This window comes from Xiphophorus hellerii, unplaced genomic scaffold (genome assembly GCF_003331165.1).
Source record: "Xiphophorus hellerii strain 12219 unplaced genomic scaffold, Xiphophorus_hellerii-4.1 PGA_scaffold_83__1_contigs__length_249999, whole genome shotgun sequence".
Classification (NCBI taxonomy): Eukaryota; Metazoa; Chordata; class Actinopteri; order Cyprinodontiformes; family Poeciliidae; genus Xiphophorus; species Xiphophorus hellerii.
The window spans coordinates 127,572-249,999 of record NW_022587658.1 but is presented as its reverse complement, the minus strand read 5'-3'; the positions used below and the strand labels follow the sequence as shown (position 1 = coordinate 249,999).

General features: G+C 40.5%; 5 protein-coding genes and 2 long non-coding RNA genes across 13 annotated transcripts; 2 read left to right on the top strand and 5 right to left on the bottom strand.

The window, feature by feature from the left end:
- Nucleotides 1–3,830: 3,830 nt before the first annotated feature.
- On the bottom strand, nucleotides 3,831–16,457 carry LOC116716725 (leucine-rich repeat-containing protein 24-like). 4 transcript variants are annotated; one of them, XM_032557546.1, is made up of 9 exons: nucleotides 15,723–16,457; nucleotides 13,735–13,784; nucleotides 13,431–13,615; nucleotides 13,247–13,333; nucleotides 12,733–12,924; nucleotides 10,959–11,127; nucleotides 9,906–10,168; nucleotides 8,659–9,210; nucleotides 3,831–5,779 (listed from the first exon to the last, which is right to left on the bottom strand). In XM_032557546.1, the coding sequence occupies exons 3-9, from the start codon at nucleotides 13,596–13,598 to the stop codon at nucleotides 5,387–5,389; spliced, it is 1,824 nt and encodes a 607-aa protein (XP_032413437.1). In that variant the 5' UTR covers nucleotides 13,599–13,615; nucleotides 13,735–13,784; nucleotides 15,723–16,457; the 3' UTR covers nucleotides 3,831–5,386. The 4 variants fall into 4 exon arrangements, with proteins under 4 accessions (XP_032413437.1, XP_032413436.1, XP_032413435.1 ...); XM_032557545.1 differs by having other exon boundaries at nucleotides 3,832–5,782; nucleotides 16,113–16,226; XM_032557544.1 differs by having other exon boundaries at nucleotides 3,832–5,782; nucleotides 15,723–16,202.
- Nucleotides 6,074–8,652, bottom strand: LOC116716728 (uncharacterized). The gene is made up of 2 exons (XR_004338607.1): nucleotides 7,494–8,652; nucleotides 6,074–7,376 (listed from the first exon to the last, which is right to left on the bottom strand). It is a non-coding gene; the product is annotated as an uncharacterized LOC116716728 (long non-coding RNA).
- Nucleotides 16,458–16,686: 229 nt separating the features above from the next.
- lonp1 (lon peptidase 1, mitochondrial) lies at nucleotides 16,687–41,763 on the bottom strand. The gene is given in 22 exon segments (XM_032557542.1): nucleotides 16,687–17,208; nucleotides 19,695–19,859; nucleotides 21,047–21,174; nucleotides 21,620–21,706; nucleotides 21,793–21,907; nucleotides 21,909–21,959; nucleotides 23,248–23,388; nucleotides 24,101–24,217; nucleotides 24,347–24,469; nucleotides 24,766–24,853; nucleotides 25,413–25,591; nucleotides 25,832–25,970; nucleotides 29,329–29,480; nucleotides 30,726–30,794; nucleotides 30,888–30,971; nucleotides 31,191–31,320; nucleotides 32,378–32,439; nucleotides 32,519–32,632; nucleotides 36,573–36,738; nucleotides 36,819–36,938; nucleotides 37,076–37,164; nucleotides 41,209–41,763. Coding segments are annotated over 22 exon segments (2,973 nt in total). The 5' UTR covers nucleotides 41,719–41,763; the 3' UTR covers nucleotides 16,687–17,064.
- A 907-nt stretch (nucleotides 41,764–42,670) lies between these two features.
- rsph4a (radial spoke head component 4A) lies at nucleotides 42,671–49,372 on the bottom strand. Of its 3 annotated transcripts, XM_032557549.1 has the most exons (8): nucleotides 49,158–49,266; nucleotides 47,170–47,258; nucleotides 46,350–46,575; nucleotides 45,974–46,261; nucleotides 44,361–44,810; nucleotides 44,142–44,286; nucleotides 43,059–43,176; nucleotides 42,671–42,966 (listed from the first exon to the last, which is right to left on the bottom strand). In XM_032557549.1, exons 2-8 carry the CDS (start codon nucleotides 47,175–47,177, stop codon nucleotides 42,741–42,743), a joined length of 1,461 nt encoding a protein of 486 aa, XP_032413440.1. In that variant the 5' UTR covers nucleotides 47,178–47,258; nucleotides 49,158–49,266; the 3' UTR covers nucleotides 42,671–42,740. The 3 variants fall into 3 exon arrangements, with proteins under 3 accessions (XP_032413440.1, XP_032413439.1, XP_032413441.1); XM_032557548.1 differs by lacking the exon at nucleotides 47,170–47,258 and having other exon boundaries at nucleotides 49,158–49,372; XM_032557550.1 differs by lacking the exon at nucleotides 47,170–47,258 and having other exon boundaries at nucleotides 42,854–42,966; nucleotides 43,145–43,176; nucleotides 49,158–49,372.
- Nucleotides 49,373–49,847: 475 nt separating this feature from the next.
- Nucleotides 49,848–53,131, top strand: LOC116716729 (uncharacterized). Its single transcript, XR_004338608.1, has 2 exons — nucleotides 49,848–49,931; nucleotides 52,373–53,131. It is a non-coding gene; the product is annotated as an uncharacterized LOC116716729 (long non-coding RNA).
- Nucleotides 53,132–53,554: 423 nt separating this feature from the next.
- On the bottom strand, nucleotides 53,555–64,994 carry dohh (deoxyhypusine hydroxylase/monooxygenase). Of its 2 annotated transcripts, none has more exons than XM_032557552.1 (6): nucleotides 64,912–64,994; nucleotides 63,595–63,701; nucleotides 62,979–63,146; nucleotides 58,264–58,340; nucleotides 56,433–56,688; nucleotides 53,555–55,030 (listed from the first exon to the last, which is right to left on the bottom strand). In XM_032557552.1, exons 2-6 carry the CDS (start codon nucleotides 63,698–63,700, stop codon nucleotides 54,720–54,722), a joined length of 918 nt encoding a protein of 305 aa, XP_032413443.1. In that variant the 5' UTR covers nucleotide 63,701; nucleotides 64,912–64,994; the 3' UTR covers nucleotides 53,555–54,719. The 2 variants fall into 2 exon arrangements, with proteins under 2 accessions (XP_032413443.1, XP_032413442.1); XM_032557551.1 differs by having other exon boundaries at nucleotides 63,595–63,712; nucleotides 64,912–64,986.
- A 1,308-nt stretch (nucleotides 64,995–66,302) lies between these two features.
- Nucleotides 66,303–96,866, top strand: cherp (calcium homeostasis endoplasmic reticulum protein). The gene is made up of 19 exons (XM_032557540.1): nucleotides 66,303–66,505; nucleotides 67,795–67,968; nucleotides 68,764–68,933; nucleotides 74,817–74,954; nucleotides 75,036–75,187; nucleotides 75,301–75,412; nucleotides 76,342–76,431; nucleotides 76,711–76,903; nucleotides 77,612–77,781; nucleotides 85,370–85,624; nucleotides 86,972–87,170; nucleotides 87,253–87,494; nucleotides 92,390–92,523; nucleotides 93,257–93,343; nucleotides 93,588–93,734; nucleotides 95,687–95,800; nucleotides 95,884–95,978; nucleotides 96,127–96,312; nucleotides 96,438–96,866. Exons 1-19 carry the CDS (start codon nucleotides 66,481–66,483, stop codon nucleotides 96,473–96,475), a joined length of 2,721 nt encoding a protein of 906 aa, XP_032413431.1. The 5' UTR covers nucleotides 66,303–66,480; the 3' UTR covers nucleotides 96,476–96,866.
- The last annotated feature ends 25,562 nt before the right edge of the window (nucleotides 96,867–122,428 follow it).

Below are 122,428 nucleotides of genomic sequence, written 5' to 3'. Positions count from 1 at the left end.
AAGAGGTTTCCATCATAAACAAAACCAACGCTGTACCTTTTTGTTTTAATTTTCCTAAGCTTTTTGCTCTTATTTGGGGTTCCTTTCCCATGTTATTGTTCAACTTGTTTTTGTGACTCTTTGGCTTCAAATTAAACTTTTCAAAATGTTGATCTTTCTTACTTTAAATTCTATTTTCATTTTTGTTGTGTCAGGAAGTTATTTCCGTTATTAACTTGAAGGGATGAATAAAAGGCTTAAATGTTATGGAGAATTTTAAGTCAAACATTAGCTGGAGGTTTGGTGTTATTGTGAATCATAGTAGATTTCCACCTACTTTTCTCATTTTCAGTTTTCAGTCCATCTAAAAGAAGAGTACAAAGTCAAGTTTTTCTTTCCAACATACTGAATACTGAGGACACCAGCCATTGTCACTGCTGTCAAGCATGGTGTTGAAATGTTGACGCTCCTGAGCACAAATCAGACAGAGGTTTCCTGCTGTTGCAGACCTAGGTCAGGCCTCTGATGGGTACTGTTGACTTCAAACCAGCTCAGACTATTTTTAAGCATCTTCTACTCAAACCTGTAGGCTGTCATGCTCACTGCTTCCAAGGCTAAGTCAAGTTCAGAGATGTCTACAGTATACAGTTTTAATTCATGTTGAATAAGAGAGCAGCTTTAGAACAGCTCAAATTCCAGAAAAGTTGGGGCGTTCGTCAAATTTGAAGAAAATTTAGAATTTCAAGAGCTGATATTTTATTCATAACACAACATGGATAAGAAGTGTTTAAGCCAGAAACTTTACAATGCTATAAATTATTTGGGACAGGAGCATGCTTACCATGGTGCAGCATCTCCTCTTTCCAACAGTTTCTGGAGTTTTTGTGTTGGACTTTGGGCCCATACTTGCCTGATTTAGGATTCCATCTGCTGAAGAGTTTGTGGTCATCTTAGTTATCATAGTTATCATTTATTGATGCAACAAATGTTCTCTACATTTGGGCATCATTAGGGCACCAGGACTCTTCTCTGGTGAAGTGTCCACTGTACAAAGTATGTCGCTTACCATCGTTTTGCTGAAATTCATGATGTCTTTCGTAAAATTGACGTCCGAAAGAAGAAACAGGATCTAAAATTTGAGAGAACGATTCAAATGTACACTGCCATGCCTGAAAGTTAGCATCTAATAATGTGGGATAACAAGATGTAGTTAACGTAAAACTCTGGATTGGATAAAGTAGACATAAAAAGGCTAATTTGGACTGACAAGTCTAGATTTATTTTGTTCCAAAGTGATGGATGCATCAGGGCGCAAAGGCAGGTGAAGTGATCCACGCCCTTTATAGAGCCTTAATATGATGGAGAAGTTGCCTACAACTTTCTTTCATGCACCAGTTTGATGATATCTGGATCTGTTTGACTTGAACTAAAGGAGTGGTTTATAAAACATTGTCCTCAAGTTCTCTGAGATTCCATGACGTACAGATACAGCATCTGTAAGGAAACATGAATGGGTCAGATCTTGTGACAGTAAAGCTGTTATGTTTCATCTTGCCATGTAAGTGTCACATCCATCCAAAATGTTTTTGCATCTGTCCCAGCATCCAAATGTTATGTCGCATGTATAAAATATGTGCGTCCCTTTTGATGAACCCTCATTTTGTATGTGTATCAGGGTAAAGAATGTAAAATGACACCACTGTGTCAGAGTACTTTCACCATGATGCTTCCATCCTGTCTTACCTGCAAGCCAACAGTGGAAGAAATAAGTATCTAATACAGTGCCGATTTTCCAAGTTTTCCCACTAACAGAGATCTATAATTTACCTTCTAGGTACACTTTAAGCTGACAGCTTAAGCTTTAAAAAAAATACTGAAAATTACATTGCATGATTTTGAAATAACTCTAAGTACAAGTTAGCATTTCATGAACTAGGTATTTGATCACCTAGCAACTAGAAGGAATTCTGACTGTCTTTAAGAAGCTCAGTACATCAGGCTTATCAAGGACACATACAGCTGTAAACTGCTGTATGTGTACAGGTGCCTGGATTAATTGCACCTGTTAAACTTGCTACCTAAAGAAAACCCACCTGTCCATACACTCAGTCAGACCTCCTTCCCTCAGTAAGAGTATTGACAATGTGACAAGGTGTGAGGCCATTAGACTGCTGTAAACATGTAAATAATGATATTTGCATGTCACTATGAAGTGACACTGATGTAAGCATTGGCACTGCTGGAATTCTAACCATACGGGCCTGATGTACTGATGCGCTTTTCCTCTGTAACCTGCAGGGCACAGGCATGTCTCCTAAGAGGAGGCACCTTTTAATATTGCTCACATTGTGGCCATCGACCTCCTAAAACTCAAATGGCAGTGTGTTCCGTTTGTCACGCTAGTACAGGGATAACCAAAAATATTTTCTATACACCAATACAGTGATCTTGGTGAAATAGTGTGTTTTTTTCGTTACAGATTTTCTCATGAAACATTTTATAAGTGAGAACCCTGTAGATCTTTATAGAGGAGTGGGCCTGAATCCCTGCTACAGAGCAAACCTGGTCAAGAAGTAAACATGTGACCTCTGTGACTGTAAACAAAGATTTCTGTACCAAGTAAGTTCTATTTTTGGGATCACTCCTTGTTTCATCCAATACAGTTTTGATTATATATAAAAGTATAATTTTTTTTATTTAGATTCTACCGTGACAATCAGACATCTGTATTATTTGTGAGAAAGTTGAAGGCGTATCAAATACATATTTTCTCCACTGTACTAATCACCTGACCATCTAGAAATAAAACTTTGTGCTCTTAGCACATGTAAAGAGTGCCCCCAAGTGGTGGATAAGCAGAATGAATCAGAAAATGGGGGGACTTCCTTCTTTTTGGATCCATTTCTTGAATAAATTCTATAGCTGTGGCACAAATGAATATTTGTGCAATCAAACACAGTAACTGGAGACATTCTCAGATTAGTAAAAAAATTTAACCCAGTTTTTGTATGTCTAACTGCCTAGTTCATGACAGGATTCAACAAGGTCAGAAAGCTTCAAAATGGTGCTCCACATTTGGCCGTCTTTCCTAGTTTTTTGTCAAATGGCATGCAGTATTGCTACTGCTCAACTGCTACAAGGTTGTGTGTCAGAGATCCTACGATGCATTCCTTGGTTGTGATGGGTGTTTGTTTGCCCTGCTGCTTTACAGTATACGCTATCCTAGAGTTGTGCTTACAGATTTACAAAAAATCTCTGGCAGCCTGGCTTAGCTCTAGGTCACATTTTGTCAAATGTGTAAAATATTATTTATTTAAAGTCTCAAATCTTCAAATACTACAGGGAAACCATGTTGTGATGTTGCTATGACATGAATCAGACATGTTTTGGATTAACTGATCTATAAGTACAAGACATTCATTCATCAAGTAAACTTTGGGACTCATCTTTAGACCTTTATTTACAAAGTTCTTTCATTCATGTTCTAAAGCACAAATTGCACATTTTGAACAAAGTTTTGAAATATATTTTTTCCATCCATCCATCCATTTTCGTTTATCCAAAAATTACTTAAATCCACATGTTCTAGGGCGTGCCGTGGTGGCGTAGGGGCAACCCGTATTTGGAGGCCTTGAGTCCTCGACGCGGCTGTCGCGGGTTCGACTCCCGGACCCGACGACATTTGCCGCATGTCTTCCCCCCTCTCCTTCCCTGTTTTCTGTCAGCCTACTATCATATAAGGGACACTAGAGCCCACAAAAGACCCCCTGTAGGGGTAACAAAACAAAAAAAATCTACATGTTCTAGACCAGGGGTTTCAAACTCCAGTCCTCAAGGGCCACTGTCCTGCAGTTTTTAGATGTGCCACAAGTACAAAACACTGGAATGAAATGGTGTGGTGCAGCAGAGGCACATCTAAAAGTTGCAGGGCAGTGGCCCTCCAGGACAGGAGTTTGACACCTGTGTTCTACACCATCCATTATTCAGTCTACCTTTGTTGCAGAGGCCCACACTTATTAAAATCCAACTTGTCATCCTGACTGAGCCAAGATGGACGTACACACATGGACAAAATTGTTGGTGCCCCTCGGTTAGTGAAAGAAAAATCCACAACGGTCACAGAAATAACTTGAATCTGACCAAGGTGATAATGAATGAAAAATCTATGAAAATAAGTGAAAGTCAGACATTGCTTTTCAAATATGTTTCAACAAAATTAAGTTAAAAAATAAACTCATGAAACAGCCCTGGACAAAAACGATGATATTGTGACCAAAGGGACATGTTAAATGATGGTGTGTCCACTAATTAGCATCACAGGTGTCTACATTCTTGTAAACAATGGCCTACATATAGAGCTACAGGTGATACCATATTGGACTGTTCTAAAGTGACCTTCTGGACCCTCTCCTGAATCCTACTGAGCATCTTTGGAAGGAGCTGAAACATGTTGTCTGGAAAAGACCTCAAACCTGAGACAACTGAAGCAGTTTGCTCATGAGAAGTGGGCCAAAATACCTGCTGAAAGGTGCAGAAGTCTCATTGACAGTTGTAGAAATCGTTTGATTGCAGTGATTTCCTCGAAAGGTTGTGCAACAAAATACTAAGTTAAGTGTACCATCATTGTTGTCCAGGCCTGTTCCATGAGTTTATTTTTTTAACATAATTGTTGAAGCATGTTTGAAAAGCAGTGTCTGCCTTTCATTTATTTTCATAGAATTATTTTTTATTATTCCCTTTGTCAGATTCAAGTTATTTCTGTGACCATTGTGAGTTTTCTTTCATTAAATGAGGGGTATCAACAATTTTGTCCACATGTGTAAATGTTGGGGGAGGAAAGAATGGAACAACCCTGTGTTTTTATTGTCCGGAATTTAACATCAAGTTATAATGATAGCAGCAAGAGATGGGAATCAGATTTCAAATATTTTATCTATAACTACAAAACTCTATTTTTGTCCACTTGATCTAACTGTACATCCTTCTAGTGGTTCAACGAAGTTCCTGTACATCGATGAACATGTTATTCAACCACACAAGCTTTCCCTAGAACTTAACGAGAGAAACTTGATAGCGTGGTCAACTTTTCACCAGTTTCTTTCCACAGTAATAGTATAGGTCTTCTGCTGTCATGGATGAGGCCAGCCCCAGAGCTCCCCTCCCAAACCAGTATATAATAGCAGGTAACCCAATAGCCTACCTGAGAGCTCATCATACAGTTCCATCAGAACTGTATTAAGGTTGAACTGTTTTCAGGTTGTGAGCTTTATCTTGTTCAGGATTGTTCGGGTCTGTCCTGGGTGAGTCTGGTGTTCCGGAACGCGTCAGCAGGGGGAGCCTTTATCGTTCATTGCTAAATTAAACAATGAGGTTTTTCAAAGGTACAATACTGTCTGTCTGCAGTCCTTTAGCAGTGGATCTCATAAGCTATCTGAGATTCCATAAACACCCCAGTGTGGTTGAGAAACAACCCTTCAGCCTCTGATGGGATAATAGGCTCTGCTTCTCCTCCTTCCCCTGCAATGCGTCTCATGGTTAGTATGTCAATCTCTTGCTGCTCCTGTTTGTTCTGAGGGACAGTGGGGTTTGTAGTTTTGCCTGGCCCAATGGACAGGGTTTGGCTGGAGGTGTCGGATGGTGCGTGGCAGTCCAGATCAGTAGTGGAGACTGCTGGGGGAAGCACAGGCTTGGCTCTGTTCAGTACATACATTTCATGGCCTTGTTCATCACGGTACTCTTCTAGCTGGGCAAAGGTGGTGGGGCCGTCAGAGTAGTCATTCACGTACAGGATGCTCTCCTCCTGCTGGTTAAAATTCACCTTGATCACTTTTGGAATACAGAAATAATGGAAAACTTGAGAGGTTCACACTTTTCAAATAGCCTGTTGTATACATTTATCAGTTTAATTTATATAAGCATGTCTGTTGAAATGTCTAAGATATTTCTACAAATATTTTTACAGCCTAAAAATCTACTTGGTAGTAACATTAATGTTCCATTTCATATTTCATCCACTATAGACAGTGAACTGTTTTACCCTACAACTTATAAAGCAAACAAGCTGAATAACAGTTAAGAGATTTAAAAAGGAAGATTGACATATTTCAAGCCTTTATTTATTGAAATATTGGTAATTATGGCTTACAGATAACAAAAACAAATTCAGTATCTCTTAAAAATGTGACTAGTGAAATATTGGAAACTCATTGTGTCACAACCTAGTCAGCTAAGTACCTACAAGCATTTCTGACCCTTTAATTGGTTTCTCTCTCTGGCTCAGTCAGCTACAACCGTGGGGAACACTGCTGGACAGCAGACAATCATGGACACCTTCACAAGGTGGTGAGGCGCAATGAAGAATGTGATTGTTCTGAGTCTGTACAGACAGTCTGTACTGTCTGTACAGACTGTACAGACAGTACAGGTTTGGACACACTTTCTTATTGAATTCAATGAGAAGGTGTGTCCAAACTTTTGGTCTGTACTGTATATCCAAGCAGATTATCAGAAAATTGAGAAATTGAGTGGAAGGAAGCAGCGTGGTAGAAAAAGATGCAGCAGCAACAGGGAAAACTGCAGCTGTGGGAAGATTGTCAAGTGAAATCCATTCCAGTAGAGCCACACACAGACGAATAGCCACTCCTAAACCAGAGACAAGGTCAGAGGAACTGGGCTGATGCTCAATTATCTTCTCATTGTGTTACCCTCAGCTGACAAGCTGTATGGAGATGCTGATGTCAATGTACCAAAAGTTCCTTCTTGACCTTTAACTCCACAGAAAACCTCTGGAATGTGGACAAGACCCAACAAGGAAGATGACCTAAAGGCAGTTATCAAAGCAATATAGGCTTTCATTACACCTAAGCATTGTTACAGGCTGACTGCGTCTTTGTCATTCCACATCATGAAGGTCCTGGAAAGACTCCTGTTGGCCTTCCAGAGTGGGCCAAGCACTGCTTCATGAAACGCTGCGTCAGAGTTTCATGAAGCTTCATAAATCCACTGTCATCTGGACAAAGCAGGCAGCACTATGAGGATCATCTTCTTTGATTTCTCCAGTGTATTTAACATAATTCAGTCTGAACTGTTTTGTCAGTTCAAAAGACAGCAGAGCAGTCACCAAAAGATCTATGACTAGATCTATGACTACCTGACAAACAGACCACAGTTAGTGAGACTGAAGGACTGTGTGTCTAGCCAGGTGATCAGTAGCACAGGAGCACCAAAGGGCGCTGTACTCTTACCATTCCTTTAACTCCGTACACTTCAGACTTCTCTCATCTCCAGAAATACTCAGATGACTCTGCAGCTGTCTGGTGTATCAGAGATGGATAAGAAGCAGAGTACAGAGATCTGGTCGACCGCTTTGTGTCATGGGGTGGAAACAATCATCCCATCTTAAATATAAACAAAACAAAGGAGATGATTGTAGATTTCAGGAGGAACAGGGTCAAAGGTAAAACCCTATTTCCATCAAGGGAGAAAAATTGGAGCTGGTTGAGGAATGTAAATACCTTGGTGTTCATTTGGACAACAGACTGGACTGGAGTGAAGTATCTATAAGAAGGGTCAGAGCAGACTGGACATGTTGAAGAAGATAAGATCCTTCAAGGTTTGCAGCAAGATGTTGCAGATCTTCTATCAGTCTGTTGTTGAGAGCATCTTCTCTTCTGCCGTCATTTGTTGGGGCAGCAGCATCAGAACCAGGGACCTAAAAAGGCTTAACAACCTGATACAGAAGGCTGGTTCTGTTCTGGGGACCACTGTGGAACCTCTGGAGATGACAATGCAAAGAAGGATTTTCCATAAAATCAAGAAAATTATGGACAACACTGATCATCCTCTTCATGAGACTGTCTTAGATTAACGGAGTGTCTTCAGTCAGAGGCTTCTTCAAATTTGATGCAATACAAACTGCTACAGGAGACCCTTCTTGTTCCCAGCCATCACCATCCACAATAACTCTTTGATGAATTTGAATTAACATGATTTACAGCAATATTTAATTTCCCTTTTGGATCAATAAAGTATTTTTGAATTTGATTATCACAGCATATTGATGCAGTAATTCATGAGAGAAGCCTACTCAAGTATTGATGAATAGAGATGGACATACTTTTCAGAAGCCTGACATTTATGCTTTAAACATCCACTTTGGTTGGTCTAATTTAATGTTATATTCTAATTTTCTGAGACACTGAATTTTGAGGAGTTTATTTTACATGTAAGCCATAATCATTAAAACAGCAAAAAATAGAAGCTTCAAATATTTTATTGTGTGTAACCCTTCTGTTAAATAACTGTTTCAATTTCTGTGACGACTAACAAGAAATATTAAACTTTAACACAATATTAAATTTTTTTGATGACATGAACTGAATTTAAATTATATTGATTTATTTGGCTATTGCCCAGTTTATAGGAAGCATGAGGAATTAGATAATAAAGAGAGAAGAAACCAACTATCTTTAAAATAAAGACATTTTGTGATACAGTTAAATGACTTCATATTCCTGTTCTGTTGGGAAAGTTTGTTGTTCTAATTAAGAGCAGATTAGTTTTTGTTTTATTTGTTATATGTTGCTTCAAAACATCTACAAAATTAATTTACCACAGTTACAGCTGCTCAAGCAGCATGCTGCAAGCTGCTGGATACGTCATAGAATGAACAATATGCACCTTTTCAGCGCCGTCGGCGTCCTTGTCCCGCTGGTGATGTCGGCTGTAGATCATGGCTACTAGCAGCAGAGCAGTCAAAGCCAGCAGGGAGATGCCCACAGCGATGGCAGTCTGAGTGGCAGCTCCCAGAGCACTGAAGGCCATGCTGCCCAGAGCGTATAGCGGCTCCCGGCTCACATCAGAACCCAAAACCGGGCTGTGGTTCCTCAGCCGGGGCCAAGCTGGGGAATACGCTGAGGAAACCTGAGACCATGAGGCCCAAATTGAGGAAGAAGTAGATGAGTTGATAGCAAGCTGAAAAGTCACCTTGGCTACACCTCCTGCATTCCAGGCCTCGCATTCATAAAAACCTGCGTGGGCCACAGTCACATTACTGAGGAACAGCATGCCACTGCCAGTGTCAGGGTCAAAGTACTCGCCGGCGGTCTTCTGGAGGCTGACTCTGCCTACAAACGGCTCCTCTGACCCTTCCCCTCCTCCAGCACCCAGATCCTGAACCAGACCCCGAGGGGAGTCCACCACTTGACTTTGAGATGCTTTCTTCCAAGTCACCTGCCAACATGTAGAAGCTTTGAGTGCCCTTGCTGAAAAGAAATTCTCATCATAACACACGCCTTACTAGCAAAAGAAGCAACAGATGTATGATTTGTGCATTTTTTTAACCAAGAGTCTGACAATTCCAGCCCAAAGGAATTATTTATATGGTTCTTTAGACTCCAGATGGCCACATAAATAGAACTTAAAGATAACAGTTATGTGCTTAAATATTATTTTATCAGTCAATGCAAATTAGATTTTAACTGTATGTTGTCAAATTATATCAGTGTGATATGATTAAAAGTAAATTTTAAGAAACATCAAATGCAGAGAAAGTTAGAATATTCTAACAATTTCTTTATAGGTCATCTCATCAATACATTCTGCCACAACTGGGCCTTTGAGAACATTCCAGATCTTGATTTAGCCTGAAATAAGAATGAGACATCAGAAGTTCATTCTTTCATTCTGCTGGAGCTCTCCACCTCCAGCCTCCACCTTCAGACTGGCAGAACAAATGATTTCCAAACAGCGAGTGTGTATTAAAATCTTTCTAAAAGTCTGAAAGTAAGTCATGCCTGTTATGAAGTTTGTAACATATTCATTATGTTCCTACTTATTAATTAGGTTTAGATGAAAATGAATCTCTAATACACATTCCTGCTGATAAACTTATTTAAATGTTGACAAAACTGCTGTGGGATGCTTACTTGTGGCCGGGGATAGCCGGAGGCATGGCAGGACACCCTGAGGCTCTCCCCCAGATGGACTGCCAACCTTCTTGGTTCCAGCTGAACTACTGGAGGGATACACACCAGGCTGTTGAGTGGGACTTCCACAAGGCTGAGGTGGGAAAGACGTGGTGGCTCATTACAGACCAGCCGGCGTTCGGCAGAGCTGAGTAGACGCTGACCATCTTCATCAATCCACCTCCTCAGCCAGTGGAGAGCACAATCACAGCGCCAGGGGTTATCTACAACAAAGCAACACAGAGACAGAGGCAGTAGTGAACCACAAGAATTCTTAATTAGGTCTATAGTTAAAAAAAATTAAAGAACTGTCTCTTCCATAAGGTAAACCAGATTGCTTTACTTTAAACTCTTGTGCTGGTATGATAGACAACTCTTCTTGAACTACCACTAGTGTACTGCATAGGAAACACTGCAGACAATAAGTATTGAACATGTCAACATATTTCTCATTTAAGTATTTCTAAAAGGGCCACTGATATGAACTTCACACTAGATATCAGCAGCTACCCAAGTAATTAAGAATATTGAAGTGCAGTAGTCCAGTCTAGAATTATCTAGAATTATTAGTAAAGTCAAGAATTATCTTCCTCATAATGTCCTTGGAAGGGTTAGTCATTTTTTATTACTGCTAGACTGGGCTACTGCAACTCCCTGTTTTGTGAGATTGAATAGTCTCTTGTTCAACGTCTACAGCTGGTTCAGAATTCAGCTGCCTGTCTGCTGATGAGGACAGGATGATGTGAACCTTTCACTCCGATTCTTTATTCCCTTCATTGGATCAATGTTTCTTTTTAGAATTCTTTCTCTGATCTTGTTTTAATTTTCAAATGTTTGTGTTAAAGTTTTTTTTTCTGATGACAACTTCAACAAGCCTCTTGTGTGGAAAGTCTTGCTAATACCTTGTTCAGATAAGATTCTGGTCTATTTTTCTACACAAAGTATTCTCTAAGTGTGTTCGATGTTTATTTCATCCTTGTATGTCTGAAGTTATGAAAAAAAATCTAGTCTCACCTGTAATCCGCAGTACCTGCAGGCTAACCAGCGGCTGCAGGGATGTAGGACCAATGGTGTGGAGGTTATTCCTGCTCAGGTCCAGCAGAGCCAGAGAAGTCAAACCAAACAGAGCCTTGTCTGCTATCATCTCTATGCTGTTCTGCTGCAAGTGGAGCTCCTGCAGACGCTGGGGATAAATGCAGACTTTAAATCAGCATCATGAGTAGAAGGTACTGCCTAAGCATAATCATTATGGAATCATTTCAGATCAATGAATTTCAGCAGACTTTAGTTCCTATTTGTGATCCATTATGCTTCAACAAACTAAACTATATTCCATGATGCTTTTTGCATGAGCTGGTTTTGGGTGGTGTGTCATCACATACTGATGTTTCTGAACAGCTTCACCTGATCCAGAAAAACTACACAGACACATGCTCACACATTGTGGTGTGAACCTCTGCTATTTGCTCTAACACTTTCATCATTCCTTGTACACTCACCGGCCACATTATTAGATACACCTGTTCAACTGCTCATTAATGCAGTGATTGGCAGCAACTCCATGCATTTAGGCATGTAGACGTGGCCAAGACGATCTTCTGCAGTTCAAACCGAGCTTCACAATGGAGAAGAAAGGTAATTTAAGTGACTTTGAATGTGTTATGGTTGTTGGTGCCAGACGGGCTGGTCTGAGTATGTCAGAAACTGCTGATCTACTGGGATTTTCACGCACAACCATCTCTAGGGTTTATAGCAGCAGAAGATCACACCAGGTGTCACTCCTGTGAGTTAAGAACTGGAAACTGAAACTACAATTCACACAGGCTCGCCAACATTGGACTCCAGAAGATTGAAAAAACGTTGCCTGGTTTGATGAGTCTCAATTTCTGCTGCGATATTTGGATAGTAGGGTCAGAATTTGGTGTCAACAAGGTGAAAGCATGAATCCATCCTGCCTTGTATCAACGGTTCAGACTGGTGGTGGTGGTAAAGTGGTGTGGGGGATATTTTCCTGGCACACTTAGGGCCCATTAGTACCAATTGAGCATTGTGTCAACGCCACAGCCTACCTGAGTATTGTTGCTGACCATGTCCATCCCTTTATGACCACAGTGTACCCATCTTCTGATGGCTACTTCCAGCAGGATAACGCGCCATGTCATAAAGCGTGAATTGTCTCAGACTGGTTTCTTGAACACGACAAAGAGTTCACTGACCTTCAATGGCCTTAACAGTCACCAGATCTCAATCCAACAGAGAACCATTGGGATGTGATGGAATGAGAGATTCACATCATGGATGTGCAGCCGACAAATCTGCAGCAACTGTGTGATGCTATCATGTCAACATGGACCAGACTCTCTGAGGAATGTTTCCAGTACCTTGTTGAATCTATGCCACAAAGGATTAAGGCAGTTCTGGAGGCAAAAGGAGGCCAAACCCGGTACTAGCAAGGTGTACCTAATAAAGTGGCCAGTGAGTGCCATTTTCAATTTAGGATCTTCAATGTGGAGATTTCAAGAGCGTCACCTGCCACTTTTATAGGGAAACTGCTCTTGCTGTCAAGCTATGAGCACATGTCTATTAAAGACTGCCTGCAGGCTCTCCTCATGGACACAGTTTAGATAAAACTGTCAGTTTCTCACTGATTGTCTTAATAGAGTGCATACGTACAACTTCTCAGATCTAATCTCTTCGGTTTCACCGTCGGGTTCACCGTCTGAGAAATACAGGATGTGCAAATTTATTCACTGAAATGTAGCTTCATGAAACCTTCAGTGTGTTCTACCTGTAAACCCTGGAAGGTATAGTCCAGCAGGCGTGTGATGTCATTTCCTGACAGGTACAGTATGCGGAGCTGTTCAAGCCCCTGAAGCATGTTCGGTGTGAGCAAGTGGATCCGGTTTCCATTCAGGGCGAGCTCCAACAGCTGGCTCTGGTCCCTAAAAGAGCCAGGCTCCACACCTGAAATGGTGTTGTTCTGCAGGAGGGACAGAAGAGGAAAATAAACTAAAATATACGTATTTGTATACATATTTCATATTTTCAAATCAGGCCCATGTGTTAACTGATTCTACCCTATTGATTAGCATACTGGAGCATGTGCAGATTTATACCACTAATCTGATCTAAACCTGATATCCCAAGATTGAATTCCAAGTTTGCATGTTTCCCTGTGCATGCACTGGTTCTCTTGTTACCCCAGCTTACTCCAAAAAACATGACTGCTGAAACCTGTTAATATCCCAGTGTCTAACCTTTAAGCAAGAATGTCAGCAGAGTTAAGTTTGTCAGCTTGTTACCTGCAGATACAGATAATGAAGGTGCTTCAGCAGCGTTAGGTCCACTTGGCGAATCTGACTGATCACATTGTCCTGGAGGAAGATGGTCTGAGAACAGAAACGGAGAATAATAAAACATGATGGTGAATGTGTTTCCACTACTACTAATAAACAGCAACCTGTGGCAAGCGGAGAAGGGAACTACCTGAGTGGAAGGAGGAATGAGTCTGGGGATGTCCCTCAGGTCGGTGGAGCCACACTCCACAGTGAGGCTGTAGCAGCGGCAGCCGGCAGGACAGGGAGGAGACACACCCAGAGATGGGCGTGGGGACGGGAGCAGGAGGGACAAGAGAAGCACAAACCCCACAGCCATAACATTGAGAGGCAGGACTGAGGAAGAGCGCAGAGCAGAGCATTCATCAGCCTCATCACATCAGGACTTTGTTGCTTTATCTCATTTATTATTTGGAACACGTTTCCATCATCACATAAACACAAGTTTCACCTACTATTTTAGTTGAGGTGTTGCTGAGCACTGATCACTGATGAGGGAAATATTCTGCACATAAAACCAAAAGACTACAATCATAAAAAAGGCAAGTTAAAAACTAAACACTATCACTGCTATATTTAGATTTAAGAGAGAAAGTTTCAGCCTGGTGCTGTGGGGCAATTGGACATCATATCCAAGTGTGCGTTAACACAGTCCATGGAAGAGAAAAATCAGCAATGAGCTCAGAGAAGCAAATGTGTTCCCTCTTGTTTTGGTCTGGCTAGCAGGCCGTTTCTATCTATTTCCATTTATGGTCCATCACTCTACAGGGAGAACAATTATTCCCAACAACAAAAGATCTCAAACAGCTGCCAGCAGGACCAATTTAAGGTCAGAATGTGAATCTCAGAGAAATGACCCAGGAGCTCAGTTAGCAGGTCAAATGTTAAAGTTTTTGACACAACAAATGCAACTTGTTTGGCAGGGTTGAAGGAGAAACAGAATAAGAACAAAGTGAGGTATATGTTGCATCAGACTGAACCAAAACTCTTCTGACACAACATGCTTCAGACAGATGAGACCAAACTAGAGATGTCAGGCCATGAAGCACAAGCACAATGGTGAAACTCTGTGGTGCAACTTTAAGAGTTGTGCATAAATTTATCTTTGTAAAACTATTAATGAACTCATGCAATATTGTGAAGAATAGTGAGCCAAAGATTAATACCACTGCAATAATCTGACAGACTGTAGTAAGGCAGACTGAGAGTCATAGCTGCTGACAGTGGTTCCACCAGTATTGCCGACTGAAACTACAATATCATCAATCATCAGACAACATGAAGTGAATCTCCATTGTTATGCTTATGATACTCTGTTTTATTTATTCATAAATCATGATGAATCCAGTCAGACAGGTAAAATTACAGGCATATATTTTAGACATAAAAATCCAGATGACTAAATGTTCTGCCTTTAGAATGTTTAGAAGTTGTTTTTGTTTGGACCAGAACTTCTGAAAAAGAATATAGTTCCATCATACATCAGAGTTCGGATTGGTCCATATGTTCCTAACACTGGACTATGTGGAGGAACCTAAGATCCTTCAAGGTTTGAAGCAAGATGCTGTAGATCTTCTATCAATCTGTTGTTGAGAACCTCTTCTCTTTTGCTGTCATCTGTTGGGGCAGCAGCATCAGAATTAAAAAGGCTCAACAGCCTAATAGAACAGCTGGTTCTATTCTGGTTCTGTTCTGGGGACGACTGTGGAACCTCTGGAGATGGTGATGCAAAGAAGAATTCTTCAAGAAAATTGTGCACAACACTGACCATCCTCTTCATGAGACTGTCTTGGGAAGGCAGAGTATCTTCAGTCAGAGGCTTCTTCAGATTCAGTGCAGTACAGACTGCTGCATTAGGTCTTTCCTGCCCAGGTCTTTCCTGGGATGAATAGAGTATTTTTGAATTGAACTGAATGAGTTTCCAATATTTCCCATTTTCACAATATTAAAATTTTCCAAGTCACTGAATTTTAGGTTTTTATTATCTTTAGGCCATAATCAACATGACAAAAAAAATAAAAGCTTGAAATGAATCAGTATTTGGAACAAATCTATGTGAATTTCACTTTCTGAAATGAAAATATGAAGAAAAAAACAGAACTTTTTTTTACATTTTCACCTTTTGAATTATACTCGTATTAGTCTCCTAGGAAACTACTGACAGAACGAGGCACTGACTATTTTCTTTGTCTCTGTTGGAAGTGGAAATACTGCTGTTGACCAATACCTCTAATATGGCTATAAAGTGATGAATGTTAATATAAGGTGGCACAAAGCCTAAAGTGTTTTTCACTCGGAACCATAATGAGTGCAGCACCAGCATGCGCATAGATCCAACACTGCAGCAGAACCAGACCTATCATGTCCGGGCTGCTGCAGCTCACAGCGGCGGACCTGGAAGAGGGAGAGAAACGGATTCTGCACAGCGACCCGTTGGATTTACCTGATCAGGCCCGACAGGACTCTGGTGGCGTCGCCTCGGTGCGCCGCCTGTCTCCAGGCAGAGCAGCAGCTGATCGACTGTAGGGACACGGTATGGAGCGGCAGGCGGCAACGGAGCAGCCACCGAGGCTGGTGAGTGAAAGGGGGAAGGAACGGGGAAACGGACGGAACCGGCTCATACGGTTATGTTAAATCCCATTATCCGGCTGGCTATCCAGCCCGTCTTCCAGCGCATCCTCCCATCTAGTAGGAGCAAGCTGCTGCTGCCCCTCCCCCACTCCACTCAGCATCACACCTCCTACACCAGCAGATGCTCTTCATCTCGTTTATTTCTAAGCAGGTGTGGATAACAAAGCTAGTACCTAATAAACCCTTGCTACAGATTACTTACGTTTGCACATTTCCATCAGGTGAAGTAAAAACCAGAGTAAGTAAATCAAGGTCTACTTTGTCCTCCTCTAAAGCAGACATGCCCTTCCTTTTATCGGCTGTCGGTCTAACCAGAGGAAAACGTAACCTCAGTTGATGTAGAGAACTGTTTCAATTTCCTTGAGATTGAGAGCGTCGCTTTGTTTGTCGAGGAAATCTGCATAGATCCTGGAAACACTTGAGAAATTTATGGAGGACAAATTGCCCATAGCGCATCAGTTTTCTAGTTTATTTTTGTCATATGATCCATGAACCACAATCACAAGACATACCATCCAGCTTCTGTTTAACCATTCATTTCATTTTGATATAAAAGCTGCAAGTAAATAAAGTGTTTGACTGGATAAGTTGACATAAAAGAGGGTGGGGCTGGTCACACATGGTTGATTCTTTTACCAATTTCACATTTGATTAAATGTAATGTTCATTGCTTGTTTCACAATTTATTATTGGTTTTTATAATGTAAAACACTGAACTACCTTATTGTTGAAATGTGCTACACAAATAAACTTAAAATCTGAACACAATTAAATCATTTTAGTATTTGTTTTTTCTTACACTTTATTTAAATATGATCATGTCTGATATTACATTAAACGATGTCTGAAAGTGTCCATCCAGAGGTGTAGATAAAGAGGCTGCATGGCAGCAGACCTGAGTTCCTCAGTGATCACTGCACTGTCCCAGCTCATCTTTGATCCTGGCTGTTTCCAATCCCATCATCCTGATAAAATATCACAGCTCCTCCTCTGAGTCATGATGCATGCTTGTGATCATAAAGTCATTTGATCTTTGGGATGGTCCTAGAACATGTCTCCACAGCTGGACTAAAGGTAAGAAACAAAGAAATATCACAATCTTATACCAGAACAATGAGCAGTTTTACACGATGAAATGCTCTCCCATCTTAGTTCTATCGGAAGACTATGGGGTAGATCTGGCTGTAGTGGTCCACAAAATGAACCTCCAGTCCTTCTCTGATGTAGTCTGGCAGGTCGGAGAAGTCCTTCCTGTTCTCAGCTGGAATAACCATGCAGGTTACACCAGCACGGCGGGCCTGGCAAGGGAAACATGCAGTCAGCGCTGATGGAAACAACATTACTGCAAATACATTTCATGGTATTATGCCGAGACATGAGAAATGGTAATAAGTAGGGGTGCACCAATTTATTGGCACCGATTTCCTTAATTTTGGGAGATATGTGAATGGCCAATAGTTGCATGTGAAGCCGATCTTATCCACTGATCTTATCTACCAAAAGAAAGGTCTAAAATCACCCACTGTGCTCTTCTGCTCTCCCATGAGAGTTTGACTGACAGACCAGCCCAGCAGGTCTTGTCTGCACATTTGTAATTAATAGTCGCCCCACAGTTACCAACTCATCTCAGACAGATATAATCCTCAGACTTTCTTGCTATATTTAGCAACATTTCAGGAAAAAAAATGATTTCAGCCAAAATATGAATTGGCAGGTCAGGCTTTTTAAAGATCGGTAATCGATGATCAGCCAGAAAACGGCAATCGGTGTACCCACTAGACAATATAATAATAATTAGAACATATCTGAAGAAATTTAAAACTGGCCTGCCAAAGTGTGAGTGTCAATTGGAACACAGCATTCTGATGCTCAAAATCAGCAATAATGCTAAGATTACGGTAGCTTAAATGCTTTCTTGAGCAAATGGGGCAACACCAGCATGTTGACTTATATTGACATACTCCATTCAGTAAGATGAATGTGGATAATATATGAAAAAATGAGCTAAAAGGCTCATTTTAGCAGTAAGGCTAAGTTAGTATGAGACCTACACTAACATGTTAAGCCTACCAGTAGCATCGATAGCACATTGACTAACAGTGACTTATTCCATTCAGCATGCAAACATTAATGTACAAGCTAAAATTAGTCAAAAACTTTAAGTGTTGTCAGTAACATGTAGGGAATGAGAGCCATCACTAGCGTGTAGAACAACTTGCATGTTGACACTACCAGTAGAATGTGGGCTATCAATAACATGTTGACTAACACTGACGTACTCTAATTAGCATGTAAAGCTTACCTTTTAAATAAAAATTAGCTTTAATGCTAATGCTAGCTTAAATGCTACATTTAGCATGTGTGGCTATCACTAGCATGTTGACCTACTGAATTTTATGTTTTAAGCTAACATCCAAGTGTACTCTTTTCTCAGGTTAAAATGCCTGCCTGGTTCCTTATCTAAACCAAGTAAGGAATACTGAGGCTTTTATTTTGAAAATTTCAGCAAGCTTGATTTCAAAAGGCCACACCAACACATACCCATGTGTAACAGTGGTTGGGTTATACCAGTCATATAACCAGTGCCCAAAACAGCAACTACCTGCTGTGTAAAATATGAAGGCTTTTATTTTGTAGGGTATGTGTTGGTCTTATTTTAGGCGTTATCCACTGGCAATTTGCACACTAACTGGTTAATGTGCGATTTGGTTCCACCCCAGGTAGTGAGCTTTTCCATCATACGGTCTGTTCCTCAGTATTGTGGGCAGACCGTGAGCAGCAGCAGCTGTGTTCAATTCTCTGCTGATGTTTGCAGCGACACTCAATATTGGAGAACCTTGAGGTTCTGGTGGACTGAAATAAGCCCAGATATTTAATTTTGTCTTACGGAAATTCATTGCTGGCCCAAACATAATGATGAAGGCCCAAATCAGCTGGTTATTTCGCTATGTAGGAAAATATAATTACAACCTTTTAGATTAAGGCAATGCATGTTTGTGTTGCACGCCAGGTTTGGACAAACGAGGTGGACATGTTTGTCCACCTCGGCCAAAACAAGTCTGGCCGAGGTGGACCGAGACCAAACCGGTTAGAGGCGGTTTAATGGAAAAGTGCCTTTTGTCAGTCCAATGTGGTTGTCAGTTTAGGGGCATCAAGTCTCATGTTTGTGGTTTTTCACAAAATAATTCGTATAAGACTGGCATATGATCATTCTTGTCCATGGAGGAGGCTGACTCCAGACAGGTGGTTCTCTCTGTGACCATTTCATAAAAGCAAACTAGAGGATGTGGGGAAGTAGGAGGGACCCCAGCAGGAAGGGGCATGTCCTGGTGGTCTGGTCAAGGTGTGTACAAACACCAACATCCCAAAATCATGTGACTGAGCATCTACTGTTTACCTTCAGATCAAGTACGTTGGAGACTGAATGTTCCAGGGTGCCTGCAACTCTAAACTGACCTAATTAAAAGTACTGTTTGCTTATGGAACGTAAAGCTTCACACGATGTTCAGAAGATGTGTTGGGAACAATGGCTGCTTTAGCCTGCCACATTGAAATCATGGCTGGAGTTGTCGACAAACCTACAGTAGCTCTTAGCTCTGATTTCCCAGGTAAATGGAATGCAGCATAAGTGCTTTTATTTCCATGTGTTGGGTCAGACTTTTTTTTTTTTTTTTACAATAAGGTTCTACATTACCCCTAATGTGGTAATGTAACAAGATCAACTGATTGTCTTGTCTGTGTGTGTGTGTGTGTGTGTGTGTGGGTGTGTGTGTGTGTTTCGTACAGCAATAGTTTTCTCTTTAATTCCTCCTACTGGCAGGATTTTGCCAGTTAGTGACACCTCCCCAGTCATCGCCACATTCTGACGCACTGACCGGTTGGTTGCCAGGGACAACAATGCAGTGACTATTGTGCAACCAGCACTGGGTCCATCCTTGGGAGTAGCTCCCTGTAAAGACAAAACAAAAAAAACCCAGAAAATTGTTGTATTTAGTGACAGTATGTCTGACATGAGATATGAGCGGATTTCATATTTTATCTTTATGGGGCAGATCGGTCAGTTCCAAACCTTGTTTGACTCAATACTTATTAAAGTTTAGCTTCCTGAAATGACGACAGGTTAGAATCATGACAAGCTGTCTTTCCTTCCCATCATGTCATTTAAATCAGCCCGTCAGTAAAATCAGTTACTCATCAAGGGATTTTCTTCAGACTGTATAGATTAGAGAGTCAGTCACAATCATAGCTTTCAGCCAGGGCCATGCAGAGACCTTTGGAGAGCCAGGGGCTCAAAGCTGAAAGGGGGCACATTGAACAAGATCTTAAAACACCATACAGCAACATAGCAACAACCCATTTTAATCAAGAATCTAATATTTAATCGGATCACATTGCATCACTGTCATCATGTGGGGACAGTGTAAAGCAAATTTAGTCTGATGGGTATAAAGTTGCTGTTGAAGGATTTCTGCTGCTGGTAGAGCTGGAGGGCTGTGATGATATGAGACTGTAGTTGTTTTTGTTTAACATTTTATTTTCAAAAAACTGAACGAACACAACACAGAGTTGGTGTAGTTAAATACAAACTGACATGTGAGGAGCTTAAAGAGAGACTGTAGTTGTTAAACAGACCATAAGAGAGAAGGTCATTGGTCATGAAGTATGTTATGAAATAAGCTAATTTTGCTGCCATTTTACTAAATAAACCCTGGTAATATTTGACTTTTTAAGCTCCATAGCAACAATTGTCAGTCATTATTAGACTGAGGGCAGCCAGACTAGTTTATTTTGTTAATTGTTATTTTATCTAAATATTGTAATTGAGGGGCACAAGCAGTTCAAACATATGTAAAAACAAACAAAACAAAACAAAAAAAACTCAATCTGGCACTTGGGGCATCAAGGACAAAAAGGGGCAGGGGCTCAAGCCCCCCGCCCATCCCCTCTGCATGTGCCTGTTTACGTCAGCATTTCTGAAGTGATCCCTTTTATTGTTGTCACATGAGCCTCGGACATACTCAGTGACTTGGGTCAACCCTTCAGCGGTGGGATATCACAGTTATCACTGTGTATGTGTGTAAGTACTTGCAGTCCAATAAGATCAACTTGTGATAAATGAAAATCCTGTTTCTTTACCTCGGGAACATGCAGGTGCAGGTGGGAGCTGACCAGGAAGTTATTTTCCGGTTCTTTAGTCATGAGGAAGGCTCTGGCAAATGTCGAAGCAATCTTTGCACTTTCCTTCATGACATCACCAAGCTGACCTGCAGAGAAGCACAAATCTTCAGAATGAACCTTTCAACATATGATTCAACAAATGTGACAAGCTTTATTGCTGATATTTTATCTGCTCAATAAGAAATAAAAACTAAAAGTTAGTTGGATTTTCATAGGAAACAGGTCTAACAAAAATTACTAAGTTTAATTCAAAAACTTTAATAAATGGGACTCAATATTTTTGTATCTAATATTTTTTAAGAAGATGGTATTATATTAGGATACTATACTATAAAAAATGTATTGTGTTCTCTGCACTGTACTCCCCATCAGTTCTGCTTACTGTTAATGTCAGGAAAGATTCCAACATGAATTGCTTATGTTTATAAAAATAAACTCCACCGAAGAAATACTCTGACCAGAGATGATTATGGGGAAATTCAGAAATGATGTTTTGAGGTTTTCCACATTACATGAGAGCAGGTCACTGACCTGTGACCTCCAAGGTTCCCTCTCCTTTAGCTTCTGCCCCTCCTTGTGGTCGGCAGAGTGATGTCTCAATGAACAGTGTGGAGCCCCCTACAGGCAGCAGATCACAATGCAACTGTTCAGCTCAGACATCATCATTATCATCAGAGCTGGAGGCTGTGTGGGCCTCGTCTCACCCAGAGCGGTCCATGCCAGGCCCATCACCACTCCTGGTGGGGTCACGTCATACATACGATCCACTGTGAAAACTGGTTTACCCACGTAATCATGCAGATTGTCAGATGAGACAGGCCACTGAGTCCTCGGCTCCACTCACAATATGAAATGCTACTTTACGGAACACCTGGCAGATGGAGGAACAAGACCCAGACAGTGAGGTGAGAGAGGAGATCGGAGGGGGGACTGCAGGATGGGTTACAGTCTGGTGCAACAACATCTGCATTATGGGCTGAGGATACTGATGAGGATCAACTCTAATGTTCCCTCTTCAGACCAGGTGGTACATGCTGGAGGGTGCAACTGGAAGCAGACCAGCCTGCAAACAGCCAATCAGCAGCCATTAAATCCATCTTGAGGAATCAGATGCAGACACAAGCAGACACAGTGGGTCATGTCATCCACTTGAATTCACCTTCTCTGACATGATATATGACAGCAGGCGGTCCATTAACATTTCCCAGGAGAGACTGAGCTCAGATGGCTGTACTGATACCAACAGATCTGTTCCAGGGACCATGCAGCGCTTCTTGGACACATGTTGGTGCCCGGTGAGAATGGAGCCATAGGGAGGAAAGGGTTAGCTTAGCTTCACTAGGGTTCTGTAGAGCTATTGTGTGTTACTAGGGACTAGCCCAAACAATAAGGCATATTCTTAAATGATTATTAAATGTTTTATAACAAGTCAGATACCAGGATATTAAAGGTGTCAATCTGATAGGATAATTTATTTTGCCTCAAAAATATCACTAAAATTTACAGATTATATAAAAACATAAACAGATCCTTTTTTTTCTGGTTTGAATGTCATATAACAGTGTTACCTTCTTAAAAAACAAATATTGCAAAATATCTGTCTTGAGCAAATTAACAGTTAAGCAAGTCATAAATAATGTCCATCACAGAACAAGGCATGCTAGATGAAGCAGTGGATGGAAAAACCGTCAACTCCAAAATCAGCTTGCATTGCAGTCTGGAATCACCTTGCTGTACTTCAAAATAAATAAAATAAACAAATAAACAATAAACAAAATAAATAAACGTGACTAGCTCTAAGCAGGTTCAATACAAATTGTCTGGCTGAAGTTTAGAAGCCCTACTTTGGTTCATAAGCCAGAGGTCAATGGTTTAATGACCATAAATGAGCACAATGGAGCACTGTACTGAAATCAGTGAAAAGCAAGGAAATTTTCCAAATAAAATCTGAACAAAAGTTCAGAGGAACCATGGGAATTTAATGAATAAATGTGGATAAATGTGCATCATTTATCCACATTTCGCAATGGCAGTGGGGCTAAATGGTGCTCTGTAGAGAAATGCTGTCTCAATAGGAGGAAGTGATGATTCACAGTGATAATATTATTTAACTTTCCTTTGTGATAAATAAAGTATTTTTTAATTTAATTTGAATTCACCTTTTCTATCTGTTTCTGCAGATTCCTCACTCCAGACTCTCTGCAGTACTGTCTGATGAGCAGACCCAGAGCGTCGGGGGAGATGGAGGCCTTCTCTTCAGTCAGGCCACAGAGTGTCCGCAGCTGAGGGACCAGGTAACGCTAAACACACACACACAGGCAGACACAGACACACAGACTGAGCAGAACATTTAATAGAAAACTAGAAGGCAAATGTTCAAACCCTTCCAACATTGTGGGTTTTTTTTTTTTTTTGGCTGCAGCTGTAAAATGTGGCTCTGCCACTACTGCACTACTCTGCTTCTGTGGCTAGGCCCACAAACAGATACAGGGACAAAAGAGAGATGAATATCTGAGAAGAGTTTGTTAAAAAATATTGAGTTTTCTCAGAGGGCTTCACATTAATTGATGACAACTAGCTCAAACAGGAACTCTTACCATTGAACACTTGTTTTTTGAAGTGAAAATTCAGATGGAATCATTACATATAAACCCATAAATACAAGACTTTCAAGATGTCGTTGTATTGCACAGTTGACCACAGTAACAGTGGGTTACTGTAACACACAGCAACCCCTAACTCTTTGTTTGTGTGTGTATGTCTTGTATGAGTCACATGTCAAACGGTCAAGATCACATTGACAATATAAAAAATCAGCTGAAGGCAGAATCAAAGTCCAAGTTATTTAAAAATATAAAGATTTCTATGAAAATATTAGCAATGGAGTCATTGGAATATCTCACACATGCATAATTACTTTTTCTAGATTTCCCAGTCCTCCTTACAGCAAAGCAAGAGTCAAATTTCACACAGCAATGATGGCAACGGTTGCTATGGGGACATGTTTGTTACCTCAGCGATAGCCAGTTTTTCCTGGGCCACGTATCCGGACACATTGATCATCTCCATCCTGTCTCTAAGTGGTTCTGGGATGGTGTCAGTCACATTGGCTGTGCAGATAAACAGAACCTGGAATACAGCACACACACAGCGAACCCTTAGAGGACTAACACACGCCAAACCTTTAGAAGACTAAAGGTTTTCTAAAGCCCTTTAGTCTTTACCAGGATTAAGCTTGACTGTGCAAGCTCCACCTACTTTAGACAGGTCCACTGGGACATCCAGGTAATGGTCAAGGAAGTTTGAATTCTGTTCAGGATCCAGAAGCTCCAGAAGAGCAGAGGATGGGTCACCCTGGTAACCACGGCCAATTTTATCCACCTGAATAAACAAATTATTGTGGAAAAAATAGCTTAGTACATTATGAGAAAAATATCTTCAGTCTTATTCAATAACTTATACAGATGAAACGTTAATTTATTTCAATAACACCATCACTACATGAAACAGATTTTTTTCCACAGACTGTTTTCAAATCTTTAATACAATAGATACAAACATCAGTTTAGTTTATTACATTTATTATATCATTTCATTGGAAAAGTTTTAATATAGAAATTTGGGGCTGATGAAAACATTGTTTAATAGCTTCTTAAAGGTTACATTCAAACACTGACCTCATCTATCAACACCAAAGGGTTCTCCATCTTGGTTTTCTTCAGACACTGAATAATCTTCCCAGGCATCGCTCCAACATATGTTCTCCTGGAAACAATATATTTTCAGAGACTATGTTCTTCAATAATGTCACCTCTCATCAACATTTCCTTCAAAACGATCTCATCATCAATCACAGCCTGAGGGATGGATGAGAACAGCTGTGATCACAGAGGCAAAGCAATTTCATATTTTCTGATTCCTCATAGTTCTTTTCTATTGCTTTGAGGGGACACTGGAAACTGCCTGTTCATAATCCCTGCAGGGACCAAAACGAAGGGGTGGGGGTGGGCCAAGGACACAATACAGCTTGCTTCTGCTTAAATCACAACCAAATGCAGAAAATGGAATTTAGTGGTTTCTGTTGCATGTGGACAATAATTAAATAATTTAAAGTTAATCTAAAACTAGCAGGCAAATGGCTTTTCTGGTTAATAATGGTTAATATGGGACAATAATTGCACCATATCAGTCTAAGAGCTGTATAATTACATTACGTATGTGTATTATTATGCATAATTTAACATTGCACCTGGGGTCCTAGAAATAACATTCCCACTGATCTGCATGTTCCAGTCAGACTGGAGAACTAACAGTTTGTGCAGACCTGTGACCTTTGATCTCAGCCACGTCGGTCATTCCTCCTACACTGAACCTGAAGTACTGTCTGTTAAGTGCTCTGGCAATGGAGCGGGCAATGGAGGTCTTCCCTACACCAGGAGGGCCATAGAAACACAGGATCTTCCCCTGGGTGGAACCTCGGAGCTGGCTCACTGCAATGAACTCCTGCACACACACACAAAGCATTGCAGTCTGGAATCACCTTGCTGTACTTCAAAATAAATAAAATAAACAAATAAACAATAAACAAAATAAATAAACATGACTAGCTCTAAGCAGGTTCAATACAAATTGTCTGGCTGAAGTTTAGAAGCCCTACTCCATGTCCTGCTGTGACCAGCAGGACATGGAGGAAGAATCTTCCTTTGATTCATTTGGATGTTAAAAGTGTGGGTTTTTTCTTACCAATATGCGTTTTTTAACATCATCCATTCCATAATGGTCTTCTTCCAGAACCTCCCTGGCCCTGTATAATGACAGGTTTTCTTCACTGTTGGTGCCCCACGGCATGCTGGTTAGCCAGTCCAGGTAGTTGCGAGTTACACTGAAACACAGTTTGCCTTGGTTCACGTTCACGCATGTCAGAGCATCAGTAACAAACAAAAGTCTGCATTATGGTCCTCAACCTCTCCAACACAAATCCATCTGTGGTGTATGAGAGAAATTTGACTGAACCAATTCAGAGATGGAGGGTGGGAATAAAGATTAAAAGTTATTTGGATACTTTTCATGCAAAGAGAAAAAAACTACAATAGAAATTACACTCAATAAAAATATAAACGCAACACTTTTGTTTTTGCTCCCATTTTTCATGAGATGGAATCAAAAATCTAAACTTTATTCCAGATAAACAATATTACCATTTCTTTCAAATGTTGTCCACAAATCTGTCTAAATGTTTGATAGTGAGCACTTCTGCTTTGCTGAGATAATCCATCCCACCTCACAGGTGTGCCACATCAAGATGCTGATCTGACATCATGATTAGTGCACAGGTGTACCTTATACTGCCCACAATAAAAGGCCACTCTGAAATGTGCATTTTTTTTTTTTTTTGCTTTATTGGAGGTCTGGGGACTCAGAACCAGTCAGTAGCTGGTGTGACCACCATTTGCCTCATGCAGTGCAACACATCTTCTTCGCATAGAGTTTATCAGATTGTCAATTGTGGCCTGTGGAATGTTGGTCCACTCCTCTTCAATGGCTGTGCGAAGTTGCTGGACATTAGTGGGAACTGGTACACGCTTTCGTATACGCCGGTCAAGCACATCCCAAACATGCTCAATGGGTGACATGTTCGGTGAGTATGCTGGCCATGCAAGAACTGGGACATTTTCAGCTTCCAAGAATTGTGTACAGATCCTTGCAACATGGGGCCGTGCATTATCTTGATGAAACATGAGGTGATGTTCATGGATGTATGGCACAACAATGGGCCTCAGGATCTCATCATGGTATCTATGTGCATTCAAAATGCCATCAATAAAATGCACCTGTGTTCTTCGTCCATAACAGATGCCTGCCCATACCATAACCCCACCACCACGGGCCACTCGATCCACAACATTGGCATCAGCAAAGCGCTCACCCACAAGACGCCACACACGCTGTCTGCCATCTGCCCTGAACAATGTAAACAGAGATTCATCCGTGAAGAGAACACCTCTCCAATGTGCCAGACGCCATCGAATGTGAGCATTTGCCCACTCAAGTATGTTACAGCGACGATCTGGAGTCAGGTTAAGACCCCGATGAGGACGACGAGCATGCAGTTGAGCTTCCCTGAGACGGTTTCTGACAGTTTGTGCAGAAATTCTTTGGTTATGCAAACCAGTTGTTTCAGCAGCTGTCTGAGTGGCTGGTCTCAGACGATCTTGGAGGTGAACCTGCAGGATGTGGAGGTCCTGGGCTGGTGTGGTTACACGTGGGTCTGCGGTTGTGAGGCCGGTTGGATGTATTGCCATATTCTCTGAAACGCCCTTGGAGACGGCTTATGGTGGAGAAATGAACATTCAATGCACGAGCAACAGATCTGGTTGACATTCCTGCTGTCAGCATGCCAATTGCACGCTCCCTCAATGCTTGCGACATCTATGGCATTTGGCTGTGAGACAAAACTGCGCATTTCAGAGTGGCCTTTTATTGTGGGCAGTAGGCCTGTTGCGATAAACGATAAATCAATTAATCGTACGATAAATTAAAACTATCGACGTCATTTTCATTATCGGCATTATCGTCTCTTCCGACCTTTTTCTCTTTCAGCTAATGGCACTGAATGAAAAAGGGCTCAACTCCGGTGCTCTCCACTGACCCTCCCTTCCTCATTTCCTTAGTGTAAAGCCCAGCGCACACTACACGATCTTAGAGCTGTCGGCCGATTGTCGGCCCATTTTCAAAACCTGACAGACCACACATTAGCCGACAGAAATCCTAGGTATAACTGTTCGATCGGGTTCCTTCCTGCCATGTGGTGTCCAACAATGGGCACAAAATAATGGCTACAAGTCCAGTTAACTAATTTTAAAACCAGGCATTAATTAATGCTTTACTACAATCTACCTGCAATGCATGTGGCTAGTGTCAGCGTAAAGTCCTTACCGAATGAAAATCATTATAACCTATTTACGTCACGTTAACGAAGAACAGCTGAAAAGTTACCGGGTTTATCAACTGCGGTAGCAATTTCGCTCCAACTCCTCCTCTTGTCATTTCTATATTCTTTGCATGTTGAATAAACATTAATGTTGTTTCCACATATCATCTCCAATGTCCGCTGGACTTCGGGTTGCAGCGTGTCAGCTGTTTGGGATTCCCCTCTGTAATTTCCCCTCAGAAAGCACGGAGGAGAATCCGCGCCTTCTGATTGGCTGCCTGTCACATTCAACAGGCTGCATTCACATCCCAGTCGGGGAAAACCCCTGATTTAGATCGGAGCAGCCATAACACACCACACAACCTTAGAAAGACCAACGTTCTAAGATTGTTGTAAGGGGAAAAATAGGAGCAAAAAATCGTGTAGTGTGAACTATTGCATCAGATAGTCGATGTGCCCATCTTCTCTATTTAAATCTAATTATTACTGAAGGGCAACATAATATACAGACTTCATAATCTGCACTCTTTTGGTTGAATGCAGTATTTATTTCCACTTTGGCTTTATGTTGTTTAGGTTTTATTCAAGTACATTTTTTGTTAATGAAGACTGAGAATCCATTTTATTTTTGTTTTTGGTTGTTTTGTTTATTTTGTTTATCAGTTCCAGTGTTAAATATTCTTTTGAAAATAAAGTGTATCTATCTTTGGCAGGAAATCGCATGCATTATTACGTCATTTCCATTAAATCAGTGTTAAAAGGTCTTCAAACAATATTATCGTTTATCGCAATAATTTTTGAGACAATTAATCGTTCAGCAAAATTTGCTATCGTGACAGGCCTAGTGGGCAGTATAAGGTACACCTGTGCACTAATCATGATGTCAGATCAGCATCTTGATGTGGCACACCTGTGAGGTGGGATGAATTATCTCAGTAAAGCAGAAGTGCTCACTATCAAACATTTAGACAGATTTGTGGACAACATTTGAAAGAAATGGTAATATTGTTATCTTGGAATGAATTTTAGATCTTTCAGTCCATTTCATGAAAAATGGGAGCAAAAACAAAAGTGTTGCGTTTATATTTTTGTTGAGTGTATTAGAGCAAATTTGTCAGATGGCAGGAAAAGACCAGATTATAAGCGGTCAAAAAAAATGGGAAAACAAAAACAGTAATTTGTTGGCTCACTTTTAAAAATGGAGGACAACATGGAAGCATCAGTGTGGTCTGACTACTGCAGTAAGTAACTTTATTTGTGGCTGTCTTGCTCTAGACCTAGCTGAGGGATGGAAAGGAGACAGACCTACTTGAACTCAGATGAATGGTTGTCCAGCAGCCCCAGCTTGTTCAGCTCTTCATTGATTACATCCATGATGTGTTGAGGAACATTCTGGTCTTTAAGTCTCTCCCTAAATTTATCCTCAATGGCTTCTTTGTCATCTTTTTCCAGACCCAGCTCCTGAAGACACATACAGTTAGTGAGCCCCATCTGCACCATACATGTGCAGATGGGGTCAGTACCCCGTTCACTAGACACCTCAAGGTGGGGCTCAAGCTATTTCTAGAAATCTCCATGTTTTTAACGAACACACCGATGCAGTGAAGCAGGGAAATGTCATCCTGCCTTCGTCACCCCCCTCACTTGGTGGTAAGATGACTCATGTGGGTGGAGTTGACTTCACAGGTCGCCATAGTGATCACACAAGTTTTGTGCGACCAGCCAGCAGCAGGGTTTAAACACATAACCAGAGCAGCAAATCATTTCATCCAGGAAGTGTTAGGAGTTAACTAAAAGCATTTTCTCAGCCAACAAGAGAATGACTACCAGTACTCCGAGTTCTCCTATCATTATTGTTCTGGTAAAGAACGGTATGGAAGATAGGATATTTAGGAAGGCTGAGAACATTTAAGAGTTTGTGCATGTCAGATAGAAAAGTGTTAGTAGAAAAAAAAACCGTATGTTTTATTACGACTTTGGTAAGCGACGAAGCCACTCCCCTTGATTGTCGAAGCATAATCGCTGCTGGTCAGCTTTCTATGCCGTCTAGACAGACTTGTTTTGGGGTGGCGAACCACTTTTCCTGATACGTACTGTCCTTCAATCATCAATGAACAGCCAAGCAACAGCAATGAGACTGAATCGGATGATGACGAGAGGGATCCGGGCTTGCTTGATGTCGCTATCGCCCAACTGTTCAATTCCGACACCGAAGACGAGGAATTTGATGGATTCGTAGAAGATGAATGATTGAAAAAGTGAGTGTACTTTTTGTGTAATATTGACAGTTATTGTTAATGATTTGAATAAAGTCTGACCTATCCGACTACCGTATTTTGTTTCACTTTATGTGCCTTATAATCCGGTGTGTCTTATATATGAAAATAGATCCGTTCACTGATACTGCGTCTTATAATCCGGTGCGCCTTAATAGTCCGAAAAATAAGGTAGTAATGTATGAAACCTCCAATGTTTCTCATATAGAGTTCTTGTTTTTTCCATCAGCATTATAGTGATTGCTGCACGGCTATAATAGGAAGAATTGTTTTCTTTCGTTATCGAGTTGCTGGTTAGAGAATAGTCTATATGACTGCAAGACATGCGAGAAAACTTCTCATCCGATGAGCAACATGTGCACCAGGCATCACCTGGACCAGGCCTGGGCTCATTAAGCAGTAAGAGTTCTGGCTCCTCCTGATCCTGTACCTTCTTGATGATCTTCAGCTGCTCCTGGAGAAGATACTTTCTGTGGGTCTGTTTGATCTTCTCCTCCACCTCAGACCAAAGTACACAAAGTCAGGAGTGAGTTCACATAGTGGGCTGTGCAAAGGCAGGATAGTGCTCACATGCTTGATTATGATCTCTGACCTCACGGCCCAGACGCTGCTGCAGTTTACTCAGTTCATACTCCTTCTTTAGAAGAGACAGAGCCTTGTAAAGACGTTTTGGAATCTGCAAAAACCAAAAATTATTTGATTGTTTTTTTAGTTTGAAGGTTGTAAAATTCTGCTTTGACTGCTTTAACATAAGTGGCATATTACTCCAAATTTCTCTCAGTGGACATTCAAAAGCTTTGTGCAGCCTGAACATTTCATTCACTGCTCATTACTGCAAAGCATCAGAATTTTGTTAACAGAGGAAGCAGACAGGCAATGAGGGAAAAGCTCATACATTTGTCTCCTCCAAGACATCCTGCAGCTCCTGGGACTCAGCTCCCGTCAGTGCGGCCCCCATGTCACTCAAGTAGATGGGGTTATCGACCACCCGTTGACCAGCCTGCATCATCTGAAGCACCGACTCTCTGACAAACACAGAACTCAAAATGCCACCATTACCACTAAAACACTATGGATACAAATATATTGACTCAGAGATGTTTTCCAATAACACTCTCACTTTTGGATACATGCAGTCACAAACTGAAAGGAAATCAAGTGTCAGGATTGACACAAATGTTCCCTTGATTGAAGAGTGGTGGAATGTAGCCTTTAATTATCAACCCATCTAAAGCAAGATACTAGAGATTTTTTTAATCTTAAGTTACTTAAAATAATGTAGCAATTTTCCAATAAGTAAAATTAAGTAAAATCTTAAAATTAGGGTCTGTGCTCCAACTTTTTATTTCAAATAGGTCGATATTTCCAATTTTAGCTATTTTTTTTTCCATGTACCATTTATTGGCATCTGGAAGAAGCTTGTCGCACTTTGTTTCGAACTGCTTTTCAGCATTACGGAAGAGGATGCAGTGGGGAGCACAATAAAAACACCGGAATAAAGTTTGTTTTGATCTGTGGCCTTCAAAGATGGCGCCAAGCAACTGCGCGAGACAATAAATGCCCAACAACATCATACGCAGTGACGTTGGTTTCAAAGCTCTATTGGGTGATGAGCGATCAATCTTCTCTACCGATCTTTTCAGTGGATAAGATCAGCCATTAGCTGTGTTTCAGGTACAAATGTGCTGAAAATGTGTAGGTATTGTGCAAATGTTGAACAAACACAATTTTGCAATTGTGGCGTTTCCGTTAAATACAAATTGCAATTAAATTAACACATGAATTTGTTTGTTCATGCAGTAAGTCACTGAAAATCATGGAGGTGACAGACAAACATAAAATATATTAATATTTCAGCTGCAGCCATTAGTGGCTGAGGCAACTCAGTAAGAAAGTAACAGTGCAGAAAAAGACTGAAGCCTGAAGTCCAACTGTTCAGAAATGGCAACACCATACTAGCTGTATGTCAGTGCTCTCTAGAGGACCCCACTTTGCAACTTCAATGACCCACAACAACATGAAGAACAACTGGACCAAAAGCAAACATGAGTAGAGAATGGAGAGGCTCAGCTGCTGGCTGACCTGTAGAGGGGGTTGAGGGCAATGATGTCCCTGATGGTCTTCACGATTTCAGCCGTCAGTGCCTGGCAACACACAAAGACCCTCTGAGAATGGTTGAGCCCTTTCAGGACGTTTCTGCTGCGAGTGCTGTGTGTTGGGTACCTTGACCTCTTCAGTGACCGTGAACTGCTCATGCTGAACGTTATCCACCTCAACCATCAGAATGTTGGAGTAAGGCAAAGGCTGAAGCTCTGGACTCAGGTCAGCTTCTGAAACCTGATCAACACACTTCATTACCAACATGATGGTCCTTCATTCCTACTCGATCACTAAAATATTCATTTATAAACAGCCCTGGCTGAAACAATAAACATTTCATTTCATTTCAGAAATGAAAAGCTGATTTTTGTAGAACAGTTGACATAGTGACTCAGTAAAAGTAATATTCCCATTATGCTGAAATGATTCCTCGAGTGATTCAAGTACCTCGATTATTAAAATTCCTCGAGGAAAATTTATCTGCCTCGAACCTTCGTTACGTTATGTTTTATTGTTTAATGCACCGTGTTCCGGCCAGGTTTTTACTTGAGTTGCGCAGTACTCTCATTTCCGCCTTAGATGAAAGCTAAGTGTTAGCAGCAAAACGTCCAGTTTTCAAGTTCGGCCTGGGAAGATTCGATTGATTCACTATAATGTCTGGGTTTCTGTCGTTTTTCGGGGGACCAATAAGCGTCCTTAAAATGACTGCTGCGATGCCTGGAGTACGGCAGCTTTTCTCCTCCCGGAGATGCTTCCTGGTGGCCGGTGTTCAGAGCAAACGGCGGGGAAGAGCGCTGAAGGTGTATTTATACAGATGAGCTGATAGACTGAACACTGCGGGCGGCTGCACATTAGATTATTAACATAAGTGTAGCTTTACGGATGAACCGGAAAATTTATTTCATCCCAGTCTCAACAAATGGGTGGCGGAGCACGTCGTGGCGGCACGCAGCTGGTAGATGTTTCTGTGTGTGACGAATAAAGGTGTCAAATCCCGTCACTAACATAGAAACAAAAGCTATAAATGACTGGGCAAGGTGAGAGTTCATCTATTAAATTGACTTAAGATGAATACATAAAATAAAAAGCTGGAGTATAGACATTTTTTATAAGTGAGCCTGCTTTTTTATTATTATTACACTGAATATAATTTCAGATTTTTGTATAACTTTTCTTCAGCTTAGAAAGTGAGATTTATTGTCACAGGTTAATTTTCTAAACTACAGAAAAGTTATTGTTAGCTCAAATGTGAAAAATTGGACTGATGTTGATATGTGATGTTGTGACTGCTGCTATGCTAGATTTACCAATGTTTTATTTTATATTTTTTTATCCGATTGCTCGATTAATTGTAAGAATAATCGATAGATTACTAAAACACTTGTTTACAACAGCATTAATTCCCATTAAATCTGTGCTTTAAAGTCATAACACCTGCAGAATGCTTAGACCTGTGAGAAAGCCAAACAGAATTACCCCATTGGGATTTTTAAAAAAGACATAAAATCATCAACTGTAGAGTGACATTCCTGAAAAAGACAAAAATCAGATTTGAAATTTTTACCAAATAAAAATAGCGCTATTCTTTTTAACATATTAAAAAACATATTATGCATTCCCCTGGCATAAAGAGAAATAAGTGAAAGAGATAACATTTAAACAACAAGAAAAGTAACTTTGTCATTGAAGGTAGTATAGATAACATACACAGTGGATCAGTACCTTATTGAAGTCTCAAACCTTAATTTGCAACATAGAATAAACTTCCAGAATAGTAAAATGGACCCACCAGGAAGGAAAAATGATTTGCGATTAATCTTGATTCAGAGTAAACATTGAGGGAATCTCCACACCGTTGATCAAACCACGGCCCCCTACAAATAAGATTGATTTTCCTATTATTGAGTCTTTTGGATGCTTGGCCATAGCTTCTGCCGGGACTCACAATCTTCTTTGCAAAGGTCATGGGCAAGACAGAGTCCATTTATTTTCAGGAAGTCATTTCCCTTGCCAGCTTTCCATATGTAATCATGATATCTCCTTGAATCAAGCGCATGATGGTACCATGGGGGCAGGAGCTGCTGGCGATGAACAATATCAATGAAAATCTGAAGCCCTTGTCTTTTGGAAGAACCTCCTGGCACATGTAACAGCTCTCCATCACGTCCTTCTCAGCCTCAGTGACTCCATACAGTCTGAGGTTCCAGTCTGAGCTCCATCTCAGTAGTGCAAATTAAGCAAGATGTCATATCCTTTTCCTTGAGCTCCACACATTTTTCAACAGAGTTAATTTTCTTTTTTTTTTGTACCCCTCCAGGGGGTCTTTTGTGGGCTCTAGTGTCCCTTATATGATAGTAGGCTGACAGGAAACGGGGAAGGAGAGGGGGGAAGACATGCGGCAGATGTCGTCGGGTCCGGGAGTCGAACCCGCGACGGCGGCGTCGAGGACTCAAGGCCTCCAAATACGGGTCGCGCTAACCACTAAGCCACCATGGCACGCCCGTTAATTTTCTTTTTGATAACTTTTTCTAGCATATTTCCCAGCTTTGTTTCTAAAGCACACTTTTTGTGCTGACCTAGCATCTAAGTTTGTCATTTTCTCTAATTGGTGATGGGTGTGTTATTGCCCCTTTCAGTGTTTTCATCCTGTCAGGACGTAGCTTATAGTATCAGACCCTTTCTTTTTTGCTTTGTTGCTGTGGATGGTAACAGCAGCGTTTGCGTGCCGTCTCCCAGTCTTTGCCTGTTCTTTGGACCTCACACTTTTCAGTTTTTTATTTGAAAAATATGCTTTGAATCATGTATAATTTTCCTTCTACTTGACAACTGTATGACACTTTGTGTTAGTCTTTCACATTAAATTCCAATGAAATATTCATGTTTGTGGTTGTAATGTGACAAAATATGTAAAAGTTGAAAGGGTATAAATGGGGCGACGGTTCGATTCCCGGTCCGCCCACCCTTGTCATTTGTGTCCTTGGGCAAGACACTTCATCCAGCTTGCCTGCCGGTGTTGGTCAGAAGGGCCAGTGGCGCAAAATTGCAGCTTTGCTTCTGTCAGTCAGCCTCAGAGGAGCTGTAGCTACAATCTAGTAGCGTGTTAATTTGCTTTTTGAGATTTCAATTTGAGATAAAAAGGGCATGTTAGGTGAAATGTATATATTATCATATATTTGTTGTTTCCTTTATAACAATAGTGTTACTTATATGATGTTCCTTGATTGTTTTCTTTTCCCTCAACATAAAGACTGTTTCTGTATGTTTTGATCTACTTTATCTCCGTCTTCACAAGAGGGCCTCCCTGAAGAGAAGCAGTGATAACCGTGCTCACGGGGTTCATTGCTCAGCAGGACTTCTTCTTCCTTTGAACGGTTAGATAGCTGACGAATCGTCGCCTTGAAGATATACGACCTGTTCTGTTTTTACTCTGTGTTTTAATGCAAGATAACATGTGTTTAGTTAGTGATTGTCATTAGCACTGCAACTAAAATGCTTTGTCCCCACCCCTTTAGAGTTGCAGTGCTCTCTGTGATAGGGACTCTGAAAGTAATAAAAAGAGAGGAGCGGACAAATGTGTTTCAGAGCGGTTGGAGATTTGTAACTGTAAACACATCTCTGTCCGTTCTCCTCGCGAGTACAAAAGAATCTAACTCTCTTGTCTTTTCTGTGTTGTTCAACTTGTCTTTAATAGGTGTCAAACCTGACAGGGCACTATGAATAAAATTGACTATTACATCATTATTACTTCAGCAAGCCACTGTATGGTTAAATGTTGTAGAAGTCAATACTATTCAACAGAGACCCATATAAAATATTTTGATAAACATGACAAAGGCAATTGAAAATGTTGGAAAAAGCAGATAACTATACATAATCACTTGCATGATATACAAAAGCATTTGCAACTTGTTGAAAGAAATAAAACTGCTTTCTGATGTGCACCACTGACAAAATGATTTCAAGATTGACAAGACATTTTGAGAATCTCAATTCTGTTCTGAGAAATGCACCCAGTCCACCCAGAAAAGTTGAGGGGGAAACTGTAATTCATCAATATAATACGATCAGAAAAATGGCACAAGCTCCCACAATTCACAAGATGGGCATGAGGAGGAATCTAGTTTAGACTATTATTTGTTTGAAATGCTTCTTGCTGTTTTGACAGCACTGAACTGACCTTGTTCTCCAGCTGCTCTGCCAGGGAGGTCGGCTGGTCCTTACGGCTGCGTTTGGACTTCCGTCTTGCCGTAGCTTTGACCTGAGGCTCTGGTTCAGACTCTGACCAGTCAGAGGACGCCAACATGTCCTCAGCCTCCACTTCCAGTTGTCTTGTTATCCGAATCCTGATGAACCAGAGCACAGAATCAGCAGAGCTGCACACATGGAGACGGTTTAAGATGGTATCAGCAGACCTGGATCTGACCTGCGGTGGCCCATAACGATCATCCTCAGCTTGTCTCCTAAATCCTGCATCTCATGGATCTGAACAAAGGTCCCAGTGGAGTGGATGGAGTCCAGGGATTCGACCACATCCGACTCATTACTGGAAGACACAACAGCAGTCATTGAACCCGATTGGTTCACTGATAGGTTCAAGCAGTTAGCAAATATCAAAAGGACAAATCATGTCCTTTGTGAACTCAAATCAAGAGAAAAATAATAGAAGCATTTCTGACTTACTTATCATCCTTCTTCATAAAGACTCCAGCGTAAGGCTGAGCGAGGCGCACCTTCCTCCTCAGCAGCTCCATCAGGGCCTTGTTCTTCACCTAGCAGCACATGCAGGAAGAACCTGAAGCATCATTTCAGAAGACCGGTGCCTGGATGGAACTTTGAAGCAGTCATCTTTTCATCACGTTTTGCCAATAACCCTGCCTTTTCCCCCTTCAGCATCAGCTCTGTTTAGCTTGGAGTGGCTCCAACCACCTCCACCTCTACCCAATTCAGGCAGTAACACGGGACATGAATAGTTCTGGTATTGAGATATTTGGAGGGTGAACTTTTTTAGATGTCCATAATACATTATAACCAGCAGAGAAGGGATGTCAAACTCATTTTCATTTTGGCCCGCATCAACATCATGAATGTCTTCAAAGGGACATCGTGCCAAAATGAATTGATAAACTCCATTAAATTGTTAAAATATAATTAAATAGCCGTGTCTGCTTTCGATGAGTTCTTAAAATTAAATAACTGGTCTCTACTAGCGCCTCATAAATTAAATCTACTTCTTTGTCCCTCTGCATCCAGCAGAGATGTGCAGAGCAACTGCTTTAGCTCGTCATGCAGGGCTGGTTCAAGTGGTATGGGGTCTCGAGCAGAATTTGATTTAGGGGCCCCTCTGCCTGCTAAGATCATCAGTACCACTAAGAACATTTCACCATGGACTTAGTGAAATCTGGGAAAGGGGCTCTTGTTTAATTGGCCAGACTTAAAAGCACTCAGTGATAATTGTAAGTTGCTGAAGTAATAAATATATATTCACAAATAATTGTGAACAAACAGAGCTCAAAAGATTTAACTTCCAGCATCAGACTGTAGCTGTGGTAACAAAACAATGTAAACTATGAAGATTGTTCCTTGCACTTTAACAAAGTAAACTAGCAAGCTCCTTAAAATCTTTAATTTAAATGTTACACAATTTAAAATCTTTTTATTCTTGCTGAAACCAATAAATGAAATTTAATAGCATTGTCATTCTGAATAAACAAATGTTAAAATTCTAGCTATATGGTCTGTGATAAAATATTAGCATTTATAGGGCCCCTGGAGATCTGGCTAGCCTTCAGCACCTGCTTAGTTCATTTATGCTTTGTGATCAGAAAAGCATAAATTTGCTGATCACAAAGCAAATTGTGATCAGTAAATTTGCTTAAAAGAGTTTTGGAATCTAAAAACACTCATGGGTAGGCCTGTCGCGATAAACGATAAATCAACGATAAATTAAAACTATCGACGTCATTTTAATTATCGGCATTATCGTCTCTTCCGGCCTTTTTCTCTTTCTGTTAATGACACCGAATGAAAAAAAGGCTCAACTCCGGTGCTCTCCACTGACTCCTCCTTCCTCATTTCCTTAGTGTAAAGCCCAGCGCACACGACACGATCCATTTTCAAAACCTGACAGACCACACATTAGCCGACAGAAATCCTAGGTATAACTGTTCGATCGGGTTCATTGTTGCCGTGTGGTGTCCAACAATGGGCACAAAATAATCGCTACAAGTCCAGTTAACTAATTTTAAAACCAGGCATTAATCAATGTTTTACTACAATCTATCTGCAATGCATGTGGCTAGTGTCAGCGTAAAGTCCTGACCGAATGAAAATCATTATAACCTATTTACGTCACGTTAACAAAGAACAGCTGAAAAGTTACCGGGTTTATCAACTGCGGTAGCAATTTCGCTCCAACTCCTCCCCTTGTCATTTCTATATTCTTTGCATGTTGAATAAACATTAATGTTGTTTCCACATATCATCTCCAATGTCCGCTGGACTTCGGGTTGCAGCGTGTCAGCTGTTTGGGATTCCCCTCTGTAATTTCCCCTCAGAAAGCACGGAGGAGAATCCGCGCTTTCTGATTGGCTACCTGTCACATTCAACAGGCTGCGTTAAAGCTCCCAGTCGGGGAAAACCCCTGATTTAGATCGGAGCGGCAACTACGATCTACCGTAACACACCATACAATCTTAGAAAGAACAACTTTCTAAGATTGTTGTAAGGGGAAAAATAGGAGCAAAAAATCGTGTAGTGTGAACTATTGCATCAGGTAGTCAGATGTGCCCATCTTCTCTATTAAATCTAATTATTACTGAAGGGCAACATAATATACAGACTTCATAATCTGCACTCTTTTGGTTGAATGCAGTATTTATTTCCACTTTGGCTTTATGTTGTTTAGTTTCTTTTTCAAGTGCGTTTTTTGTTGATGGAGACTGACAATACATTTTATTTTTGGTTGTTTTGTTTATTTTGTTTATCAGCTCCAGCGTTAAATATTCTTTTGAAAAAAAAGTGTATCTATCTTTGGCAAGAAATCGCATGCATTATTACGTAATTTTTATTAAATCAGTGTAAAAAGGTCTTCACACAATGTTATCGTTTATCGCAATAATTTTTGAGACAATCGTTCAGCAAAATTTGTTATCGTGACAGGCCTACTCATGGGCATTCCACCAGCAGGGCATTAACTTATTCAGGGTTTAACAGATGTACAAAAAATATTTATTTTAACAGTATTTTTTGTGTGTTGATTTTAAGACTACAATTGTGTGTTTAAGCATTGTCAACAACTACTAATACATTTATCCATGTAATATTTTTATATTTCCTGTTAACGTAACATGTCTTTTTAAAAAACATGGTGGGCCGCCCTGGCGCCCCGACCATCGGGCTTAGCAAGTTTTCTGGGGTGAACCCTTGTAATGATTATTGAAACCAATTGGTCTGTTTAAATACATTTTTACCACTTTAATACAGTTATTTTCAGGTAAATTATGAACTTGCGTAAAAGGAGAAACATCCCCAAACTGCCTGAATCGGAGGCTCTAAAATACCTGCAACATCAGTTTCATATCAAACACTTTTAAAGCTCTTGATTTACGATGCATTGCATTTCACAGACAGATGAAACAATCTGTTGAAAAGTTCGTTGATATGTTCTGTTGTTGACCAGCAGAACAGTGAACCACAGAGAATTTATCCAGGATTTTAATGAACTTCCCTCATTTGCTACCCTGAGTGATCGTCAGAAGAAACAGAAAGTTGGCCACGTTTACTGTAGTCACTATAACCTTCTGAATGGTTGACTGAATCATGCAGTCAGCAATGAGGGGAAAATATCAGGCAGGATTTAACAGCTGGAGTGAGAGCCAGCTTCGTCGGCTCTCACTCCACCCGATGAAGCTGAAGTTGATTTCTGATTCCAGCTTTTGATTCAGGAAATATCTAAAGGGCGATTCCACCTAATTTTTCACTACCTTCTGCATCTTTAATCGACTCTACAGTAGTTTAAAAACTACAACACCTAGACACTTCAAACCTGGACTATATTATTCTGCTCTAATAGCAGAATATTTTAATCCATGTTTGGGATTTGTGAAACATTTACATGATTTGTAAAACTTCGCTAAAGTTTAGATTACTATTCACACTTGTTCCATGCATTTTTTTCAAATTCTAATTCAATTCTAATTCAAAACCACTTTATTTATCCCAATTTGAAATTAAATGTTGGTGTAACTCATTAATTCTTCAAATAGTTATTGTAGATGGTGATGGCTGTTGGAAGGAAAGATCTTCTGCAGCGGTCTGCTAAGTGAAGTGAAGTTTCACAAATCAGAAAAAGGTTTCACGAATCCCAAACATGCTTGTAAATATTCTGATATTAGTTGAGAATAATGCAGTTCAGGATTTGAGTGTCTAGGTCAGGGGTGCCCAGTCAGTCCTCGAGGGCCGGCATCCTGCACGTTTTAGTTCTCTCCCTGGTAGTACCAACAACCTTATCAGCATGTCAGTGTTTTTCTTAGGCCTTCTAAGGAGCCATCATTTGAGCCAGGTGCGTTAAACCAGGGAGAAAACTAAAACATGCAGGATGCCGGCCCTCGAGAACAGACTTTGGGCACCCCTGGTCTAGGTGTTGTAGTTTTTAAACTAGAGTTTATTAAAGATGCGAAAGGTAGTGGAAAAATTAGGTGGAATCGCCCATTTTCCGAATCGGAAGCTGGAATCGGAAACCAACTTCAGCTTCGTCTCCACCCGCTCGGTGACCTTGGAGCCACTGAAAACACTTAACGTTACATCATCCTCACCTCGATTATCTTTATGAAACGGGGAAACACCGGGTTCCTGCTCACAGCTATCAGCGGGACGTTGGGAAACACCTCTGGGACCATCATGGGGGTGAGAGCCGTCATCTGCGGTCCGCTGTAGGGAGCTTCTCCATCCCCTCCAGACTCATCTCCTCCAGAAGCCGCGTTCTCCCCGCCGTCCTCCCCAGAGAAACCTGCCCCACTGGCCCGGTTACCCAAAAACCGAGCAGGTACGCTTAGTCCACAAGGGGACGTGTTGGTAGCGGTATGAGCTAGGGGTACCCCCGCGACCCGAACCCAGCGGTGGTGTCGGGTAAGCCTGCAGCCCGTGGTCACCGGAGTGCTGCCGACGGAAGACAGGGTGTTGAAGCGAGGTGACGGCTGGAGCCGGAGCTGACCGGTGGCCTCGGTCAGATACGGAATCGCTCCGCTCCTGAACAGCTGTCCAGGCTTATAAGGAGTTCTGTGGATCCGCTGAACAGTACCAGCCATCTTCAAACAGGCGCCCATGTTTCTGGAGAGTTCTAAAACAGCACGTGACAAACTGACCTCCAACTTCCCTCAATCGTTTAACACACAAGATCTACTGCCGGTTAAATGTGCCAGACTACATGTGCATTACTGCCACCTGCTGAGCTGGAGTACGGAACGAAGGATAGGATAAGTGATAAGAAAACCACCAGTATTATAAATTGGCCCATCTGGTTGTTTGGAATGCTCAGTCAGAGTATTCTTGCAGATAAGAGTTCGATTTAAACCTGCCATAATGAAATAGTTTATGTGAGCAACAACAGCAGAGAATAAAATAAATGTTATTCCATTTGTTAATCTGTGAATGTCATGACCTATATATGTAAATTTTTACTGGAGACCTATCCAGGGTGACCCGGCCTCTTGCCTGTTGACTGCTGGAGATAGGCACCAGCACCCCTGGTGATCCCACAAGGGATAAGCATGTAAGATGATTGATTGATTGATCAATCAAATCAGTCAATATCAATAATTATTGATTAGTTTTTGTTTTAAATACCTAAAATACTGTCAAACTGGTGGCATGACCTTCCCCGTTTTATTCAGTATCCTCCAGCTGTTCTCATTTTCTCATTTCTCTCCACGCTGCTGTTTTTTTATTTTTAAGGAGTTATGAGGCACAATGGAAAAACCTGAAACTGCTGCACAAGTTACTCAACAGGTTGCTAGGTAACCAAAGAAAATGAGGTAGTTGATGCTACCCACCTTGCCTGGCTAGCTGTGAGAGGAGCTAAAGGTTTTCCTCCGCCTACATTCCCCAGAATGCTGTGCGGTTCTGGATCAGAGTTCAGTGAAATTATTGAACATTCTATCAGACAAATTTTCTATTTATATTGATAACATGTCTATGTCAACATCTATTTTCATTTATTTATTGCTCAGCCCTAGACCAGAGGAGTTTTTAATTAAGTGGAAAAAATTTAATTCTTCATTGAAATATATTTTCTAATTTAATTCACTTCACAATTAGATTTCAAATATATATTTAGATTATATATTTATTAGTCTTCATCTTCATCGTCTTCTGACGCCTCTGCCTCCTCCAAGGCAGCTTGCTGCTCTTCTAAATCTTCTTTCAAAGCTTGCTCTTCCTCTGGGGTTGGGTCCAGGCCCTCTGTGATTTCTGGTCCATTTTGATATTCCATTAGTGGTGGTGGGGGAATGGGTGGGCTGTACACCTCCCCTACATACTTCAGACCCCATCCAATATAAATGTTCTCAAACTTCCTAAGATTGGTGAAAAAAAACCTGTTAGTTATAGTATTACCATACAGAGAGAAAACACTAAAACAAACAGCTTTATTTCGTTCTGCATTTACTTTCCACATGCATATGCAAATGCTCCTGGCCACAGGTTAGAACGCAGCACAGCTATAGCATGCTGAAAAGTCAGTATGGTGGACACCTTGGAGCTCCATGGAGAAGTATTAAACATTTCTGAAGACACACAAGAAAAAAAGGCAAGAATCAGCTGGCTCAACAAGACTGGAGGATTTTAAAAATTTTAAAATATGTCGAACACTTCTCATAACCTGTGTCATAAAAGTGATATGATGGACCTCTTTAACTTAAAAACAGAGTCTCACAAAAATACCACTGATGGAGTAAGCTAAAATACCAAAACTGTGCCTGCAGCATCATGAAAACCTTTGTCTTCTGACATAATGCAACTCACAGTTATGGTAAGAAGAAAGTGAAAGTACTGAGTCTGCTGGGTGCTTTCTAAGTCAAACATGCCACTAAAAGATGTTTGACACCCAACTGCACCCACAGTACTCACACATTCATATACTGCTATCCAGATTGGTAAGCAATTTTCGAGTTAAATGCTTTTACCAAGGAAATGTTTTTCTTTTCTAAAATAAAGCTTAATGCAGAATGAAAAATAGGTATTTGGTACAACTTTTCAGGTTTTTTTCCACTCAAAAAATGGAAAGGTTTTTATCATAGCTTTATCTCAACTGTGAGATACAAATTTTACAAAAAAATCCAGAGAATCATATTGCGTATGTGTTCACCCCCCCACACACACACGCCCACACACACACACATATATATATATATATATATATATATATATATATATATATATATATATATATATATATGTATATATATATATATACAGTACAGACCAAAAGTTTGGACACAACTGTGTGTCCAAACTTTTGGTCTGTGCTCAATACAGACCAAACGTTTGGACACACTTTCTCATTGAATTCAATGAGAAGGTGTGTCCAAACGTTTGGTCTGAACTGAGTACAGACCAAAAGTTTGGACACACAGTTGTGTCCAAACTTTTGGTCTGTACTGTATATATATATATATATATATATATATATATATATATATATATATATATATATATATATATATATATATATATATATAAATTCTCTGACCTGCATCTTGGGATAGAGGTGTGAGCAAAGCGGGTCCAACCTCTGGCTCCACCTCTTCAGACTCTTCTTCGTTCTCATCACCTTCCTCATCCTCATTAGACTCTTCATCTGGTTTCACAGCTATGTTCACCCAAGTACAGCGGCCCTGAATCAGTGATCACTCAGTAAATGTGTGGAGTAATTGAGAAAATATTCCTGTTTCTGAGAGAAGGGATTTACCTGTTGCAAGATGTGTTGGACATGATGGACCCATGTTGACAATGATTCAGCCATTTCACTAACAGGAATGTCCTCAAAATCAGGGTTCACTTCAAAGCTGTCTCGGGGTATCTCGTCTTCCTCGTCATCTTCCTCCTCCCCTCCCTGGTAGAAACCCTGAGGACTAACCTGTGTACCAGCAGAGATCCGAGCAATCTGTGCTCTCAGATAATTAGACTCATTCCCAGGGAATGGTGGGTAGCTTACAACAGGGCTCTCCAGGTTTCCAGTAAAGAATTTACGGATCTGACGAGCAGTGTTGATCTGTGCAGGACTAACTGAGGGGAGCTTTATCCAAGGAAGACCTGGCTCTTTGCACACGTAGTAAGCAAATTTATTAGCACCTGTTCCAATGGCCTCCTTTGGTGCATCAAGTTGGGGTTTATAAATTGATTGAGGAAGAGGATCTGCCTGAAAAAAAACCCCACCAAAGAGCAGAATGCATTGTTTACAGAGGAATCATCTCCTAATTGTGAAGATTTGAAGGGATTGGACCTAAACTATCATGATCTACTAATGTTTATGGTTTGATTTGTTTTTGTGTTTCCTTTCTGTTTATTATTGTTCTGTTCTCTCCTTCTTCAGTTCTCATCTAAATCCCAAAGAACTAAAAGCATTTAATAATGGCTTATTATTGTTGGTGATTTTCTCCATAGTTCATCATTCCTTTGTGCTTAGTTTCTTAGTTATTTATTGTGTTTTGTTTTCTGTACAAATCAGTGTTAGTCCTTCATTTGTGCGCTTTTTGTACATTAGTTTAGTTCCTATTGTGTTCCTAGTGTTCCTCTTATAGTTCCCCTGGTCTCATGCTGCTAGAGCTGTTACACATCCCCTCTGATTGGCTCACTTGGTTCATTTGTCATTTTCCACCCTGCCTCATTATATAAGCTGTGACTTACTGGTTCATTGCTGGAGTCAAAATTGTTGCACACTTGCCGGGTCTGTTTCAAGTCATGTTTCTGCCAGAATTGTAATTGTTTATTTTTTCGTCATTATAGCTTTTCAGCTCACCTCTCTCTCTCTGGGTTCAACTAAAAACCAATCATAACATTAACAACTCAATTGCCTTGATTATAAAACTGTGATCAGTGATGCTAATCTGATAAAAAAAAAAGGCTTCAATCTTTCCATATATCTATCATTCAATAGATATATCCAAATAATGGGCTAAAATAATTGTTAGAACCATTTGGACCTGTATTTTATTATTATTATTATTACTATTATTATTATTGTTATTATTATTGTCACTGTAATTTATTGCTTTAATCTTTTATTGATATTCTGTGTTTTATGGTGAACTGTTTGATACTCTGTTTACTGAACTGTCTGTTGCTCCTTTTAACACTGTCTCATGCTTGATTGATTGGACAGATGTGCACATATTTTATTCTCTTTCATCAATACTCCAGTAGGCTGACACTGTTTTAACCGTTTTATCTTGTTGTATAACTGCAGTATAACAGTATACAGTACAAGAGATAGGCACCAGCCCAGCCCCCAGGACCCTACAAGGATAAACAGGCATGGCTGGATCTGTTCCACTATATTGGATAGTGGATATTTTGTCTCACCTCCACTTGCTCATTCTCTGAATTTTCAGGCTCCTTCTCCTCCTCTGCAGGTTGATCTTCAATGCTCTCTTGCTCCTCTTCTCCCTCTCTGTACTCAGCTTCTGCAACAATATAGTTACTTTCTATTCCCAAAATTTTTCCCCACAGCCGGCATCGTGGTAGTCCCTCAGAGTCAACAAGATGCTTAAGAGCAAGGAAAATCCTCTGCATCTCCTCTCTGCCTAAACCCACTTCAGCTTGCTCCAGATAGAAAGCAATCTCACTCACATTAGGAAGAGCTGTTTCTCCCTAGAGAAAAAAAAAAACAAACATAAAGAAAGCTCAACTTCACAGAATGATATAGCTACTTTTAAGTGTAAGTATATAAAGCCAGTACCATTTCATCCTCTTGGGCTACTACTTCCTCTGGCTGGGAAAACAATGTGCGCTGTTGCTCTGTCAGCAGCTCAGCAGATGAAACTTGTGGAACCTCTCGCAAAGGCCCCTTTATGCCGCTGAATAAAGCTCGCTTTACATCACGGCTCATTTCCTCAACCACATCCACAGCATTTTCAGTATGCTCGTCAATCACCTTGATGAGTAACTGTGTCAGATGTTCATAGCTGGAAGAAAAAAAAGTTACTTTCAATTTAATTCAGTTTATTTATACACCAGTTCGCAACAAATATTGTCTCAAGTCATCATCCAAAAAAAGTGGTAAAAAAGTAAATTCAATCCAGTATATATATATACAGTATATACATATACTGTATATATATATATATAGAGAGAGAGAGAGAGAGACACCAGAGCAATAGAGGCTCAGATCTACCACACCAGACAAGACCCAAGCTGTAAGGTTGTGCAAGGAAGTCCCTGAGGCAGTCCAGCACATAACAGCAGGGTGCAATATGTTGGGAGGGAAAGTGTATATGGAAAGACATAACCAAGTGGCGGGCATAGTGTACAGAAACATCTGTGCAGAATATGGACTGGAAGCCCTGGGATCAAAGTGGGAAACACCCCCAAAAGTGGTGGAGAATGACGGAGCTAAGATCCTGTGGGACTTCCAGATCCAGACAGAAAAAATGGTAATGGCGAACCAACCGGACATTGTGGTGGTGGATAAACAACAGAGGAAAGCAGTTGTGGTGGATGTAGCAATACCAAGCTATTACAACATCAGGAAAAAGGAGCACGAGAAACTGGAGAAATACCAGGGCATCAGAGAGGAACTGGGAAAGGCCTCGAAGGTGAAGACCACAGTGGGGCCCTCGGGGCAGTCACCCCCAAACTGGAGCAGTGGCTAAAACAGATCCCAGGAACAACATCAGACATCTCAGTCCAGAAATGTGCAGTTCTAGGCACAGCCAAGATACTGCGCAGAACCCTCAAGCTCCCAGGCCTCTCGTAGAGGACCCAAGTTCAGAGGATGAAAGAGGGAACTTATATGTATATATATATATATATATATATATATATATATATATATATATATATATATATATATATATATATATATATATATATAAAAAATTCCCTTCTCACCCACCGCGGGTGGTTCTTATCCTCTGAGCTCGGGTCCTCTACCAGAGGCCTGGGAGCTTGAGGGTTCTGCGCAGTATCTTGGCTGTGCCAAGGACTGCACATTTCTGGACTGAGATGTCTGATGTTGTTCCTGGGATCTGTTGTAGCCATTGGTCCAGTTTGGGGGTGACTGCCCCGAGGGCCCCGATGACCACAGGCACCACTGTGGTCTTCACCTTCCAGGCCCTCTCCAGTTCCTCCCTGAGGCCCTGGTATTTCTCTAGTTTCTCGTGCTCCTTTTTCCTGATGTTGCAGTCGCTTGGTATTGCTACATCTATCACAACGGCTTTCCTCTGTTGTTTATCCACTACGACAATGTCTGGTTGGTTCGCCATTACCATTTTGTCTGTCTGGATCTGGAAGTCCCACAGGATCTTAGCTCTGGCGTTCTCCGCCACCTTTGGGGGTGTTTCCCACTTTGATCTCGGGGTTTCCAGTCCATATTCTGCACAGATGTTTCTGTACACTATGCCTGCAACTTGGTTATGTCGTTCCATGTACGCTTTCCCTGCCAGTATCTTGCACCCTGCTGTTATGTGCTGGACTGTCTCAGGGGCCTCCTTGCACAACCTACACCTTGGGTCTTGTCTGGTGTGGTATATCTGGGCCTCTATTGCTCTGGTGTTTAGGGCCTGTTCCTGGGCGGCCAGGATGAGGGCCTCTGTGCTGTCCTTGAGTCCAGCTTTTTCCAGCCATTGGTAGGATTTACTGATATCAGCCACTTGGGTTATTTGCTGGTGGTACATCCCATGTAGGGGCTTGTCCTGCCATGATGGTATCTCTGGCACCTCAACCTCCGTTCCCTGTTGTCTGAGATATTCACTGAGCACATTGTCTGTTGAGGCTTTGTCCCTGATGTATTTATGGATCTTAGTTGTTTCGTCCTCGACTGTGGTTCTCACACTCACTAGTCCTCTGCCTCCTTCCTTGCGGCTCGTGTACAGTCTCAGGGTGCTGGATTTGGGATGGAATCCTCCATGCATTGTTAGTAGTTTTCTAGTCTTAATATCAGTGGCTTTTATCTCCTCCTTTGGCCAGCTAATTATTCCAGCAGGGTATCTGATTACTGGCAGGGCATAGCTGTTTATTGCGCGGATTTTGTTCTTGCCATTGAGCTGGCTTCTCAGGACTTGCCTTATTCGTTGGAGGTATTTAGCTGTGGCTAATATATATATATATATATATATATATATATATATATATATATATATATATATATATATATATATATATATATATATATATACATACATACATACATATATATGTGTGTGTGTGTGTGTGTGTAAGGTGGCTGCCCAGGGCGCCAAACAAGCTATGACCGCCTTTGCATATGATTCAGCTGTGGTAGCGTTTAAAACAAAACTGGACACGTTTGGGGAATTTCCAATTAGGGAGCAGAAGTAGTTTATTTTATAAATTATATCTATCTTAAACTCGAAGAAGTGATCATTGATCTGCAGCTCTATTGCAGTATATGACATAGTTATACTTAATATATTATATACTGTGAGTTTGCTTTGAATAATGATGGAAAATTACGTGTTTTTGAACAGAGAAGCTAACAGTGGACGAAACGGTGGTGAAGAAGTAAAACTGACAGAAACACATTACTTACAGATTCCGGTTGCTCTTCGTGCTGTCCTTCATTAGAAAAGCCTTGAAAACCTCGGCGTCTCTACAGTCTCTGCGTCCTAATACATTATCCATCTTCCTCAACTTCACATGGAGGCCAAAACAATTTCACAAACAACTCTCACAGGCAAGCGCAACTGTTTCTATGGTTACTGAAACAGAGTCATTGCCAGAGCGACTACTTCCACGTCACGCATTTATTTTTTTCTCTCTCTCTCGCTAACTTATAATAAAGAGTTACGGAGCCCTAGGACATGGGGACTTTGCGTTACCTCGCACATCTCTCGCAATAATAATTATACTAGTTAGCCTATAATTATCAGTTCATGCATAATTGAACAGTAAGCCTTTCTTACGTGGCCATCGTACTGTCTGACTTTCGTAAGGTTTTTCCATGTATGTAATATCTCATTGCAAGGGCGCCAATGGGGCGGGAAAGTTATGACAATTCCAAGGGCCCCGGACCAGCAGGGGGTCCGCCACAATTTTATTATTATTTTTTTGTTTGTTTATAGAATTTTTTTTTAATGAGGCCCTGTCAGTTACAAAATTAATTATATTGTGTTTTCTAAAATTGGTCTTAGCAGTAAAAATTAAATGTTACCACTCCCAGACCAAAAAGCACACATTTGCCCTGAGACCCCCTGGATCTGCATGAAATGGTTCGTTCTTGCTTAGCAGCTTGACGGTGACAGTGTTCAGCAGCAGACAGTGGAAGACGAGAACGACTGTGGCGAAGGCCGAGCAAGATGGCGGCGTGAGTGGTTTTTCTTTGCAAGCTCTCCAGAGATTGTCTATAGGGAGCTGTTATTGCTGCTTTAACGCAGGAAAACATTTATTCTGAGCCCTTCGTTAAATATTGTGCTTAAAGCTGCTTAAAAAAGACGTCCTGAAAACTTCAAAGAATGGCTGCAAGTGGTAAACGCAAATCCGTCAGTACAGAAAATACACCAACTAAGATGTCGGCTAAAAGTCACAAATCAAAGGAAGACCATGACTTCGCTGAAAACATCATAGCAACTTTAAAGTTGACGATAAACGAGAGAGCGGACGGTCTTCAAGCAAGCATAAATGATCTCAAAGATTGGGTGGATTATATCCATGCTGAAATGAAAAAAAATGCAAGAAAAGATGACAGAAACCGTCAGGAGAGTTGAGAAATCAGAAAAAAGGGTGCTGCAAATGGAAAATAAGCTGCTCGAACTTTCACGTTATAAAAGATGATGGGACTTGCGACTTTTGGGAATAAATGAAGAAGAAGATGTTCGTAGCAGGCAGGGGGGCGGCGAAGGGGGCTTGAGCCCCTGCCCCTTTTATCCTTGATGCTCCTAGTGTCCCTTTTTTTAAAAAAAAAATATATATTTTCAATGTTTTACGTGGGAAAAAACTCGCCTCGCCCTTAAATACAGAAATGCTTCGGCTGTAGAGAAAACTTCTAACTTTAACTTCATCATTCTGCTAAATGCCCAGTTCGCTACAGACAGTCTGAGTCAGTCCCACCGACAGATATAAAGAATGTCTGTCTTTATATCAGACATCCTGATATAAGACATGGTACTGCGCTTGACGCACCTCAAAGCCCAGGTAGGAGTCATTTATCCTTTCCTGTGTTTATCGCCACCAGTGGGCGTATTTCATTTTGAGTTCTGAGTGTCTGATGGGGGATGGGGTTAAGGTCAACCATGATTCTGTTCAGGTGTTGTTAATGGGAAGAGGCAACCGTTTTCTACTGTGCTTGGTTTGGATTGATGTCAAATTTATGTGGATCTAAATGGAAATAGTAAGACAATGAACATTGTTCTGATAATAAATGACTTTATTATAAGTCAAACTGAAGATCGGCATTATGAATCTTAATTGAGCGCACGTAAAACCAACGCCTTTCAGGAACAGCAACCAGTAGCCTAAAATATAGGATTTTAGCCGCTACACCCGGTACCACCTGCTGAATATTCGCTCTGCTTCTCCTTAACGGGACTACCAGGCGGGTTAAAGCGGCTGCTGACGGGACCTGGGCTGGAAGTGAGCGGCTGTAAATAGAAGTTATTACAGTGTTAAAGGAAAATTCGGCCCATAGCAATTAGAGTTCACAAAATAAACATCAGCTAAAATACTGTAGCAATAATTAGAACCGCAGCATAAAGCCAAACATGCCACAATTAAATGAATCAAAATGTCCCCAAAGCATCGGGGAACTGGCATAGGGGCTACCTGGAGATTAAAGGCAAATTCCAGAGATGCGCATCACAGCGGCTCTTCATGCAGGGCCGGCCCAAGGTAAATGTGGCCTTAGACAGAACCCGCCCCCCCAACCCGTCCTACTAAGAACCTCAGCATCACTAACATGTTTAGATATACATAAGGTGAATCTGTGAGAGGGAGACCAGGTTTATTGGCCAAGTTTAAAATCAATCGCTGATTATTGGTTGTTTGCTGTGATGTATTTACAAACCCAATTCAAACACAAAGATTACAACATATTGTAGCCATGGTAACACAACAATCAAACTATCAAGATGATTCTTTAAACTTTTACAAAGTAAACTTTCTAATTAAATCCTAAATGTAAATTTTTCCCCAGCTGAATGCATTAAATAAAATTTAATAACATTGTCCTTCTCTATAAATGAATGCTACAGGTTTAGATCTATGGTGTGTGTTACAATTAAACCATTTCTTGGGGCCCCTGAATGTCTGAATGGCCCCTACCAGCAACTACTGAGTTTTCTTTGCCTTGATATCCCAGTCTTACAATTGTAGATCTCAGAGGTGCTAACATCAAACAATTACCGTAAATAGAGTTAACCCCTTTGAGCTTTTTTGATCTATAAATCAGTCTGCAGCCAAGTTGTTGTAGAGGTTAAATAGATATTATTAGATCTTAATTAGTAAAATGGCAGCAAATTTGCTTATTTCATAACTTCATAATTAGCGACCTTCTCTCCGATGGGCTGTATAAGAGCTACAGTTTCAGATCAACTCAGACCTCCAGAACTGTCAGCAGCAGAAACAGCAACATTATACCTGTTGGGGAAAATATACTACATTTGGTTTGCATTGTCCCCACATGATGGCAATGATATAGTACGATCCAATTAGATTCTTGATTAATATGGGTTGTTGCTGTGTTGTTGTACGATGTTTTAAGATGTTGTTTAATGTGCCATTTTTTAACTTTGAACCCCTGCTCCTCCAAAGGTCTCTGCACGGCCCTGACCAGAACCATGTCAAATATCCAGAGGCGGAGAAGGTGAAGCAACCATGTTTGATTAATATCTATTCTTTTGGCAAAGTTCCAACTAGATTTAACTATTTAACCCGCAGTCTTATGGTACGTTCATAACAAACGCGTTCTGAGATTCAGGCGCGTCTGGTTTACATGCAAAGTCTTTGTGGAGGCGCGTCAAGGGCCGTGGCGGCGCTTTTCGGCGTCAAGCTCGGTGCGATTTGAGCCGTCTGGAGCCTTTTGAGCTTTGGGAGAGCAACTCTCCACATAGACTTTGAATGTAAACCAAGTGTGCCTGACGCTCAAAACACGTTTGGTGTGAACGCATCAAAAATGTACACGCGTCGAACTTCAAGCGTCAGATTTGTTTTTGACGCGCGTAACGCGATTGGTGTGGACTTATCATTAGCGGATTAAACAGTTGTCCAAACGTGTGACCCGTCAAACAAAACAAACTCATAAACCGGTGACCCGCTGGACCACACACACGGTAAAAAGCTCAGGAGGGATTCAAACGACCGCTCTTAGAACTGCGGAAGGTTCAAACTCTGCTCATTCATTTTTAGCTTACAGAAAAACATCAAGACGCCAAATTTACGAAAGTAAATTGACCAAAAACACTTAGGCTTTGGCGTGCTCACCCGACTCACACAGATGTGCGCTGTGTACAGTGTTTTGACACAAAATATCTTTTTTCTCCTCAATGTTGTTAATAGTAAAGGTTAGTTCATGAAAAAAATCCAAAAATTATTCCTTTCCTTTTTACTTAAAGAAAAATATCAAGGTCCGAACAATGTGTACAGCCATACAGCTACGGGCGCCCCTGTGCTCACCTACTTATTACAAGTGCAAAATGCGCACGATACAATGTGCCGAGGATGCATAGATATGACAAAATTCACGACTGGTCAAATATTTAGAACATTAAAAATATATAATAATAAAATAGATGTCAAATATTCTCCAGCAATGCCAGTTTAGAGTAGCAGGACAACCTAATAGTTCCAGCGCTCTCTGGATGCTGTGGGTCTGAAGCCAAAAGGCTCAGATTATATTTGCTGTTCCACTAATTGTGCGGGAAAGAGATTTCTGAGTGGGACAGATTACCAGCCGGACTGCTGACAATATTTTTGCATTAAAAATGAAATGAAAAACACCATGATTAAATTTTAATGTGCTTGTTATTTAACAAACAAAAATAAATTTCAACAGCCAACAGAGACCTGAAAACCATAACCCTGCCATCGATACTTATGGCTACTGATGGCTGGCTGGCTTTTGGACGAAATAACAACAGACTATTCTCGCAATTATTTTTCGACCCGAGTAAAAATGATCTGTTGTTGACACAGCGATCAAAACATGATTGCACCACGATACTTATGGATAGCACATCACTATCCATGAGCCATCTATTCTTTATATATGTGTACGCCCACAGTGGTCAGGATATTTGACAAGCAGTTTATATATTTATTCAATACTTCTAATAGCCACAAAGTCAAGAAAGTCCCATACAGAGGAAGGGATACTCTGGCTATCTTCCTGTCCATCATTTTTGAATGAAAGCATGTAAAGACCAGTGATGTGGGATGAAGTTCATGAGGTTACAAAAAATACACATAAATACAACAGACCTAGTCAATCTAAAGTGCTATCTGCTTCCCATCAGCCCATGGAGTAGAGCAGAATTTCCCAACCCTGATCCTCAAGGCACACTGACCTGCATGTTTTACATGTTCCTCTGCTTCAACACACCTCATTCAGATGACTGCAATTCAACAAAACCCTGTTAATCAGCCATCAATTGAAACCATGTGTGCTGAAGCAGGGGAATGCCTAAAACTTGCAGGGTAGTGTGCCTTGAGGATCAGTGTTGAAAAACACTGCAGTAGAGCACTAAAAATCAATTAGCCAAAGTGTATTTCATTTTATTTATTTATTTTTTACTTTTTGTATATTTTCAGAGTGTAATCAGGGTTCCAACATATCTTTTCCAGACTAAAGTTTTCAGAATGAGTAGCCTGTTACATTCACTGTAACAATAGAATAGTGAAGCCCAATATGTATTTATGGAACTTGCAAAAACCAGACAGTAGGAAACAAGGAAGAAAATGAAAGAAAAGAAGGAAGAAAAGGACTCAAGAAAGTAAGAAAGGAAGTAATGGTATTATGATTATAAACATTTAAGAAATAAATATGTTCCACACTTTTCTGTACCTGAAAAAGTATGAAGGATAACATTCCTCATGTATCCTGCCTGAATTGGAACCCTGTCTAATGCATCAAGGTCCTAGTCATGTGAGGTACAGGGTGGTATTAGCTCTGCAGATTGACCAGTCCGTCTGCATACTGGAACTTATCACTGTTTTCATATTCCAGCATGTCCAGGGCAACCTCACAACTTTCCTTGACAACACGTTCTTGGTCTCTAAGGTAACTATGCAGCACAGCCAGACACTCCTCTTTCCCAATAGACCCAAGAGCCTCTGCTGCCTCATGTCGGACCATTGGGTTCTCCTTAGAACGTTCCAGAGCTTCCCGCAGTGCTGGTATGGCTGCTGGGTGTTGCATCTGGCCCAGAACATACCCGATCTCATGACGGAATAAAGCACTGGAGCACTGCAGCCCTAGAGAGAAAGATATTACAAGTCTATTACTGGGATGAACCATTTGGTGTGTCATCATATGCACTTCTAGGTAGGCCACCTGCATTTTTCTCTTTCTATTAATGACACTGGATGAAAAAAGGCTCAACTCTGGTTGGATATGCCCATCTTCTCTATCTAAATCTAATGTTTATTGAACATAGTTTTCATTTCCACTTTGGTTTTATTTATGTGTTTAGTTTGTTATTATTAATTTTGATAACAGAGAGTGAGAGTCCATTTTATTTTTGTTTTGTTTGTTTACCAGTTCCAGTGTTAAGTGTTCTTTTGAAAATAAACTGTATTTATTTTTGGCAGGATGTGCTTGCATTATTATATCATTACCATTACATCAGTTTAAAATGGTATTCAAACAATATTATCATTTATCACAAAAATTTTTTTACACAATCGTTCAGCAAAATTTGTTATTGTGACAGGCCAATGCACGTCTAGGGTGTATTCACAGCTGAAACATTTGGTCCGCTTTAAATGGACCAGAGTTTGTTTCCCACGTTGATCTGGACCTTTTGTAAAGGTGTGAATACACTCATGCAAATCCTGGTGCAGACCAAAGAACCAAGCCGAGTCCTACTTTTTGAGGGGTTGAATTATGAATATGATTGTGACTGGACACATGTCTCTGTAGCCCCTTATCCTGATTAAGTATTGTTTTCCAGTTGTTAAAACCGGTTAAGGTAAAAACATCCGTCTCATTAGCAGTGCTATATTTCCGACAGAGAAAACAAAAGCATGCATTTCGCTTAACAAGAGTATTCTAGCTATGCTTGTGTCCTGTACCAGGAAGGACTGAACATCATAACACTGGCTAAGTGTTATGATGTTCATTCGGTACATCTTAGTGATGTACCGAATGCACACTTTGGGTAGCTACCCAGTATTGGCCAAGATGGTTCACTGTCAAATCACCAAGTAGACCAAGCTTAGCAGGTTGTATTGAGAGAACAGCACTTGTGGGAGAAATGGCTGATAATAAGGGTGTATCTTTAATCTCGTCTGATTCAGCATGCAACACACATTTGCCAAAGCTGATCCAAAGTTATAAATATTCCATTGGGAAACCAGTGTTTAAAGAGCTGCTCTTGACATTCAAAATGGCACTGCATTTGCAGCATAAATGCAGCAAGTAGGATTCATGTTTGTTTTTCCCAGGTCTGTGCTCTTTCCCTCGATTATGTTTTTATTATTTGTTTTGCTAACAAATTATAGTCTGCTAGCAAAGCAGCACAATGTGAAAGCAAACCACACCAAATAAAAAGAAACTAACATCAGTTTTTGGTCCTGACCAAACAAGCAGACCAAATGACTTTCCTGGTGTGAATACACCCCTTGATTTATTTGCAGACTTCCGTGACCGACCTACCATCACCCAGGGCAACCACAGCCTCCTCTGTGCCCAGGTTCCGTAGTGCAAACATAGCCCGGTAGCGTTCGAACAGCGGCAGACTTTCATCTAGCAGCACAGAGCGTAGCTCTGGTACGCTCCTTCTGGATGCTGGAGGAGCTGGGTCTATTGAGCAGTAGGGGTTCTTATCGGTACTGCCATCCTCCAGCTGTGTCTCTCCGCCACTAAGAAGCCACTCCAGTCGACAAACTGCCAACTGACACGTCTCTGCTACCTGAAAATCAGAGGGAAAATACGAACAAATAAGTTTTGCCATTAGGCTTCTATGGACACTGAAAGAAGGGTATCTGCAGGTTTCAGCAAGTCAAATGTAAGACTTTTAATTCATTTAATTAATTTAAATACATTTTTAATGTTGCTTTGAATTAAATTTAAGACCAAAGCATAGTTTTGGTCTTAAATTTGGTCTTATTACAATCGAGCATAGCAAAACCTTCATACTTCCACCTTAAAAGTTTTTTTTTTTGACAGAATGTTTTTAGACTCGTATAGGTTGGCAAAAGAAGTGAGCCAGTGGTAAAAATTAATGTCATCAACCCAACTGGTCATAAATTTGCACTTATACATGATAGACACCGAAAAGCTAGCTAAGTAGTTAGCAAGAATCTAGTAGTAGCTCGTTACCAGTTGTCTCAAACGCCTTGAGTAACAGAACACAATGAAAATGTTGCAGGTGACTCAAACTTTTATGTGGCAGAACAGTCCCGTGAGAGAGAGAAAAAAAAACTACACATACAAGATTAAATAGTGCTGCCATGAGAAAATTTAAGGCTGGAGATTAATATATTTAAAGCTACCCTATGTAACTTTTAAAAAGAATATGTTTTTACATATTTGTTAAAACTGTCACCATGTCCTGACGGTATGGTATGAGACAGATAATCTGTCAAAGATCGATGTTGTCCACCTCCATCCTGAGCTGCTATTGCTAGTGCTAATGGTAGAAAAACAACTTACCGTTTCAGGAAAACTGTTTATTCGCCGTCATTGATGGCCATGCTAACTCCACAACATTCTCTAATACAGTGTTTCTCAATTCTAGTCCTCACGCCCCCTCCGCCCTGCATGTTTTAGGTGGTTCTCTTCTGTCACACACCTGGATTGAATCTGTGGATGATTAACAGGCTTCTGTAGCCCTTGATGGCTGCAGAAGAGGTCATGCAATCATTTGAATCAACTGTACTGGAATAGAGGCACATCTAAAACATGCAGAGCAGGAGGGCCTGAGGACTGGAATTGAGAGGCACTGCTAGCTGCATTACAGCAGAGAGCAAGTGAGGAAGGGGGAGAAGGATGAGCAACCACATGAGATTGTGCTCAACAGTGCTAAAACCTGCCTCCTGACTCTGACTGGTTGTTTCTAGTTAGAACTGGAAGAAGGCAGGAGCTCAGTTTTTTAGATATCTATTTCATACCATATTGTCATAAGATTGTGACAGTTTCAACAAATATGTAAAAATATATATTTTTTTATAAATATTACATAGTGCAGCTTTAAGACCAAATTATTCTTTTAAGTAAATAGGATATTTTAAGGCCTTCATTTTAGGTACATGGATTTAAGACTATTTAAAGATGCCTGGACCTTCTGGAAAGGTTGTAAAACTACCACTGATCCAGTTTGAAACATCTAAATAAGTTAAATATTAAGAATTGTGAAAGCATTTTTAAAAAACTTTTTGCTACATTCCTGATTTACTCAATATGATCATTTAGTATCACTAAATATGAAAAGCTCAGGATTGTAAGCACTTAGTTATCCAAGAGTCTGTTGTGTTTGTGTTCCTACCTCTATGACAGGATCCTGACTGTACTCTTTCAGCAATTCCACAACCACTGAATCACCAATTGCTCCAAGGGCCTCCCCTACAAGCAGACAGTGAATCATAACACACTCATTGCTTCTACCCCTTTCATGTGAATCCATCTCCTGTACTACTCTTCTCTGCTTCCTCTCAGGTAGCATGATAGTCAGGTGTGGAAAATTCCATTAAACAAGTACTTCTCAAACAGTGGGGGTGTGTAGCGAGGTGTGTGGGGGGAAAGAGAGGGCATTAGAAGCAGGAGGACTTCATGACTGTTAATTCATGCTTGACTGATAAACAACCCTCAGGTCACTAGGTGGCAGCAGTGTTCAAATTAATGAACAGGCTTCCTGTTCAAGCTGTGTAGGTAGCCTACACAGACAAACTCATGAAGTGTCTAATGGCCAGGTCCCAATACTTGGGCTGCACCTTTCGCCCCTCTATGAAGTGTGGATTCAATCAAAGTGCACATAAGGGTTTGAGTGTGCAGCTTACAAGCGTGCAGAAATGTGAGAATTGGGACAGAACGCTTCTGCCCTTACAAAATAATCCCATGAAATTCACATGTGATCACATGCGGTTTCCATTTTCCATATGTGATAAAGTATTTTGTTCATGTGATCCATGGTATACTCAACATGGAATCTCATGTGATCACATATTTCTCACATGTGCCTTAGTTTATGTGCCTCTGGCATAACTTAAATAAATTTTAAGTTATGCCAGAGGCATAAACTTCAACTTTAAGACAAAGCAACACTTACAGTATATTTATGGTTGAGCGCTTTCTTTCTCTTTTTTTATGGATAAAGTGGACTTGAAGAGTTTGCTTTTTTTCCCCGAACAAAAGGTAAGAAATGTTTTACTTGATTTGAATCTCGAAGTGTATCAAAAATGTTTATGTTAGGGGATAGGGTTAAGGTTGGGGGGCTAAGGGGTAGGGTACATACGCACACTTTGCAAAGTTAATTTTTATACTTGCCAACTTGTGTGTAAAATATGGCGCCGCACATTTTTTTTGTGCACGCGCACGCTTTATGCATGAGGCCCGTGGTCTTTAATGCACTTCCCCTCTAACAGCAGTTTCTCATCAGCTCTCTCTCATTAGAAAACAGTATGAAAACGTTAGCTACGCTAACAATCAGTGGTTACTTTGGGCCAATTTAGCTACATAGGAAATATTTCTCGGTTGTTTAGAAGCTAGTTTCTGGCTGCAAAGTCAAGTAATTCTGCTCTTTCATCCTTGCGTGTGGAAAGTAATGCCAATGAATCCAGTTTGTATTGTAAAACTGTTGAAACAAGTCCACACAGCACAGGACTTGGGGAACTCCGATCGCTCTACGTCCACATACAAAATGGCGGTGACATAACGTAGGACTCAGCGCTCAATGAGGCGTCTACCTATTCATGTCTATGAGCAGGAATGCTTCCATTGCACTGTGCAACCAGCAGCGGTAAATAGAGGTAAGTACACTATTAATTTGCCACAAAAAGTAGTCCTTATAGCTTCATCTATCAACTTAGTTGATACAAAATTAGGCTTCTAAATATGCTCCGGAGTTTTCGGAGCAGCGTAGCTCCGCTAACGGGGCCAGGCGACTCCAGGCTCAGCGGGCGGGTGGAGTGTGTCTTCCTCGCTAACCGCGGCCTAATTTCAGCAAGTCACCTTTTCGTATTCCGCTGCTTGTTGTCCGTTCATAGCGGCTCAAAGTGTGATATGAAGAGTTTAATGTGTTTGTAGGCTATATGTACTGTTTGATATGTGTATCAAAATATAATATTCTTTCTAGAGAGTTCGATACATCTGAAGATATTATCTTCTGAACTTTGCCACAGTGTTTTCTTCCAGTTCCAGTTGCTAATGTTGCCTTCCTCATGGATTTTTTTAGTTTGTAAATTCATATTATTTTTGTGTATATGAAATATATTCTTCCCTTTGATTGGCTTCTTACGTGCAGAGTAAGAAGCACGTAAGAATTATTAAATTATTTTTAATAATTCTTACATTATTATTTTTATTGTTTCATACAGTCGACTCTTAGGAGGAGAGGCCACAACTCCAGGTTTGGATGCAACTTCCCAGAATCTCCCAGTGATCCTCTTCCTCCTCCTGACATCGTCTTCTTCTCTGTCTCCTCATATTTTCTATACTTAAATTAGAGGAATATTTTTTTCATGATTCCCCAAACATGGGCTGAATATCTGCTTGTATGTTATTGCAATAAATACATTTTTATGAAAACATTTTGTCTCCGTTTATTTTGGAAGATTTGAGTTTAAAGCTCTGGCCACATATAAGTTGATACAAATTAAATATGAAATAATTATTTTAATGTTTCTTGCTTATAAATCCAGAGCTAAGAAATAATGGAAAGAATCAACTCAAAAGTTGTTCATTATGTTTAGTCAGGTGAGTCTAATAAGTTACAAGTAAAAAGTCTCATGAAGGGGACAAAGGTTTTTATTTTGTATTGGACAGTCATGCTTCACTTATAAAAATGTGAAAAAATATTATTGGGTTGTAAACTACAGAAGAGGATAACGGGTCCATAAAATTTTTCTAACACCAACTGTTGTGCAAGATTATTTTTTTTAGATTAAAGTCCGAATTCTGAGATTAAAGTCAGAATGATGACCTTGTTTCTTTCCCAAAACCTCTTCCGTAGGCAAACATTTATTTAGTTAAGTTTTAATAATCTAATTGGCACATTATTTCAAACATTACCTAAGTGGTAGAAATGGCTACCTTTTTATTGTATATTTTGGATAATCAACCTTTTCTGAATGCTTGTTCATAATATAGCGGATTATAATTGGTTATGCCAATGCTATTCAGAAAGGAAAAACTTAAAGAACTATGGGGTTTGAATGACTGGCAGAATGTTCTAGTTGCGGTTTGAGCGTCTTTTTAAACCAGAGAAGATTAAAGGTTCATAAAAATTGGGCGGACTAGCCCTTTAGCCATTTACTGAAATGGAAGCTGCATTTAGAAGACATTAGCTTCAAAACAAAACAAAGTCAGAGTATAAGGCTTTCTGTGTGAAGGTATCATGATCAAATTAATTGCATGCTGCTATGGACGAGTGTACAAAAACAAAGTGTGCGGGGCAGAGAGAACTTCCGGGTCAGACAGCTTGTCAAAAATGAAATAATGACAATCAAGCGCTCGTTATCTGTTTTTTCCATTTTCGTTTTGTGCATTAAATGGGAAATCGGATAACGTTTTTGGTTTGATAAACAAAAAACGAGTCTATTTTCGTTTTCTCATTTTTCATTTCAAACAAAAAAACGAACTGCCTGAAAATACACGGACCGTCTTTAATTAGAGATGGATTCACTGCACAGCAGGGATGAATATCAGCTGCTGAATCACTCATAAGCTAGAACTCCTAGGCTGTAAAACATGAAAAACAAAACTATATATATTTTATGTGAATATAAATATGTATAGCCTAAAATAAATTAATCGGTTTTAATTCTTATTTAATCATATTCATTTATCTAAGTTATATTTGTATTATTTTGTGTTTGTATACTTCTATAAATATGTACTGATATTAGTAAATAAACATACTGTATATAAAAATATATAAATATTGAGTGGCTGTGTGCTTATAAAATACTCATCATACGTCAATCAGAATATTCTATTCTTATTCTATTCTGTTTACCCCACTAAGAATATTTAAATATGCTCAACCATATATCAATCCAACTCAAAAATACTTTAAAAATAAATGTCCTTGTACATGTAGCTATAAAAGCTACAGTGAACCATCGCTATAACGCGGCTCACCTTTCGTGGCCTCGCTGCTTCGCAGAGTTTTTTGTGCAGTTTTTTTTTCACAGTGCATTGTGTTCTGCATCCTGATTGGCTAAACAGTCTCCGCATTTCTTCTCTACCTGTGTGACAATAATGTTACGGTATTTAAATATACAGCTTGGCAAATTTTGGCAAATATTTTTGCCCAGAAGAAAAAAGAGCAACAGCAACTACCAATAACTATGTTCTTCTCTCAAAAAAACACACCTGCACCACAGGCTTCAGAAGAAAAAGACACTAGAGAGCGGAGTCAGGCCGCAGCGTCACAGTCAGAGGAACAGTGAAATACGCAAGTCACAATTTCTCCTACTGTACTTCGTATTGATGATTACAATGATTACTTTACTGTAGTTATTTGTAAGAAAGCGTTCTATTTGTTAAAAAAATGCTTAGGCCTAAAAACAGGTTTTGTTCTTTGGTTTCAATGTAGAGTATTTAATTATGCTGTATAATCATTGTAAAAAAATAAAGGTAACTACTTCATGGATTTCGCCTATCCAGGGTTTTTTTGGAACACAACCCTCGCGAAAAACGAGGGGCATCACTGTACAGCAAAAAAGTGTGAAAATCTGTTTAGTATTTAGTGATAATAAACAGATTTAGATGCACTGACACTTCATTGCACCTGCCAAACATATAACGCTGAGTGGAGCGGGCGACCACTCCAAGATGGCGGCCCTATGTCTCGTCAGCGACAATAGGCAAGAGCGGTCAATGAGGCGTCTGGTGTAAACCAAACTGAACTGTCCTCTCTGGTGGTCTACTTGTATCTTGTCAGTGAGTGTATTTAGTACCAGCTGATTATTAATAAATGGTTGACAAACTCTATGCCACGTATTTGACATAAAGTTGTTTCATCTCCATACCAGGTCTTACCTGCTTCGTGCCTGACCATTGGCTCCTGCTTGGTATCTTTGAGAACAGCTGTCAGGACGGGGATGGCCCGTCTGTCCTGCATTTGGCCCAGGCAGTAGGCCAACTCGTGCTTCAGTAAGGCCGAATCATCAGTGAAAGCCTTGCTGATCCACTCTATGGCTTCAGCGCCTGTCAGAAGATGTTCAAGTAAATCCAGATGTTCCACACATTTTAAACCTGAAAATTTGTCAGAACCAGCTGATTGGACTGGCAAATATACAGCTGAAAAAAGTCTTGTCCCACACAGAACAGTTATTATCATTAGTAATGCTAATGTTTAAAGTCTAAATGTTTCTGGCACATTATACTGAACACTACCGAACAACAGCTAATCAAAACATAACATTGTAACAATTTTCCATAGCCCAGTAGGGTCAACAGAATCCAAAACCAACAACAAAAACTGAGTTAGCAAATTTTTCATAACCTCCATTATGTTTTTTTCATTTTGTTGGCCCTTCTGGACCACAGTACATTTTGGAATTGGGATCCTACGCCATAAAATAACATGTTTTAGTATTTTTGATACTAAAACAACTTTAATTTTAATATTTAAAGTAGTTTCTTGCAGATTTACCTCCCAGATTCCTCAAGGTGAAGAGTGCTCTGAAGCGCTGCATCAGGTCCAGATCTGGGTTGACCAGAACCTGTCCTATAGTGGTCAACTGCTCCACAGTGGCCATCCTGTAGCAGAACTGCATATCAACACAACTGGGAAACATGGTATCAGCTGTCCCAATACTAAGGTATTGGGACAGCTAATACAGTGTGTGGGGACGGTGTGTGGCCAGAAATTCAGGAAGATTTGATGACGAGGCTTAGGAAGCTGTTTAAACTAAGGTTAAAAGATCCCTATATCTATTGTGCACTCCTCTTTACTGTTAACACTGAGCTAGTTTGAAGACATAACTGCCCCGGTAATTATTACATGAGTTTTTCATTCGTGAAAAGGAGGTGGTACGTACCTTCACTATGACAGGTGTGTTAGCCAGAATGTAAAAGATACTTAATAAGAGACAAACACACGTGATTGATAATTTGCTCACATGAGAAACATGCATAGTGTTGGAAATATTAGTTTAATTATGCTAGTTTTAATGATGTTTATCTGCATGGTCTCTGGGGTGCAAACAGCAACACGTCATTACGGGTTGTTTGAGACCACTTCTAAACTGTACGTTAGAACGCATCAGACAATAAAGAACCCGCCTTGATATAAAAGTAATTGAGCTAAAAGAGCTAATCAGATCACTGGGGCGGAACTGTCTTAACACAGTGGTCTCCGAATGTACAAACATACGCGTCTTCGTATGTTTGTATTTTTCTAAGGTAATTAATTTCTTCTTTGTGGCTTTGGTTTCTGATGATTATGTTGAGTTGTTGGTGTGATTTTATGCGATTGAATAAATTCTGGTTGATTGCGAAGTTGAACAGTGACTGTTGTCTTTGTGGTTTCACTTTTACACACGACATTAACGGACCTAGGGAGACGAGATAACAACGAACAACAGGTAGAAAATATCTCGTTTCCCAACAATAGTTAAATTTATTTAACACAGTTTTGAGAAAATTAACATTTACCCATTACAGTTCATGACCTGCAGGGGGTGTGCGCGAGCAGGAACAAGCTAAAATAACGTCGTTGGAAAGATTTAAATGCTTCATAAAGATTTATCTCATCATCACTAGTTTGTTGAACAATTTCATAACACAGTCCAAGCAGAAACTAACACGTAATTCTATAGTTTATTCGAAATTCAACTGACAGACAGCCTGAACTAGAGCCACGTGTTCGCTAACACAGACCAATTCTCTGCTCTCACGATCACAGAACCACACACAACCTCTGACCTACTGAACAAAGAAGCACAACATTTGACATAAACATACCAACCTCTGAATCTGAGTCCAGAAGCCGAAATACTGCTGAGGATTCTTCTTCTCTGACGCGTTTTACAAAACTGAACATGAAGGAAGTACCGCCACCAAGTGGCCCGGAGGATGTATCTGTTTTTCAAGAGTTTGCATTTGCTACAGATATTTATCACACCAATCCGTGCTCAACTAAGAACAATTAAGAAGAGAATAAATAAATTAATGTATTAATAAATTAATTAAACAGATTATAAAACATAAATGCAAGTTATAAAGTTAAAATTACTTTTCATTTTTATGTGTTAAAATGTGAAGAGATTATCTCCAGATGCAGTTGTAGGTCCTTCAGAGAGATCAAAAAGTGGTTAATGATGCATAATTTTACTTTTGTAATCATAAAACTTTGTAAGAAACAAAATCAGACTGATGATCGGAAATACATCTTTGACATCCGCTTTGTGATCGCCCTCCACCCAAAAAAAAAAAAAACTTGGAGAAAAGTTATAATGAGAGACCACACTAACTTGTTAGAGGGAGTTGGAAAGATTAGTGGGTAATTTTGGAAACGTATTACAGAGAACAAATTATAGGCCAGCTACACGTGAAAAGACAAGTGAAATAGTTACAGATAGAAGTTGAGTTTCTTCTCTAAATTGTATTTTTAAAAGCTTTTTAGACAGAACTGTGCACTGAACCTCATTTACATATACAAAAAAAAAAAAGAACAAGTAGGACAATTGAGAATCCAAATGGTTAAATTCTTCAAAAGGGGGACAACATACCATCCGGGTTCAATAATTGATTTACCAATATATTATCAAACTAATTTCCCAGAAAACAGAGATTACTCTTTAGATTACAAAATGTCCCTGTTATTCCATATTTTTGAAGACTGTCATGTCTGTATCAGAGATTCCATGACAAAAAAGTCTGGCAGTGAAATGCAGACATGTTCATAGGGATTTTATCAATATCAATATTACAAACAAGAATGTTTGCCACCCAACATTTTGGACCGAACAGGTTTATTATTCCACAGAGGTATGATTTCTGATCAACTGGCTTAACGAATGTATCTTGTATGGATTATTTAAAGTATGGGACTCTAAACCATTTAACCCATATCGGTTCAGAAGAAGAGTTTCTGTTGTACAACGCACTCTTTTTTTTTGCGACACTAAATGTGTCCAGAGTCTATGAGGCGAGGTTGTACGGTTTATTTATGAGCTAGGTCTAGAGAGCTAATCCAGTGACAGCAGGACGAGAGACACTTTTGCCTTGGTTACCTACATTAATTTTCCTAGAGAGGTTCTTCTTTATTGTATTCATTTGTTTGTTTGTTTAATTATTTATTTAAAAGGGTTTCTGTCAGCAGGTGGCAGTATCGAAAGTGATCGCTGGGGTATGTGGACTAGCAACTCCTCCCTTCTTCGCGCTGCTTCTGTGAAGTCCTTCCGGTGGACAACAACGGAATTGTATTTTCACTCATTATTTTTGTGAGGATTGTTGGATGAAAAATAGAATATTTCAGCTATAATAGCCGCTTTATACCCTGAACTACAGCGTTTGACTGTGACACAGAACCAACATGGACGTCCCGAACCCCCCTGAAGGTGAGCAGAGCTCTGCTGCAGCGCAGCTAATAGCCACGACGTTAGCCGCTCCAGCTAACTCGGTGAATAAAGGTGCGGAGCCAGCGGCACATTCTTTGCTGTAAATGTTGAGTTATTATGTGTAACGGGGGCATTTAGCTATTGCTGCCTCATATTTCAGGACATTTAAAACAACAGTCGACTAAAGCGCTGCACATGTAAAATTCATCAGTAGCGTGAACAGTGGAAATAAACAAATAAAAATTGAAATGAAAGTAGAACAAACAAGAACCAAGAAAACTAAGTTTTTTTTAAAACTAAGTTTTAACTGATGTGACCATCAGTTAAAAGTCAAATTTAAACGATGACGTCTTAATAGGCTTCCGGGATCAGGCAAAGGGCCATTCCACTTTATTTTTCACCGTTTAGTTAATCGTTGATTTATATTTAAAAAATTATTAATACGTGTGTGTGCTTATTTTTTTACTTTTGCATCTGGGCCACATCAGAACTGGTTCAGCTCAGAAAGTACAGATTGGTGTTTGTTTTTCTTTACATGATAATCTATAATGCTCCTCTTTTTTTGTCACTTGTTCTCTAACCTCCTTACTGTCTGAGCACAGTCTCTGTCAAGATTAGTGTTTTGTTTTCCCCTTGTTGCAGGAATTACACATATCATTAATGAAATACTAAAAACTTCTTCTAGATCTTCTCAGCTAACATCTGTGTGTTGACAGGACCCAGTGGCCTTGTAAGCAGCTTTCTGTAGATGGAATATGCTAAATATTCTCCATTGCTTTACACTGAATTGTTGCTTGAATAATTCTCAGAATGCTATTTAAAAAGTTGCAGCAACAAATACTGGTACATTTCCACTGATTTAGTCAACTTTTCTTGCTAACTGTAACCTGAATGAAATAATATATTTCAGGTTTACTGTGTATAATTAAACATAATGAGTTTCACTCAATTAAGAAAATGAAAAATGCTCTTTAAAGCTCACCTTGGTGTGTCCTTAGGACACACCTTGGTCCTTGGGATGTCAAAGTTAAAGTAGAATGTAGATTCATTTAGTAAAAACATTCAAACTAAAACAGATTAAAGATTGCCAAGGTTGTGAAAAATTAGGCAGAATGGTCCTTCAACCATTTCTTGACTGGAAGCTGCAATCCGTAGCCAACTTCAACTTCGTGTCTAACCAGCTGTTTCTAAAAGTCTAGAAAATGTTAAAGAATGTTTGAAGTTACATACATTTTTATTCTTTTTTGTTTGCAAATTCATCTGATTCTCCTCATCCTTTCCTTTTTCAGATCAAGAGCTGAGGAATGTGATTGACAAACTGGCCCAGTTTGTGGCTCGGAATGGACCCGAGTTTGAAAAGATGACCATGGAGAAGCAGAAGGACAACCCAAAATTCTCCTTCCTGTTTGGGGGAGAATATTTCAGCTACTATAAATGCAAGCTTGCTATGGAGCAACAGCAACGTATGTAGTTAAATACACAAAGCAGTTAATGTAGCGCCACGTAGTGGCACCATTCAGTTCTGACTTTTGCAGTGACATTGTGAAAGCGACAGATAAATCACTGATGTCCCTAAATTAGCATTTCATTATTGCCAGGATCAATGCATCCCAGAGGAGCTGACTGTAAATAGAAGAGTCTAACAGTGATCATTTTTGTCTGTGGGAGAGTGGGCAAGAATAGGAGACTTCTTACAGCACAGGAATTAGTAGTGCCAGTTGGCTGGTTAATGAAGTAAAATGATTGAGTTGAACTCAAAATGGTAGATGGTCTCTAGTCAGACTCAAAGTATCCATGTTTGCGTTTGCTACTTTATTCATGTTGTTGACATGCTTGTTAAATTTTAAATGAGAATCTGGCGTGAAGCCAAGTTATTTTACCTCCTTAACAAGTGCCACTTCAGCCAAAGATTTTAATGGTTAATGTAAATAACACTTCTCCCATTGAACCGATTAAAAGTTGGCAAAACTCTGAATGAGGGGATTTCTGCTCTTGTCCTTTTTTTCCATTTCCGTTTTGTGCACTAAATGGGAAATCGGACAACAAGCCAAGCTGAGCCGTTATCCGATTTCCAATTTTGGTTTAATAAACGAAAAACGAGTCTATTTTTGTTTTTTCATTTTTCATTTCAAACGAGAAAACTAACTGTCTGAAAATACATGGACCGTGGATCATTGCAGTTGTAGCATTTCAGTAGTGTTTCAAAGAGTTTATTGTTTTCTGGAGCCTTATAGGTGAATGTTGTTTTGTTTTTGTAGATCTTTTCAACCCTGGAAACAAAGATGTGGTTGACATTCCCCCTCCATCAATGCAGCTGGTTCCTCCACCTCCAATTGCTCTGTCAGCTGCACCCTCGATAGATGAGCTCATTCAACAGAGCCAGTGGAACCTCCAGCAACAAGAGCAGCACCTGCACACTCTCAGACAGGTAATAGAATAAAGAGGAAACAATAATTTAAGACTATCTACATCACCATTCCCAAAGGCAAAAGGTCACCAAAGATCAGCGGGGGCAAAAATGTTAATATGGAGCTACTACGTACTACTTGTCACAATAGCAAATTTTGCTCAACGATTAATTGTCTCAAAAATTATTGCGATAAACGATCATATTGTTTGAAGACCTTTTTACACTGATTTAATGGAAATGACGTAATAATGCATGCAATTTCTTGCCAAAGATAGATACACTTTGTTTTCAAAAGAACACTTAACACTGGAGCTAATAAACAAAACAACCAAAAACAAAAATAAAATGGATTCTCAGTCTCCATTAACAAAAAACTCACTTGAAAAAAAAAACTAAACAACATAAAGCCAAAGTGGAAATAAATACTGCATTCAACCAAAAGAGTGCAGATTATGAAGTCTGTATATTATGTTGCTCTTCAGTAATAATTAGATTTAAATAGAGAAAATGGGCACATCGACTACCTGATGCAATAGTTCACACTACACGATTTTTTGCTGCTATTTTTCCCCCTACAACAATCTTAGAAAGTAGGCCTTTCTAAGATTGTGTGGTGTGGTAGATCCGCTCCGATCTAAATCAGGGGTTTTCCCCGACTGGGCGCTTTAAAGCAGTTTGTTGAATGTGACAGGCAGCCAATCAGAAAGCGTGGATTCCCTCCTGTTTTCTGAGGGGAAATTACAAAGGGGAATCCCAAACAGCTGACACAAGTCCAGCGGACATTGGATATATGTGGAAACAACATTAATGTTTATTCAACATGCAAAGAATATAGAAATGACAAGGGGAGGAGTTGGAGCGAAATTGCTACCGCAGATGATAAACCCGGTAATTTTTCATCTGTTCTTTGTTAACGTGATGTAAATAGGTTATAATGATTTTCATTCAGTCAGGACTGACACTAGCCACATGCATTGCAGGTAGATTGTAGTAAAGCATTGATTAATGCCTGGTTTTAAAATTAGTTCACTGGACTTGTAGCCATTATTTTGTGCCCATTGTTGGACACCCCACGGCAGGAACGAACCCGATCGAACAGTTATACCTAGGATTTCTGTCGGCTAATGTGTGATCTGTCAGGGTTTGAAAATGGGGCGACAATCGGCCGACAACTAACATCGTGTAGTGTGCGCTGGGCATTACACTAAGGAAATGAGGAAGCGGGGGTCAGTGGAGAGCACCGGAGTTGAGCCTTTTTTTCATTCAGTGTCATCAACAGAAAGAGAAAAAGGCCGGAAGAGACGATAATGCCGATAATTAAAATGACGTCGATAGTTTTAATTTATTGTACGATTAATTGATTTACTGTTTATCGCGACAGGCCTACTACATACTCTGAGTACACTTAAAGCTCACTTTCTTAATACCTGTTCAAGTTTTTTTATGAAATATTTTTAGACTTTTGTTTATGCCCAAGATGACCTGTTGTTTAAACCATGCATTAGGCTGAAGTAAAAAAAGTGGAATTGAAGTAATTTTGAATGTGGTACAGTTTTTGGTTTCTAACCTCAGATTGTTCTGAGCATTTCAGAAACTGTTGATCTACGGGGTTTCTTACACAGCCATCATTAGGGTTTGCAAAGACTGGTTCCTTTTGATTCAGCCAACATTTTGAAGCTGAAACTACAATTCCCACAGCTCAACAAAACTGACCAATGACGAACTGGACAAATGTTGGCTTGTCCCACAGGTCCTGATTTGAATTGCAACATTTAGATGGCAGGGTGAGAATTTGGAGTGAAAAACATCAAAATATTGATCCATCCCTTATTGTAGCAATGGTTGACTCTAATGGTAGTAGCTTGATTGCATGAGGAGTATTTTCTTGGCACACTATAGGCCTCATTTTGCCTCATTTCCACTGATGGGTATGCTGTTTCATGGTCTGGCATATTCAGGAGAATGTTTCCATCTCCAGTTGGACTCTCACTGGGCAAGTTACATTGCATACGTAACAACTGCAACTTGTTCAGATACTGAAGGATACTGAAGGAGGCGGAAAGTATTGCTATAACAACCAGTGGCTAAATGTCTAGAGGTCTGTTATTGAGCTACATCCCAATAACAGACCAAGCGTAGTTGAAGCACTGCCATGAATTCTGAAGAAGGGGTTGCATTAAGGGAATACTTCCTGTAACTGACAGTTATTTTTTAATCACAGAAAAATCTGAAGCCCATGCACAGACAGTTTCAACTTTACTCATATAGTACATTGTGTAGGCAACTAAATCAATCACTAAAAAAGTCATTTCAGAATATCATCTTACATGTACAATGAGCTATATGCATTTTGCTGACTAGGAGCTGACTGCGTGTGAAAGAGTAATGGAATAGCACATTCAAAACTGAAGTGATGCATTCAGGGCTGGATTTAGGAGGGTGTGGGCCTCTGGGTTTGAGCCAAGGTGTGGGCCCTACTTAATCATGGTTACAGAGTTGCACATCAACATGCACACACACACCCACACGCACACACGCACACACACCCCCACACACCCCCCCCACACACACACACACACACATACACCCCCACACGCAGACACACACACACATATTTCCTTCCCTTTAGGTGGTTGGAGCTTGGCTGTGACTTACTTGTGGAATCAATCCTATCCACCAACCTCATCTACCTACAACGTCACAAAAATCAGCCACTGTCCTCCATGAGAGGGCTAATGGACAGTCACCAGGTCATCTCCCCATGGAAGTGTTATATCAGTCAGCCCATGTTTGCCAACTTAGAGACTTTTTTCGCTATATTTTGCACGCACAAACGCACATACACAAATTCAGCAGGTCAGGTTTTTAAAGATCTGTGATTTGCCAGAAAATTGCAATTGGTGCACAGCTGTTTCTTTTTTTTAAATTGCGATCTGTGTGTTGAACAGTTGATTACTGTAATCAATGTAGAGACCATTACTACAAACAAAATGCATTTAGTAGTTATTAAAGAAGTACTTGAACGTCTTGAATGTGTCTAAACTTGACAATGTTCTCTATTCATTCTCTATGTACTGTATTTATTTATCCCTTAGATCTAACTTTTTCATCTGTCTCCCTCCCTCTTTCAATTTTTATCAAATGAATCTTTCTAATTATTAGGTTTATTTCCTTGCCAAGCTCAGATAGTCAGGGTGAGTATTTCCTTCTCACACAGCTAAACCTGGTCAAACCTTTTATTCGATGAAGACTGGATTTCAGTGCCCTGCGACAGACTGGCGACCTGTCCAGGGTGTACCCTGCCTCTCGCCCGAAACGTTAGCTGTAGATAGGCACCAGCACCCCTCCTGACCCCACTAGGGACAAGGCTGTACAGAAAATGGATGGGTGGATGGATGTACTTTATTTCAGCTGCGTGTCAGGGCAGGGCATGACGCACTTTAGCTATTTTGTACACTTTGGACTTTTGCCTGGTGCAGTAGGACAGTTCCTCCCGCTTCTGATAGCAGGAGGCTAAAGCTAGTTCCGCTTTTTTAACTTCGCATTGATAGAGCGAGCAGAGCAGTCGCTTTACTTTTCTGTGACTTTTGCTGTTTTCTTGCTCCTTCAATCATTCTGTTACGTTTTTCCAGTCATGAAATCCGTTTTAAAGTTTCACTGACTTTTAGCATCGTTGAAAATACAAAACACAGCTGCGTTGGATGGAGGATAAATCAGCCTGTTTGGATGTACTCACCACTTGGAGCTGGCTTTCAAGGCGCGATCTGGAGAAGAATCGTTTCTGATGTTTGTAAACTTGTCCCGATGCTTTAAAGTTAACATCCATATTTTGACAGCTCCCTACTTCTTGTCCAGCCCAGTAAGTCCACATGAACTCATCAGTTTTTATCCAAAGCGCAGGATCAGTACTGTCCAGTTTTCCGTGGTCATCGTTGTGACTAGTGAAGAAGACTGCGCTTTAACCGCTCTGACTCTGCAGGCACCAGATCAGATACAGCTGGCGGACCATAGAGCCGCTGTTAGCAAGGTTAACATTTTGAGAAGCGGAGAGGGACGATGGTTCTGTTCCATGTCCAATATGAGATTTTAGAAAACTCTGTTAGATCCGATATTTTCTAATCACCTCTTTGTCGCGCTCTTCTTTTTCTTTCATTCCTGCGCTCCGCTGTCATGCTTTTTGTTGTTCGCCATTGTGAGAAATTACTCCTTGATGCTCTCTCTGCCCAAAGCGTAAGACACGTCAAACTTGGACTAATAATCAAGCATTCATGATGGACGTTTGCCAGAACAAATCAGACAGTTTTTCAACAACACTGCCAAAATCCTCTTAGCCAGTGATAAAATTAAGGCATTCTGACCTTATTCATTCACAAAAATACAAAGCATCAGTCGGGACCCCCAAAGTGCCGGGACCCTGGGCTGCAGCCCCGGTAAGCCCGTGCTAAAATCCGAGCTTGGATGCATTTATCAAGCCAATAGTACATACAGAACATCCACCTTCTTCCACTTATCCGGGGTTGGGTCGCGGGGATAGCAACCTAAGTAGGGAGGCCCAGATGTCCCTCTCCCCAGCCACTTGTTCCAGCTCCTCCGGGGGAATCCCAAGGTGATCCTAGGCCAGCCAAGAAACATAGTCCCTCCAGCGTGTCCTGGGTTTTTCTCTGGGCATTCTCCTGGTGGGACTTGCCCGGAACACCTTACCATGTAGGCGTCCAGGAGGCATCCTAACCAGATGCCCAAGCCACCTCAACTGGCTCCTCTCGACGTGAAGGAGCAGCGGCTCGACTCTGAGTCCCTTCCGGATGACCCTCACTCTCTCTTTAAGGGAGAGCCCAGACACTCTGCAGAGGAAACTCATTTTGACAGTCTTTCTCTGGTTCCAAAACTCATGACCATAGATGAGGGTAGGAATGTATATCGACTGGTAAATCGAGAGCTTCGCTTTTTGACTCAGCTCTCTCTTCACCACAACAGACCGGTACAGCGCCAATCCTCCTGTTGATCTCCCACTCCCTTCTTATCTCATTCATGAACAAGATCCTAGGATACTTGGGGTGCATTCACACCAGCCCTGTTTAGTCCGCTTTAATCAGACTCTAATTTGTTTGTCTAGAAAGTCCGATTCGTTTCTGGAGTGTGAATGCAAATTTGAATTCCAAACGGACTAAAAAGTGAACCGCCTGAAAACCTAGGTCTTGGTCCGGCTAAAGTGAGCTCTAGCGCGGTTGAAAAGTAGTGTGAATCCAAGTGGATCAAAGACCGTTCCAAAAGCAAAAAGCTAACAGTGCAGGGCATTCTGGTCAATATATTACTTTCTGCTCTGCGGTTAATGGAGATGTTGTTGGTGGCCATAGCAACGGTCTAGAAAAGCTTACATGTGTTAGGTAGATTAGACAGATCTCATTTATTGTCATTGTACAGTAAATTGTACAAAATAGTAACTGTATTAGCATTTATAAATACCGTTCTTAGGGCATTTATAAACAGTCAAAACAGATAAAACTGGTGTGATCCAAAAAAAATTGCTTGATGTGTGATGGGATCCAGATTCTTTGTTCAACTTGAATATTAAACTGGATAAATATTAAATGCAACTCAATAGCCTATGTCAATATTATTTTAAAATAATTGAAAAATAGGATACAACAGATTTTTTGATGTCTTGACTCAAAATGACAGTATAACAGTCTAGTGTGACCACTGATCTGAAGAGATAAAAAGAAATCTGAAAAAGTTTTGAGTTTGTTGCAAAATCAATACAAAATCCAGAATAAAGGTCTCTTTGCAATGTAATATTAAAATTCCAACTTGTTATTGTAAACTCAATCTTGAGTCAGATATTGTTACGCCTCAATACATTTCAGTTGAATTATACAAAATATTGTTTTGTTTTTCATGTAGGAGCAAGTGACAGCTGCCATCACCCTGGCAATGGAGCAGCAGATCCAGAAGCTTCTGGTAGAAACTCAGTTGGACATCACAGAGTTCGACAACCTGCTGCAGCCCATCATCGACACCTGCACTAAAGATGCTATCTCTGTAAACAAGATGTGGTCAAAAGCTATTCAGATATCTAAAACAAAGTTTTCTATCTGACGATTAAAGTGGTCTTCCTCTCAGGCTGGTAAAAACTGGATGTTCAACAATGCCAAGGGGCCACAGCATTGTGAACTGATGGCATCACATCTTCGTAATCGCATCACTGTTGACAGCGCACATTTTGAGCTCCGCCTACACCTCATCTATTTAACCAATGATGTTCTTCATCACTGGTACATAAATAGTAAAAAATAAAGAAGCACTATTGTTGAATTGGAAAAATGTTTTTTGTATATTGCAGCATATTAGTGTGTTTTTTTTTATTTTTATTTTTATTTTATCCCAGCCAGCGGAAGCAGCAGAAGGATTTGTTGGCGGCGTTGCAGAAGGTTGTTGTTCCCATCTACTGCACTAGTTTTCTAGCGGTAGAGGAAGAGAAGCAACAGAAGATTACCCGGGTAAATCCTTCTACACTTACTAATCTCTAGTCACATTTCATGGTATCAGAAATGAAACTCACATGTTCAGTTTTGTGCATTACTTTATGCAGTAGATTACAAAAAATGTAAATGTCTTGAAAACAGGTATTTTTGCACTGCAGGACCCGCCCTATCCCAGTTCTGTTGTATTCTGGTCCTGGTTATGTTTGCATTGGTCTGGTGGAACACTTTTTCATTCCTCATTGTCCTCTCCTGCTCTTTCTGTACTGCATTAAAAAAATAATCAGTTTCATCTCTGAGCTTTTCCTCCTGACCAGAAAACCTTCCATCACAGAGTCTTACCAACTTCTGATCAAAAAATGGAGAAATTTTCCCTGGTTTCAAAACTTTGGCTAGAGTGGTGCTTGTATTTCCAGTCTCCAGTGGAGCACAGAGCTCAGATTCAACCCCAACATTAAAACCTTAAAACATTTGATTAAGCACAAGCTGGTGCTCATAATTTAAGGGCAACCATTTCATTGTTTATATGTATTTACTGGGGCCACAGTTGTTGGTTTTTGTCTCTGCAAAGAAAAAGTTTAATATATCAATCTGGTATATGATGGCACAATGTAGAGCTGAACAGCTGAAAAGAGAATCTACATCGTGCCATCAGGTAAAAATAGAGTGAAAATAGAGTATGGTGGGATTTTTTTATGCTGTCTGTCAAAATGATGGACATCAAGAAAGTCTAGTGCAAACAAGAGTTCTGGAAAATGTCTCATCTCTGTAGCAGCTGACTTCAAACCCATCTGCCGGCTCAAATGGAGGGCTAAACCCAGGGCATGGCCCTGCTTTGCAAAAAGGCTCAAAGTTAATTAATTAATTTATTCTATTCTTTTTTTTATGGAGATGCTGCTTTTCATCGTCTTTTTGATTACAACCCATCGTTCCTTGTATCTCTGCAGTTGCTGCAGCTTTGGGAGAAGAACGGGTATTTTGATGAAGAGACCATACAGCAGCTGCAGAACCCAGCACTTGGCATTGGACAGTACCAGGTCAGTGTAAAAGTCATTCAGTCTTACAGTATCTATGGAGCATTTCATCAATGACTCATTTTAAAGAGAGAATCCTCAGTCTTTCATTTTACTGGCCTGACTAACAATGCACTCTTTCACATTGGTTGAGCTGTGTTAGTTTATATTTTGATAATTTTGTTCAAATAATATCAAAATATGTTTGCTGTGCATACTTGTGAATGATTGTGAGAAGTAAAGCCTTGGCAGTTAGGTGTAATCAGTCTGGAACGCTTTATGATTTTGCTCTTGATTTTTCAGGCTTCCCTGATAACGGAGTATGCTGGTGTGGTGCAGCCCATCCAGCTGGCCTTTCAGCAGCAGATTCAGGCTTTAAAGACCCAACATGAGAAGTTTGTTACTAGTTTGAAGCAGCAGCAACAGGGTTGCCCTGCAGGACCAGCAGCTCCCCCTGCTGAAGCTGAAAAAGCCCCGCCTATAACAACCCAAGCCAGTAAGAGAATCAGTCCAACAAACGGTCTGAGCGTTTGTTCAGTTTTAATAATTTAGTAACGCTACTGATCAGTCCTCGCCATGGTAATGCTTGCTATTCCAACTTCTGACTAACTACCAAGCGGGGAATGTGTCTGAGTGCAACGGTTTTACACCCGAACGTGGGGCAGAGTGAGTAAAGCTGATCTGTTTTAAACCAGTAGGAGAATCCAACTGCCTAAGCACTGTTTGACCAGAGGAGGCCAGAACAAAATCATTTTTGACAAAATAATGCTAAATTAATACATTTACACAAAAATGTCAAAATTCACACAGAAACATAAAAATAGAACCCTAAATAACCTATTTAGACAGTTTATCAGAAAAGAAGTTGATTTTGGGGTGAGTTACTCTTTAATCACTGTTAATTAAATTTAATAAGTGAGGAAATTACTATTCCCCAAATTGCCAGGTGGGGTGGACCATTTCTCCCTTATTGGAAAAATCTGGGTAAAACAAAACTGCTTTTTGTACTTAATCAGGTTATCTTTGTCCAATACAGAAAAATATGTCATAATCTGAAACATTTGAGTGACACAAAAACATATTATTAGAATTTTGAATAAAGAATAAAAAAAATAACTGACACACTCCCAGTGTTAACCCAAATGAAAGTATCCAGGTGGCCACAACAAGGCTGTCTCCTATAGCTCTAATTTAATCTTTTTAGGTGCAGGAGATGTGAAGCCTCCTGTGATTGGCCCTCCTCCAGGAGACTTTGATGGAGCTCCACCCAGATCACAGGACCCCAAAAACTCCAGTGGGCCATCTGATATGCCACCCAACAAGCCTGCGTGGTTTGAGCCTCAGCATGTCGGACCCTGGAACCCCAACCAGCCGGTAAACGTCCATGTGTCTCTGTATTTGTGAAAAGTAACAACCTTCTTCATGGTTTCAGATGTTTTTAGATCATCTCCATATATGTGCGCGTAAGGAATGTGCAATATAAGCGCTCGTTAAAAAGGTAGATGCAAAACCATCAATTATCTGGACCTGGTTTGGGTTTAACCTCCAGTGGTCTTGGCATGACGCTCAAGAGGAGCATGGTAGATGTCACGGTCAGACAGCAGGGAACTAAAGGGTAAAAGCACAAGCGAGGTCAGTGCTACCCTGCCGGGATGCGCACCGGGTAAAGCTCGCTGGGTCCATTGGACCCCTTTTCTTAACTTTCCCAGTTCCTGGGGTCTTTGCGCGATGCTCAGGAGCTCGGCAAATGTTGCGGTCAGACAGTGAGGAAGCGCTGTGGGGAAGGATGGTGATCTTTACAAAGTCACACAAAAAAAATTTGTAAAAGGACACAGTGCAACCCCGCTGGACAGTGCACAGAGTAAAACACTTATGGGGTCTAAATGATCCCATCTCTTACGACCCTGGGAAGGTTAAACAGTCTGACCAGGACCAGAAAAATATAATCTGCAAAGTGCTTGTATTTTCCCCCCCTAGAAGAGAAGAAGTACAAGCATTTTGTTTTGCCACCTTTAAACTATACATGTGCTTGAATACCAGCTAACTATAAGTTCCAGTCACAACACTGGGAAGATAAAGCTGGTTCAATGCAAACATTCATTACATCAAAGTTAATTTGTTTCTATAAAGAGATAGTACATTAACCTCAATGATGACTACTTGGTTAAATCAAAGTTAACCAGGTGCTGGCCATAAAATTAGAATATTATGAAAAAGTTGATTTAAGTCGGTAATTCCATTGAAAGAAGTGAAACTTGTATATTTGTTGATTACACACTGACTGATATTTTTCAAATGTTTATTTTGTGTAATATTGATGATTATTACTGACAAGTAATGAAAGCTCAAATTCAGTATCTCAGAAAATTAGAATATTACTTAAGACCAATACAAAAAAGGATTTTTAGAAATGTAGACCAATTGAAAAATATGAACATGAAAAGTATGAGCATGTACAGTCATGGCCAAATGTTTTGAGAATGATTCAAATGTTAATATTTACAAAGTCTACTGCTTCAGTTTTTATAACGGCAATTTGCATATACTCCAGAATGTTATAAAGAGTGATCAGCGTAACAGCAATTAATTGCAAAGTCAATATTTGCCTAGAAAATGAACTTTATCCCCCAAAACACATTTCAACTTCATTGCAGCCCTGCCTTAAAAGGACCAGCTAACATCGTTTCAGTGATTGCTCCATTAACACAGGTGTGGGTGGTGATGAGGACAGGGCTGGAGATCAATCTGTCATGATTAAGTAAGAATGACACCACTGGACACTTTAAAAAGAGGCTGGTGCTTGGCATCATTGTTTCTCTTCTGTGAACCATGGTTATCTCAAAAGAAACATGTGCAGTCATCATTGCACTGCACAAAAATGGCCTAACAGGAAAGAGAATCGCAGCTAGAAAGATTGCACCTCAGTCAACAATCTATCGCATCATCAAGAACTTCAAGGAGAGAGGTTCCATTGTTGCCAAAAAGGCTCCAGGGCGCCCAAGAAAGACCAGCAAGCGCCAGGGCCGTCTCTTAAAAGTGTTTCAGCTGCGGGATCGGGCTACCAGCAGTGCAGAGCTTGCTCAGGAATGGCAGCAGGCAGGTGTGAGTGCATCTGCATGCACTGTAAGGCGGAGACTCTTGGAGCAAGGCCTGGTCTCAAGGAAGGCAGCAAAGAAGCCACTTCTCTCCAGGAAAAACATCAGGGACAGACTGATATTCTGCAAAAGGTACAGGGAGTGGACTGCTGAGGACTGGGGTAAAGTCATTTTCTCTGATGAATCCCCTTTCCGATTGTTTGGGACATCTGGAAAACAGCTTGTTCGGAGAAGACGAGGTGAGCGCTACCACCGGTCTTGTTTCATGCCAACTGTAAAGCATCCTGAAACCATTCATGTGTGAGGTTGCTTCTCAGCCAAGGGAGTCAGCTCTCTCACAGTCTTACCTAAAAACACAGCCATGAATAAAGAATGGTACCAGAATGTCCTCCGAGAGCAACTTCTCCCAACCGTCCAAGAGCAGTTTGGTGATGAACAATGCCTTTTCCAGCATGATGGAGCACCTTGCCATAAAGCAAAGGTGATATCTAACTGGCTCAGGGAACAAAACATAGAGATTTTGGGTCCATGGCCTGGAAACTCCCCTGATCTTAATCCCATTGAAAACTTGTGGTCAATCATCAAGAGACGGGTGGAGCAAGGCCTGGTCTCATGGAAGGCAGCAAAGAAGCCACTTCTCTCCAGGAAAAACATCAGGGACAGACTGATATTCTGCAAAAGGTACAGGTAGTGGACTGCTGAGGACTGGGGTAAAGTCATTTTCTCTGATGACATATACAAACATTTGACAAACAAAAACCTAGGAATTCTGACAAAATGCAAGCATTGATTGTGCAAGAATGGACTGCTATCAGTCAGGATTTGGTCCAGAAATTGATTGAGAGCATGCCAGGGAGAATTGCAGAGGTCCTGAAGAAGAGGGGTCAAAACTTCAAATATTGACTTGCTGCATTAACTCATTCTAACTGTCATTAAAAGCTTTTGTTACTCATAATATGATTGCAATTGTATTTCTGTATGTGATGACAACATCTGACATACACACATGAAAACCAGAGGGCAGCAGATCATGTGAAAATATAATATTTGTGTCATTCTCAATACTTTTGGCCATGACTGTACAGCACTTAATACTTATTTGGGCTCCTTTTGTCTGGATTACTGCAGCAATGCGGCGTGACATGGAGCTAATCAGTCTGTGGCACTGCTCTGGTGTTATGAGAGTCTAGGTTGCTCTGATTGTGACCTTCAGCTCTTCTGAATTGTTGAGTCTGGTGTATCGCATCTTCCTCTTCACAAAAGTTCATATATTTTCTATGGGGTTAAGTCAGGAGAGTTTGCTGGCCAATTAAGAACAGGGATGGCATGATCCTTAAACCGGGTACTGGTACCTTTGGCACTCTTAATAAAGTTGGTCAGAAGCAGGAAGCATGAAGTGCTCTAAAGCAGTGGTCCCCAACCCCCGGGCCGGTCCATGGACCAATTGGTACCGGGCCGCACAAGAAATAATTAAATACTTCCGTTTTATGTGTTGAGTCTGGAGGATCTTTTATTTTGAAAATTCTTTAACCGGATTCTGTCAGTTAACATTGACCCCACAAGCAGCAGAATGAGTTAGAAACAGCATCAACATCATCGGTGTCGGTCGTCTCGACGCGCGCCTCCCCTCCCCCCGGTCCCGCAAATTTCCGAAGTCTTGCGCGCAACCACTTCCCCCTGGTCCGCAGCAAATATGCGAAGTCTCGACCGGTCCGCGGTACTAAGAAGGTTGGGGACCACTGTTCTAAAGCTCCTTGGTAGATGACTGTGTTTACCTTGGACCTCAGAAAACACGGTGGACCAACACCAGAAGATGACATGGCACCTAAACCATCACTGACTGTGGAAACTTTACACTTGACCTCAAGCAGAGAGAGAAGAGGCACTTGTTGCTGTGAGGTCTCTTCTCTCTTCCTCCAGTCTCGGGGACCTGATTTTTAAAGGAAATGTAAAATTTACCTTCATCAGAGAACAAAACTTTAGATCACTCAGCAGCAGTCCAATCCTTTTCCTCTTCAGCCCAGGTGAGACACTTTCTGATGCCGTCTCATTTTCAAAAGTGGTTTGACAAAAGGAATGCGACAGCTGAAACCCATGGTTTGCATATATCTGTGTGTGGAGGTTCTTGAAGCACTGACTCCAGCTGCAGTCCACTCTTTGTGAATCTCTGATACATTTTAAATGTAGCCATAATTGTTTAGCCTACAAAACTAGATTTCTAGTTTTAGTCTAGACTAGTTTACACTTAAACTAGACTAGGACCCATTTAAAGGCCTTTGCAGGTGTTTTGAATTAATTAGCTGATCAGAGTGTGGCACCAAGTGCCTTCAATATTGAACCTTCTCAAAATATTCTAATTTTCTGAGATATCGAATTTGACGTTTTCATTAGTTGTCAGTAAAAATCATCAACATTAAACAAAATAAACATTTGAAATATATCGCTCTTTGTGTAATGAACAAGCATAATAAACAAGTTTCATTTTTCAATGGAATTACTGATTTAAATAAACTTTTTCATGATATTCTAATTTTATTACCAGCACCTGGTTTACCTGGTTAACTTTGATTTAACCGAGTAGTCATCATTGAGATTAATGAGCTGCTGCTGATCATTTACAGGTCTCACCTAAAATGAGATTTTTTTCAAGGGAGACCCGGCAGTGATACGAAGCAACCTAAAACAAAACAGTTGAAACATTACATTCAAATAACATCCAAAAAATCAAGTGTTAAACAATCTTTAACACATACAAATATATACATTCCACAAAAATGTATATATTTTAGTGGAATATATATATATATTTTAGTGGATTCTATTGTAAGTTTCATGCAAACATAACGTGATATCGTTACCACCACCCATCACAATATATATTGTGCAGGGTTTCCGAAAGGTAGAAAAAGGTAGTAAATTAAATTAGCCCAAATTAAGACCAGTAAAAGGTAACAAATAGAATTTGACTTGGTAGTAAATTTTTCGAAAATATTATCAGGAGTCCTTCAATATATTTAGAATTTTACATTGTTGCTGACTTTTTGTTTTAAGTCCTATTAACTATAAAATCTGTACTAAAAATTATAACTTCTCCCAGGATCTGAGTTGATAGACTCGATTGGTTCCGCTGTCCGATCTGTTGTGCGCATGCGTAGTGTTAGAAGTGCCTAACGTGTTGATACTCGTGAGTCATTTTGCGCCTCGCCATGAGAAAATGTAAGTTTTTACGACTTTGGCTCGATGACCAGGTGACAGAGAAGCGCTTTGTAAAGTATGCAGGAAAAAATATAAATCTGATCTGGAACGTCGTGACTGTAATCAAGCCAAACAGAGCGGAGCATCTACCGTTCATTAGCAGCGGATTCCTGCGCAGGGTAGCAGATCCCCTTTTCATTTTTTGGTGCGACACAAAGCAATGAAACTTCAAGCTCAGCTATGAGCATAAGTATTGCCATCACACCTCAGCAGAAAGCAGTATTGCCAGCAATGCAACTGGTAGAGCAGACAGGCGCGGACCTTACTGACACCATTAACGTCAGAGCTGAGCTTCTCTGGCGCCTGAACACCACTGCTACTAACGTAAGTTAAATAACATCACCAACTGCAACACAAACATATGGCAGAGTGAACATGAGCCAAAATTAAAATTCTAATGCAGTTTTAGGAAAAGTAGTAAAATTTTACCTATACACGATTCATCAGCTTTATTGAGAATAAAATATCGGCTTGTGAAATTTATACATCATAGCATTTTGTTTATATTCTTGAAAAAATATATCCCAAGTATTCTAGAAATGCTTTTGAAATATTATTTACATATGAGATCTTGGTCAAGATAAAGTCACAGTTACAGCTTTATCCCCCAGTAAGTGGGATAAAGTTTTGCCTTACCTGGGCCATCATGTCACATGGGTCAGTGCTGTGAATTCACTGGGGGTGCACCGATCGCAGTTTTCTGTCCGATCGCCGATTACCGATCTTTAAAAACCCAATTCCGATTTTGCTCTGTTCCATTTTTTTTTTTTTTTGTCTGAAATGTTCCTAAAAATTTCTTTTGGCAACAGTGGGGTGACTGTTGTTAACTGCAACCATGCAGACATGACCTGTTAGGGGAGTCAATCAGTCAAACCTCTCTCGGCAGAACAGAAGAGAACACTGGCAGATTTTCAGACCTTTTCTGCGGTAGATGAGATAGGGGTATAAGATTGGCTTCACATGTAAGTATCGGCCGATCAGCGATCTTCCAAAATTAAAGAATCCGTGCTGATAAATCAACTGGCCGATAAATCAGTGCACCCCTAGAACTCACCGCTCCCCCAAAAGAGACAGCTGCTCGCTTTTGTGTGGGTAGTAAAAATATTGTAGTGGTAGTAAAAATAGATAGTAAAAGGTAGTGAAATCAAGTCTAGAATTCCTACATAAACCCTGTTGTGATATGAATATTATGCCCAGTGATGTCATCAACGTCGGACCACTTTTTTTAGTAATGAGTAATCATTGCTATTTCAGATCCAGTAGTCAGACTACAGTTACTTATCTTAATCAGTTTGCTTTACTGTGCGTTATTATTAAATTTTGTAATTTTATTTTATTTCCTCTACGTCTTGGGGCGTGACTGACGTTTCTGTGCGACATCAGCAGCAGCGACAGAAATGTAAACAATGTAGGGAGACTCGCATTTTGTTGCTGGAAAAACAGGAACTAATTTGAGTTTTGGTAGCCAAGTCTGATTATTATAAGCGGCTTTGGGCTTGCAAATTTAATGAGTCGTGGGCCGCGGTTTTTGGGCTAGGAAATAAGCAGACATAAACGCCAGAATTTGTCTGACATCCAATTAGTGTTAGTCACACTCTCCCTGTCCATCATTTTCCGAATGAGCCTTCCCGCTGTGTCTTTGTTAATGTCAAGGTAATATGACATCGAGTTTCGCGTTGCGCTACAACAAACTGCAAACATCGAGACTAATCTGAACAGTGCAATAAACGTGAAAACAGCTATGAATGAACGTGTCCGTTAAGTTTCACAACTAAACGCCATTGTAATTATTAATAATAAGATAAGTGTCACAAATCTGTGCAGCAGCCATCTGAGTTGTGGAGCCGCAGGAGGAGCTCTGTGCGCTACGCTCTGACAACAAACGCAGGGCCGTAACGCAGAACCTGGAGGCTGGGCGGAGGGTGTGGGGTTGGAGAGTGGAGGGCTCTATTTATAGTTTTCCAGACAAGAGAGGAACACACAATAATACGCACAAATTACTAAAGTTATTTTTGTACTGTTGTAACCATTAAACAATTTCCCTTTCAGTTCAACCTTATAAGGGGAGACACATTGTTGATGTTACCATTATAAAATAACTTGCAATTAAGTATTGGCAAAGCTCAATGTAATTTTCACAGGTGGCAAAGCGTTGTTCTTAGCAACTGCTGAAAGTAACTTAAAAAGTTACTTTTAATGTAACTTAGTTACTTTCCAAATCAAGTAATCAGTAATCTAACTAAGTTATTTTTTCAAGGAGTAATCGGTAATCCAATTAAAGTTACTTTTTCAAAGTAACTATGCCATCACTGATTATGCCATATCGCACATCCCTAATGCATATTGGGGGTTGCGTGACTGCATGTTTTTTAAAGTCAAAGTCAACATGATGAAAGTTGAGTCAACTTTAATTTGTTGCTGTGAGACCATATAAACGCAAGAGAGGAGTCTTCACAGTCATTCACAGGCTTTTTTAGGCCATCTATATGGTCTAAAAACTGACAATACAAAGCTTCAACAAAAGCCTGTTATGCAGATTAAAATAATCATATTGTAAATAAGCATCAGCATAGAAGTAATGCGACACATCAGAAAACTGCCTGTTTCCCCAGCCTCCCTTTGACATGAACCAGCCCCCACCTCCCTGTCCTCCGTGGAACAGTCATGAGGGAATGTGGAACGAGCAGAGAGATCCAGGAAACTGGAGTGGAGGTCCTCCGAGAGATGGAGGCCCCTGGAGTGGGCCAGGAGGTTCTGAGCTAGGTCCCCCGTCTTGGAATTCATTTGATCAGCAGCCCCCCTGGGGGAACCAGACTGATCAACCTCCATGGGGCCAAAGAGAGCCCCCATTTCCACCACGAATGCAGGTATGTATTGGCTTTCTTTTGGTTCCATTTCCTTTAAGTCACAGTGTAAAGATTGTTGAATGTATGCTATTTAGTCAGTGAGTTCCGGGGCCTCATGTATAAAGCGTGCGTATGCACAAAAAATGTGCGCCACCATATTTTATGCACAAGACAGCATGTATAAAAATTAACGTGGTGAAAGTTTGCGTAACTGTACGCAAACCTTTTACTTGACGTGAAAATGTGCGGCAGCCTCACAAACTTTTTTTGTGGACAATAACAAACTACAAAGCCTCAAAAGTCACCTAACTACACTGAAACCTGACTTCATTTATTTATTTAGACTATATTAATCTGCTGGGAAATGTTGATTATAAATTATTAGTATTTAGACTGCTCAGACTGACCACCCTGGGGCTCTGCGCAGAAGAAGGAACCGTGCGTTACCGGTCCAGCTGGAGCTGTTGACAGGTCAAGACAGTCATCCCTTCAGTCGAGCCGCCAGTTTTATGAATGCACCTTTATGGACAGAAAGCATCTCCATTCTGTAAATGTACAACTTATGCACATGAGTCCTCCATTTAATAAACTTCCACATTCCCCAGGCACCGCAATGAACTCTCTGGCATGCTATCTGTTTTTCTGTCTTGGCTGAACTCTCTGCTGTTCAGTCAAGCATTTACACTTGGGTCTCTTTATTTTCTTTTTTTCTACTGGGAATTTTTTTCTTAAAAAATTATTTTTATTTTTAATGAGGTGACCTTATGTTCCCTGAAAATACCTTTTTAATAAAATATATAATTATTATAATAAGTACTTATACTGCTGTAAACAAGGACCGTTGCAATGGTTATTGCTTCAAATGGTGGCAGCCTTTCGGATATTTATACTATTTATTTATGGGTGGTGACAGGGCGGACCTGCAGCTGCGCTCTATTTCCCGCAAATTAAGATTTATAAAGGAACGGCGAGCAGGTATATGCGTACGTACAGCTTTATACATCTGAATTTTTTTGTGCGCCGCACTTTTCTAAATTTGTCCATACACCAAGTTTTAGTGTGAAAACCGCACACTCTTTTATACATGAGGCTCCTGGAGTCTGCCTGAATGGAGAAACCTTTTAGGCAGACTCTATCAAGGCATTCTAGCAGAGTTACAGAAAAAAGTCTTACTTTTCACTGACACCCTTTGACCTTTTAAGCTTTGTTTTTTGGCACTTTTGAGGTTCATGTCACAGGTTTTATTTTCACAATGGCACAATTTGTTGGTAAAGGCTTTATTAGCAGAATTCTGTCGGCCTTGGTATTATATCTCTGCTGTTTTTTTGTGTTTTTTTAAATAACTGCTTTTTATGTTGTAATTCTTAGAGACCTCCCCATTTCAGAGGACCTTTTGCTCCACACCAGCAGCCCCCCCCATTTAACCAGCTCCCACCACCCCCTCACAATTTTGGAAGATTCCCACCTCGCTTTGTGCAGGAAGACTTTACTCCCAGACATCACTATGACAGACCGCCTTACACCTCACATCGCTTTGACTATCCTCAGGGAGGAGAATATCCTGGAGGTCAGTGATAGTAATTCTACCTCTCCTATCCTATATCTTTGTAATTATGTTGACTAATTTCAAAATAAACTCTGTTTGACAGATATGCCAGGTCCTCCACTTCACCACCACCCCAACCAACGAATGCCTCCACCAGCTATAGGAGCCGATCATCCTCCATGGGGTACGGGCCAACACCCAGACTTTGGCCCACCTCAACATGGCTTCAATGGCCACTCCCCTCACATGCGCCATCGACAGCATCCCGTTCAAGATGACCCAAGTCTAGTTCCAAACGTACCCTATTTTGACCTGCCAGCAGGTCTAATGGCTCCATTGGTCAAGGTACATTAGTTGATTCTGAATTTGGGACAGTGGTAATAAGTAGGGGTGTTTTGATGCCATATTTTTCTGGACAGAGTACAAGTACTTCAGTTTAAGTCACCAATATCGATGCCGATATCGACACCAAGTAAACAAATTGGTACTTATATTTCATACAATAGCTTGCTAGGTGTTGACATAGCAAGTCAACACTGTGTTCAAACTAGTCAACAAACTACCTGTTCAAGCCAGTAGAAATGGCCTACACAGCACTGTTGTGAGCAGAGCAAAGCTGAGGATAGAAGCGCGGATGTTTAGAAATATATCTACCGTCATACAGAGAGATGACGGTAGAAAAGAAAAAGACTGCAGCGGTCAGTAAAGCAAGTATGATGGCATTTTATGGCCAGGCTAAGAGATTTTTTTTCAAAAACAAGAATAAAGTCATAATATTATGAGAACTAAGTCATATTAGCAGAATAGTTTTATTATCGACAGAATAAAGATAGCAATATTGCCAGAAGAAAGTCGTTAAATTATGAGCATAAAGTCATTTTAAGAAGAAAAAAAAAGCTTCATTAAAATGATTTGTGATGTGACCAGCTCTGCAAGTCTAGTTCTTTTTTTGAAATAAAAAGTTCTTTAAACAGTCGTTTTAAAGTCCTTCAGGTGATAATTTGATTCTGATGTGTTAAAAGATTAAGTATTTCCTTATAGCAATTATAACTTTCCAAGACCCTCATTATTCTTCATTTTAGTGCAGTGTGGTGAACGGTCATCATAAAATTACGACTTTATTCTCATTACGACTTTATTCTCATATATATATTTCATATTTCATATGAAATATAGGCAGTATTGCTGCAAATTTTGCACAATAAATGTTCAAAAACTGAACACCTTGTGAAAAACGCTAAGCTGAACAAGCTGACTAGTAACCAATTGTAAAGTAAAACTTTAAAAAAGATTTTACTGTGTTAAGTCTAAAAACACTCATCCCAGTGAATCACTTACATCTTTTCTCTTTCAGACTGAGTAGTCTTGATTACTGAACTTGGTAATTGTTTTGAGACTCAGACCAGTAAAAGAACTGTTTTGATAATCAGGTCATATAAGGCTGGAGCCACGGGTTTGTACAGAAAAATGATTAAATATAAGATTCGCAATAGTATTTCAATTCTTTTGATGGAAGGGCAACAGTGCACTGAATGGAGTGTTTGCAGGTCCAGGGATCATTCAGAGTGTCTTATATTATAGCAGATCATGATGTTAGAATAGAATAGAATAGAATTAAACTTTATTGTCATTGCACTGTTACAAGTACAAGCAACGAGATGTAGTTTGTATCTATCCAGAAGTGCTCTACGAGATATAAATATTTATTTACAGATGTACAAGACTATGTATGTATGGGCTATAAGGGGTTATAGCAAAGAGATATAGATATTGTGTATAAATATAAATATGGGAGCTATATGCACAGATGCCAGGTCCTCCACTTCACCACCACCCCAACCAACGAATGCCTCCACCAGCTATAGGAGCCGATCATATACAGAATATACAAGAATGTTAGGGAATGGATTATATATGTATATAATATAATACAAGATAAATAATGGCAGATAAAATTTACAGGTTGTATGTGTGTGTGAAGAAAACAGTCCGTGATGTGTGTGTGTGAGGATAGTCCATGTGTTATTGTTGTATGAGAGGATAGGGGAGTACAGTCCTTATAGTTTATGTTTTATGTCAGGAGGCATTCAAAAGCGTGACAGCTGTGGGGAAGAAGCTGTTCCGGTGCCTGGTGGTTCTGGTCCGTAGGCTTCTGTAACGCCTCCCAGAGGGCAGAAGGGAAAAGAGTGTGTGTGCTGGGTGAGTGGAGTCCTTTGTGATTTTCCCGGCCCTTTTCAAACACTGCTTCCTGTAGATGTCCTTGATGGCAGGGAGCGGTGCCCTGGCGATATACTGGGCAGTTTTCACCACCCTCTGCAGCGCCTGCTGGTCGGAGACAGAGCAGTTCCCGTACCAAGCTGTAATACAGTTGGTGAGGATGCTCTCAATGGTGCAGCGGTAGAAGTTTGTGAGGATCTCTGAGGACAGGTGGTTCTTCCTCAGGGTCCTCATGAAGAAGAGGCGCTGATGTGCCTTTTTAATGAGTTTGGAGCAGCTGGTCGTCCAAGTCAGGTCCTCGGAGATGTGGACTCCCAGGAACTTAAAGGTGTCCACACGCTCCACCACTGTCCCCTTAATGTGGATGGGTGGATGTAGGTCAGCGTTCCTCCTGAAGTCCACGATAAGCTCCTTGGTCTTCTCGGTGTTCAGCTGCAGGTTGTTTTTGTCGCACCACTCAGCCAGACAGTCTACCACCTCCCTGTAAGCGGCCTCGTCATCATCTCTGATGAGGCCGATCACCGTGGTGTCGTCTGCGAACTTGATGATGGCGTTAGAGCCATGGACAGGTCTGCAGTCGTAGGTGAAGAGGGAGTAGAGGTAGGGACTCATCACACAGCCTTGTGGCACTCCGGTGTTTATGATGATGGTGGATGAGAAGTGGTTGTCCAGCCGGACATGTTGAGGTCGACTGGTCAGGAAGTCGAGCAACCAGTTACACATGAGTGAACTGATGCCGAGGTCTGTGAGTTTGGTAATGAGTTGTGATGGGATGACAGTGTTGAATGCTGAACTAAAATCTAAGAACAGCAGTCTGGCGTAAGTGTTCTTACTGTCCAGGTGAGAAAGGACAGAGTGCAGCGCTATAGAGACTGCATCCTCTGTGCTCCTGTTCTGCCTGTATGCAAATTGGTGGGGGTCTAGTGTGGGGGGAAGACAGGATCTGAGGTGTGCTAGGACCAGCCGCTCCAAGCACTTGGTAATGATGGGGGTAAGGGCTACCGGGCGGTAGTCATTGAGTCTGGTTGGGTTGGGATTCTTGGGGATTGGGACGATGGAGGTAGACTTGAAGCAGGTCGGTACCACAGCGCGGGCCAGGGACAGGTTGAAGATGTCCGTCAGCACTCCTGCCAGCTCCCCAGAGCACGTTCTGAGGACACGTCCAGGTATGCCATCGGGACCCGCAGCCTTGTGGGATTTAATCCTGCTCAGAGCCGCTCCTACGTCAGTGGGGAGGAAAGTCAGTGGCTGTTGGCCTGGGGTGGTAGCTGCTTTGGTTGCAGTTGTGGTATTCCCTCTCTCAAAACGAGCATAGAAGTTAAGTTCGTTGAGGAAGGAGACATCAGTAGAAGGGGGGTGGTATTGGGGTTCTTGTAGTCTGTGAGAATCTGAAGGCCTTGCCACATGTTATGATCTGCTATAATAATATCACTTCTGAAATGTTACCACCTGCAGTTTGCTTATCGCCATGATGTTGGAATAGAAGTCGCCATCAATGCACCTGCTTCATAAATCCACTGTCATCTGGACAAAGCAGGCAGCACTGTGAGGATCATGTTCTTTGATTTCTCCAGTGTATTTAACTTTGCATTTTAACAATTTCTGACAAAACAGTATTGAGCTGCTTTGTCAGAAACTTCAAATACACAAGTGAAGGCCTCAATAATCACCGGGATCTGTGACTACCTGACTAGCAGACCACAGTTAGTGAGACTGAAGGACTGTGTGTCTAACCAGGTGGTCAGTAGCACAGGAGCACCACAGGACACTATGCTCTTACTATTCCTTTTCACTCTGTACGCTTCAGACTTCTGTCATCTCCAGAAGTACTCAGATGACTCTGCAGTTGTCGGTGTATCAGAGATTTGATTTAACATTATTTACCACAGCATTTAATTTCCCTTTTGGGTCAATAAAGTATTTTTTAATTTGAATTTTGATTTCAAAAACTTCATCACAGAAAAATTTTTAAAATGTGTTCAGTTTGATGACACAACTATTCAGTGTGGGATTATATTTTGTCTTTTATTACAATCAGCAGGTATTGAAGATTACATTAGTATGATCTGCTATAATAATATCATGGCACAGTTCTGCTGCTTGTGTGAATGTTCTGCGTACATTCCTGCCCTGGTCAGGCTGACCAAACCAGAGATTCTGCAGCTCCAGGTTTTGTACCTGAAACTGCAGAATCTTGGAAATCACAACTCCTTATTAGAAAATATGAATCATAAAACCAAAACCGTTGAAAGTAACATTAGTTATGCAAGCAAGCGGTGCGGTAATATTCCAGAAGCAGTTTGTTTTGCAGCTTAAATCTATATACGGTAACTGCAGGAAATCAGAATATACATGTATATCAGATCTGAATAAATCAGTTGGTATGCATTTTTTCTCTCTGATCTTCAAAAGATATATTTTGCATTTTATTAAAGTTTTGTTGATTTTTAACTGCTGACTCGTCTTTGATCTGTCACGTCACCAACCTGGGGGAAGATGTGTGGACATCTTTAACATCAACTTCTTGAATAGTTGGACAGAATGAAAATGAAATGCAAATGTTATTGTTTTAAAAATTGATGGGTAGAAATATATTGACAAGATTTTTTTTGATATCATTAGTAAAAATAATGGACAGAAAACTATAGTGCGACCTCTCATTTTCACCCATTTATCAGGAGGGAGTGAAATGTTTTTTGTTTTTTTTTGGAGAATTAGTGAATAATTTAGTGGTGTGTTACCACCACCAGGTATGAACTGTGGTTTAGCCTTTGAGTTGAACCGCAGCACAGGAGGAAAATCCAGCAGAACAGTGGTATTGATTTGGAGTATTGACTTGCTTTTATAAGTACGAGTATGAGTCCGTGATGCTGGTATCGGGCCAATATTGATATATGTATCGGGACACCAGTAGTAAGATTTTCTGCAGAGAGATTTTCTGTGGAGAGTGCAGTCAGTTCGGCCATCAGTTTTGCTCCATTGAAGGCTGTATAACTCACAATCCTTGTGCTGTCTTTACACAGCTTGAAGACTGTGACTATAAACCGTTGGACCCTAAGGACATTAGGTTACCCCCTCCTATGCCGCCCAGTGATCGGCTACTAGCTGCTGTGGAGGCTTTCTACAGCCCTCCTTCACATGATCGACCTCGAAACAGGTATGCATGTCTTAGCTTTGCTTTTGAGAGGACTTCAAGTAAACCATGAAGGGTCTCCAAACATAAAGTACACAAAGTAGGTGCTTTGCTGTACTTATCTGTTAGAATAACTCAGAAATGTCACAGGAAAGAGACTTTAGATCATTTTAAAAAGACCAAAAAAAGATCCACCATGTGCAACAGCAAAAGCAGGAAGTAATGCAACGTACCTTACCCACAGTCCTTCAGCAAAAAAATAAAAGTTGGTACTTCTTAACATCTGTCCTTATTGAGTTACAAGCAGTTGGTTTCCATTCACAATACTGCACTCAATGCTGTCGCCCCCTACAGCCATCCCCTGGTGCAACAGATAATACATGACCAAATTATCATCTTGGTCCCACAATTCTCAGTTTTCATTCCTAATGCATCCATCTGCCTCTTTCAAAAGATGAACCGATCAGCCAACTCAGAGACACAAGTGGACTTTATAGTGAAATGGAGCTTCTCCCATATCTTTACTGACTTTTTGGACTCAGCGAAGTCAACTTTTTCTCTTACCGCTGGAACCTTTTCAGCCCCTTTCAGCTTCCTCCTGATCAGCTGAAAGGGTCTTAAATGTAACCGGGTTATTTTAAGTAAACAGTGAAGTAAAGCATTCTCAATTACCCTTTATGTATGAATGGTGTTCTAAAAATAAGCATGCTTTCTTTGAAGTAAACCTTTCAGTGAGTTCAGTGTGTTTCTCTTCCAGTGAAGGTTGGGAGCAGAATGGCCTGTATGAGTTCTTCAGAGCCAAGATGAGAGCTAGAAGAAAAAAGGAACAGGAAAAGAGGAACAGGTGGGTCTCTTCTGGATTAGAATCTCTGTTCTACCTATTCAGCTCTTACACAATGAAACCTTAAAGTTAAACTAAAGTTGAACTAATGCAACAATGGAATTGTTTTTTCTAAAATCAAATAAGTATAACAAATCTTAACCATCTTGTTTGTCTTAAATGGTACTTTTGCTCCTGCTGTCAAACTGCTGTCTTGGTGATTTTTTTTTATGTTTATTTTTTTTTATTAATTTTTTTCCCCTTTCAGCGGTCATGGAGGAAGTCGCTCCAGGAGTCGCTCTCGCAGCAGGAGGAGATCTTCTTCTCGCTCAAGCTCTCACTCCTCAAAGTCCTCCAGGTCACGTTCTGGTTCATCTCACTCTCGCAGCCGATCCCGCTCCTACTCACGATCCAGGTATGAACACTTGCATCTCCCACACAAGCACACACACAGCCTACACACACGCACAGATGTTTGTCATGCTATCTTTGTGGGGACTTTCCATTGACTTCTACAACCTAATCCTAACCATTATATACCTAACCCTAACCAAACCTCAATTCACACTATAGTCCAAAAACTAACCCTTGACACAAAAACAGTATTTCCTCTTGTGGGGACCAGGCTTTAGTCACCATAAGGAGCAGTGGGTCCCCACAACATAATATATGTCAGGAAAATGGTCCCCACAATACATCATATACTGTACATGGTACATGCACACATACACCTGATACACTCAAGAACATGTATAGAAACTGATCACCATCAATATTGAGACCATGGATAGATTGAAGTATGTCAGTGTTAATAGCATTAGCTTTTGATCCTGATCACATTCCGTCCACAAATGCTTCATTTATGATTTAAAAAACAAAACAAAAAAAACAACTCACCACAAATAATACTTGCAGTGGTTTCAAATTAATTTCTTAGTAATCTTGTGTTTGTAGAGTTTAATTAAATTGGCCTCTGGACCGATTCGGACTCTGAGAATGAGGGAAAAAAATAACTATTTTAGTTCTTCTGCTTCATTCAGACAAAATCTTTGATTAATCAACAATCCTGGGCAGCTGTGATCACTTAAATCGGCATTTTGTAACATAAACTCTTACAGATATTTTAACGTAAAACCTCTTTAGGAAAAAGGCTTGATGAGAAAGTTACCAAGGTTGTAAAAGACTGAAGGTTGTAGAATTGTATCAATATGTTTGAGTTCAAAATCTATAAAGTTTGTGATATTCAGTGTAGATGGCAGTGAAATGTCTGTCTGTGTGGATGGGTACACACATAGGCAGTGATGTCAGTAACGCGGTACTCTAATCTGACCACTTTTTTCAGTAGCAAATAATCTAACACATTGCTATTTGAAATTCAGTAATAAGATTAAAGTTTCTTATTCAAATCACTGTGTGTTACTATTTTCTATAGTAATGTAATTTTATTTTCTCTATGCATCTTTGGGAGTGACCTCCCTTTCTATGTGACAGCAGCAGCTGACAGAAAAGTAAACAATGGAGGGATGAGGGAGATGCACATTTTGTTGCTGGAAAAACAGGAACTATTTTGAGTTTGTGTCACAAAGTCCAATTATTATAAGCAGGTTGGGCTTGTTTTTTCTAAAGTTGTTTGCAAATTTGATGAGTTGCGGGTTATGGTTTTTGAGCTGCTTTTTGAAAGTGAAGTTGCTCATTTGAGCTTGGAAAACAGCAGAGATACATAATAAGCCCCACATTTTATCTGACAATCAAGTAGTTTTAGCCAGGCTCTCCTTGTCCATCATTTACCAGATGATCTGTCCCGCTGTTTCTTTGTTAATGTCAAGGTAATAAATATATTTATATTACCTGTGAATGACGTTGAGCTTCGCGTTACGCTCCAGAAAACTGCAAAACTCGAGACTAATATGAAAAGCGCAATAAACGTAAAATATGTGCAGGGGGCCATCTGAGTGGTGGAGCCGCAGGTGGAGCGCTGTGCTGACAGCAAACATAGGGCCCTAACAGAACATAGAACCGGGTGGACAGACAATAGTGGAATCACACAAAAACATTTGTAACATTAAGGAATCTCCCCTTCAGTTCAACCTTATAAGTGGAGGCACATTGATGGTATTACCATGATAACATAACTTGGAATTAAATAAGTATTGGCGAAGCTCAATGTCATTTTTATATATAAGGTGATGGAGGGTTATCAACAACTGTTGAAAGTAACTAATAAAGTATCTTATTTACTTTCCAAATCAAGTAATCAGTAATCTAAATAATTTTTTCAAGGAGTAATCAGTAATCTGATTAAAGTTACTTTTTCAAAGTAACTACCTGACTGTACACATATATGTGTGTACATATGACTGTGTGCAGGTCCAGGAGCCGATCCAGGTCTTCTCGGAGCCGCTCTGGCTCCAGATCCAGATCCCACTCAAATTCTCCTACGAAGCGCCGTCGTGGTCCTAAATCTCGGAGTACTTCTCCTTCGTGAGTTCCCTGGCTGTAATCACTTTTCTTCACAGTATGTGCTACAGAATGATGCAGATGCCAGTCTCTGCTTCTTACTGCAGGTCCACTGCAGGGCTGGGCAGCTCGTCATCTAAAATGTCTGCAGACACCAGACTAGGAGAGGAGAATAAGGGCCACCAGTTGTTATTAAAGATGGGTATGCTTATTCATTTCTGTTTACTACAAAAGACAATTCTGTTTGTACAAAAAAATATTCCCATTTTTCTACCAGTACAGCTTACAGCAGGCAACTTTTCTCTCCTCTAAGCTCTAACAGATTTTGTTCTGTGGTATTTTTGCCTCAGGTTGGAGCGGTTCTGGTGGCCTTGGGGCCAAAGAACAAGGTATCCAGGACCCTATCAAAGGGGGAGATGTTAGGGATAAGTGGGACCAGTACAAAGGTGTTGGAGTGTCTTTAGATGATCCATATGAGAACTATAGAAGGAATAAAAGCTACAACTTTGTTGCCAGGATGAAAGCTAGAGAGGAAGGTAATAGACTGTTATTTAATTGTTACAGAACTGTAATAGATGACTTTGTATTACTATGCCTACATTCTTAACTGAAATACAGCTAGATTTGAAATAAATACTTTTGTTTTTCTTCCCTGTGTCAGTCAATCGGGAAGCCCAGGAGCCTCCATCTACTGACTGAGACCCTTGGAATTCTGTTTCACTTGGATCTGAAGGATGAGCTTTACTGTCCAGAATGCTTTCATCTCTTGTAAAGATTTCCCATTGACTAGAAAGAGTGACAGAGTGTTATATTTTAGTGTTAATGTAACTGCATGAACTTCTTCTTGTTCTCTTCTGGTGTGTTCGACAGAAAGGTTAACACTAAAGTAACAATGATTGCATGTTCAAGTTGGCTCTTAGTACAAAAAACCAGGTGTAATAAACCAGATCATCAAAACTTTTCTTAGTTCCACAGAAGCTTGTCTAAAATGTGTTTTGTATGTGTCCTTTAGTAGGTGTTTCATTTAAATTGGCAAAACTTGTATGATGGCATAAATCAATAAATGCATATTTTGTGTTTTAGATATCAATTTCTGTTTATCAGCAGCAGTGTTCTAATGGTGGAAAGGCACAAAGCCATTCCACTATTTCCACCATTACTGCTACAATCAATATTAATAAAATAAATAGCAGCCTCTGTTTGAATCTACTTTTTCAGTCGCTTAGCGGTTGAAACAATATTGATGACATGGAAAACTCCAAAAACAGGGGACTCCATTTCCTGGTGTTGGTCAGGACCACTTTGGATCAGCCTGATCATTTTAACATCTCTGTACACATCACTACATCATTCTGGCCTACTGAAATTTATTGCATGCACTAGTTTGTGCCTCTGTTGACACAAACCCTTTATTCTAAAAATATTTAGTTACATTATAGTTTTAAAACTTAGCAGACTTGGTAATGTGGTTCAAATTTAAATCTGAGTCAGAGTCTGCACTTAAGTTGAGTGTGGATTACTGTCCTTTAATCTTTGTGGCCCAAAAGGACTTCTGTCTTTTAATTTGAAGTCAAATGAAATTCTAACCCATTCACTATTGGATGTGTAGAATGTTTCATTGACTTGAAGTGGACTGTGCTCATATACTAGATATATACAGTTAGCAAACAAACTGGCTTGCAAAAGTATTCACACCCCTTGAGCTTTTTCATAATTTGTCACATTACAACCACAAACATAAATATATTTAATTGGAATTTAATACGAAAGACTAACAAACTGGAATACAATTGTGAAGTAGAAAGAAAATTATACATGACTAAAAATATTTTTTACAAAGAAACCTGAAAAGAGCTGTGAGCAATAGTATTCACACAACACTTTAACTTGCGTTTGGATCTACTAGCGCGTTAACAATGATTTCCTATTCAGCTGCTCGGCGACTTAGTTTGTTTGGTAGCCGATAATATTTGTCAGCAAAAAAGACAATGGAGCTTCCCGCACAGCTGGGACGCCAACGATAGTCCACACAAAACCGCAACTACAACTACGAAAGAGGATCAATTGACAGAACGCCTCGAGCTGGAATATTGGAATCAAGAAAAGATCTCTGATGCGCTGTCACTGAAGGGAGTGAAATGGATCTCAAGTCCTAGAGCTGGGTGGCACTATGGTGGAGCATGACAGGGATTGAATCGTCCCATAGGAAAGGTCCTTATTTCTACCCTGCAGACAGTATTTGGAAGAGAAAGGAACTCAACCTGCAATCTTTGAAACAGTTCAGAATGCTGAAAGACAACAGTTCTGGTGGTTTGAAACTAGAACCAAGTCTAAATCTTGTGTTTCATGAGCGCTGCAGATAATAGGCCAAAAAAGCTTTGTCCCAGCAAAAGTAGTGAAAAATGGAAAATCTGTGGATTTGCAGCCCTGCATTCAATGTTCAACTTTATTTTCTATGTAACCCCTCAGAAATGCTGAGAAGCAGTAGTTCTGGTTGTTTGAAAAACGAATCAAGTCTAAATCTAGTGTTTCATGAGAGCTGCAACTGGGGGGCCAAAGAAGTTTACCACAGCGAAAGAAGTGAGAAATGGAGAATCTACATTTGCAGCTTGGCAATCTATTTTCCACTTTATTTGCTTTGTAAAAGCTCACAAATGCGGGAAAAACCTAAATCTTGTGTTTCATGAGAGCTGCAACTGAGAGGCCAAAAAAGCTTTATCTCAGCGAGAGAAGTGAAAAAGTGACAATATGTGAATTTTCAGCACTACACTCAATTTTCAGCCTTTTTAGCTTTGGAACAGCATAGAAATGCTGAGATGCAGTAGTTCTGGTGGTTTGAAGCTGGAACCAAGTCTAAATTTTGAGTTTCATGAGTTTTGAATGTTAGAGACCAAAAAAAGCGTTTTCTCTGCGAGAGAATGAAAAAGTGACAATATGTGAATTTTCAGCACTACACTCAATTTTCAGCCGTATTAGCTTTGGAACAGCATAGAAATGCTGAGATGCAGTAGTTCTGGTGGTTTGAAGCTGGAACCAAGTCTAAATTTTGAGTTTCATGAGTTTTGAATGTTAGAGACCAAAAAAGCGTTTTCTCTGCGAGAGAAGTGAAAAAGTGACAATATGTGAATTTTCAGCACTACACTCAATTTTCAGCCTTATTACCTTTGGAACAGCATAGAAATGCTGAGATGCAGTAGTTCTGGTGGTTTGAAGCTGGAACCAAGTCTAAATTTTGAGTTTCATGAGTTTTGAATGTAAAAGACCAAAAACGCTTTATCTCAGCGAGAGAAGTGAAAAAGTGACAATATGTGAATTTTCAGCACTGCGTTCAATTTTCAACCTTATAAGCTTTGGAACAGCACAGAAATGCTGAGATGAAGTAGGTCTGGTGGTTTGAAGCTGGAACCAAGTCTAAATTTTGAGTTTCATGAGTTTTGAATGTTAGAGACCAAAAAAGCGTTTTCTCAGCGAGAGAAGTGAAAAAGTGACAATATGTGAATTTTCAGCACTGCGTTCAATTTTCAGCCTTATTAGCTTTGGAACAGCATACAAATGCTGGGATGCAGTAGTTCTGGTGGTTTGAAGCTGGAACCAAGTCTAAATTATGAGTTTCATGAGTTTTGAATGTAAAAGACCAAAAACGCTTTATCTCAGCGAGAGAAGTGAAAAAGTGACAATATGTGAATTTTCAGCACTGCGTTCAATTTTCAGCCTTATAAGCTTTGGAACAGCATAGAAATGCTGAGATGAAGTAGTTCTGGTGGTTTGAAGCTGGAACCAAGTCTAAATTTTGAGTTTCATGAGTTTTGAATGTTAGAGACCAAAAAAGCGTTTTCTCAGCGAGAGAAGTGAAAAAGTGACAATATGTGAATTTTCAGCACTGCGTTCAATTTTCAGCCTTATTAGCTTTGGAACAGCATAGAAATGCTGAGATGCAGTAGTTCTGGTGGTTTGAAGCTGGAACCAGGTCTACATTATGAGTTTCATGAGTTTTGAATGTAAAAGACCAAAAACGCTTTATCTCAGCGAGAGAAGTGAAAAAGTGACAATATGTGAATTTTCAGCACTGCGTTCAATTTTCAGCCTTATAAGCTTTGGAACAGCATAGAAATGCTGAGATGAAGTAGTTCTGGTGGTTTGAAGCTGGAACCAAGTCTAAATTTTGAGTTTCATGAGTTTTGAATGTTAGAGACCAAAAAAGCGTTTTCTCTGCGAGAGAAGTGAAAAAGTGACAATATGTGAATTTTCAGCACTGCGTTCAATTTTCAGCCTTATTAGCTTTGGAACAGCAAAGAAATGCTGAGATGCAGTAGTTCTGGTGGTTTGAAGCTGGAACCAAGTCTAAATTTTGAGTTTCATGAGTTTTGAATGTTAGAGACCAAAAACGCTTTATCTCAGCGAGAGAAGTGAAAAAGTGACAATATGTGAATTTTCAGCACTGCGTTCAATTTTCAGCCTTATTAGCTTTGGAACAGCATAGAAATGCTGAGATGCAGTAGTTCTGGTGGTTTGAAGCTGGAACCAAGTCTAAATTTTGAGTTTCATGAGTTTTGAATGTAAAAGACCAAAAACGCTTTATCTCAGCGAGAGAAGTGAAAAAGTGACAATATGTGAATTTTCAGCACTGCGTTCAATTTTCAGCCTTATAAGCTTTGGAACAGCATAGAAATGCTGAGATGCAGTAAGTTCTGGTGGTTTGAAGCTGGAACCAAGTCTAAATTTTGAGTTTCATGAGTTTTGAATGTAAAAGACCAAAAACGCTTTATCTCAGCGAGAGAAGTGAAAAAGTGACAATATGTGAATTTTCAGCACTGCGTTCAATTTTCAGCCTTATAAGCTTTGGAACAGCATAGAAATGCTGAGATGCAGTAGTTCTGGTGGTTTCAAGCTGGAACCAAGTCTAAATTTTGAGTTTCATGAGTTTTGAATGTAAAGACCAAAAACGCTTTATCTCAGCGAGAGAAGTGAAAAAGTGACAATATGTGAATTTTCAGCACTGCGTTCAATTTTCAGCCTTATAAGCTTTGGAACAGCATAGAAATGCTGAGATGCAGTAGTTCTGGTGGTTTGAAGCTGGAACCAAGTCTAAATTTTGAGTTTCATGAGTTTTGAATGTAAAAGACCAAAAACGCTTTATCTCAGCGAGAGAAGTGAAAAAGTGACAATATGTGAATTTTCAGCACTGCGTTCAATTTTCAGCCTTATTAGCTTTGGAACAGCATAGAAATGCTGAGATGCAGTAGTTCTGGTGGTTTGAAGCTGGAACCAAGTCTAAATTCTGAGTTTCATGAGTTTTGAATGTAAAAGACAAAAAACGCTTTATCTCAGCGAGAGAAGTGAAAAAGTGACAATATGTGAATTTTCAGCACTGCGTTCAATTTTCAGCTTTATTAGCTGTGGAACAGCATAGAAATGCTGAGATGCAGTAGTTCTGGTGGTTTGAAGCTGGAACCCAGGCTAAATTTTGAGTTTCATGAGTTTTGAATGTAAAAGACAAAAAACGCTTTATCTCAGCGAGAGAAGTGAAAAAGTGACAATATGTGAATTTTCAGCACTGCGTTCAATTTTCAGCTTTATTAGCTGTGGAACAGCATAGAAATGCTGAGATGCAGTAGTTCTGGTGGTTTGAAGCTGGAACCAAGTCTAAATTATGAGTTTCATGAGTTTTGAATGTAAAAGACAAAAAACGCTTTATCTCAGCGAGAGAAGTGAAAAAGTGACAATATGTGAATTTTCAGCACTGCGTTCAATTTTCAGCTTTATTAGCTGTGGAACAGCATAGAAATGCTGAGATGCAGTAGTTCTGGTGGTTTGAAGCTGGAACCAAGTCTAAATTATGAGTTTCATGAGTTTTGAATGTAAAAGACAAAAAACGCTTTATCTCAGCGAGAGAAGTGAAAAAGTGACAATATGTGAATTTTCAGCACTGCGTTCAATTTTCAGCTTTATTAGCTGTGGAACAGCATAGAAATGCTGAGATGCAGTAGTTCTGGTGGTTTGAAGCTGGAACCAAGTCTAAATTTTGAGTTTCTTCAGTTTTGAATGTTAGAGACTTGTTGTTGCGCAACACCCCCCACCCCCCTTCTGTCTCTACTGTCTCACTCTCTGCTTCCTCTTCTGAGAGGGGAGATGTGCTACCAGCTCTCCTTCTAACGGGTTAATTGAGTTTCCTAAATCTGCTGGGATTTACCCTGCCCAGAACTGAAGTAAACTCTGTTTAAGCTGGTTTCGAGAAACGATTCGCCTGGTTTCTGACGGCCAACATCCAGGTGTCCCACCCTTCTTCCCCCTGTGAATTAGCCAGACTGAGCAGCCTACAGCCAACTAGTTTCACAGAGCACACCTGTTAACGGTCGCTCGTTCTCTATTTTACAACTTGCATTTGTTATTGAACCAGGTAGGTTTTAGTGACTCGGGCGAGTCCCAAGGATGACGTTTTAAATTTGGGCTACCAGCAACCTAAAAACATTTTAAACTTTTTCCTCTCCAGAATCAAACATCACAGCTATTTTACAACCATCAAAGAACTTTAAGGTGACTCATTAACTGAATGTCCACAACATCTTTTAGATTTTCTTTATGCTAAATATTTTATTAGTAAGGCATTTTTGCAAGGGTCAGTACAGCTTAATTCAGTAGCAGAAATAATCAAATAAGTAAAATCAATCATCTAGTCTATCTTTCCCTACTGCTGATACTGAGAACTAAAAAAGAGAACCTTTGAGAGAGACGGACGGAGTTTGACGTTTCGAACCCCAGACCTGGCTTAATGATGAAGAAGGTGCTGCAGCAGGAGGAAGATGTTGATCGGCGAAGGCAGGAATCTCTGTGATGATTGAAGATGAAGAAGGTGATGCAGCAGGAGGAAGATGTTGATCGGCGAAGGCAGGAATCTCTGTAGGTCTGATGAGCTTCCTCTCCGCATGGATGGTGAGGTCACACAGGACTTGGTGCTGGCAGGAAAAAAGGCACCAGTTCTTCTTCTTTGTCTTTGCCTTTGTCTTCATCTTTGTCTTTGGGGTCTGAACCCAGCCGATGAGAGAAGTGCGATGTGAAGCCACAGGTTGTGGGCCTGACCGGTTGGTCTCCATGAGAAGGACAGTCTTCAGCTCTGTGGCCCCGGCTCTTCTTCAGCTGCAGAGTTCTTTGTCCATCTCGATCTTGGCTCGAAGCTGCCCGGAGGATCCAACGAACGGTTCCTCTTTTGCACTCACCTTTTATAGGGTTTCTTTGGCTAGCACTGTTGCTGGGCTTGTTTCATTGGCTGTCTGCTTAGACAGATGATCTCATATCCATCACTGTCTTACAGACCTTATGTCCTGATGTCTGTGCTAATGTCTCAGGGTTGCTCAACCTCCTATGTCCATTGCCTGCACAACCTTTTACCTAAATAAGGCGTTGATCATCTCTGCTCTCCTGTTAGTTCCCCTTTTTCCCTTCCTTTCACCTTTCACCTACCATCTACCTCCAACATATCAGTGATGTTTAATTGCAGTTACACCATTTCAAGTTCAATGTCAAAATCACATTTATATCACATTTATTTTCTTTAGCTTCTCTGATTTTAGCATTCATTTATAATTTTATAACCATAACTTATATCACATTTATTTTCTTCAGCTTCTCTGATTTATCATTCATTTATGATTTTATAACCATAACTTATTAATTATCCTTATTATAATCCTAATGTGAGTTATTACAGATGTTTTTCTGAAAAGAAACCAAAAGAATAATACATGATTCTAATTATTTACTACTAAAGTTACAGTTACTTGTTTTCCTTGTAAGTGTTCCCACAAATATAAGTGTAAGTATTATTACAAGTAAACCAATATTAATATAAGTATTTTACTTTGAATCTTATCAAATTACCAAAATGTTTAGATTTAATTCTTTAAACTTTCATGCTTTAAAATAAGAAATAGTCTCATCTATTTTTATGAATCTGCAGGCTGGAAACTTCCTCTTTTTCCAGGAAAGACAGTCTTCGGCTCTGTGGCCCCGGCTCTTCTTCAGCTGCAGAGTTCTTTGTCCATCTCTTGGCTCGAAGCTGCCCGGAGGATCCAACGAAAGGTTCCTCTTTTGCACCTACCTTTTATAGGGTTTATCCACCCTTTTGGTGCGTTTTCATTGGCTGTCTGCTTAGACAGATGACCTCACATCCATCACTGTCCTTAAGACATTATGTCCTGATGTCTGTGCTAATGTCTCAGGGTTACTCAACCTCCTATGTCCATTGCCTGCACAACCTTTTACCTAAATAAGGCGGTGATCATCTCTGCTCTCCTGTTAGTTCCCCTTTTTCCCTTCCTTTCACCTTTCACCTACTATCTACCTACAACATATTAGTGATGTTTAATTGCAGTTACACCTTTTACACCATTTCAAGTTCAATGTCAAAATCACATTTATTTTCTTTAGCTTCTCTGATCTAGCATTCATTTATAATTTTATAACCATAACTTATATCACATTTATTTTCTTCAGCTTCTCTGATTTATCATTCATTTATGATTTTATAACCATAACTTATTAATTATACTTATTATAATCCTAATGTGAGTTATTACAGATGTTTTTCTGAAAAGAAACCAAGAATAATACATGATTCTAATTATTTAATACTAAAATTACAGTTACTTGTTTTTCTTGTAAGTGTTCCCACAAATGTTCGTGTAAATATTATTACAAGTAAACCATTATTAATATAAGTATTTTACTTTGAATCTTATCAAATTACTCAAAATGTTTAGATTTAATTCTTTAAAACTTTCATGCTTTAAAATAAGGAATAGTCTCAGCTATTTTTATAAATCTGCAGGCTGGAAACTTCCTCTTTTTCCAGGAAACCTGCTTTTCCTGTTTAATGACTCTCTCTGACTGACTATGATTTCTTATGATTAGATAGAAAAAAGTAGAATTAAAGCAAAGTTTGCATGAGACAAAACAACACACACAACCAGATTTATTTTATTGACACTTAAGTCTACTGCTGGGCCTAGATGTCACTTGAGTGATTCATTTTAAAGATAACTTTATTTTTTATTACTGCTAAACTAAAATCTCCAGCATGGGGAAGTGGGATGAGCTCGGATTTTCTTGACACCCCCTCCACGAGGTCAGACCTTTCACATGCTGGGAGTCCATCACCCTCCTGCAGTTCACCGTCCTCATCCCCTGGAAAGAGAAGAGGTTCGTCCGGGATGTGAAGATGCAGATTCTTCATCCTCAGTTGTCACAGAGGGCTCAGTGTAGTCATCAAAACTCCACTTCTCTTGACACCCCCTCCTTGGAGTTTTGATTTCCCCCATGAGGTGATGAATGTCGAAGAAAACTTGGATCGCTCTGAGTCTTCTACAAGAACCTTCGCTGGATGAACTGTCGGTTCTTCAGGATGTGGAATGATTCTTTAGGGAAGGGAAGATGGGCTGAGACAGAAGGCCTCAAAAAAAAAAAAAATTCTGGCTGTTCAGCAGAGCAAAGCAAAAAGCATAAGCATCATGACGCTTTATCCGTAATCATGATCCTTTTCCATTTTAATCCATCAGGTTGTGACAGGAATTCTTCTTTAGCATAATCCAATTTCTTCACGGCCCTCCCAGTCCAAAGCCTTGAAGTTGTTCTTTGAACGGCAACCTTCCCGTAATAGTGGCCAGTCTACTGTAGGATGGCATGGTGCTTGATTCTCTGGCCATCTTCTCGTAATGTTCTGGTTTGCTGTAGCTAAGAACTGGCTTGAGCACTGCTTCCTCATGGACCCCTTTCTTCATCAGTAGTACTGTGTTGAAGTTCAGTACTTGCTTTACAAAATCTCGGGCGTTGAATCTCAGCTTGATCACCGTAGTTTCAGGCCGATCTTGAGCTTTAATCCAAACTCTCTGCCCTGTTTTCAGTGACACTTCGAGCTGCAACTTGCCTTTTTCTTCTCTGAGCAAAAAGGAGAAGTGTCTTCGCCTCCCTGCTTTCTGTGACGTGAACGGAGTTCCTCTGCAGGGGAAGACCTGCTCTTCTAGCAGTTGTCACTGTGTCCATCAGCACCAAGAGGTACTTCTCACCTCTCTTTCCTGTTGTCCCCATTGGTTCTGCTACATCCCTGCAGACTGAACCCCATGGGACTGTGCTCTTGATGAACAAACCTTCCATCCGCTGCCCTGGGTGCCCTGCGTATCGACCACATACCTCAAAGTCACACAGCTGCATCGGATGGGCTGAAGGGACATCCAGCAGTCCTGCTTGCTCAGTTCTTCACGGGGGTGTAGCACGCCTGCATATTCGAGGGCCTTATGCACGCACCGTACTACCTGGTCCCCGTGCTACTCTAGGACCACCTGTCCATAGGTGTTCTGTCCCACCTCGACACCGGCAGAGACAACCTTTCTTAGTGGCACGAAAAGTCGTCATCTTTGCCCCTCCATAGGGCTTCTTCTCAGGTGTGCGCCTTGTCGCTGCACCTCAAGTTTCGGGCGGAGCCTCAGTTCTGCTTTCTTCTTCCACAAATCTTTGTGTGCCACGGGCTTGCCCTTTGCAGTCTCGAAACCATTTTCTTCCCAAATGGCCAAGTCCTCTCTAAGGGCCTGAGCACAGTAGTAACTGTCAGTTACTAACCTGGCACTCTTGATTTTCCTTTTCACCAGCTCCAGCAATCCTTCCAGTACTGCCGTTACTTCTCCGGCTTGAGCACTACCGGGAGCTTTTCCTTTCTGACGGCATCTCTCTTTGCCGTCTTGCTTCAGAATAAATCCCCAGTACGCCGACTGGTCGGACCCCTTTCTGGATCCATCGGTGTAGATTGTCCCTTCCAGTTGTCCTGGCTTCTCAGATGTCGCTTGCGGTCGTTTCTTACTGGTGGGTTGTGCTGGCCCAATTTCAAGCTCCGGGTCCAGCAGGATGTCTTTAACCATGTCAGCGTCTGTGTGATGATGTCAGCTGCTGGTGTTTGTTCCTCTGTTGCCGGATGTCTTCTCGATGGCTGCAGTGGAGGACGCGGTGTGCTTCCTCATCCATCGTCAGCTGATGATACTTTTCTGTTTCCTGTGCATGCTTGCTGGCTGGTCCTTTCTTTTCTTGTCAGCATTACATCACAAACCACTCCAGCAAGACTGAGACAACTTTTCTTTGTCAGGGGTTGATGTTTCAGTTCCTCATTCTTGGAACCAACTCCCCCCCTTGCTTCAGGTCTGAGTCACAGTAGCTGTGTAGAAGCTGATGCAGTTCTGTTGAGGTCTCCTCTTTCTCCAAACGATCTGGGCGGCCGGCTTCCTCCGGTTTCTTCCCCAGATTTTCCTCCTCGAAGTGATCATCCATCACTTCGTCTCTCTGTCGGTTCGAGTTGTCTATCCCCCAAAGCCTCTCTTTGCGCTCTCGAGCAGGGATGGGTCTAGACTATGTTGGCTACTAGCTTCACTGTCTGGATCCGGTCATTTATCCTCAGTAGAAGCTTTCCCTCACCTGTATGCCATACAGTTACTGCAAGGGTTGGGACTGACGGCCATATCAGTCACCATTAACTCTATTCCCTAAGAGTTAACAAACCAAGTGAGCTATTCAGATCCTCACATCTGTTTTTACTGACTTGGCAGGGCCCTCCTACTCCTTTAGTCGAGCCCCACGTTGGGCGCCACTTGTTGTTGCGCAACACCCCCCCCCTCCTTTCTGTCTCTACTGTCTCACTCTCTACTTCCTCTTCTGAGAGGGGAGATGTGCTACCAGCTCTCCTTCTAACGGGTTAATTGAATTTCCTAAATCTGCCGGGATTTACCCTGTCCAGGACTGAAGTAAACTCTGTTTAAGCTGGTTTCGAGAAACGATTCGCCTGGTTTTCTGACGGCCTACATCCAGGTGTCCCACCCTTCTTCCCCCTGTGAATTAGCCAGACTGAGCAGCCTACAGCCAACTAGTTTCACAGAGCACACCTGTTAACGGTCGCTCGTTCTCTATTTTACAACTTGCATTTGTTATTGAACCAGGTAGGTTTTAGTGACTCGGGCGAGTCCCAAGGATGACGTTTTAAATTTGGGCTACCAGCAACCTAAAAACATTTTAAACTTTTTCCTCTCCAGAATCAAACATCATAGCTATTTTACAACCATCAAAGAACTTTAAGGTGACTCATTAACTGAATGTCCACAACATCTTTTAGATTTTCTTTATGCTAAATATTTTATTAATAAGGCATTTTTGCAAGGGTCAGTACAGCTTAATTCAGTAGCAGAAATAATCAAATAAGTAAAATCAATCATCTAGTCTGTCTTTCCCTACTGCTGATACTAAGAACTAAAAAAAAGGGAACCTTTGAGAGAGACGGACGGAGTTTGGCGTTTCGAACCCCAGACCTGGCTTGATGATGAAGAAGGTGCTGCAGCAGGAGGAAGATGTTGATCGGCGAAGGCAGGAATCTCTGTAGGTCTGATGAGCTTCTTCTCCGCATGGATGGTGAGGTCACACAGGACTTGGTGCTGGCAGGAAAAAAGGCACCAGTTCTTCTTCTTTGTCTTTGCCTTTGTCTTTATCTTCATCTTTGTCTTTGGGGTCTGAACCCAGCCGATGAGAGAAGTGCGATTTGAAGCCACAGGTTGTGGGCCTGACGGGTTGGTCTCCGTGAGAAGGACAGTCTTCGGCTCTGTGGCCCCGGCTCTTCTTCAGCTGCAGAGTTCTTTGTCCATCTCTGGTTTCAATCAGGAACTCTGATTTTCTCTGAGTTTTCATCTGTAACCCAGACACAAGCTGAGTTTGCTCCCAGTTTCATAGTGGAGTCAAACTGGTACCAGTAGGTTCTGAGTGTTTGTGGCCCGGCTGAGATATCTGGGTTCCTGATTGGTGGATGGAAAATATTTCAATATGAAGTCAATAATTTATTGATCAGAGAGGATTTCTCTGGGCTTTTATCAGTAGAAAATCCAGATTGAATCAGACATTTGGATCAAATGCGTTACTTTATGGACTTTCTTTAATATGGAAAACTTGACCTCTTTCTGACCATCGCTCCATTTCTGAGTCTTTCTGGTTTTAAATGTTTGCTCATTAGAAAATCATAAAATTGTTGGTTGAATCACAGCAATAATTTCCACAGCTGTTTGCCAACTTGCTAGGAAAGTTGTTTTATGTATTTTATATTTGAGTCACTGAATACAATCACGGACATTTCAAATATCCATGTTTTTCCTTTACTCTGATTTTGTTTTAATGAGGAAAATCAAAGTCCCTGGTGAATTAATGAATGAAACGTATTCATACCCCTTTAAATTTCTCACTCTGTTTCATTGCAGCCATTTGCTAATCTCAGAAAAGTTCATATTATTTCTCATTAATGTATACTCAGCATCCCCTCTTGACAGAAAACATAGAGAATTGTAGAAAGCTTTGTAAATTTATTAAAAAAAAGAAAAACTGAAACATCACATGGTCATAAGTATTCACACTTGTATTTTAAAGAGTACAGAAAAATGGCAAAGAAAAAAGTCTGACTTACAATTTTAAGACGTAGCGGACTCGCTATGCATGTGACATCATCAGAACTGATGATGATTGGGACCGGATGCCTGGGCTGGGAAAACATTTCTAGGTTACTTCTTTACCTGTTTATGTTAGAAGTAGAAAAAATAGTCAGCAATATGATAGAATCAGTTGATGTTGAGGCATCAACTATGAAGCTGTTTTCAGTGAGGTCTTAAGGGAGACAATCTACCATCAAATCTTTCCATCCATGATCTGAACACGTTGATCCCTGCAGGGTGGTGAGGGGGGCCGGTGGGGCCCAGCTCCAGCTGTCCACCAGACGAGAGGCGGGGTTCACCCTGGACAGGTCACCAGTCCATCGCAGGCACTGAAAGCTAACAATGAATAAAACGTATGAAAGAGAAATGATAAATTAACAAGGAGAATAAATGATGTCCAATTATTTTAAAATCAAATCATGTTTATTAATTGCAGTGATTTATAATTGCTGACGTCAGAGACTCAGAACCTGGTTTTAGAGGAAGAATTGAGCTGAATCAGGAAAACTGAAGTATATTTTGAGGTTGTCAGTAACATTCCTCTGTGGGATCCAAAGTCAAGATTCTGAGAGTAGCGTTGTTGTCTTGTAATAGGAAGGGCGTAGGTTCGATTCCATCTTCCTCTTGCCACATGTCAACGTGCTTTGGCACCACTGTTTGTATATGTTGGACCTCCCAGCTGTGGTGTTTATCTGTATATGGCAGCCTGAGTCTGTTGAATGTGTAGGTCACTCATAGCACAAAGGCTTCAGCCTGGATGTATTATTGAGTTTTAAATATATAACAAGTTTCAGACTCTACACTGGTTTCCAAATATAAACTCTCCAGCTTTTATTTAGCAGCTGAACCAAAATCTGCAAAATAAAATCCAACTGTTTTGTCAGTTGATCCAAATCTCCGAGCGCAGAGTGTCCTTGCTTTAAATTCACTTAAATGGATCCATGATTAGCTGTAACAATAGATATTTGAGAAATATATATTTTAGAGGTAAAAACAATACAGTAGGGTTTTTTTAAATAAATATTAATAAAATATTGTCACATGGACATCCAGGTTGTTGAATTGTACTTAAAAGTATGTATGTGTATATATGTTGTAACAGATAGTAGACTAAAGTAAATTAAGAGTTTTCTAAATTAAGTATGACGCAGATTGTTTATGGATTAAATCTTATGCATCCTGGAAACAAATCACCAGAGAAGCCAGGACGAAATTAAAGGGTTTTTGCTCTCAGGAAAATCTGGATGAAATAAATCAGCAGATCCAAAACAGTCTTGATAAAGTGAAACAGAATTATGAGTTTCTTCAACGTAATTCTTTAAATACTCCAGATATTGTGCAGAAACTAGATGCCTGTACTATACTAACAAATGAGATTTATGATCTTGTGTGTAAGCGTTTAGAAGGGGGTATTGTTGAAGAAAAATGTAATCAATAAGTTGAAAAGGAAAGAGTGCGAGAAGTCTTAAATAGAGACAAATATCAGTCTGTTTTTGGAGAAATCTCTACTGAATGTTCTTCATGTGGTTCATCAATTACCAGCTCCAAAGTTTCTCAAGGGCGTGTAATGGCAGAGGCTGATCTTGCGGCTAAAAAGGTACAAGTTAAATCCATGTTGGAGATTGAAGCTCAACATGCGAGAGTCAGTAAGCTTGAATGTGACTGGAAGTGTCATGAGTCCCAGATTATGGCAGAAATGAAGCAGAAGGAAGCTGAAGTGCTACAGCAGCTTGATGAGGAGAAGAGCAAGTTAAAGGTAATGCAAACAGATATGGAAGTTAAAATGGCTGCAGCTCGGCTTGATGTTTATAGCAGACTTGAAGATGGGGTAGAAGGGGAAAATCTTGATTTTAAGCCTGAGGTTAAATCAGTGCAAATTTTAAAACACCCAAGAAAGTCAGCTGCAAGGGCTGCATCAATTCTACCACCTCAAGCTCTGAGATTCCTGCAGTAAACTTGGCTGAAGCCTTAACGAGCTCATTGAGTTTAAGTGGCCTTCCTGTTCCTGAACCTGCCATATTCTTAGGTGACCCTTTGAAATTTGTGGACTTTAAGATATCATTTACAACTTTAATTGATTCAAAATCCATCTCTGTTGGGGAAAAAATGTTGTATTTGAAAGGTTATCTCTCTGGAGAAGCCCGAAAGGCTGTGGAAGGTTTCTTTTACAGAAGCTCTGAGGATGCATATGAGGGTGCTTGGTCAGTTGTACAGGACAGATATGGAAACCCATTTAGGGATAAACTTATGTCATGGCCAAAGATTGCACCAAATGATCCATTATCTCTCAGAGATTTTGCTGACTTTTTGAAAAGTTGTGAAGAGGCTATGCCTCAAGTAAAAGGACTGTCCATCTTAAATGACTGTGAAGAAAATCATAAGATGTTGAAGAAATGACCAGACTGGGTTGTACGTAAATGGAGTAGAGTTGTTGTTGAAGTGCTTGAAGCGTGTGGAGAATATCCATCTTTTGAATGTTTTTCTAGATTTATACAAAAGGAAGCACGTATAGCATGTAATCCTATTGCTTCTCCATTTTTGTTAAAGTCTAAAACTTCTTCAAATGATCTTTCCAGGAAAGCTAAGACTTTTAATACCAGTACGGAGTTCAAGAAACAAGAAACTGGTCATGTTCTGAAATCTAAACTGCCTTGCTTGGTTTGTACAGACATATCACACAGTGTTGCTAAATGTCCCAAATTTGCAGTTAAATCAATGGAAGACAAAAGATCATTTATATATCAGAACCATCTTTGTTTTGGATGTTTAAGGAAAGGCCATTTATTGAAAGACTGTAAAACGCGGCATGTTTGTGGAGAGTGTAGACGACATCATCCTACTTGTTTACACAAGGACAGAGTGAGATGTCAGGATGTTGGTCAGCAGTTTTCAATCTCTCCAGAAGAAACAGCTCAGGTTTCTCACAGTGTTTTATCTCATGCACTCACCCGAAACATTTCTGCCACATCAAGTATTATTCCAGTTTTTCTGTCCTCTGTGAAGGATCCTGGGAAAGAAATACTTACTTATGCACTCCTTGATACTCAGAGTGACTCCTCCTTTGTTTTAGAAGATCCGTTGCATTTTGTTTGGCCAATCACGATTTTTAACGTCTATAGACACAATTTAGAAAATGGGCAATTTTTGCAGTATTTCTGAAATATAATTAGATTTCAAAGACCAACATCACATTACTGTCATGCAAAAGACCTTACAACTGCATCTACTATTTATTTATTTAATTTTTTTACCTCTGTGCTTTTACTCTAAAGTGAAAGAAAATTTGTTCTTAAGTGAACAATTGTTCACTTAATTTATTACTACAGGTACTTCAACTGCAAAGGCCATTTTGGGTTTACCAGAGAAGATACCAGAAAATAATTCACAAAGTAAAATGGCAAAATAATAAATACAAGGACTTTTTTATGATATTGAATTTTATTCTTTTAAAGAGCTTCATTTTCCTTTTTGTAGTTTTTTTTAATGTAATGCCACTCTCGGTGAAGGCATTATGTCCTTTTTGTAGCCAACAACTTTTATTATTCTAACTTGATAAAAAATACAGTTCAAACATTTAATTTCCAAAATGTCTACGGTGTGCTCTGAGAAAAGATTTCAACAATAACTGAAGGAGGGAAAAAAATAAACTTTTAAATCTGGAGTGTTTTAACATTTCACAGAAACAAGAAAGATTCAGGCTTTAAGAGCTAAAATCTTAAAACCTTGAACAGTCAAAGAAAACAGCCAGGTTAGCTTAATTTGCTGACAGGAAATAAGAAAACCTAAAATGTTTGAAGAAATGAACTTGTTTTCTGGACCAATTGGAGGTTCTAGAGGAAGAATTCTGAGAAATCAGTGTTGTAAAAATATATATATATATATTTCTCCGACTTTGTATTGCTTTTTGAGGCTCTAAAAACCCCGTGTCGATACGGTCAACCAGTTTAATCATTGGGTAATTAACCATTCAGGTAGCAAGGGACCAATTGCTCAAACAGATGTTGCCTGGCATCTAGAGGGATGACTTAACAGCCAAAGAGGTCCTTATCTTCTGCTGAGTCATGAATAATTCATGTGTGTGTGTGTGTTTTTTTTTCTTCCAGTGTAAGTTGATCATTCTCCATTTGATGAGACCTGAAACTTTTTCACCTCACCCCGCATGAGGACATAAAATGGAAGTCTGTATTTAGTTTGTACTCAACTTTGCGAAGGGGCTAGTTGCTCACAAAGGCTGCACTCTATCTGGTCCGCACAACTAAAGGGCACCAGCACAAATCGGTGTGTTGCAAAATCAGCAGGAAAATGTCCAGAGTATGCAAAGCAGTGCTCAACCTCAGGGTCCGGGGAGAGGAGGAGGAACCACATGGAGAAGAAGCAATTTCCAACTGAAGAGATTTCATACCAACATCTGATCATGAGCTATTCAAGCTTGTCAAACCGTCACGTCACTTTATGCCCAAGAATCAGCGATCTGTACAGCTCAGCAAACCATCAATCACTTGGCAAAATATTAGAAAAAGCTGTATACTGTACCTTCATATTTAGGGTGATATGAAGGAGTATTTTCTAAGGTGGAAGAATGAGATGCTTCTCAGGCACCGCATACTGTATGCTGTCCTGCAATATTACGATAAATCTGCCCTGCATAACATTTTAAAAAACAAAACAATTCAGAAATATAAAGGTCAAACTCATCATTTTGAGCTTATTGTAACCTTAGGAAGAGATGGAGCTTCAAATGTTCGAGAAGAAAAGGGAAACGGCAGAAAATGTCTTGTTAGCATTTTTTTTGTCTATCATATTGTACATGTTCAAAAAGTAAATAGGACAATTTCAAGGTGATTTACAGAACATTGGGTCATGTAACACTGTCGTTTGAAAAATGGATTTTCTGCGTCATTCATGTTTGAAGATATTCCTGTACACAGATATTCTGTACTGTTTTTGGTAGATCGGGTTTGCATACATCAGTCATCTGATGTATCATTGTGTGTGTGTATATATACAATATATACAGTTATTATTTTTTAAAACCTTAAAAAAAACTGTTCATCTGGACTGAAATGGGTTCAGATCCAAACTGATGAAACTTGAATTATGGAAGATGCAGTTATTTTTGGCCTGTTGGATAAACTTTTGCTGCTCATACATGATGCATATTTCAGTGATAACTTAGAAAGTGTTGTTGGTCCATGAAGACCTGTAAAACTCACCAATCATGCCTTTAACCCACTTTTCAGATTTAGCAGGGTTCTATTGTCCTACCAGGCTACCATATGTCTGGATTCGAATTTCTTTCTTTCTGTCTTTTTTGTTGATTTGTGAAGCAGTGTACAGAAAATGTCTGACCTGTTACTTTCTAAACCTTTAATTCAGTTCATTATTCCAAGTTGGGAAGCGTTTGGCAGCTCAGAGACGGCCGTCGTTTATCTCAGTCTTTCCAAATGTCCCAATTCAAAGGTACCTCAATTCAAGCTTGAAGTACCTGGAGACCAATCAGAATTGCCTGACATTTTTCCATACTAAACAGAGCAGACTGAAGATCAGACAGCGATCACTTATAATCAACCAATATATTCCAAGATAACAACTTCACCAGGTCACTGACCAACTAGGAGCCAACACCAGTCTTCCCAGTTATATTCCACCAGCAGGATGCCTGGTGGAGAGGTTAGAGGTGCTGCTCTGCAAACCCAAAGATTTCATGTTCAAGTCCTGCTTATGCTCAGATTTAAGTCAGCTGAATGTGTAGTTGTATTTTAATTGTTCAACCATAATTATAAATCTCAATGTTTTCTAATTATTAAGGTGATTTTTAATCAGAAAATAAAACCTCCAATCTTTTGGATATTTAAGTTTCAGAACCACTAACAAAAACCTCTTTTATGGCTCTTGTTCATTCGCTAGAATACAGTTGATTGCAGACTTTCCTTCACATTTCCACAATTTTTTAGACTAAAACCTGGAAGTTCGTATTGATAGTTATTGATTACCAAACTGAACCTGTTGCTGCCAACAGTTTGAATCAGAAGAGCTTTTAGAGTGTTGTAAAGATTTATGGTTAAATATCTTTAATGACCATAGTGAGCTGTTCTGATGGATCTGGGTCGTCCAATCAGGATGGACCTTGTTTTCCTCCATCAGCTGCAGATTCACCACCACCAGAACTTACTGCTTCAGTCACTCACACTATCAGCTGCACTTTGTAACGTGTGAAACTGTTTGATTGTTGTGAGAGTTTGGTTTGTTCCTGTTTTACTGCCTGCTGTAAAATTAATTACCACCAGGATAAGAAAGAGGAATCGACCTTTGACCCTTGCAGTAGGCTTGGTATCATAAAGGTTAATGATTAAAGAAGTGGAAGCAGTCAGAAAATGATCCGTCTAGAAATGGAGCCAAATGTTTTCCAGACTAGAAATAAAGACAGAAATATTAAAGCTGAACTAAAGCGATCAGATCTCCTCCCAGGATTTTTGCTGATCACTTCCTGTTTTACTGAACTACTTCCTGTATTGATAAGTTGACAGGAAATGACCTAAAAATGAGAAAAACCCTGAAAAAGTTTTAATCTGAGCTCAGTTTTCCAGGTCTGCTCACTGTTGAGTCAAAGGGAAGAAAACATTAAAGGTGTTCAAAATCACCTGGGCAGGGGGCGGAGCCTCAGGAGGAGTCAGGTATCAGAGCAGGAGAAATGGGGTCAATGTTCATGTAGCAGCAGAGCAGAATCTGGATCAGGTGAGTGTTGACTTCTTGTTTTCCTCTCTCTGGGTTTTCTCTCTGTGGAGGAACCAGAACCAGAACTCGGCCCGGTTCTCCTTCAGCTTCAGCTCTTCATATTTTCACAGGAAACAGACGAAGCTTTTATTTTCTGACAGATGGACTCAAACTAACAGAAACAGGAAGTTCAAACCTTTGTTTGACCCGTTTATCCTGATAAAGTCTCATTAATCGTCTCTCTTGGAGAAATTTGACTTTAGTTTGGTTCTGATGCTTGCGTTGTACTCTTCCATATCATCACCAAAATAATCAATACATTAATAGATCAATATGGACATTAAATAGATTAAAACTAAACAGCTGCTCCAACCTCTAATTCTTTATTGAGGAGCTAAAGTGTTATCTGGTTTTTTATCAGTTTGTTATCTGGAAGTTTGTTGTCCTGAACCTGTTCCTCTCAGGCTTTGTGTTCATTGATAATTTTACCTGGTAAAGGTAAAGTTATCAACCTTTGAATTCTTGATAACTACCGGAAATTTTGACAGAGGAAATCTCTGCTGCTCGGCCCTGAGTTCAGGAAAACATCCTCAGAGTTCAGAACATGATCTGCCTGCTGAGGTTGATCTGTTCCAGCAGTTCTGGAGGAGACAGAGGAGATGTCCTACCCACAATCCTCTCTGCTGGTTTAATCAATTAAAATCTGATTTTACAGTCAAGTTACCAAAGCAGCATGTAACGCTCTGCTGTAAAAATCCTCCTAACATCAAACCTCCAGAGTCTTCAGAGAAAGTTTGCTGTTTGCCAGCTGGGGTCGTCCTCAAGGTCAACTACCAGCTGTTTGAAGGAGAGTGTGATGTCATGCTGGTGCACTGTGTCGTGGAAAAAATACTATTTCCAAGCACTGTTCAGGTGAAATCACTCAATCAGGTTTATTCATATATTGTGCACAATACAGAGAGCGGGGCTGCACAGTGGCACAGTTGGTAGCACTGTTGCCTTGCAGCAAGAAGGTCCTGGGTTCGATTCCCGGCCCGGGGTCTTTCTGCATGGAGTTTGCATGTTCTCCCTGTGCATGGTGGGTTCTCTCCGGGTACTCCGACATCCTCCCACAATCCAAAAACATGACTGTCAGGTTAATTGGTCTCTCTAAATTCTCCCTAGGGGTGAGTGTGTGTGTGCATGGTTGTTTGTCCTGTATGTCTCTGTGTTGCCCTGCGACAGACTGGCGACCTGTCCAGGGTGACCCCGCCTCTCGCCCGGAACGTAGCTGGAGATAGGAACTGGCAACCCTCCCGACCCCATTAGGGACAAAGGTGAACAGAAAATGGATGGATGGATGGATGGATACAGAGAGCTTGTAGGACAATCAGTAATGAAGCAGGTCTGGATGAAAAGCTCTGCCAGGCAGAGACAACACATGAGTTTTATACCAAAGATAAAGAATTAACAACAAGGGGTGAGACAGTCTGGTTCTGATGCAGCTGTAGAAAACAACTTCCAACCTTCTACATGTAACCCAAATAGTTCTTTTGGTGAGAGTTCACAATCATTCATATAACATGACTAGCAGATGTGACCTTAAATGTAATTTTTCCATCACAACGGCCACCAGGAGGCGCTCTCCAGCTGAGCTGAGATCTAGCAGCATCTCTGCTGTCTGATCTGTGTTAGCATGGAGCAGCTGAGCTTCACACTCCTCCACTGCTCAGCTGTGTGTCTCTGAGGGAGAGTTTGGAGTCAGCAGATTGAGGAGAACATCAGAAAACATCTCAACATGTTGATGTGGCAGAGAGACAGTCATTGGTGGAAAATGTGACCTGATACTGACCCTGTGCTGCGAAACAGCCAATCAGAGCAAACAGAGTTCAGTTCAACCTGCAGTGGCTGGAAGACAGCAAACAATGATCCCAGTTCATTCATCTGATTCCCATTCAGCTGGTTCCATTATTCGTGAGGCTGAACAGAAAGAAAAGCTAAAGTCAGTAGAAAGCAGGACCTGCTGATGCAGACGGACTGCAGATGATTTCAAAGCAGCTGAATTACAGTGAAGATGAATCACTTGTTCTCTGGCTCCGTCTGGATGGAAACTGATGTTGACTTTGATGTTGTGCAGCCGTTTAAACCCATTTGAGTCGGGTCCGTTCAGATCCTGTCTTTGTGCAGATTTCATGACCTCTAGAGTTTTCCTGCCTTCTCCCTGATTCTCCTATAAATAGACAAATGATGGAGCTCACTGAGGATGCTGACGGCACAAACGCTTTCTTTGTTGAGTCCATGTCCGTCATCCTGCAGGTAGAACCCCACAGCCTGCTGGTGCTGGATGTGGACGGGTCCGGTTCCACCTGTTCCCTTTGCCGAGTCGCTCTCCTCAGCTGGAGGAGCCCTGACTCCTGCAGTGACCTCTGACCTCCATGCCCCACTCTTCCTATACTCACCATCTGATCTAAGGCTTGTAACTCATCCCAGTTTCTTCCAAACTGGCTGTAGATACTGATGCTCCTGTAGCAGTCTGTGTCCTGAAGAAGCCTCTGACTTCTCTGTTGCTATGACAGCGTGATGAAGAGGATGCTCAAGGTCATTCATGATGTTTTTGTTTGATGAAGAATCCTTTGGTCTCCAGAGGTTCCCCAACACCCAGCTGGTTAGCCGCTGGTCTCACGTTGCTCCTTCTGACCAAAGGAAGTGACGGTTTCTACTTCCTCCTTCTCTCCATCCTATTGGCTCCTGCTCTGGATCCAGCGCCGTAACTCCGCCCACATGCTTAAGGCTCTCTGGGCACCAACACATTACGCTCATTAAAAATCATGATAATTAATTATAAAACATTTACAAGTGGCAGCAACACATTACAACCAGATAATAACAAGCAGGATTTAAAGATGTTTTCATTTCAACCTGAAGGAAATCAGATCCTACAATGATTCACAGTCGATGTAGAACATTAAAAGGAATATTGTTCCTCGTGAAGTAAAATATGATAAATTAATGTTCATATAGGTGTATTAATCTGGTATTTTTAGTTTCCATCCAAACCAAGAGCAAAGTACATTATTTATGAAATGAAGTTTGAAAGATATTGAATTCTTCATGTTTTCCAGATAAAAGATGGCGCAGCAGCAGAAAGTCCAGCAGGAAGTGGATTTCGGTAAGTGATCAGAAGCAAAAATGAACCAGTTTTAAAGGAACAAACTGACCAATCACAGCCTGTGTTGCTGCCATGTGATGAACCACAGCCTCAGTGTGTATTTATTGTTTTCATGCTTCCTGTTCAGTGAAGCTCTGGTGGAAACATTGTGAGTTTCTGTGAAACCTGAAGGTAAAAACTGAACTCAGATGGAAACAGAACTAAAAGGAACCAAAGTGAAGAACAGGCCAGCAGCTCTGATACTTCAGGAATATTTACTATATTAATTTATCCAGTAATTAGATAATTTATTACTAATTTATTATCTCGGATGGAAAGACTTGTTGCCTTTAATCCAACATTTAGTGACAGAGATGCTAAAGCTTAGAGATGGAAATGAAGATCTGTGTCATGTTTAGGTTTCTAGCCTACATGCAGAGCACCACAGGAGAAAGAGAATCAGTAGAAGAATATTTATTGTAAAAAATAAACCAGTAAAGATACTGGCGGGGTTAGGGTCCAACTGGGGAATTCAGCAGCCAGCGGCACACTACGGGAACAGCGAGAGGAAATGGTGAGTTCAAAGGTAATGGGAATCAGGATGCGCGAGAGGAGAAAATCTATAATTACTTTTTGGCAGAAATTATCTCGGTTTTGGGAGGGTTTAAACTGCGGGTTCCAGAAGGGCAGCAGAGCTGAGCGGGGTCCAAAGGCCGGGAGGCGGCGGTGGAGGACGGAAAGTAAGTTCTGGGTTCGACGGTGACGGAGGGAAGGGTCCGGCTGCCAGCCGGAGGGAAAAAACGGGAGAATCTTGAAATCCGACAGGTGAGATGGAAGTGGGGGCTCGGGCAACCTGTGGGTAACATCCACGGCGTCTCGTGGAGGGCTTAATCCTAAAACCACAACAGTATCTCAGGGAGGATCCGGAGAACGACACGAGAGAAAACACCTGAAGAGCACAGAGGAAAAAACGACGAATTACACAGAGGAAACTCAGGAGAAAACAAACTCAGAGACTAGCTCCGAGGGGCTCATAGTACCATGTAGGCGAAAACATGGTAACACGAAAACACCCAGGCGTCGGAGTGCTGGCAGTCAGCGTCTTTTCTCCTCCGGATACTGATGAGATGATCACCGACCGGTGTGCAGAACCACAGGCACGCCTCCCCCGGAAAACAGCCTCTGGCGCTATCTGGTGGACAACAGTGAACCACCAGCAGGATCCGAAACAAAGAAAAGAACGGGAAAACCCCTCCGGAACCCAACAATCTGATGATGGTAAAGATGGAAAATGTTTGTTAATCAGTCAATATTTTCATCACAACATTCACCAACAATTTCTTTTTTTTTTCCTAAAATAGTGCAGCTCTATATTTAGAATGTGTTTGTTTTATTGTTCTTCCTGCAGTGAGGAAATAAAGTGATGAACCAGAAGCTTCATTTGTTCTCATGTAGACAGAATCAGTGGTCATCACTCAGATATGAGGCAGAAACACAACAACAGGTTTAGACCTGAGGAGCTGATCAACAGACTCTGAGGGGAATCTCTGGATGGAGCAACATGAATAGTTGATCTGCATCATGTTTTTCTCTCAGACGTCAGTTTGAATGAATCCTGTTTCTGTCTTTGATTTCTGCCTTCAGAGGAAAAACTTTTCAAGGTTCTTCCTGAGTTTGTGAAGAGAGTTTCTGAGGAAATCCTGATTCAGCTCCTCGATGACCTTGAGACAGATCGTGTCCTTATTCGTTTGGAGAAGCAGGCGATACTTCGAGGGAACCCAATCACAACAGACAAGGCCCGTAGCACCATTGATGCTGTGAGGATGAAAGGACAGAGAGCCTGCAGATTGATGATCAAACGTCTTCAGCTCAGAGATCCGACGCTGTCCAATCAGCTGGGTTTGTCCTCCTTGTCCCCTTCTAAAGGTGAGACCACACAGTTCATTAAAACTGCTTTTCCAGCCTCTACTGTCTTAGATTTAACTCTAAATGATAAATAAATCTGTTCTTTTCTAACTGCACTCAGAACGACCAACATCATAATGTGGTTTTTAGAAAACCTAGTTTTTCCAGTTTTGGTTCCTTTTTCGACTTTCCTTCACAGAACACATATGGATTTCCTGGTAGGGGTCATGACCCCTCCGTCTGAACTAGAACTGCCTTACAGTTCACTTTACAGATAAAAACTGAACACATTCACAGCCTCAGAATAAACTGCTTCATGCTGATGAAACATCCCGTCTTCCAAAAATGGTCTCTGATTTTGAAAAAGCAGTCCAAACAACTGCTTCCAGTTCAGGATCCATAAGACCGATCCAAAAACCATTTTAAGCAAATGAGAAAGCCATTTGTCGTCTTCAATAGTACCATGATTTGTATCTGTTCTTCATGCACAGTAATGGCAGTGATGAAAGAAAAATGGTATGCGCTGACCTCTGATATTCTTGACAAAAGAATGCAAATTAATAGCTGGGAGCCGAAGATTTCCCAGTACACTCTGAAGGACCTTGACAGAAAACCCCAGAGCAATTTTAAAAAGATTTTACGGAAGCTGACACTGTCGTGATCAAAATTTGTACCAATAGAGTGATATTTGTAGGCGTGAGGGCAAGTTAAAAATGTTCAAGTATGTAATATGAGATAAGGATTAGGCAGTAGAAATGAATGGAAGTCAATGGAAAGTCCCCACAAAGAGCCTGACAAACTTAAATGAGTGCATGTGTGTGTGAGCATCTCAGCTGTAGGTTCTATAAACAGAGAGCTGACCAGGTCAGACAACAAAGACCAACAGGTCTAGTTACTATTTTATTCCCTGTAAAGGAAACAAAGTAAAGACACAAACATGATTCCAGTTTAGACCTGAAAACTCAGTTTTAGCTCTAAATTTCTTCCTGAACTCAGAAGTTCTCCAGATGTTTGTGAGGAGATGAGCCAGCAGACATCAGAAGGTCATGAAGGAGTGATGGAGAGGACAATTCAAACCAGATGTTACCTGCTGGAATCAGGTTCCTCTGATCCTCTGAACACTTGATGGGAACCAGCTTTCTGCTTCACAGGACAGTTACTGGAACTGGATCACTGGACTGACTGGTTCTGGTTTCTCTCTCCAAAAGGCCAGAAGATGAAATATTGGCATCCAAAGGAGGACAGAGCAGAACCTCCAGGATCCATCAGTCCCTCCATGAGGAGTGACCGGTCCAAAGGAAAACCTCCAGAATTCAGTAATGACCCTTTACCATCAGACAGAAAGTAAGAAACCAGTTTCTAACTGATTCTTGTGACTCTAGAGAGATAAAATATACATGATATTAACTG

Coding starts and splice junctions, on each gene's coding strand:
- LOC116716725 (XM_032557545.1), bottom strand. CDS start 13,598: ATGGCTGTGGGGTTTGTGCTTCTCTTGTCCCTCCTGCTCCCGTCCCCA. Junction 11,128..12,732: donor ATACCTTCCAGGGTTTACAG/GTAGAACACACT, acceptor ATTTATCCCCAG/CGTCTGCAGGAGCTCCACTT. Junction 10,169..10,958: donor GCAGGTACTGCGGATTACAG/GTGAGACTAGAT, acceptor GCTTTGTTGTAG/ATAACCCCTGGCGCTGTGAT.
- rsph4a (XM_032557548.1), bottom strand. CDS start 49,249: ATGGATAATGTATTAGGACGCAGAGACTGTAGAGACGCCGAGGTTTTC. Junction 46,262..46,349: donor TAGCCCAAGAGGATGAAATG/GTACTGGCTTTA, acceptor TTTTTTCTCTAG/GGAGAAACAGCTCTTCCTAA. Junction 43,177..44,141: donor ACCTCTATCCCAAGATGCAG/GTCAGAGAATTT, acceptor GTGTGTCTTCAG/AAATGTTTAATACTTCTCCA.
- dohh (XM_032557551.1), bottom strand. CDS start 64,986: ATGTTCAGTTTTGTAAAACGCGTCAGAGAAGAAGAATCCTCAGCAGTA. Junction 63,713..64,911: donor TTCTGGACTCAGATTCAGAG/GTTGGTATGTTT, acceptor GTTGATATGCAG/TTCTGCTACAGGATGGCCAC. Junction 56,689..58,263: donor GTCAGGATCCTGTCATAGAG/GTAGGAACACAA, acceptor TCTGATTTTCAG/GTAGCAGAGACGTGTCAGTT.
- cherp (XM_032557540.1), top strand. CDS start 66,481: ATGGACGTCCCGAACCCCCCTGAAG. Junction 93,344..93,587: donor GAACAGGAAAAGAGGAACAG/GTGGGTCTCTTC, acceptor TTCCCCTTTCAG/CGGTCATGGAGGAAGTCGCT. Junction 93,735..95,686: donor CGCTCCTACTCACGATCCAG/GTATGAACACTT, acceptor GACTGTGTGCAG/GTCCAGGAGCCGATCCAGGT.